The following is a 144,179-nucleotide window of genomic DNA, read 5'->3' on the forward strand; positions in this document are numbered from 1 at the left end:
GACAGAATGGTGAGTATCATATTAAATATTTTGTCACCAGTATTAAAATCTAAGATCTGAGTAATATACAGCGTCCAGAGGTTTAAGAGTTGATGCCACAGCATGCCTATAAATTACATCACCATAGTCCAAAATTGTCACTGAAGACTGATTCAACAATTATTTTCCTACTAATCACAGAAAAACTGGATCTGTTTCTGGATTACCCTCTTCCACTACATCTGGACTGGTCATAATAATTATTAAAAAGAAAGATTTAATAACAACAAAAGTCATGCATGCCATGTATTACAGTGCAGCCACAGACATATACCTTTGACCAAGGTACTGGCATTACAACTGGAGTTGGTCCCCAGGCGCCTGTCTGAGGCTGCTCCACTGCTCCCAATGGCTAGGATGAGTCAAATGCAGAGTGATAATTTCCCCATGGGGATTAATAAAGTATAACTTAAAAATAACAGATAAATGCCCTGAACTTCCAGCCACAGAACTGGAACCTTTCTATCGCAAAATTATTTATTCCAAACTGTTCTAGGTGTCTAGGCGTATCCTTGTCGATCCAAGTGTTTTTTTTATATGTTTGTTTGTTTTCAGAATGGTTATGGTTGTTCAATGTAGACCTACCTAAAGGTGCATTAACTAAGATTATTACATGGCGTTTTAACATTCGTAAAAATGCTTGATTGTGATTGGTCAATAGCGCTCGGTTGCCCATAGCAGCGGTCACTTATTTTTCGATAACTGACCGCTGTCAGGGGCAACCGAGCAATAATGACCGCTGTTCGCAGCCAGAGCAATCAAGCATTTAGATCGCAGTCATGAAAGCTGCTCAGCATATGCACAGCTGCACTCATCAGTGCAAGCTGCCGGCGATGACAGCGCGGAGCCACAGAACAGAACAACTGCGTCTGCATTTGATCTTGTCTTGTCGATGGTGTAAAATGAATTAGGTATATTGTTAGTAAGTTAGCCATGTAATAAGCGGGATAATGTATAGCTATACTCTGTCATTGTCGCAAAATAATTGACCTTCACTGCGTTTAGAACACCTCGGCGAGGCGCCTCGGTATTCTAAACTCCGTGTCGGTCAATTATTTTGCGACAATGACCTCGTAGCCATACATTATCCCTTACTTACTTGAAATGAGGACCATGTAGACTCAAGATTCAATTTCATTGAATAAGCACCATCATTTAATGGCTGATTCTATAAGGTCCCCATGTGACACAGACCTTGTAGCATTTCCAAAAGAAAATGGTTGGAGCTGTCTTGCTTGATTTTACTGCAGCATTCGACATCATAGATCACAAATTCTTACTTAAAAAACTTGAATGTTACGGTTTCTCCTCATCTGCACTATCTTGGATGCAAACTTATTTAGCAAACCGGAAACAAATAGTTTTTTTAATGGGAGTTACTCAGAAGTTAAAACGGTAAGGTGTGGAGTACCCCAAGGAAGTTGCCTTGGGCCTTTGCTCTACACCATATTTACAAATGACATGCCTCTTGTCCTAAATAAGTCCTATATTTCTATGTATGCGGATGCAACTTGTTCCTGTTTGCGGACGACTCAGCCCTGCTGGTCTCTGACAAGAACAAGTTACAGGTTGAAAAAACCCTCAGCTCGGAACTAGGCAAAATCTGCATATGGCTCGCCGACAACAAACTATCATTACACATGGGCAAAACAGAGTCCATTCTCTTCGGTTCAAATAACAAACTCAGCAAGACCGACGGCTTCTCAGTTACAGTGGGTGACAATATTGTCACAAGGAAAGATGAAATTACCTACCTGGGTTCCATCCTAGAGGCTAATCTTTCCTGTGACAAAATGGCATCCAATGTAATAAAAAAAGTCAATCAACGAACTCGATTCTTGTACCGGATCTCCTCCCTGGTAAACAAGAATACCCTGAAGACTCTGGCAGGAGCACTCATTCAAGGGTACTACGACTATGCTTGCACCTCATGGTACCAAAGCACCTCAAAGGCACTAAAAACCAAATTACAAACATCTCAAAACAAACTAGTCAGACTACTGCTTGACCTGACTCCTAGAACCCACCTCACCCCTGCACACTTTGCCAACCTAGGATGGCTTAGAGTAGACGACAGAGTACAGCAACTTGCAATGGGCCTGGTCTACAAGATACACTACACGACCAAGGTACCCATGTACATGTCAAAATACTTCCCAAAGGTCAGTGAATACCACGATCACAACACCAGAGGGAGCTCCACAAATCATGTAAAACCCAGATTCGGCTCAAACAAGGGACTAAACACGTTTCGCAATTATGCCACAACAATGTGGAACGCCCTACCCAAAGCTGTAAAGGAATGTAAATCACTACCCACCTTCAAAAACACTCTCAAAGAACATCTACGGGAGACTGCAATTCAAAACTGGCCCCTACAAATGTCCTAACCCAGTTGTACAATAAAGACCAAGCATGGCTTTGTCAGTATTCCAATGTACAGCCCCACCCAACCCCACCCCACCTACCCAACCTCCTCCAATGTACAGTTTCTATGTCAAATGTATGTCAGTATTCCAATGTACAGTGTCCCCCCCCCCCCTACCCAACCCCCCCCCCCCCCCCCCCCCACCTCCAATGTACAGCCCCACCCCACCTACCCAACCTCCCCCAATGCACAGTTTCTATGTCAAATGTATATACTCTTCTTCTGGATTTTTTTAGTATCACAAACAGTACTGTATTTGAAAATCTGGTATGTCATAAATGTATAGATGTAGCAGTACTGTCTATCTGTATGTCATGTGTGTCATATGATGAATTGAAAATGGGGGACCCTGATGGAAACAAGACGAAAGTCTTTCTCAGGTCTGCATCCTCTTAACAATTGTATGTATTGAGCTGTACTGTACTGTACCCATTTTGCAATCTGTTAATAAACTTTTCAATCAATCAATCAATCAATGATTCAACGATTTACACATCAGCCTCAACAGCCAATGAATTAAATACGGTCCTAAAGGCAGAGTTGCAATCAGTGATGGAATGGATAAAGAATAACAACTAGTTCTAAACATATCAAAGACAAGTAGCATCATTTTCGGTTCAAACCATACTCTAAGAACGAACCCAGTCTTGAAACTTTTGATAAGTGATGTGGTAATTAATCAAGTCCAGGAGACTAAACTCCTAGGGGTAACATTAGACAGTAAATTGTCATGGTCACACCATATAAACAATATAGTAGTGAAAATGGGAAGGGGGATTTCTGTTGTTAAAAGATGTGCTCATTTGTTACCACTAAATTCTATCAAACAGGTAATTCAAGCTCTGGTTTTGTCAAATCTTGACTATTGTCCTGCAGTATGGTCGAATGTAGCGACGAATAAACTGAAAAAATTACAAATGGTACAAAACAAAGCAGCACGTATAGCGCTTCGCTGTGAGTACAGAACTAATGTTGCAGCGATGCACAGTTGTTTAACTTGGTTACTTGTCAAACATAAATTACTCTGCTCACTCCTTGTATTCACTAGGAATATTCTTGTTACAAAGATCCCCTCAATTTTATATAACAATTTATCAATAAGTCTTGACAGACACAACCATTCCACCAGACATGCTTCTGCACAAGGTTTTACACTTCCAAAAGTGAGGTCGAATGCAATGAAGCGAACTGTCATGTTCCGTGGTATGCAGGAATGGAACTCTCTTCCCAGACATGTTAAGCAGGAGAATAGTAAATGTCGTTTCAAAATCGTGGTAAAACAACATTTTCAACCAAAGAAATTGACATTCCCTAATAGATAGTGTGTACGTAAATGAAAATGTATGTGTCTGATAAAGAGATAGGTATATATGGATGAAAAGGCATGTGTCTGATAGGGATATATTATTAAAATATTGTATAATTGGCTGATATGAACATAGATAATGTATGTAAAAGCTAAATAGTATATTATGCTGTATTGTATTATGAATTAATTATGAGTAGGTATTATTGTATTGTATTATGAATTCATAAGGCGTAGTAGACATGGCCAATCATTTAATGTTGTGTCCGGGTCTCCCGTGACCCGTTTCAAGTTTAAATTATATAATAATTACCCTCTAGTTTTTTTCATTGGAACAAGGCTTCATGATATCCTTCACAATAGCTATATAAACACTAGCTACACAACTGATTTTGACAATTTTAGCTAATTCTGAAGGTCTCTAAAAAAAAGTGTATAAAATTAATTTGGTGTTCGGGTCAGCATTTAAATGCTGTGGGTCAAATTTGGGTCAGTCAAAATTCATCTTTGATCTTTAGACACCCCAACCCCACCTCTTTCCTCCATGGAACAATTACTTTTTGCAACATGCACCTGTTCTCCCAATCCCTCTGGCACCACTCCCCCCACGGAACTCAACCTTTCTCACAGAATATCAACTTGAACGTAAACTGCGCGCAGGTACGCACACACACGCACGTACACACACACACACACACACACACACACACACACACACACACACACACACACACACACACACACACACACACACACACATACAGTGAAGGCTTTGATAATCTTGTGGGGGGCGTGGCATGAACAACATTATACACAGATGGTCTTGCGTGAACAGAAACAGCTTTCGAACACAACACAAGGGTTAAGTTTAGCTCCAAAGACAGCTGGGTTTCTCTCGTCCTCCCCGGCACTCTGAGCACATTTAATTGGATCCCTATTCTGGTTTCACCTTCATGACTTGGTTCTGGCGAGGTGCCATGAGGTGGCGGCTCTGTCGTTGTTTTTCCAAAATAGTCCTGTCATTCCAACTAAACGACAGAGCAAGTTACACTGACCGAACCTTTGAATATGTGTACTGTGTTGTTGTTATAGTTGTTGTTGATTGATTTACAGAATCTAGGACAAACTGCTATCTCCACCTATTGGATGTTTTGTTTGTGATGATGAGAAGAGTGTGTTGTGGAGTTAACATTAACTCCTACACACATATAACACCACAACACACCTAAGCCTCAGGTTGTCCAATACGACACAAACCACCTGGGTAGTCTGTGTAAAGATCCACCATAAAATCCACTATTGTGGATTTGAGGAGTTGAATCACGGTGAAAGTATTCACGTTTGACAGAGAGCGAACATGTGATCCATTAGAGAGTTATTACAGCTGTCGTCTGCTATGCTGTCTCTTTGTCGTTGTCCACAGATTTAGACTCTCTCTCTCTCTCTCTCTCTCTCTTTCTGTACTCTACCTGTCAGGCTCTCCCTCCCCCCTCCCCCCCCCTCCCTCCCTCCCTCCCTCCCTCCCTCCCTCCCTCCCTCCCTCCCTCCCTCCCTCCCTCACTCCCTCACTCACTCACTCACTCACTCACTCACTCACTCACTCACTCACTCACTCACTCACTCACTCACTCACTCACTCACTCACTCACTCACTCACTCACTCACTCACTCACTCACTCACTCACTCACTCACTCACTCACTCACTCACTCACTCACCTACCTCAGTACCAGAAGATAACAGCAGATAACACAGATAAGACCTGGAAGCTGACCTTTAGGTTTGACATGATGAATTGAATTGGCGTTAATGTGTCGAGAACAACCCTACTAAAAGCGTCCTGGATTAGCCTGTGAGGTTATGTGACTATAACCCACTCTGTCTCGTGATCTAATACATATCATTATTTAGGGTATTTATGTTTATTTTTTTTTTGTTTTTTTGATATTTAGAGTTTTTATTTTTCACAAACAAGACAATACATACATGACAAGACAAGACAAGAAATTATAATAATAATAATAACAAGGGGCGAGGGGGGGGATGAATGAATGAATGAATGAATGAATGAATGAATTAACAGATTGCAGAATGGGTACAATACAGTACGGCTCAATACATACAATTGTTAAGGGGATGCAGACCTGAGAAAGACGTTTGTCTTGTTTCCATCAGGGTCCCCCATTTTCAATTCATATAGACATATATGACATACATGACATACAGATAGTCAGTACTGCTACATCTATACATTTATGACATACCAGATTTGCAAATACAGTACTGTTTGTGATACAGAAGGAGTCAAGAAAAGGGAGTATATACATTTGACGTAGAAACTGTACATTGGAGGAGGTTGGGTGGGGGGGGTTGGGTACATTGGGATATTGACAACCATACTGGGTAATTTACATTGGAGGTGGTTGGGGGGGGGGGGGGGGGGGGGCACACTGTATAAACAAGTAACACTGTACATTGAGGGGGGGGGGGAGGAGACACTGTACAAACAAACACAATTGTACATTGAACTATTGACAAAACCATACTAGGTAAATGACTGTACATTGGAGGGGGTTGGGTTAGGATATTTACAGGGGCCAGTGTTGAATTGCAGTCTCCCGTAGGTGTCCCTTGAGAGAGGTTTTGAAAGTGGGTAGTGATCCACATTCCTTTACAGCTTTGGGTAGGGCGTTCCACATTGATGTGGCATAATTGCGAAATGTGTTTAGTCCCTTATTTGAGCCGAATCTGGGTTTAACATGATTTGTGGAGCTCCCTCTGGTGTTGTGATCGTGGTATTCACTGACCTTTGGGAAGTATTTTGACATGTACATGGGTACCTTGGTCGTGTAGTGTATCTTGTAGACCAGGCCCATTGCAAGTTGTTGTACTCTGTCGTCTACTCTAAGCCATCCTAGGTTGTCAAAGTGGGCAGGGGTGAGGTGGGTTCTAGGAGTAAGGTCAAGCAGTAGTCTGACCAGTTTGTTTTGAGATGTTTGTAATTTTGTTTTTAGCGCCTTTGAGGTGCTTTGGTACCATGAGGTGCAAGCATAGTCGTAGTACCCCTGAATGAGTGCTCAGGGGGGGGGTTGCAGAGCGTTACAAAGGTTCAGTACACAGTGATCTAATAAAGTTCAGGGGACCTTGAAGGCCATCGGGCCTATCACTCTCTTGAAGAGACAGAGCAGCCTGTTCCATCGATAGCAAGTCCATGAAGTCCTTGCGCCAGTTCTCCAAACTGAAGCAGTTCGGTTTGCGTTCTTTCCAGTTCATTAAAATAATCCGTTTGCATGCTAGAAAAGCCAGTGCTACAATATTATTTACAATCCTTGCTTGAGCAGTGTCCATTTTTACACCCAATATACACATTATAGGGCAAGGATTAATGTCAATTTGGAGAGTAACTGACAGGTCCTCAGCAATGTCCAACCAAAATGTCCTAACAAGCGGGCAGTGCCACAGCAAGTGCATGAGCGTACCCTCTACTCCACACCCATGCCAGCACAATTTGGGTAGGGTGTGATTCATTTTATTCAATGTACAGGGTGTTATATAGGCCCTGTGTAGTATCTTTAATTGTATAATTTTATATCTAACACATTTTGATATTTTAGTACTATTCCTAAGTGCTGCTTCCCATTGTGTTTCAGATATGGGTATACCCATGTCTCGCTCCCATTGGACTTTAGTTTGGGTATTGGTATCAGGGGTGGTTGAACATGATAGTTTATACATTGCAGAAACAATGCCTTTCCTGCCTGTAATTCCCCTTAATGTCTCTTCCAAGACTCTGTTTGTTCCTATAGCTATGCCTTTAGACAACAATGATTTAATAACTGATTGTATTTGTAAATAAGATAAAAATTCTGTGTCTTTCAGCCCAAACTGTGTTTTAAGTTCATTAAAAGGTATCATATTTCCCCTTTCGATCACTTGGCCCACCTGTGTTATATTATGTTGTTGCCATACATTATTTTTAAGGATTTTACCTCCTGCAGAGAGCAACAGGTTTTTCCATAATGGCCATGATGGTAAGGAATATCCACTAAAGGTCAGGCGTTTATGTAAGATTTTCACTATTTCACATGAAAATTCTAAAAGCGGATTGTCCAGTCTGGGAGTGATTTTTGGGTTATACCACAACATTGAAAGAGATAGATCTTTGTTATGTTCTTCTATAATTTGTTCTTCAAGCCATTCCCAGCTGCCAATCTGTCTCACACTATTGTAAGCCCACTGCAAGGGGTATCTTGAGTTATATGCTATGTAATACTGGTGGATATCTGGTAGTCCTATTCCTCCTCTACTTCTTGGTTTTATAAGTTTTTTATGGCTGATTCTAGGTTTTCTGTTGTTCCATAGGAAGCCAGAAAATAATTTGTTTATTTCTTTGAACCAACTAGGAGGGAACTTTAACGGTATAGAGGACATCAAAAAAGCTAGTCTTGGTAACAAATTCATTTTTATAATATCAGATCTGCCCCATAGGGATAAAGGCAAGACTGTCCATCTTTTGATGTCCTCCTTTATATTCTTTAAAAGGTCAGATGTATTTAACTCAACCATTTTTTCAATGGGAGATCGGATTTTAATTCCCAGGTATTTAATTCCTTTTGGCTTCCAATTGAAAGGAGCATAACCCAGATGTGATTGAAAAGTTAGGTTGTTAAGTGGAATAGCTTCACTTTTACTATAGTTCACTTTATAGCCCGAACATTTACCAAATGTATCTATAAGCTTTAGCACTTGAGAGATGGAATGGCTAGGATTTGTTAGTGTTAATAATATGTCATCAGCAAACAGGCTGCCTTATACTCACAACTACCAATACGAATACCACTGATTTCCTTATGAGCACGTATAGCACAGGCAAGTGGTTCGAGGGAAAGAATAAAAATGTGCAGTGAAACCGGACATCCTTGGCGGGTAGATCGATAGAGATGGAATGGATCAGACCTTATACCATTTGTTCTGACTGAAGTAACCGGTTCATGGTAAAGTGCCTTTATCCAGTTCATGAGAACCGGACCAAATCCGTATTTAGGAAGTACATAAAACAGATATTTCCACTCTACTCGATCAAAGGCTTTCTCAGCATCCAGCGATATTGCCATCGCTGGATGATGGGAGGTCCCCGCCCTTGACATAACATGCATTAGCCTCCTCATGTTGTTTGAAGCTAGACGACCCTGTACAAAGCCAGCCTGATCAATATGAATCAATGAGGCTATAACATTTTCCAATCGCCCTGCAAGGACCTTCGCAAACAACTTATAATCATTATTTAAAATACTCAAAGGTCTGAAATTACACATTTGCAAGTGATCCTTGCCAGGTTTTGGAATCAATGAAATAGTAGCTTGCCGCATGGTTAGCGGCATGGATTGATTGGCCACTATATCATTAAACAGCAATATTAGAAGTGGTGTAAGAGTGACTTGGAAACATTTAAGAAATTCACTTGTATAGCCATCATCACCCGGTGTTTTACCGGTTGAGAGGGATTTGATAGCCGATTTAATAAAAATTTTCCGTGATAGGTGTATCCAGTGATTCCCTTTCTTCTTCAGAGAGGGTTGGGAGATTTATATCTCTGAAAATGTTTTTCATTTCCTCTTCACTCGTACAACATTCTGATTTATACAGTGTGCTATAAAATTTTGTGAATGCTTGATTGATTTGAAGTTGATCACAAATCAAAGAGCCATCTTCATCATATATGCTAGAGATTGATTGGCGATTTTCTTGCTGCTTCAGTCTGAGAGCAAGCATTTTACCAGCCTTATCGCCAGATTCATAATATTTTCGACGCAACTGAAAGAGGGCAAATGCATTTTCCTCATGTAGAATTGCTTGTAATTCTGTTTTTATAACCAACACTGCTTTTTTCAATTCTAAATTGCCAGGGTCCAACATATGACTAGTTTCCAAGGACTTAAGTTCATTAATCAGACCATGTTTCCTTGCCATTTTTTCCTTTTTCTTAGCTGTTGAGTAGCTTATAATCCAGCCCCTACAGGTTGCCTTATAAGCCTCCCATACAGTCTGCACTGACTGGACTGATGTAAGATTAATACTAATGTACTCCTGTGTTTTCTCCTCAATCATAGACACAAAAACTTGATCTTTCAATAAGGAGTTATTAAATCTCCATTGTTTGGTTTTATTGTTAATTACAGCAGGAGTAAAAAGGACTGACAGGGGCGCATGGTCTGATAAAAGTATGTTATGAATTTTGCAATCAATTACATTACCCACCAAGGATTGTGAGAAGAGAAAATAGTCAATCCTGGAATATGAATTATGAGCGTGAGAGTAAAAAGTATATTCACGTGTGTCAGGGTTGACAACACGCCAAATATCAGTTAATGCAAGTGAGTTTTGCATTTCTTTAAGTGCACTTGACAATGCTCTGTCTAGTGGGAGGGGGCGCCCAGACCTATCAATCGAGGCATTGCTAACCAAATTTAGGTCCCCACCCATCAGAATGGGATAATCTGCAAATTCTGCCAGCACCAGATTCAGCTTTGACAAAAACGTATTATGTCCCGTATTAGGGGCATATACATTTACTAAAGTACATTTTTCATTTAGTAAAATACCTGACAAAATTATATATCTACCATCTTTATCAACTATTTGTTTTGAAAGTTTAAATGATATTTTCTTTGAAATCAGGGTATTTATGTTTCTGTTTGTTTGTTTGTTTGTTTTCAACCTTAATTTTGCCTGATTTGTTCAGATTTAGTAAGAACCTCTATTTTTACAAGGGGGTTACAGCCATTGGAGACTGATTGATTGATTGATTGAAAAGTTTATTAACAGATTGCAGAATGGGTACAGTACAGTACAGCTCAATACATACAATTGTTAAGAGGATGCAGACCTGAGAAAGACTTTAGTCTTGTTTCCATCAGGGTCCCCCATTTTCAATTCATCATATGACACACACGACATACAGATAGACAGTACTGCTACATCTATACATTTTTATGACATACCAGATTTTCAAATACAGTACTGTTTGTGATACTAAAAAAATCCAGAAAAAGAGTGTATATACATTTGACATAGAAACTGTGCATTGGGGGAGGTTGGGTAGGTGGGGTGGGGCTGTACATTGGAGGTGTGTGTGTGGGGGGGGGGGGGGGGTGGGTGGGTGGGGGGGGGGACACTGTACATTGGAATACTGACATACATTTGACATAGAAACTGTACATTGGAGGAGGTTGCGTAGGTGGGGTGGGGTTGGGTGGGGCTGTACATTGGAATACTGACAAAGCCATGCTTGGTCTTTATTGTACAACTGGGTTAGGACATTTGTAGGGGCCAGTTTTGAATTGCAGTCTCCCGTAGGTGTTCTTTGAGAGTGTTTTTGAAGGTGGGTAGTGATTCTCATTCCTTTACAGCTTTGGGTAGGGCGTTCCACATTGTTGTGGCATAATTGCGAAATGTGTTTAGTCCCTTGTTTGAGCCGAATCTGGGTTTTACATGATTTGTGGAGCTCCCTCTGGTGTTGTACAGAGACAATACAACAACAAATGCAATGTATTACATGTATTACATGAATGTATTTATTCAAAGACAGCTCTAAAATATGGATGATAAATGCAAAGGTACACATTTATTATGTTTTTTGTTTGTTTTGTTTTGAACAGAAAAAGAAACGAAAACAAAAAGACAGACATATATCCCAACCCACCCAGACCGCCCCCACATCTCCCCTCCCCACCGAAGGGACCATGCATTGTGGGGGGTGTTTCATTACCGCACCCAAGGTCAGACCAAAAAGAGGCCAAGGAATATGCACACAGAAGGGAGCAGGCATTAATATATATGTAAATTGAGAAATTACAGATAACTTTTAAGGATATTTTGCCAAGGAGACTTAAAGGCTTACCCTTCCATGGTAGCAGTTTTTTTTTTATCTACTCTTTGCATTTTCTTGTTCAAATTAACTTGTGGGGTCATTTAAGTTATATGCCTAGTATATCGACTGGTCTGTCAGTCCATTTAATGGGTACATTTGTTTAAAGATCAGATATACAATATTTAGCATTTGTGATTTGTGTATCATTTGTGTTTGGTTTCAGTGCGAAGAAGGAGATCTAGATCCTCAGTCAAGACTGCCAGGGAGAGGTGCGTCTGTAGAGGTCTAAGCACTCGCCTACTACCGCAGAGCCCTGGGTTCAATTCCTGACAGCGGTACCTCCAGCTTGGTCAGTCGTCCCTACGAACATAATTGGCAGTGTTCGCCGGTCCTGGTCGTTACAATAGCGACTCCAACTGGTTGGTCAGGATATCTGTTCAGCAGGGAGGGGATTTGGGGGAGATGAACTTGCACTCACGTTACGCTCTCCCAGGGAAACTCCTAGCTGTCAACTAAATAATTAAAGGCTGGGATGCACTACTCATAGCGGCTGGCGACTCCACATATATCAGAGGAGACATGTGGTAGTTTACAGCCTTCCCAGACCGACCAGGAAGGGAATTGGCATACTTCCCTGACTAAAATTGGGGGATGGGTGCAGATTGCCAGGGATGATATAATCGGTCTGACTTTGAAATGTGTAGCATCTGGATACAATGACATTTTTGACTCCATACCATTCATATTTAAGATTCAAGATTCAGTTCAAGATTCAAGACTCAATACTTGATTGCCACATCAGGAACCAAGTTCAAGACTTATTATGCTCTTATAATGTTCTTATTCAACTCTTTTTCTTAAATTTTTTTGCACTTTGGCTCCTGTTATAATATGGCTTCAAGAAAGTCCAACAAACCTATGTATTACACACACATGTCTGATTTGTCAGCATCATTAATTTTAACAGGTGAAACCTGTCTGTGCTGTGGGGCAACCACATCTGCCCTGGGTCTGGCTAATTAGACCTGGGAGCACATGGCGGCGCACCTGTTGCACATTGAGGCAATCAATGTGCACAGGTTATCTGCCATCCTCACACACACATGGAGAGAGCTTCTGTCATGACAAGATTACATCTGCTCTGGAATCTTGCCACCTCTTCAATGAACTGGTCTGCTGTTGGTACCATCTCTGCCGGTGTCCCTGTGTCGTAGAGCCCTTAGAAAAGCCACTCAGGTGGCGTATGGCACAGTCAGCTGCCTCACAGTCAACTGCCACACAGTCAACTGCCACATGGCTGCCTCCCATGCCACACTGTCATTTTAAATATTTTCTGGATAATGGATATTTTTTTTGTGAGCAGTAGTTGTATATTATAAACTATATATATAGGTATATATATATTTCCTGTCACAGTGTTTGCTAATATCAAAGCTAACAGGAAATAAACTGGGGTTATACTATAGTATCTATCAACAAATGCTTTCAGTGCAGGTTTTGAGAGCAGGGCAATGTAAAGGAGGACAGTAATACACCAGTACTGTATCTGGATGTGAAACACTGGGTTACTGTAGGTCCTGGCCTCTTTAACCTCTCAGCAACACAGATCTTAATTATCTATGGTGGGTCAGTGTATCTCCTATATTCCACAGCTATACGTAAAATAAAATGAATAATAATAAATAAAAAAAAACACCATAAAGTATAAGACCAATGTTTTACAGTTAGTGCTTTTAACCATGATAAAATATCCAAATAAGAGGAGCTTTACTGCTGCAACAACTACAACTGGGGCCAACAGCAGGAACCATGGAGCCAAAATCTAAATTTATTGTGATCTTATTGCATTTGTGATCCAAAAAACACTGTCTGCTACAACACATTCCAAAGGAAACACGGCTGTATGGTGTAGTCCAACAAGACATGTGTGTCATCATTGAGTAACCAAACCCTGAAATAAATACTCAGATTAAGGTGGATAGACAGTGAAACATAATCTCCCCATACTGTAACAGTAACTCAGTTGTAGTGAGAATTCTGAAAGAACACAGTCTTTCACTACGGCATTGACTCCCAAATGAACATCACTGATTTAGTCAAATCAACATAACTGGCATAGTAAAATTGAGATAACTGACTTAGTGAAATCAACATCACCGACTTAGTAAAATTAGCATCACTGACTTAGTAACATCATAACTGTCTTAGTAAAATCAACATAACTAACTTAGTCAAATCAACATAACTGACTTAGTAAAATCCTCATCACTGACATGTGGTGGATTGATTTATATTTTTGTGTAATTGTATGCACATATACCGTGTGTGTGTGTGTGTGTGTGTGTGTGTGTGTGTGTGTGTGTGTGTGTGTGTGTGTGTGTGTGTGTGTGTGTGTGTGTGTGTGTGTGTGTGTGTGTGTGTGTGTGTGTGTGTGTGTGTGTGTGTGTGTGTGTGTGTGTGTGTGTGTGTGTGTGTGTGTGTGTGTGTGTGTGTGTGTGTGTGTGTGTGTGTGTGTGTGTGTGTGTGTGTGTGTGTGTGTGTGTGTGTGTGTGTGTGTGTGTGTGTGTGTGTGTGTGCGTGCGTGCGTGCGTGCGTGCGTGCGTGCGTGCGTGCGTGCGTGCGTGCGTGCGTGCGTGCGTGCGTGCGTGCGTGCGTGCGTGCGTGCGTGCGTGCGTGCGTGCGTGCGTGCGTGCGTGCGTGCGTGCGTGCGTGCGTGCGTGCGTGCGTGCGTGCGTGCGTGCGTGCGTGCGTGCGTGCGTGCGTGCGTGCGTGCGTGCGTGCGTGCGTGCGTGCGTGCGTGCGTGCGTGCGTGTCCATAGTGGGCAGGCAGGTAGCAGTTAGTGTTATTCGTTCATGAGTCTGACTGCCTGGGGAAAACACTGTCCTGGACTCTGGTCTGGGCCTTGAGGTGGCAGTGAGAGTATGTGATGTTTACATCGCTAGGCTATAGATTGTATGTCAATATGTCAATATGTTGATGGCCTTGTCCAAGTTTTTTCCTCTCTGTGGACGAGCGTGATAATGCTTTCTAATACGATTAGAGTCAGGGAACGATCACTGAAAATACCCAAGAGGGCTACTGGTATGTGACCTGCTGCGCTAGACAGACAAGCTTGTGTGAGTGTTTGTGTGCATGCGCGCGCGTGTGTGCGCGCGCGCGCGTGTGTGTGTGTGTTTGTGTGCACAGGTGTGTGTGTGCCTCTCTGTGGGTGTCTATTCAGTTTTACAGCCGACATATTTCTGCTCAGTATTTTCATATGATGATCTGCCAAGTCTGACTTCAGAAAACAAATTTGTTCTTTCATGACCCAGGGAACCCGCCCTCTACAGTGTGTGTGTGTGTGTGCACGTACTGGTACATACATACTCACGTGTGTGTGTGCGTGCGTGTGTGCATGCATGTGTGTATGTGTGTGTGTGTGTGTGTGTGTGTGTGTGTGTGTGTGTGTGTGTGTGTGTGTGTGTGTGTGTGTGTGTGTGTGTGTGTGTGTGTGTGTGTGTGTGTGTGTGTGTGTGTGTGTGTGTGAGGATACAGTAAACGTCTCTGTGATGGCTCTCTACACTACAGTGTATGTATACATTCTGCCCACGGAATCCATTGAGGTACAGTATGTCTCCTCCTCAAATAGCTCAGAGACACTATGACTGAACTCTACAGAGCCGTCTCTAAGCGGCTAATAGCATATAAACAGTCCAGACAGCTCCAAACCACTGTCTCTAGTGAGCCAATGCCCTCATATAGTGTAGATGTAAAGCTCTACAAAAGAAGGGTTAGGGTTAAGGGTTGCCTTGGTACTTGGCATTTTGTTTTTATTAATAACATATTATGTCAGGCAAATGTTCAAGTGTCGTTGTATTCTGATATATTTGTGGCTGTTTCCAGAGGCTCCACGTGTATCTCTGTGGTGTTCTACAATGTTTTGACTAAGGAGGTTTTGTGGTTCAAGAATCAAGAATCAAGAGGTTTATTTGTCAGGGCATACAGTGAAATGCGGGTGGTCATGCCCGCATTGATTGTGCAAAATACAATAATAAAAATAGGCATAGAAAAAAAGAAAATGGGTAAGACACAAGATATGCATGATAAAAAAAGACATGCTAAGTTCCTGAGAAAACTGGTTCCTATGTACACTACTACAGTATACAATATATAATTTACAATTTTAACTCTTAACACTTTGATTACCGGCCATTAACATGGTAAAGCATGGTTAAATGCCACCACCCACTTCAATTATAGCGTTGTGAACGCATAATCTCTGTCTTAAATTATGGCTATGTGTCTAATCTGCCCGTCGCTTATCAATGACTTGTTTGCAGTCAACATTGTGGAAACGGATTGTTTTTTAATCGGTTCATTTCCGTTTTATAGCATTTTGAAAAGCCCTCGTTTTCAAGGAAAATATATAAATTCTGTGATAAAAGGCATTTACTGGAATATTCTAGCATACACAAACACGTTGTAATTTTTCGGCCTATTTATTAATCGTTTTCAAATAAACGCTAGATTATCGATAGTATATGTGTACTTATGCACGCTATAGAGGCGGGCTGAAATATCGATTCTCTCATTTCCTGATCGCGCACGCACACACACACACACACACACACACACACACACACACACACACACACACACACACACACACACACACACACACACACACACACACACACACACACACACACGCATAGGGCAAACGCTCATATCTCTGTGAAAACAGCTCTGATTATCCTAAGACTGGTAAAATAAATTCCTTACCTGAGATCAGATGTTATCCAAAAAGATTATTCCAATTCCTGTCGATCGCCATTCCAAATATCGATCACGCTTATTGATTACAGTGTTGTAAATACATAATCCACGCGTTTTCCGGGCCGGCGAGCACAATGGATTCTTCAGTTGGCCTTGAGGGAAAAGTAAAATGAGGAAACTGGCCACCCCCCCCCCTTCGTCAGTGTAAAGTAATGGGGTGCAGTTACACAGGGAGAGACGATAGGGGGCGGTATCTTCCCAATTGAGCTCAGAGAGACTCTGCAGCACTAACCCGAGGCTCGATTGATGAAATATGAATTCAAATCGCCAATAAAAAAAAAAAGACAAACAAACTCTATATAGCGTCGGGGGCACTCAAAGGTCGGCATGAACTAACGACAAAACGCATCCGTGGCACTCAATGTGTTAATGTATCTAAACTATACTATACAATACCTCCTTCCTTTAAAGTTACTTTCCATTATTTAAAGTGACATTTTGTTTAAAGTGATTGTTTTAGCGGTTGCCGCATGAGTGTTGTTCTCGCAGCGTGTGTCCGTAGGCGCTTGCCTGACCGCAGCAGCTTGAACAGGCTGTTGTTGGGGTGGTGGGGGTCTTTCATTATTCTGCAGGCTCTGGATTTGCACCTCCTGTTATATAAGTCCTGCAGGGGTGGTAGTGCAATACCCGTAGTACGCTCTGCTGAGCGCACCACTCTCTGGAGTGCCTTCCTGTCCTGTGCCGTGCTGTTTCCAAACCAGGCAGTGATGTTTCCAGTTAGAATGCTCTCTACAGCCCCGGAATAGAAGGAGTGGAGTATCTTCCCCGATACTCTGAACTTCCTTAGCTTTCTCAGGTGATAGAGGCGCTGTTTTGCCTTTTTCACCACAGAATCTATGTGTGTTGACCATGTCAGGTCCTCTGTGATGTGGACTCCCAGGTACTTGAAACTGCTCACCCTGTCCACGATAGCCCCGTTTATCCACAGTGGCGTGTGTGTCCCCTGCTGTATTCTCCTAAAATCCACGATCAGCTCTTTGGTTTTACCAATGTTCAGGAGTAGGCTGTTATCCCGGCACCAGCGTGCCAGTTCATCAACCTCCTCCCGATAGGCCTTCTCGTCATTGTTAGAGATCAGCCCCACCACCACTGTGTCGTCCGCAAACTTCACTATGGAGGTGGAGCTGAACCTGGCCACACAGTCATGTGTGTACAGTGAATACAGCAGGGGGCTCAGAACGCAGCCCTGGGGGGACCCGATACTCAGGGTGATTTTGCTGGAGGTATGACCCCCCCACCCTGACCGCCTGGGGCCTGTCACTTAGAAAGTCCAGGATCCAGGCGCTCATGGCGGAGCTCAGACCCAGATCGATCAGCTTGTCAACCAGTCTGGTGGGGACTATGGTGTTGAAAGCTGAACTATAGTCAATGAACAGCAATCTCACATAGCCCCCCTTCTGACTGTCAAGGTGAGATAGTGTGTTGTGTAGTACTTGGGAGACCGCATCATCAGTGGACCTGTTTGTCCTATATGCGAACTGCAGTGGGTCCATGTTACTAGGGAGAGAGGCACAGATGTGGTCCTTGACCAGCCTCTTAAAGGATTTCATGACCACAGATGCCACCGGTCTGTAGTCATTTAGGCCTGCTGGAGAGGTGTTTTTTGGTACAGGGATTATAGTGGACATTTTGAAGCAGGCAGGGACCACGGACTCAGCCAGGGATAGATTGAATATGGATGTAAATACTGGGGCCAGCTGATTTGCACAGGACTTTAGTATTCGTCCTGTTATCCCATCTGGGCCTGCAGCTTTCCAAGTATTTACTCCCATGAATGCAAATCTCACGCTGTGTTCCGTCAATGAGAGAGTGTGTGTGTCCCCCCGCGGATGAACCCCCCCTTCAGCCGGCGCGTCAGTGGCGCCGTTAGCCTGTGAGCTAACGTTGCCACTGCTCGCCCCAAACCTGGCGTAAAAGGAGTTGAGTTCATCCGCGAGAGAGGTTCAAATAGTCCTGTAGGTCTGCCACAGCACTGGCGGTATAGGCTTGCGGTGGGAGTGTTGTTATTATGGCTGTGAATTCCCGGGGGATATAAAACAGGCGACAAAGGATGGATAAATGCTCAAGGTCCGGCGAACAGGAGCGGGAAATAATCTTCACCTCCTTGGGGCTGCATCATTGATTGATTGATTGAAAACTTTATTAACAGATTGCAGAATGGGTACAATACAGTACAGTTCAATACACACAATTGTTAAGGGGATGCAGACCAGAGAAAGACTTTCGTCTTGTTTACATCAGGGTCCCCCATTTTCAATTCATCAGGACATATATGACATACATGACATACAGATAGTCAGTACTGCTACATCTATACATTTATGACATACCAGATTTGCAAATACAGTACTGTTTGTGATACAGAAGGAGTCAGGAAAAGGGAGTATATACATTTGACGTAGAAACTGTACATTGGAGGAGGTTGGGTGGGGGGTGTTGGGTACACTGGGATATTGACAACCATACTGGGTAATCTACATTGGAGGTGGTTGGGGGGGGGGCACACTGTATATACAAGCAAAACTGTACATTGAGGGGGGGGGGGGGGGAGACACTGTACAAACAAACAAAATTATACATTGGACTATTGACAAAACCATACTAGGTAAATGACTGTACATTGGAGGGGGTTGGGTTAGGATATTTACAGGGGCCAGTGTTGAATTGCAGTCTCCCGTAGGTGTCCCTTGAGAGAGGTTTTGAAAGTGGGTAGTGATCCACATTCCTTTACAGCTTTGGGTAGGGCGTTCCACATTGATGTGGCATAATTGCGAAACGTGTTTAGTCCCTTATTTGAGCCGAATCTGGGTTTAACATGATTTGTGGAGCTCCCTCTGGTGTTGTGATCGTGGTATTCACTGACCTTTGGGAAGTATTTTGACATGTACATGGGTACCTTGGTCGTGTAGTGTATCTTGTAGACCAGGCCCATTGCAAGTTGCTGTACTCTGTCGTCTACTCTAAGCCATCCTAGGTTGTCAAAGTGGGCAGGGGTGAGGTGGGTTCTAGGAGTAAGGTCAAGCAGTAGTCTGACCAGTTTGTTTTGAGATGTTTGTAATTTTGTTTTTAGCGCCTTTGAGGTGCTTTGGTACCATGAGGTGCAAGCATAGTCGTAGTACCCCTGAATGAGTGCTCCTGCCAGAGTCTTCAGGGTATTCTTGTTTACCAGAGAGGAGATCCGGTACAAGAATCGAGTTCGTTGGTTGACTTTTTTTATTACATTGGATGCCATTTTGTCACAGGAGAGATTAGCCTCTAGGATGGAACCCAGGTAGGTAATTTCATCTTTCCTTGTGACAATATTGTCACCCACTGTAACTGAGAAGCCGTCGGTCTTGCTGAGTTTGTTATTTGAACCGAAGAGAATGGACTCTGTTTTGCCCATGTGTAATGATAGTTTGTTATCAGCGAGCCATATGCAGATTCTGCCTAGTTCCGAGCTGAGGGTTTTTTCAACCTGTAACTTGTTCTTGTCAGAGACCAGCAGGGCTGAGTCGTCCGCAAACAGGAACAAGTTGCAGTCACAAGCTGACGACATGTCATTTGCATAAATTAGGAACAGTAGCGGTCCTAGTATGCTTCCTTGTGGAACACCACAGCTCACTGTGAGGGGGGGGGATAGGGTACCGTTTACCTCCACCATCTGTTCCCTCCCCTCAAGGTAGGATTGCATCCAGCTCACTGATAGACTATCAAAACCAATTGCTTTTAGCTTGTCAATCAGAATGGAGTGATTGACCGTGTCAAAGGCCTTTTGTAGGTCCAGCATGACCATGCCGCAGTATTTGCCTGCGTCCACCTCTTGTTTGATGTGGTCATTCAAATAGAGAAGGCATGTGTCAGTGGAGTGGGATGTTCTGAAGCCAGATTGGAATTCGTAGATTAGATTTTTTTCCGCTGGGTACTTTTCGACCTGTTCGTAGACTATTTTTTCCATGACTTTCGAGATGGAGGTGAGAATAGAAACAGGGCGGTAGTTGCCTGGGTCTAATTTGCTGCCCTTTTTGTGCAGAGGGGTCACTCTCGCAATTTTGAAGTCCTTGGGGACGTGTCCCTGTTTTATGGAGAGGTTTATTATGTGTGTGATGATTGGGGTGATGGCGGCTGCTGAGTCTCTGAGGAATTTGGAAGGGATGTTGTCGTGGCCAGTGGCCTTGTTAGGTTGGAGGGCGCTCAGTTTATTGAGTACCTCATCTGTTGTTACCATTTCCAGCTTGAAGTCGTCCTTGCGGACCCCTAGGTTTTTGTAGTAAGCTACTATGTGTTCTACCCCATAAAGCCCTGAGTGGGAGGGTAGTTTGTTTACCAGTGTTGTGGCTATGTTTGTGAAGAAAATGTTTAAGTAATTGGCTACATCCAGCTTGTCTGTGATGAGCGTGTTGTCCGTTTTTATGTTTATGTTTGAGAATCTGGTTTTAAGTTTTTTACTGCATCCTAGTTGATTCGTCAGGAAGAAGACCCCTCCACCTATGGACTTTCCCGACTCTTCTGTTCGGTCAGCGCGGAAGACAGAGAAGGAATCAGATGGGATGATGTTGTGATCCGGTGTTGATGGCTTCAACCATGTCTCCGTAAAGCATAGGATGTTGCAGTCCCTCACGTCCCATTGGAATCTAATCCTTGCACGGAGATCATCCATCTTATTCTCCAGCGAACGTACATTAGCCAATCGATGGGATCGCGGGCCGGTAAGCAGAACTCTTTAGCCTGATTCTGATTCCACTTCTCCGTCCTCTGTGCTTCCGTTTGATCACGCCGCCTTTTCCATTGTCCCAGTCTTTGTCTTTGTCCTTGTCTCGTCTTATCTCCGATGGCCAATCTTGGCAAAAAGTGTCGTTGAACTCCTCTTTCAGTCCGGAGTTTAAGGCGAGACACTGCAGGTGAATAGTCAAATATACTTTTTTTGTTGATTTTGAGATTTTGTTATATTTTGCTTCCTAAACATGTCTTCTATGAAACTAGTGACAATAAAACGTCAATAACACACATTTAGTTGTTTATTTTACATCATTTTGCCTTATTGCATCCATACATTTGCACATATTTAATGGGGAAGTGCCTCATTTGCATATATAAACATAAATTTCAGAAAACTTGCAATATATTTTTTCTTAGTTTATATGTACATAACAAATTGGGAAAGTTTCATAGTGATATCTATTCAAATATTTTTTGCCTATTAGGGGGTACTACACTGTAATAAACTGTTTGTAGCCTGTGTGTAGTTCTGTTCAGTTCAATAACATCATTATTATTATTATTCAGTTATCAGGCATGTGTTTAGGTTGTCTATTACTAATGGTTTGATTAGGTATTGTGTTTGTAAATATCTGTTTAAAAAAAAAAAGTATGGCATTTTACAATACAGAACTTTGAAGGCGTTTTCCCAAAAATGAGTTTTAAGAGTTTTCCCTCATACTCTGAGCCAGAAATCTCCACTTCAGTAGCACTCACATACACCAAACCTTCCAGTTCTATTCATATCTATGTTCTGAAGGTATTTACAGAAGGGTTTGTTGATATCGCATTCATACCCTGATTTATATCACATTTTATTCCTAAAAACATGGCGAAATATGGAATTTTACCATACAAATGGACTGAATGGAGTATTTTCTGATTTATGGAGTGATAAAAAGAGATATCCAAAATCCCCTCTGTAATAACCTTTGGCTCTAATATGTCAACAAAATGAAACTATAATTTTGAAAATGGCTTTATCCAATGTTCAGATTTCTGTCCTGGAATTATATGCAAATTAGTGCATATTTAAGTAGATCATGCCTCATTTGCATATATAAACATACAATTTCAGAAAACTTGTAATACAAAAAAGTCTTGTCTTAATATAAGTAATCAACTGGGGAAGTTTCATTGTGATATCTATTAGTACATTTTTTTACCCTATTCACCTGCAGTGTCTCCCCTTAAGTCCATAAGTGACTGCCCGTACGACGTCCATGCCAGCGTGGTTTTTATAAAAAAAAGTATTAAAAATAAACATAATAACTAGAAGTGCGCACAATCTCTGCGGAGCAAAAATTGGGGGGGCATTTATTCAATTACTGAACTGCTGTTGTTGTGAAGGATCAGATTAAACCGAATATGTATATTTATTTATATATATATATTTAATTGTATTTGTATATCGTTTGATATCCCCTGTATATTCCTTGTACAATATGCATTGAATATCCCCGTTTCTACTAAACGGCCCATAATAGTTTCATTCTACCATTGGACGAGAACCTGGCGCCAGGTTGCCATACCCCTAGGTTCAAGTTCAATCGTGCCGCCTAACATGTCGAGGCAACCCCCGGTTCCGCGCAGTAATATGCCGGGCGAAATACGTGTGGTACTATTTGTTCATAGCGCATATATATATATGGCGCTCGTAAAGTAGAACTTCCCTTTTAGTCCAGTTCTTTACCCTCCAACAGAGTGACAGACGCAAAAGCCTCCCCACGAAGCACGTGCGGTGTAGTAGGGCCTACTTGGCCCAGAATAGGCATTGAGATATCGTGTAGATTAATAGTTGAATGGTCATAGTTTGGCACCATACCGTCGAGTTGGACGTATTCTATTAAGCTAATAATAGTCTATTTATGTATGGTGCATCGTTCGGTTCGAGTTCTACAGTTATCAGTACCCCCATCGTTCCTGACGTTATCTGGACGCTTATCCAGGCTGGTCAGACCCCTAGTGGTGATTGCATCCGAGGAGCTCCGGGTCAAGAGCGACTGGACCTGTATATTGGATTACTCTACCCGACGACGGCGAGCCTTCCACGGCTCTTGGATTATGCTTTATGTGCTTTGATTATTCCATGGATAAAGGCCAACACTGTCGAGTGTTGGAATTACCCCCCGGAGAGGACTACAGGTGAGGCGGCGCTCTACACGTGAGGTCGCACCACGTCTCTCCGTTGTGGACCGGCAGATACCGTTCCACAGAGGGTCCAGCTGTATTCGTCTGCGGCCCGAGGTTCTGTGGGCACTGGGTCTAAGACTTTGGATTCTCCCAAGACACCGTCGGCCAGATGGGATACCGCCAGCGACTTCTCTAACCCCCCCCTCCTACTGTCTTACAACCAGCGGGACCCCCCCCCCCCTTAGTGTATCCAGCTATAATCATTTAAGTACTATCGCTATCGTTTCCTAAATATTCCAGGTTGTATACTTACTCCCTGCGCAACCAGAGATTGGACATTCAATGTTGATTTACCTACGAATACTCATTTGCCATAAAAGTGCATACTCAACATTTCAAATCATAAATGTAATTAAGTGAATGTTGTATACACCCTTTGCTGTATTAAATATTCGATTTGGTCCATTTGTGTTGGTTCGTTTCATCAGGTGGGAAAGTGTTCATCATACTTATATCTTGTACTGGGTGGCCAGAAGTTAAAGTACATGAGGTAGTGGTATTAAATATCATATCTAACAATACAATCAGGGAATTGTACCCCTCAGCTACAATTGGTCCTTCGAGCCGGAGGGTAACTAGTGTAATATTAATATAGTGTTATTAATATCGAAATGGCCTATGATGAACACTCCACGAAACGATCCTCCTAACCTAGAACGCCCGCGGCGCAGACGACAGACACCTCAGTACTTAGAGGCTTACATTGTCAGTCAACTACCTAGCCTTCGACAAACGGTAAACGTGGTAAAAGTAGAAAGTAAAATTATGTCTGACCTTAACGACCAGGTTTCCCCGACCACAGAGGCCCTAGTAGGTCCTAATGTAACAGACCAAGCCCACGGTGGGGACCAGGAGGGAATTGACATGCCTTTACCCCCCGCCACTACTAAAGAAGTAGTCCCCGACACGCCCCGGGAGGAAGACAACCCTACAGAGAGAGAACTCTGCACGGAAGAAGAAGAGGAGAGCGCCGAGGAACTAGAGCTCCAGGACTCCCCAACGAGTACCCCCAGGAGCGGTTCACGCAGGAGCGGCTCACCTCCACTACCGCCTTCCCCCAGCGAAGCGGAGAGGATACTACAACAGGCGTTCCTTGTCAGCCTGACAGCCTCTACCGAACGCGATCGGCTCCAAGCACAGACGCTTAGCGAGCGCGAACGTCTCCAAGCCCAGGCGACCAGCGAGCGCGAACACCTCCAAGCACAGCAACGGAGCGAAGAACAGCGCACAAGTCTCCAGATGAGACGCTTCCAGATGGAAGAGAATAAGGCAAGAGACCGGGCCGACGCCCAGCGCGCCGCTGCCGGTGCCCAAAGAGAAACAGAGCGCGCCGCCGCCGACGCCCAGCGCACCGCTGCCGGTGCCCAAAGAGACGCCGAGCGCGACAGACTACAAGCGCAACTAATAGAGCAGCTGATCAAAAGGACAACTCCCTCTCCCTCCGCCAGGGGCTCAAGGAACTCGTCGAGACAACAGTCAAGAGCAGCGTCACCGCAACGAGCAAGCGACCCTGAACTTGACCAACAGACCGAGTCTAGACCCCCCGCAGACCCCCTTCCCATACCGGTCCAAGCGAGACCCAGCTACAAGGAAGGAGCGGCCTACACTGCGGAGAAGCTAAATAAACGATTACAAGATCTGGAAGATTTGATAGAAGAAGAAGAGGGAGAAGAGGAGAACCAAGCCCGACGACAGCACAGTACTCCACCGGACCAGGAGGTCCCATACAGTCCAGGCTATACCCCCGCGGCACTGCGCTACAGACCCCCGACTCTATTTACGGGTGAGCACGACGCACGACCAGCCCCGAGGAACAGTACCTGGACCAGCGGGCCATGGTACCCTGCCAGTACCAGCCCACAGCGAGGCGCAAGAGGGGACTCGCCCAGGAGGTCTCTCCCCCAACGCTCGCCGATGTATCAGCCATCCACGGCGTCATACAACGCCACGCCGTCAATCCCAGACTTCGCCTATGAGAGTCGAGCACAGTACACGGAGCTCCGGATGTGTTTAGAGACAATGATGGTGGATGTCGTTGATGAACGCCACAAGTATGCAATATTATTGAAGCACCTGAAAGTACCGCGAGCGCACAATATAGCGCTAGCCTATGCTACCTCCTCGACCCCATACACAGCGGCCCTTGCAGCGCTGGATCAAAGATATGGACGTATATGGGATTACGTAATCCAGGAGATAAGGCATATTGACCGCCTACCCCCAGCCACAGACAATCGCTCACTGGACGACCTGTCAATCAAAGTGCAGTCCCTGGTGGGGATGCTGGGAGCTCAACGGGAGAAGGGCAGGCATGAGCTGTACGCCAACTCTAACGTTGAGAGGATTTTGGAGAAGCTGCCACCCGCAAGACAGGAGCGCTTTCGGCGGCAGAGGGACTACCGAGATCCCGACGGCCCCGAGCCATCCCTCCTTGATCTGGCCGACTTCTTGGCGAGAGAGGTCAGCAGCTTACGACTGGACACCTTCGGGCGGAGCACGCCAAGCTCCAGAGAGGGACCCAGGAGAATAAATGATGGAAGAAGATCGGTGACTGTCATGCACCAATCAGAGTCAGTACCGAGCAGTAAGAGTCACAGCACCCCCTCGAGAAAGGAGAAGTGGAAGATAGCGTGTCCCTACTGTGAGAAAGAACACTGGCTGTCACAATGTGACTCATTCACAAAGATGAATGCAGAAGAAGTGAGCCAATGGATAAAGTCCAACCGGCGCTGTTATCGATGTGCGCGGCCCCACATGGCAGCCGAATGCCGCCTAAAGAAAAGGTGCAGCCGGTGCGATGGAGCCCATCTAGATATACTACACGATAGTAACGGAAGACGGCCTACACCTGCACCACGGAGCGGCACCAAGGCAAGTGTCATGTACATTGACCCCGCCAGCAGCAACGGAGCTCAAGTGCTCTTAAAGGTAGTCCGTGTGACATTGAGCTACCAGGATAAAGTCATGGACACTTACGCCGTCCTTGATGACGGGTCAGAGAAGACCCTTCTGCTCGCCTCCGCTGCGACTCAACTGGGACTGCGGGGGAGCAAGAACGAAATGACGATTCGGACAATAAGAAGAGATTTAAAGACGATAAAGGGCGAGAATGTCTCCTTCACTATCGCAGCCAACGGGCAGCCAGAGCGACGGTACAAGATCACAAATGCTTTCACCAGCCAAGAAATAGGACTCTCGCAGTACACCTACCCTGTCACCAAGTTGATGGATAAATATGTGCACCTGCGCCAATTACCTATCCCGCTCATAGACGGCGCTACCCCGACCCTGTTGATAGGCTCCGACCATGCAGAACTCATAGTCCCGATTGACCGGGTCCATACAGGCCCCCGAGGCTGTCCTGCAGCAGTCGAGACCCGCCTAGGGTGGACCCTCCAAGGCCCCCTCGCTAAATCTCTCAACCGAACCGCAGCCACTAGCTGCCTCCACTCCAGAGTGGAAGAAGGAGACACCACACTCCTGCAGCCTGTCGAGAAGAAAATAGACTGGCGACGCCGTGCGCTGCTCCGCGCCTCCCTGATCAAAGACGGCTTTGATCTCCGGCAGCAGGCCAGCAGCGACCCCCCAGTATTATTTGCACTACAGAAACACGTCACAGAGGACCCAGCAGCAGATGAAGAGGTCCAACACAGTGTGAAGAACAGTTTCTACGTAGACAACTGTCTACAAAGCGTCTCGACTCAAGAAGAAGCCGAGGCTCTCCTAATCAAGTTACGCGCCTCCCTAATCAAAGGAGGCTTTGATCTCAGGCAGTGGGCCAGCAGTGACCCGCACGTATTGCGCAGCCTCTCCTCCGCAGACAAGGCTGCCAGCAGCGAGACCTGGATGGCGACAATCCCAGGAGAAGCCCAAGAAATGACACTAGGATTAGTCTGGCGCTTCAAAACAGACTCGCTCCACTATAGACACAAACCCTTGGCTCCAGAGCAAGGAAGGTCGGCGGCGATACCGACCACCAGACGGAGTGTGTACAGAACACTCGCCAGACAATATGACCCGTTGGGATGTATTCTACCTTACACCACCAGGGCAAAGATGATTGTATGAGCACTATGGGACAAGGACCAGGGCTGGGACGACCCAATACCCGCACACCTTGCCTCAACATGGAGAGAGTGGGAGACGGAACTCCGCTCACTCCCAGGTGTCAATATACGCCGCAGCTACTTCCCATCCACAGTGAGGCCAGAGACATGCGAGATTGAGCTACACGTCTTCAGCGATGCCTCCGAAGTAGCCTACGGATCGGTTGCTTATTTGCGTGCCCAAGAGATGGGAGGAGAGATACACACTGCTTTCATACTGGCCCGCTCAAGGATAGCCCCACGTAAGCAACAATCTATCCCACGTCTAGAGCTCTGCGCAGCCCTCGCAGGAGCGCATCTAGCCACGTTAATCCAACGTGAACTCACCATTCCGGTGCATAGAACAATCTTGTGGTCAGATTCCACGACAGTACTCACATGGATTAAGTCTGATTCATGCAGATACAAAGTCTTCGTGGGAGTCAGAGTCACCGAGATTCAGGAACTAACAGAAGAAGCAAGCTGGAGATATGTGGATACCAAACACAACCCAGCTGACGTCATCACCCGGGGAATGTCCCTGGATGACCTAACCCGTCGCAACATCTACAGTGACGGACCAGCATTCCTCCAGCTCCCGGAAGGAGATTGGCCTACGCCCACCCCGAGGGAAGCAAGTAGCGAGGAGGCTGAGAACAAGAAGCCTATGTCCTGTGGACTGAGCACTGTCGCCTCCACAGACCCGAACATAGATGACTGCATTACCCTAGAGAGTGCGCAACAAAGGACATTCCTGCGGCACCACCCAGAGATTCAGTCCACCACTGACATGTCAGCAGCTGACTACGAAGAAGCAGAACTTCTTCTACTACAACGAGCCCAGAGAGACTCGTTCCCCGATGAGCTAGACTGTCTACAGGGAGGAAACCCCGTCCCATCAGACAGCAGACTGATTCACCTGGCACCAGAGAGTGACGCACATAATCTCATCAGAGTGGGTGGTCGCCTGCGGAGAGCCCCCGATCTACCAGATGACATTAAGCACCCGATCGTCTTGAACAGCCGACACAAGGTCACAGAGCTGATCATAAAGAAATACGACGAGGATGTGCACCACGCAGGAGCAGAGAGAGTCTTCGCGGAGATCAGACGTCGTTATTGGATATTACAAGGGAGAGAAGCAGTACGGCGCTTCCAGCGAACCTGTCTAGACTGCCGTAAGTGGCGCGCGCAGCCCAGCATACCACGGATGGCTGACCTACCCCCCTGTCGCCTCCGAATCGGCGACAAGCCATTCCACTCCACAGGCATGGACTGTTTTGGCCCGTTGTATATAAAGAGAGGAAGAGGCACCGAGAAGCGGTGGGGTATTGTATTCAAATGCATGACCACCAGAGCGATACATATCGAGCTCCTTCCGACCATGAGCACAGACTCATTCCTTATGGCCTTCCGGAGATTCATATCACGGAAAGGACAACCGTCTACATTGTTGTCTGATCACGGGACCAACTTCAAAGGCGGAGAAAGAGAGCTGAGAGAGAGCTTCCAAGCTATGGGCCCAGAACTTAAGACCCACCTCGCTCCAGCCCAGGTTTACTTCCAGTTTAATCCCCCGAACGCACCCCACTTCGGTGGAACCTGGGAACGAGAAGTACGTTCTATAAAGACAGCCCTGTATGCCGTACTCGGAGCCCAGACTGTGACAGAGGAAGTCCTAATGACAGTCCTCACGGAGATCGAGGGAGTATTGAACTCAAAGCCCCTCGGTTACGTCTCCAGTGATGTAGCAGATGTCGACCCAGTCACCCCCAACACACTCCTAATGGGGCGGCTGGACCCCGCGCTACCCCAGACAATGTACAGGCCCGAAGAAGCGAACGGCCGAAGAATGTGGAGGTACAGCCAAGTACTAGCTGACAAGTTTTGGAGCAGCTTCCTACTTCACTACCTACCGTCTCTACAGACCCGCCAGAAGTGGGTAAAAGAGAGAGACAATTTGACAGAAGGAACAGTCGTCATGATAGTTGACCAGTCACTCCCCAGAGCTATGTGGCCGGCTGGCCGCGTAAGCAAAGTGATCACCGGTGCCGATGGCAAGGTCCGAGCAGCTGAAGTACTCGTCCAAGGGCGCACCTACACACGGCCCGTGGCGAGGCTCATAGAACTGCCCCGACTCCCAGATACTATCGATGATGACCATGACCCTATGACTTTGTGAGTTGACTGACCTTACAGCGGACCTTGAGTGGAAGACAGTGCGGTTAATCTGTCTCTGCTTAGCTAATTAGGTGGGACTAATTAGGGGGCGGCTGTTGTGAAGGATCAGATTAAACCGAATATGTATATTTATTTATATATATATATTTAATTGTATTTGTATATCGTTTGATATCCCCTGTATATTCCTTGTACAATATGCATTGAATATCCCCGTTTCTACTAAACAGCCCATAATAGTTTCATTCTACCATTGGACGAGAACCTGGCGCCAGGTTGCCATACCCCTAGGTTCAAGTTCAATCGTGCCGCCTAACATGTCGAGGCAACCCCCGGTTCCGCGCAGTAATATGCCGGGCGAAATACGTGTGGTACTATTTGTTCATAGCGCATATATATATGGCGCTCGTAAAGTAGAACTTCCCTTTTAGTCCAGTTCTTTACCCTCCAACAGAGTGACAGACGCAAAAGCCTCCCCACGAAGCACGTGCGGTGTAGTAGGGCCTACTTGGCCCAGAATAGGCATTGAGATATCGTGTAGATTAATAGTTGAATGGTCATAGTTTGGCACCATACCGTCGAGTTGGACGTATTCTATTAAGCTAATAATAGTCTATTTATGTATGGTGCATCGTTCGGTTCGAGTTCTACAGTTATCAGTACCCCCATCGTTCCTGACGTTATCTGGACGCTTATCCAGGCTGGTCAGACCCCTAGTGGTGATTGCATCCGAGGAGCTCCGGGTCAAGAGCGACTGGACCTGTATATTGGATTACTCTACCCGACGACGGCGAGCCTTCCACGGCTCTTGGATTATGCTTTATGTGCTTTGATTATTCCATGGATAAAGGCCAACACTGTCGAGTGTTGGAATTACCCCCCGGAGAGGACTACAGGTGAGGCGGCGCTCTACACGTGAGGTCGCACCACGTCTCTCCGTTGTGGACCGGCAGATACCGTTCCACAGAGGGTCCAGCTGTATTCGTCTGCGGCCCGAGGTTCTGTGGGCACTGGGTCTAAGACTTTGGATTCTCCCAAGACACCGTCGGCCAGATGGGATACCGCCAGCGACTTCTCTAACCCCCCCCTCCTACTGTCTTACAACCAGCGGGACCCCCCCCCCCCCCTTAGTGTATCCAGCTATAATCATTTAAGTACTATCGCTATCGTTTCCTAAATATTCCAGGTTGTATACTTACTCCCTGCGCAACCAGAGATTGGACATTCAATGTTGATTTACCTACGAATACTCATTTGCCATAAAAGTGCATACTCAACATTTCAAATCATAAATGTAATTAAGTGAATGTTGTATACACCCTTTGCTGTATTAAATATTCGATTTGGTCCATTTGTGTTGGTTCGTTTCATCAGGTGGGAAAGTGTTCATCATACTTATATCTTGTACTGGGTGGCCAGAAGTTAAAGTACATGAGGTAGTGGTATTAAATATCATATCTAACAATACATTCAGGGAATTGTACCCCTCAGCTACAGCTGTCATTTTCAGTTGGGAAACGATGTAAACATCCGACTGGCTGTCGAGAGGAAGACTGCCAAAAGTTCAGCAGTGGTCAGCTTTTTGTGGGCAACAAACTAGTTGATCGACCAAGTTGCTTGGCTCTGTTGAAAATGAATGGACTTCAGGGTGACCAGTTGACGGCGCTGCACCATCGTACCGTCAGAAACACCATGTTGACCCAATGAGGTAACACTTTACAGAGACCGTCTCTCAGAGGCTGTAGCAGGGCTCTGTTTTAAAGCTAGAGTGGAGATACTGGTCTCATGAAACTAGACAACCTCAAGATAGATAGAAAATAATGCTACAAAGTTAGACTAAAGTTTCTGCTGGCATGGCCATTTTCAAAGGGGTCCCTTGACCTCAAGATATCAGAATAAAGATGCGTTATATGATACCCAGTCTCCCCTTTATAGACATGCCCACTTTATGTTAATGTGTTATATCAGGGGTGGGCAATTATTTTTCCCGGGGGGGCGAATGAGCAACTGAAAATATGTTGGAGGGCCGGGCCAAAATTCCAAACACAATTATGCATAATATACATTTTATTTCTATATAAAAAGCAGTAAATGGCATTGTTTTGACCCCTGGTAAGAGTGTATGTTATTATTTGGCAATTAAAAGGTGAGGTTAGCTTTCAAAAATATCATTTATTCAAATAGAATTTATTTCCAAAATGATAAACAAAATGTGAAACATTAATAACAAAGGGCATGAAAAAGTGCTATACAAATAAAGTTATTATTTTGAGTTTCATATACTATTGAAACAAGGATTTTCTTAGCTTTCTAAAGACATCCCATCATCTTATAGCCAAAATAAACAAGACATGTCACTGAACTGTGTAAAGAAAAGTGTCCCAGTTTTGTAGCCTTTTTTTACTTTACATGCCTATATTAAACATTTAATGTTTTCAGAACTGTGCAAAAAAAGAAATAAAAAATATCAAGTGTCCCATTTCACTTGTTATATTTCCACATTTTAGTGTTCTTCAGTTTTTTTTTTTTTCATTCAGTGTGATAAATCCAGTCTCTGTTGAGCTTTAACAAGTCCATCAAAGTCAGGTTGCATGTCTGAGGTGGAGATGCGAAGCACAGCTGCCAGATGTTCATCAGTGAGAGAGGATCTGTACCTGGACTTGGTAAACGTCATGACTGAGAATATCTGTTCACATATGTAGGTGGATCCAAAGAGAACCAACATCTTCTGAGCATGTCTCCTCATGTTTGGAAAGTTCTCCTCCTTGAGAGCAGAGTAGAACTCTAGCAGTGATGCTGACTTAAAGTGCTCTTTCAGTAGTGAATCAGACTGCAGGTCAATGAGTTCAAGCTGAACATCAGTGGGTGCACTATCAACACTGCAGGTAAAGGGAGAGGAAACCAGCTGCATTTCATCCTCAACCTTTTTGAAATCTTGAAAATGCCTTGAAAATTCATCATGCAGTGCTCCTAACATGGATGAGTACCTGTGCCGGTGATCAGCTGATGGTTTGACTTCTTTCAGGGTTTTCATGTGTTTGAGATTGTTGCTGCCTAGTTGCCTTGAAATTAATTGCAAATAAAGAAAATTGTATCTACCTACCTCAGTTGTGAAAAAAAACCACACTCGACAGTTTTCGGCTTGCCATTGCCCTGACTGCCATTGCCCTGACTGCTTTGTTGTTGAATCAAGTCAAATCCTAGGTAAGCGTATATTGTGCGTGTGAACGTTGACATAAAAAAGATTTTTTATTATTTATTTTTGTATCATGTAATCTTATAATCCTGCGGGCCGTACAATGCCCAGGTCTGTGTTATATGATACCCAGTCTCCCCTTTATAGACATGCCCACTTTATGTTAATGTGTTATATGATACCCAATCTCCCCTTTATAGACATGCCCACTTTATGTTAATGTGTTATATGAAACCCAGTCTCCCCTTTATAGACATGCCCACTTTATGTTAATGTGTTATATGAAACCCAGTCTCCCCTTTATAGACATGCCCACTTTATGTTAATGTATTATATGATACCCAGTCTCCCCTTTATAGACATGCCCACTTTATGTTAATGTGTTATATGAAACCCAGTCTCCCCTTTATAGACATGCCCACTTTATGTTAATGTGTTATATGATACCCAGTCTCCCCTTTATAGACATGCCCACTTTATGTTAATGTGTTATATGATACCCAGTCTCCCCTTTATAGACATGCCCACTTTATGTTAATGTGTTATATGAAACCCAGTCTCCCCTTTATAGACATGCCCACTTTATGTTAATGTATTATATGATACCCAGTCTCCCCTTTATAGACATGCCCACTTTATGTTAATCCCAACCAGTTTTGGACTGAAACCATGCATTTTTTTTGCATGTAGTTAGTATAAATGTGTTATTTAAAAAAAGAAAATTGTAAGATATGTTTTTACGGCATTTTTTTCAGCTTTATTGTGGATAGGACAGTCAGAGAGGAAAGTTTGATGAAGAGATGGGGAGGACATGCCGGATTCGAACCCAGGACGTTGCGAGTACGCTGCAAGCGCAGCTACGTGGTGCGCCACCATGGCGCCCTAAATGTGTTATTTTTGCCTATTCTAAAAAATTCGTATTTCTGCATACTGAATCACATAAATTGGATATGACTAAAGCTCTTGGATCCAATGAGCCCAATTGTATTTGTGTGTGATGATGTTAAATCCCACAGTACAGCTACTATTTGCAAGGTGCCAATCTGCAAGGTGCCAACCTGCTCATCGGTAGCAATTAGGGGTTAAGTGTCTTGCTCAAGGACACTTCGACATGCTGGCCAGGAGGAGCGGGAATCGAACCGGGAACCTCTGGATTACCAGACGACTGCTCTAGCTCTTGAGCCACTCTCACCCCTAGGCGTCTAACCAAAACACAATGTTTATTATAGATTTATGACTAGAAATACAGCATCTCAAAATCTTCAGGTTTCTAGCTTTCAGATGATGTATACCACTTCTATGTGGCATCTATTGCTGACCTGCTGTCTCCCCCTAAATATACCCTGTCCCCACCCCTAAAAAAGACAAAAATGGTCTCTAAGGGTTAAAAAGCACAGCTAATGACAAAGGCAACTTGGAACAAATTATGAACTATATATTAATGACTCAAATGTATCAACTATAGATCCTTTTGCTGTGTTGTAAACAACAATGATGTTTTGTCTCCGGAGGTCTCCAGGGACAGCCTGGATGAAACCATGTGACATTCGATGACATAATCAAGTGCAAAGGACTTACGACAAAAAGGGCTTTCTCTTAGGGCCATTTGAGACCTTTTCGGGCCGATTTTGGGATTCAGCAACCATCCCAATAAAACATATATAATTAATATTATATTATAATATATTGTCTATATTCATGTCTTGCCCGAAAAGGTCTCAAATGGCCCTAAGAGAAAGTCCTTTTTGTCGTAAGTCCGTTGGAGAATGAGACCCATGTCTCTGGAGTCTCTCCCACGGAAAGAGTGCAATAATAGTCTAACCAGTTATTTAAGAGCATTAAACACCAAAGATCCTGACCCAGCTCTAATGCTCACTGCAGCAGAGAATGAGAGCTGTGGAGACAACACTACATGACGTGCCTAAGTTTCACATTTACATTTAGTCATTTAATTGACACGTTTTTTCTTTTTTTTTTCACTTTTTTTCCCATTTTCTATATTTTTCTCCCATCCCAATTTCGTATCATCCAATTCAACCCTCCCCTGTCACGGACGCTGTTTCTTGCCTCCCACAAGCCGGCTGCAATGTGGACAAGTCATACATAGCACAAGTCCCCTCCGGTACTTGAGGTAACAGCAGTCGCATCTTTTCACCTGCGCAGCTCGATCTCTCAGTGGCGAGGAGTAACGCGTGGGAGGCTCACGCTGCCCCCGACACTTCCTGATTCTACTGCGCAGGCGCACCAACCGACCTGTAGGAGTCGCTGTCCACAACGCCCGATCCCCACCCTTCAGTTTCCCTCCCCGTAATACGGCCAATGTGTATTACTGTGGACGACCAGCTAAACTGAAAGCAAATGTGGAGCGCTGGGCTCGAACTGACGAGCCCAGCGTCTCCAGCATTTCGTGGCGAGTGCCTTGCCCACTACGCCACGTAGCCGCCCTATTTAATTGACACTTTTATCCAAAGCGACTTACAAACAATTATTGTGTACAACAAGTCAGCAGGAGAGGTACACCTCTGGCGGCTAAGGGTAAGTGGTATTGTTTCGTCTAGCAGTGCCGAACATGACGATCTTCACTCTGACTGCATAGTAGTATAGACATGTTAGCATAGTAGGTAGTAGTATAGGCATAGTACATAGTAGATAGTAGTATAGACAAGTAGCATAGTACATGAGTCTTCTAATGCTACTGCAGAACATTATTAGCACTGGTAAGCCATCTAGCTTGGCTCATCAGTTACAAATGACTTCTGAACATGGTTACAACACTAGAGGGGCTGCTTCTGGTAACATCATAACAAAAACAGCACCAAAATAAAATTGACTCAAAGACACTGGCATATATAGGTCAATAGTACTCTGGAATGCTCTGCCGAAAAACATCTTATCCACAATACATAACAAAATTACTTAAAAAAAATATATTAAGAGATATCTTGCAAACTTGTCAAGTATGTAACTGTTATCTGTGTTTTTTTTTCTTTTTTACTTGAATGTTAGATTTTATAATGTGAATTTGTATATTTGTATTCATTCTTTATTTATGTGTTTTGTTTTATTTTAATTCGTATTTTTTGTTGTACATTTGTATTGTATTTGTTTTGTCCAGGACCCCAGGAAGACTAGAGGCTCTTTTATGTGTCTCTAATGGGGATCCTTTAATAAACATAAACATAAACATAGTAGTAGAAGACAGTAAGATGGTTATTTTTCTTTCTATTTTTATTATTCAGATATTGACCAGTTATAGTCAACGGCGGAAAATTGAACGGCTTTCAGCTGTCCTGACTATGGTGGGAAGTACCGACTGAGAATAGCTTGCTTCGTTTCGATCACCCCCCAGGAGCCCAAAGAGGAGTGTGTCCCAGGTGGCCAGAAGATGCAGAGCGTAGGAGTCTTGAGGGTGTGTAGTTAGAGACCATTGGCCGGAGGTAGGAGGGAGCCATTCCCCCTGTTGCACAGAATGCCAGGTGAAGAACCTTGAAGCGGATTTGTGCAGCAATGGGAAGCCAGTGCAAATCTCTGAGAAGTTGACTGACGTGGGCTGACTTTGGTAAGTTGGAGATCAAGCGGGCCACTGCATTCTGTATGAGTTGAAGTGCCTTGATGGTGCAAGCCACCAGATAGCAGTGCATTGCAATAGTCAAGGTGAGACATGACTGTTGATTGCAGGAGGAGTTGGGTGTTGTTGTTTTTGAGGGAATTCCCCCAAAAAAATGACATTGATGAAAACTGGGTCTATTACCCAACCAATTATTTTAGGTGAGGGGGGCATATTTTCCAACCAAGGACATCGCTGACTTCAAAGACAAGTGAGCAGGAGGAAGGCTGCTTGTCTTGTGCATTAGGACATGTCTGTGCTACAACAATATGGGTTCAGACTGTCTGGGAAGGGGCTATATAGTTTTTCGATAATGACCTGGTATTAACCTACTACACACAGCTCTACAACATGGCCAGAGAGAGAAGTAGTAATACTTTAGTTTCAGGAGCACAGCTAATGATTAGGTAACTTAGGAACGAACTACATATCAACAAACCGTTTATCAACCATTAGTTACTTTATAATGCATAATGAATCAAGAACTATCATAGATCCTAGGTACTTAACCATGAGTGTTCCTCGCTAGAAATAAGAATTCCCATGTGGCATAAAACATCCAATACAGATACTGTATAATAATTGTTTTAGGAGGAGCGACCCACGCCAGGGTGCTGCCCACCCAACAAACCAATTCAGATGATATCATTGACTTCAATGACCAGTAAACATGCAGGTCTTGTGTATCCGTTTTGTGTATATACATTTTTCATATATCTGGGTTGTATCACTGTGGACAGTCTGGTTACTGGGTTTCAGGTCAGCTGGTAATTAACTGGTATTATCCCACCAGTATCCAGTCCTAGGACCCGTTGAGAGAGAGGAGTGGGACATGACATGAAGCCTAGTTAAAACGCAAGCCCCTTTCTAATCCAATCAGATCATCTTCTGGCAGCACGCACGCACGCGCACACACACACACACACACACACACACACACACACACACACACACACACACACACACACACACACACACACACACACACACACACACACACACACACACACACACACACACACACACACACACACACACACACACACACACACACACACACACACACACACACACACACACACACACACACACACACACACACACACACACACACACACACACACAAACACACACACACACACACACAGGATTCTGGAGACAAGGGAATCTGCCAACAGCCCTTTGTCAAATCAACTAGCAGTTTCTAACCGATCCAGGAGTTCATAGACCTGAGGTCTATGATAGGCCAAACTGTGACACATCGTTCACCTTGCGGTAGTCCACACAGAACTGTATACACCCATCCCTCTTAACCACAAGAATGATGGAGCTACACCAGGACTGTTAACTCCTATATTACCCCCATCTCCAGCATGGCTTTTAATTCTGTCTGTACTTCTATTTTTAACACACCGTCATGCCTGAGCGTGTTTCTACATGGTGTTGTATGAGGTTTGTGCTTCCCGGCAGGGGGGAGAACATATCTGTAAAACACTGTTGTAATCTTTTTCTGGGATGATGAGAGATGGCATTCACAAGGGAGTGAGGCGGAATGGGTGGAATTTGGTACCTCAGGCCCCAACCTTTCTCTCTCATGCATTGTTGTCACCAGAGAAATAGGCACCACCTCTCTCCTCATTTCAGAAGGTTAAGGTGGTAAATCTGTGTAGCCCCTCCCCTGTCAGAATGCACAACTCCATAGTCTACATCGCCCACTCACCATATGACCACAAAGGGTCCTTGCCACTTAGCGAGTAATTTGGAGCTGGAGCAAGTTCTCTTGTTATAACTGCCAGAGTGTGTGTAGTTTTGCTCTTAGGTCCAGGACATACTGCATTTAATTTTTACTTGGGCTTGGACCTTCCTCCGAGCTTTTTTTAACCAGGTCCAAAACTCCTGCCAAACAGCAGCTCAAAGGGAGAAAGTCCTGTAGAGGACTGGCATACCTCTCACACTGTGAACAACAGAGGGTCTAGTCACCTATCCCAATTACACATGTCCTCCAATTACATGAATGAACTTACGTATCACAGACGTATTTATTGAACCGCTCCACGGGCCCATCGGTCTGTGGATGATACACGCTGGTTCTTATTGACTGAATGCCCAACAACCCATACAGTTCCCATAGTGTTCATGACATAGAAGCAGTGCCCTGGTCAGTCAGATTTTAAATTTTTTCGATCTACTTTTTTCTCCTCCTTTTTCTGTGATTTTTTCTCCCCATCCCAATTTACCTCTCGTGCCAATTCTCCCTCCCATGTCCTGATCATTGCTCGCATATGCCCCCCACTGGCCGGTTGTAGGGAGGATAGAAGCCTTGCATCACATGTCCCCTCCGATACATGTGGAGGCAGCCTGTCACATCTTTTCACCAGCCAGCGCGGACTCCCATTTGGCGAGGAGTAACGTGTAGGAGGCTCACACTGCCCCCACCATTTTCCTGACTTTGCTGTGCAGGTGCCCCAACCGACCTGTAGGAGTTGCTGTTCACAACGACCAGACTACCACCCTTCGACTTCCCACCCGCTAACTCTGCCAATTGAGTTAGTATGACGGCTGGCCCAAGCCGGAGGCAACGCCGACAGCCGGATTCGAACCCAGTGTCTCTTTTGCGTTGGTGACGAGCGCAATGTCCGCTGCACCACCCAGCCGCGTCAGTCAGAATTTCTTTTGGAATTCCAACTCGGGAGATGACCTGAAACAGCGCTCGTGCAACACTCCTATGCTGCACAGCAGCACTGCCGCAGCGTGTTGCAGCATCCACCAAAAGAACACAAAAGGATATCCTCAAGCGCTCCGGTGAAATGGCACGATATGGTCCATACCAGTAGAATGGAACCTCAATGAATGGTAATGGGCGCAAAGGCACGCTTGAAATCGCTGCTTGGCTGGTTAACCATTTGGCATTCAGGGCAAGAGGCACACCAGTGGTGGAGATCTCCTCAAATGCCAGGCCAATAGAATCGGGTCATTATCCAGTCTAGTGTATCATCATACCCCATGTGCCCAGCCAGTGGGTTGTAAATGAGTCACCCGGAAAATAATTTCTCTGTGGCTTTTTGGCACCAACAATTGGGTGAGTATTTATTTAGTCTGAGCATCACGACTCACTCTGTACAGTGAGTCTATACCTAATCAATGAAAAGTGTGGGTATGTCCGCGCTGCGTCAGGGCGCATCAGTTCACCATCGATTTGTATTACTTGGTCGAAGGCAAAGCGCGAATATCATCACGAGACTCAAGTGGAAAATCTTCCATGGAGTGTACCTCTGGAACTTGTTTCCCTCTCCCCATCTGCAGTGTCGGATTACCTCGTGTCATCAGCACACATCCCACATTTCCCTCTCAGTCGTGATTGCACCCCCATACATTGTCCCACTTAGCTTCCAAACCCTGGCCAATCCATGCCCAAAATTAGGGGGTGTGTAAGGCGGGAACTAACCACAGCCATAATGCTATGCATTTTACCCCTATACTTAATTTCCACTGGCACAATGGGGTACCTGTGAACATCCCCATGCACACACCTGATATCTACCCATGATGCCTCTATCAAAGCCCCGGGGCGAACCAGTCTTTGGCGAATTATAGACTGCGTGCAGCACCTGGGAGCAGCGCCCATAGCAGCTGGATCCTGGAGTGGGTGAGAAGCAGAGGGAAGTTTAATGCGGGGAAAGGGGACGTGATGGCGAGTTATCATATTGGGTTGGAAGGGCGTGGATTTCCTCTGTGGAGCCGGAGTGGCACGGTAAATGACTGGTGTCCGCCCTTACACCATTTGTGTGTGTGTGCGTGCGTGCGTGCGTGCGTGCGTGCGTGCGTGCGTGTAGAGCAAGGAAAACAAACAAGGTTTTTATGGAGTAACATTAACCACTTAGTAACGTTTGTTAGGTTGGAATCAGATAATCAGATTCTAAAAATAATAATACTTCATAGACTTTTGATATGGAGGGACGCGCAAGTGGTAGCTAGCTTGTACTACATGGTCATGACTCATGGACCCAAACACTCAAGACAACCTGGCTGAGTGGAGATAATGTAATGTTAATTATTACTATTGATATGGAAGGATATGCTGAAGTTGTGGCTAGGTTGTGCTACACACCGAGACAACCCAGCTGTACCAAACACTTTTTTCTCAAGAAATATGCCGTTCCATGAGTGAAGAGACCTGCTGCAGTGCAGACACATTGGATGGTAATGTAAGGTTAACCCATTCTCCGCCAATCACGTGTTAAGGCGGGTTTCTCCGCCATGCGTTGTCTGCAAATCACGCCGTAAGGCGTGTTTGAGATCAATATTTCATATTTTTGTCATGGTATTCATATTTCACCCACGGAGTCTTGGCTGATGCTGTCTGAGCCAGCACAACTCTGCACCGCTTCAATACTGCCACCTTGTGGCCGATCGGCAAGTTGCCAAACCGGAAGTGCCCGTTGGAGCTCGGTCCGTCCCGTAATTTCGTCCGGCCACTCGTTTATCGTCCCGGGGCTCAATACAGACACCGTGGATATGGATCTTTGCCATAACTCAATAATCACCATGATTTGGACGTGTATTTGTAATATACAAACCGGAAATGGATCGCATCGATCAACATCACATAATTGGGATCTGTTTGCTCCACTCTCATCGCCCAATGCTACGAGGAGACTGACGTGAGTTTCAGCGTTTTTCTTCATCATTTTCGATACAAACTGCTCCGATCAATATATCACCCATACTACATAAATCATTTAACGTCGGTCATTGAATTATAAACGACCCCCCCCCCCCCCCCTCCGTTCACCCGCAGATGATCAGTCATGACGTTTAGGACCATGTACAGTTGAAATTTTTAATATAACGTTGATCGGTTGATAATAGATTGATAATCTAATATATGCATTTATGCCTATATCTCACGTTCTATGAAATACTGCAGAAAACAATAAAAACATTTATACTCTAGACGGTATTTTAGTATGAATGTGTAAATGAAAAAGTAAAACGTTCCTACATCCTGAACGATAGACAATTGATGTTGAATGGGCCATAGTAATGTCAATTTAGCAATACAATTTAAAAAGTTATAGCCCTGCAAAGAAGGTGAACATCTCCATAGACAAATATCGCTGGCAGAGGATGGTTTAGGATGGTCAAAGTGGTCGCAGAGAATGGGTGTTAATTATTACTATTGATACAGAAGGATATATAATAGCTTTATATCTGCTTATATCATACATTTCAGAGTTAAATGGTGAGTTTAACGCAGAAGCAGTGAGCGGTGCTGCTATTGTTATTAAATTATGACCGAATGCTGCCTACGGTATTCCTGACTTCTGAACATGTTTTTGTGAGAGCGAATGTTCAGAGCTTAGTTCCTAAACAGCAACAAATGTCCGTCCGAACCCTACAAAACAGAAGTCTTTCACCTTGTAGAAGAAACCTTGTTCCTGACATAAACCAAGTCATGGAAATCTCCATGGTCTAAACTGTGTTGTGGTGAGTTTGGCACAAATTTGCTTAAAACATTATATTTTCATTGGCTTCCTATTGTGATCACTAATAATAAACTTTAGGTTGGTTTACATAATACACAGAACAAGCCCGTTTTTCTGATGAAGCCTCTCCCAGTTTCTTGTCAGTGTCTGTGTCAGAAAGCACTCTAGTCTCCAGGTCCAACATGCTACTAAAAAGAGAACACAATTAGTTAACACCTGTGACAAATAACTAACCCTGGCACTGCTCCCTTGAACCACACCCCACTACCACAGAGAGAGAGAGAGAGAGAGAGAGAGAGAGAGAGAGAGAGAGAGAGAGAGAGGAAAATAGAAACCGATCTGAGCGATGTCATGTCTCATGCCTTCTCATACCACTGCTATGCAGATGACACTCAACTCTTCCTCTCCTTTCCTCCCTCAGATATCCAAGTCTCTGATCGGATCTCAGCCTGCCTGTCCGACATTTCCACCTGCGGATGACGACAACACACCTCAAACTGAACCTGAACAAAATGGAGCTACTTCACCTGCTGGCCAAATCCTCCCTGCTGACCGACCTTTCCATCACAGTGTAGAATGTAGCCGTGGCTTTGTCCCCGACCGCCAATAACCTAGGTGTAGTTCTTGATGACTGATCGCCTCAACAACCAGAACCTGCAGATTCTTCCTGAGCAACGTACTAAAATGTTAAACCAGTATTGCCACATTTCTTTATTATTTAAATTATGTACAAATGTCAGTCTAAACTAATGGGGTGCAGTTACACAGGGAGAGACGATAGGGGGCGGTATCTTCCCAATTGAGCTCAGAGAGACTCTGCAGCACTAACCTGAGGCTCGATTGATGAAATATGAATTCAAATCGCCAATAAAAAACACGACAAACAAACGCTATATAGCGTTGGTGGCATTCATAGGTTGGCATGAACTAACGACAAAACGCGTCGCTGGCATCCAAAGTGTTAAGAATAAAAAAGTATTGAAATATATATAGATATTTATATAAGATTAGTTTTAAAGGCCACCACCTAATCCACTTATACTTACTGCAGACACACACATCTAAACATACACACACACACACACACACACACGTAGGGGAGAACGGGGGACGTTGTCACACTTTTTACTCTAGTGTGAATTGCTCATCATAAAAACATCTTTCAATAGTCATTCCTACATTAAATTGAAGCTTAAGATGTTGGCTTGAAATGTGTATCCCTCTCATTTTCCAACGTATTGTAACAAAGAGTTAATCACCTATCAAAGACACTCTGACACATTGTGACAACCAACCCCATCATGGGGATGGTTGTCACACACTGTTGTGAAGGGCCAGATTAAACCGAATATATATATTTATTTATATATATATATTTAATTGTATTTGTATATTCTCTAATATTCCCTGATATCCCTTGTATATTCCTTGTACAATATGCATTGAATATCCATTCTAGCCTACTGAACATCCCATAATAGTCTCCATTCTACTATTGGTCGAGACCTTGGTGCCAGGCTGCCATACCCCCCAGACCCAGTTCAAACGTACCGCTCAACATGTACGAACAAGTCCTAGTTCCGCGTAGGAATCTGGCTACCGCACCACTAATGGGACTATTTGTTCATAGTGCGTATATATACTGCGCTACTAAAGTAGGACTTCCTTTTTCAGTCCAGTTTCTTACCCTCCAATAGAGTCACAGACGTAAAGCCTCCCCGCGACGCCACGTGTGGGAGTAAGGCCAAGTTCGGCTTACCATCGGTATTGAGACATCGTGTATATTAATATTTGAATAGTCATATTTGGCACTATATCGTCGAGTTGGACGTAGTCTATTAAGCTAATAATAGTCTGTTAATATATAGTGCTTCGTGCGGTGAGAATACTACCGTAGTCAGTACCCCATCGTTTCGGGCAGAGAACTGGCTGCTTATCCAGGGTGGTTGACCCCACGTGAAGCTGCACCCGAGGAGCCCCAGAGCCGACGAGCGAGTGGACCTGTATACCGGATTATTCTACCGACGACAGCCCGCCTTCCCCGGCACGGATTATGCTTTGTATACGTTGATTATTCCATGGATAAAGACCCCCGACACTGCCGTGTGTTGGAAACCCCCCCCCTGGAGAGGACGCAAGGTGAGGAGACGCTCTGCAAGACGAGGTCGCTTCACGTCTCTCCTCCGTGGACCGGAGGACGCCGGCCCACAAAGAGTCCACCTGCTTTCATCTGTGGTCCAAGGATCGCCGGCGCATTGAACGGCACTACAGTGGGTTCACCTGGGATACCCTTGGCCGGATGAGGCAGCCGGATTCTACCCCCCCCCCCTTCCTACTCCTGTCGGCTTACAAGCGACCGGATTAACCCCCCCTAGTGTATCCAGTCTATAATCATTAAAGTATCATTGCTGTTATTCCTTAAACTATTCCAGGTCGTATATGTACCACCTGCGCCTTCAGAGATTGGACATTCTCTATTGATATACCGACGAATACTCTTGCCATAAAAGTGCATACTAATTCCCATTCATAAATGTGATTGATTTGATTAAGTGCTTGCTCTACACACCATCGCTGTGTAGAAATAAAGACCTATTTCTAATTCGTACATTTGTGTTGGATCCGTTTCATCTACGTGACAGTGTTCATCATAATATATTTATGCCGTGTACTGGGTGGCCGAATATTAAGTACAAAGGTAGTGGTAGTAAGTATCATATCTAGTAATACAGTCAGGGAATTGTACCCCTCAGTTACAGTTGGTCCTTCGAGCCGGAGGGTAATCAGTGTAATATTAATATAGTGTTATTAATATTGAAATGGCCTATGATGAACACTCCACGAAACGATCCTCCTAACCAACGCCCGCAGCGCGAACGACGGCTCCCTCAGTACTTAGAGGCTTATGCTGTCAGTCAACAACCTAGTCTTCTACTAACAGTAAACGCGGTAAAACTAGAAAGTAAAAGTATGTCTAACCCCAACGCCCAGACTACCCCGACCATAGAGGCCCCTACGGGCTCTAATGTAACTGACCAAGTTCACGGTGGGGACCAGTGGGAACCAGACATGACTTCACACCCCGCCAGTACTGAAGAAGTAGTCCCCGATGAGTCCCGGGAGGAATACAACGCTACCGAGAGAGAACTCGGCACGGAAGAAGACGGGGAGAGCACCGTGGAGATAGAGCTCCAAGGCTCCGCAAGGAGTACCCCGAGGGAAGGCTCCCCTATACAACCGCCTTCCCCCAGCGAGGCAGAGAGGACCCTACAGCAGGCCTTCCTCATCAGCCTGAACGCCGCTGCTGAACGCGACCGACTGCAGATCCAGCAGCGGAGCGAAGAAGAGCATATACGTCTAGAAATAAGACGCATTCAGAGGGAAGAGAATGTGGCCCGAGACCGAGCAGACAGCCAGCGAGCAGCTGCTGGTGCTCTACGGGACGCAGAGCGCGACAGACAGCAAGCGCAACTAATAGAACAGCTGATCAGACGGACAACACCCTCTCCCTCCGCCAGAGGCTCCAGGAACTCGTCTAGACACACCTCCAGGGCGGCATCCCCTAGCCGAGTAAACAACCCTGAACTTGACCAACAGACGAGGTCTATACCCCCCACAGACCACCTCCCCCCACCGGTCCAAGCGAGACCTAGCAACCGGGAAGGAGCAGCATATCCTGTGGAGAGGCTAAACCAGAGACTACAAGCACTGGATGACCTAACTGAAGACGAAGAGGAAGAGGAGGAGAACCACGCCCGACGACAGCACAGTACTCTACCGGACCAGGAAGTCCGGTACAGCCCAGGCTATACTCCCGCGGAGCTGCGCTACAGACCCCCGACTCTATACCCGGGTGAGCACGACGCACGACCCGCACCGAGGAACAGCACCTGGACAAGCGGGCCATGGTACACTGCCGGTACCAGCCCATACCAAGGAGCGGGAGGAGACTCGCCTAGGAGGCCTCTCCCCCAACGCTCGCCGATGTATCCACAGTCAGCGTCATACATTGGCACGCCTATGGTACCCGACTTCACCCAAGAGAACCGGGCCCAGTATACAGAACTCCGCATGTGTCTGGAGACCATGTTGGTGGATGTATTGGATGAACGCCATAAATACGCCATCCTACTGAAGCACTTAAAGGTACCCCGCGCACATAATATAGCGCTCGCCTACGCGACTTCCACCACCCCATACACAGCAGCGCTGGTAGCATTGGACCAGAGGTATGGGCGCATATGGGATTACGTGATCCAGGAGATCCGACACATCGACCGCTTACCCCCAGCCATAGACAATCGAGCACTGGACGACCTGTCCATCAGAGTGCAGTCCCTGGTAGGGATGTTGGGAGCGCAGAGAGAGAAGGGGAGGCATGAACTTTACGCCAACTCAAATGTGGAAAGGATCTTGGAGAAGCTGCCGCCCGCTCGACAGGAGCGTTTTAGGCGACAGAGAGACCACCGAGACCCGAATGGCCCCGAACCGAACCTCCTCGATCTAGCAGACTTCCTGGCGAGAGAAGTCAGCAGCCTACGGCTAGATACATTCGGACGGAGCACCCCTGGCTCCAGAGAAGGAACCAGACGACTAAATGATGGAAGAAGATCGGTGACTGTGATGCACCAATCGGAGTCAGTACCGAGCAGCAGGAGCCACAGTACCCCCTCCAGAACGGAGAAGTGGAAGATAGTGTGCCCCTACTGTGAGAAAGAACACTGGCTAGCGCAATGTGACTCCTTCCCCAAGCTGAACGCGGAGGAAGCAAGTCAATGGATAAAGTCCAACAAGCGCTGTTTTCGCTGTGCGCGCTCACACATGGCAGCCGAATGCCGCTTAAAGAAAAGGTGCACCAAGTGCGATGGAGCCCATCTGGACATACTTCAAGACAGTAACAGACGGCGCCCTTCACCCGCACCATCAAGCAGCAAAGCGAGCGTCATGTACATCGATCCCGCCAGCAGCAGTGGAGCCCGAGTACTCCTAAAAGTAGTGCGTGTGACACTAAGCTACCAGAATAAAGTCCTGGACACTTACGCCGTCCTCGATGACGGGTCAGAGAAGACCCTTCTGCTCGCCTCCGCTGCGGCCCAGCTAGGGCTGCGGGGAAGCGAAACCCAAATGACAATTCGGACAATAAGACGAGATTTGAAGACGATAAAGGGCGAGAATGTCTCATTCTCTATCGCAGCAAGCGGCCAGCCTGAGCGACGGTACCAGATTACAGACGCTTTCACCAGCCAAGAAATAGGACTGTCGCGGTACACATACCCCGTCGCCAAGCTGATGGAGAAATATGCACATCTGCGCAAGTTACCGATCCCGCTCATAGACAATGCTATGCCGACCCTGTTGATAGGCTCCGACCATGCAGACCTCATTGTCCCGATAGACCGGGTTCATACCGGACCCCGAGGCTGTCCTGCAGCAGTCGAGACCCGTTTGGGATGGACTCTCCAAGGCCCGCTCGCCAAATCTCTCAACCGAAGTACAGCCACTAGATGTCTCCACTCCCGAGTCACAGAGGGAGAAACCGCACTCCTGCAACACGTAGAGCGGCTATGGACCTTGGAACAAATGCCCTTTAAGAACGGAAAGAAAGACATTCGCTCTAAAGATGACATTTACGCCATTCACCTCCTCGAGACAGGGACCAAGAGAGTCCCGGTCAACGGCGTGTTGAGATACGCCACGCCAATCCTGCGGCGAGAAGGAATGCCTACTTTCCACGCCAAGACAGACGCCACAGAACGGTACCTGCTGAACACGGAGCGGCGCTTAGCCAAGAACCCCGCCCAAGAGAGTGTATACCGCGCTGAGATTGAGAAGCTCATCACAGCGGGACACGTCACAAAGATGGACATTAAAGAGGCTGACCAGACCACTGAATCGTGGTACGTGCCTCACCACAAGGTCCATCACAACGGTAAAGACCGCATAGTATTTAACTGCAGCTACCAGATCGGATCCCAAAATCTGAATAAAGAGTTACTGCCCGGTCCCACACTCGGCCCCTCCCTACTCGGCGTTCTACTCCGCTTCCGCCAGGAAAAGGTGGCCATCAGCGGGGACATTAAAGGAATGTTCCTGCAGGTGAGATTAGTAGAGGAGGACAAGCCCCTGTTACGGTTCCTATGGAGAGAGAAGCCAGGAGATGAGCACCCAGCCATCTACCAATGGGAAGTCCTCCCCTTCGGAACGACGTGCAGCCCCTGCTGTGCTACATTTGCACTACAGAAACATGTAGCAGAGGACCCAGCAGCGGACGAAGAGGTCCGACACAGCGTAAAGAACAGCTTCTACGTAGACAACTGTCTACAAAGCCTTTCAACCCAGGAAGAAGCCGAGGCTCTCCTGATTAAACTCCGCGCCTCATTGATCAAAGGCGGCTTTGATCTCAGGCAGTGGGCCAGCAGCGATCCGCAAGTACTGCGCAGCCTCTCCTCCGAGGACAAGGCAGCCAGCAGCGAGACCTGGATGGCTACAATCCCGGGAGAAGCCCAGGAGATGACCCTGGGATTGGTGTGGCGATTCAAAACAGATTCGCTTCACTACAGACACAAGCCCCTGACTACGGAGCAGGGAAGGCCGGCGGCGGCGCCGACCACCAGACGGAGTGTGTACACAACACTCGCCCGACAATATGACCCGCTAGGATGTATTCTACCGTACACCACCAGGGCAAAAATGATTGTACGAGCATTGTGGGACAAGGACCAGGGCTGGGACGACCCCATTCCCGCACACCTTGCATCCACCTGGAGAGAGTGGGAGATGGAGCTCCACTCACTCCCAGGCGTTAATATGCGCCGAAGCTACTTCCCACCCACGGTGAGGCCAGAGACATGTAAAATGGACTTACACGTCTTCAGTGACGCCTCAGAGGTCGCATACGGATCAGTAGCCTACTTGCGGGCCCAAGAAAGGGGGGGAGAGATCTACACAGCATTTGTCCTCGCCCGCTCGAGAATAGCCCCACGCAAGCAACAATCTATCCCACGTCTAGAGCTCTGCGCAGCCCTAGCCGGAGCGCACCTAGCCACGCTCATCCAACGTGAGCTCACCATACCGGTGTCTAGAACAATCCTGTGGTCAGATTCCACGACAGTACTCGCCTGGATCAAATCGGACTCATGCAAGTACAAAGTCTTCGTGGGAGTCAGAGTCACCGAGATTCAAGACTTAACCGAAGAGTTAACCGGAGAAACAGAGTGGCGCTACGTTGATACAAAACAGAACCCAGCTGACGTCATCACCCGGGGGATGCCCCTGGATGACCTCACCCATCGCAATGTCTACAGTGACGGCCCCGCATTCCTAAGACTCCCGGAAGGACAGTGGCCCATGCCTATCCCGAGGGAAGCAAGTCCAGAGGAGGTGGAAAATAAGAAGTCTGTGTTCTGTGGATTGAACACCGTAGCCTCCACCGACCCTAACATAGACGATTGCACGTCCATAGAGAGTGCACAACAAAGAACATTCCTGCGGTACCACCCGGAGTGCAAGTCCCCCGCTGATATGTCAGCAGCTAACTACGAGGAAGCAGAATTGCTTCTACTGCAGCGAGCCCAGAGAGACTCGTTCCCCGATGAATTGGCCTGTCTACAGGGAGGAAAGCCCGTCCCATCCGACAGCAGATTAATTCATCTGGCCCCCGAGAGCGACGCTCATACCCTCATCAGAGTGGGTGGTCGCCTACGCAGAGCCCCCAATCTACCGGATGACATTAAATACCCGATCGTATTGAACAGCCGACACAAGGTCACAGAGCTGATTATAAAGAAATACGATGAGGATGTACATCACGCAGGAGCAGAAAGAGTCTTCGCGGAAATCAGACGTCGTTACTGGATCCTACAAGGAAGAGAGGCGGTACGACGCTTCCAGCGAACATGTCTAGACTGCCGCAAGTGGCGCGCGCAGCCCAGCATACCAAGGATGGCTGACCTTCCCCCATGTCGCCTCCGAATCGGTGACAAGCCATTCCACTCAACGGGTATGGACTGCTTTGGCCCGCTGCACATAAAGAAAGGAAGAGGAACCGAGAAGCGGTGGGGTATTGTATTCAAATGCATGACCACCAGAGCGATACACATCGAGCTTCTCCCGACCATGAGCACAGACTCATTCCTTATGGCCTTCCGTAGATTCACATCACGGAAAGGAAGACCGTCTACCCTATTGTCCGATCATGGGACAAACTTCAAAGGCGGCGAAAGAAAGCTGAGAGAGAGCTTCCAAGCTATGGGCCCAGAACTTAAGACCCACCTCGCTCCAGCACAGGTTGATTTCCAATTCAACCCCCCAAACGCACCCCACTTCGGTGGCACTTGGGAACGAGAAGTGCGCTCCATAAAGACAGCCCTGTACGCAGTACTTGGGGCCCAGACTGTGGCGGAAGAAGTCCTAATGACAGTCCTCACGGAGATTGAGGGAGTACTAAACTCGAAGCCCCTCGGATATGTCTCCAGTGATGTGGCGGATATCGACCCAGTTACCCCCAACACACTCCTGATGGGGCGGCTAGATCCTGCATTACCCCAGACAATGTACCGGCCTGAAGAAGCGAACGGCCGACGAATGTGGAGGTACAGCCAAGTATTAGCCGACAAGTTTTGGAGCAGTTTCCTACTGCACTACCTACCGTCTCTACAGACCCGCCAGAAGTGGGTAAAGGAGAGAGACAATTTGACAGAAGGAACAGTCGTCATGATTATTGATCAATCACTGCCCAGAGCTATGTGGCCGGCCGGCCGCGTAAGCAAAGTGATCACCGGTGCCGACGGCAAGGTCCGAGCAGCTGAAGTGCTTGTCCAGGGTCGCACTTACACCCGTCCCATGGCGAGGCTCATAGAACTGCCCCGACTCCCAGACACAATCGATGATGACCATGACCCTATAACCCTATGACTTTGTGAAGTTGACTGACCCCTACAGCAAACCCTTATGTGTAAATAGACAACGCGATTAATCTGTCTCTGCTTAACTGATTAGGTCTGGGACCAATCAGGGGGTGGCTGTTGTGAAGGGCCAGATTAAACCGAATATATATATTTATTTATATATATATATTTAATTGTATTTGTATATTCTCTAATATTCCCTGATATCCCTTGTATATTCCTTGTACAATATGCATTGAATATCCATTCTAGCCTACTGAACATCCCATAATAGTCTCCATTCTACTATTGGTCGAGACCTTGGTGCCAGGCTGCCATACCCCCCAGACCCAGTTCAAACGTACCGCTCAACATGTACGAACAAGTCCTAGTTCCGCGTAGGAATCTGGCTACCGCACCACTAATGGGACTATTTGTTCATAGTGCGTATATATACTGCGCTACTAAAGTAGGACTTCCTTTTTCAGTCCAGTTTCTTACCCTCCAATAGAGTCACAGACGTAAAGCCTCCCCGCGACGCCACGTGTGGGAGTAAGGCCAAGTTCGGCTTACCATCGGTATTGAGACATCGTGTATATTAATATTTGAATAGTCATATTTGGCACTATATCGTCGAGTTGGACGTAGTCTATTAAGCTAATAATAGTCTGTTAATATATAGTGCTTCGTGCGGTGAGAATACTACCGTAGTCAGTACCCCATCGTTTCGGGCAGAGAACTGGCTGCTTATCCAGGGTGGTTGACCCCACGTGAAGCTGCACCCGAGGAGCCCCAGAGCCGACGAGCGAGTGGACCTGTATACCGGATTATTCTACCGACGACAGCCCGCCTTCCCCGGCACGGATTATGCTTTGTATACGTTGATTATTCCATGGATAAAGACCCCCGACACTGCCGTGTGTTGGAAACCCCCCCCCTGGAGAGGACGCAAGGTGAGGAGACGCTCTGCAAGACGAGGTCGCTTCACGTCTCTCCTCCGTGGACCGGAGGACGCCGGCCCACAAAGAGTCCACCTGCTTTCATCTGTGGTCCAAGGATCGCCGGCGCATTGAACGGCACTACAGTGGGTTCACCTGGGATACCCTTGGCCGGATGAGGCAGCCGGATTCTACCCCCCCCCCCTTCCTACTCCTGTCGGCTTACAAGCGACCGGATTAACCCCCCCTAGTGTATCCAGTCTATAATCATTAAAGTATCATTGCTGTTATTCCTTAAACTATTCCAGGTCGTATATGTACCACCTGCGCCTTCAGAGATTGGACATTCTCTATTGATATACCGACGAATACTCTTGCCATAAAAGTGCATACTAATTCCCATTCATAAATGTGATTGATTTGATTAAGTGCTTGCTCTACACACCATCGCTGTGTAGAAATAAAGACCTATTTCTAATTCGTACATTTGTGTTGGATCCGTTTCATCTACGTGACAGTGTTCATCATAATATATTTATGCCGTGTACTGGGTGGCCGAATATTAAGTACAAAGGTAGTGGTAGTAAGTATCATATCTAGTAATACAGTCAGGGAATTGTACCCCTCAGTTACACACACCATGGGGTTGGTTGTCACCATGTGTTTTAATGGGAAACATCTTAAAAAGAAGACAAGAAGGCAGAACTAAATTTGAAAGTTTAATTGCATTGACAAGTTGACAAATACATAACTTAATGCATCTTAACATGAACATAAACAGGAAACACATCTTTAGGTCATCCTATATAACAAAATAAGAACACAATACATCGGCCTAACAATAATAGCCTACACAACATGTGACAACCAACCCCAAATAAAATGTGACGACCAACCCCAACTGGAATGTCTTGATAGCATCAAGGCTAACAGCCATCTAACAACTAGTTAGCTAGCTAACAACAATCTAAACTATATAGCTATCCCTTCACACTTTTTAAGGGTAATAATTGTTTCATTATAAACCAATTGTGTAAAAGCCTAGAAGAAAAATACTGAGGAGCAGAATATTTACAAATGGACATGAAAAACACAAAAAGTCCTCTCACCTTAAGTTCAGCTGTTTCACTCCAAAGATGACAATGTAGGTGAACTCTGACCCCAATTCTGGACATTTAAATACCAAAATATGGGAGACAGGACCCTCTGATGGTGAAATATAATGAATGTGACAACCTACCCGTGTGACAACGTCCCCCGTTCTCCCCTACACACGTGCACACACACTTCAAGCAAGAGTCATTCTAGGTGTGCTAGCCTAGTCTTCAACTTTTTGGGCCTTTTCTCTCCTCTCACACGAGTGAACACCAATCAGAGAGCAGATGTAGTATCACATGTACAACATTGGCAATTTTTTTTGTTCTATTTGAACTAATAGGCACACCCCCATTTTACTAAATAGGAATCAAATGAGCGAGAGAGAGAGAGAGAGAGATAGAGACAGAGAGTTGGTCATCAATAGTGGGACCATAGCGTTCAGATGCGCCTTCAGATGAAAGAAAGTGAGGAACTCATGGACTACCAGGTGCCCCTATGGTAGAAGAATCTCACCTAAGATCTGCTAAGCTCAGAATGAGAGAGGCACTTGGGCCATCCAGAGGGGCATTTGAGATGACCAGAGAGGCACTTGGGACGAACAGAGGGGCACTTGGCCTGACCAGAGGGACCGGAGAGGCACTTGGGCCGACCAGAAAGGCACATGGGCCGACCAGAGTCCCAGAGAGGGACTTGGGCTGACCAGAAAGGCACATGGGCCGACCAGAGTCCCAGAGAGGGACTTGGGCTGACCAGAGGGACCAGAGAAGCCCTTGGGCTGACCAGAGGGACCAGAGAAGCACTTGGGCTGACCAGAGGGACCAGAGAAGCACTTGGGCTGACCAGAGGGACCAGAGAGGCACTTGGGCTGACCAGAGGGACCAGAGAGGCACTTGGGCCAACCAGAGGGACCAGAGAAGCACTTGGGCTGACCAGAGGGACCAGAGAGGCACGTAGGTCGACCAGAGTGCGTGGTGTGACATTAGTGCACAAATTAAGCGTCCCATTAGGTGTCCGTTAATTAAGTGTCCCATTAGGGCACAGACTTATCCTGGTTTTAAAAGTCTATATACGGTCTGCCAGTGGCGGCTGGTCCATAGGGGGCGCTAGGGCGCCGCCCCCCCCCCCCCCCCCCCCCCCCCCCCTGGTGGAGAGAGAAGAAAGAAGAAATAGTGGTTTTGGATTTTAGATTTCGACCCCTAAAAATATAATAAATAAAATTAAATAATCATTTTAAGTATGTTTGTGTTAATGCACAATAACGTGTAATATATCAAATATAAATAATTGTTTCTGCGTCCTATTCATCCCCCCTCTCTCTTCTCGGGCGCTAGAAATCAGCACCAGCGTCAGTGTGCAACTCAGCCAATTGAAAAATTCACAGGGCAACATGAATGAATTTAGCAATAAAATGTAATCCAATCAGCATCTTCAAATATGATGCCTGTGGGCGCTTTTATCTAGCGCCCGAAGTAGAGTCATTGTCCAATTGTCTATTCACTCTATTGCCTTGGCTGAGCGTGGCATTCGTGTGACATCATGTCCACCAGGAAAATCCCATACGCTCCGCTCGGCTACTAGTTGTTGTCATAGATATATCGTTGTCGGAAATTGGTAATAATCACAAGATACTGTACATTCAGACAGTGTTGGACTTGGATCTAACAAAATGGATTTATATGTACACGTTTATGGAAAGTTCAAGCCGCGACACAGCTTAAAAAAAAAGAAAAGCGTATTAACCCTTTTCTCGCCAAGAACGTGTTACCACATCATTGCTCGCCATGCGTAATCTGCCAATGACGCCGTAAGGCGTCTTTGAGATCAATATTTCAAAAATCTGTGATGGCAATCATATTTCACCCATGGAGACTTGAGACTTGCTGTTGATCTCCTCTCAACTCTCCAACGGTTCAAGACCGCCATCTGGTGGCCGATCGGCGAATCGCCAAAACCGGAAGTGACGCGCCGGAAGTGGTGCTCACCCATATTTCGTCCGGCCACTCGCTATCGCTAGCGGGACTCCAGCTCGACACACTGGATAGCGATCCGTTGCCAATAACTCGATAAACAACATGATTTGGACGTATATAGCATTATACAACCTGGACATGGATCGCATATATCAACATCCCATAATAGCGAACTTTCTGCTCAATGCTGATCGCCCAACGCTACGAGGAAGCTGCGGTGAGTTTCAGCGTGTTTGATTATTATTAAACATATAATCTGCTATGATCAACATATCGCCCATACTAAATAAATGATTTAACGTGGGCCACGGACTTATAAACCCCCCCCCCCCCCCCCCCCCCTCCGGTCACCAGCAGATGATGAGGCATGACGTGTAGGACCTTGTACAATTGAATTTTTTTATCTGACGTCAATCGGTATCAAACTAGATTTGATGATCTAATATATGTATTTAGGGCTATAACTCGCATTCTGCAGAATGCTGCAGAAAACGATAAAAACATATTTATACTTTAGACCGTATTTTAGTATGAATATGTGAATGAAAAAGTAGAACGTTGCTACATCCTAAACGATAGATACTTGACGTTGAATGGGCCATAGTAATGTCAATTTAGCAATACAATTTAAAAAGTTATAGCCCTGCAAAGAAGGGGAACATCTCCATAGACTTATAGTGGTGGCAGAGAGTGGATTAAGATCAGAATAATCTGTGGCAGATAAAAGGGTTAAGGCTGAATGTGGACATCAACAACAAGGCTGTATGCTCGAAGGTAAGCAAGCGAAAAATATGCTTCAGTATGCTTCAACATTTGAGTTAAACAGAAGTCATCACTTGTTATCTTATAGATAGATAGATGGCTAGCCGATCGTTAGTTAGCCAGCTAATCTTCTCTCCTCTCCAGACCTCCACGGCTCCACCACACAACAGTAGTGAGCTAACGCTAATGCTATATAATCAGGACAAAACATGGTATAACGTCGCCTAAAAGAGTTCCCTAAAACATTCCGATCAGTTCATGAGCTGAAGGAAAACTACATATAAGTTAGACTCTACTTAGTCAACACCCTTGGAAATTATGAATTTGGAAGTTGTCTGGTTGATTTAACAACTGAGCTAACGTTAGCTATCTGCTCCGTCCGAAATCCGAATGTATATATATATATTTTTTTAATCCTTTTTTTCTCCGCCTGATTTTCTATTTTCTCTCCCCATCCCAATTTAGTCGTTATGCCAATTCCCCCCCTCCCCTACCTGGTTGTTGTGCGCATGTTTCTCCTACTGGTCGGTACAAGGGAACCCTGAAGCCTACCACATGCTTCCTCCGACACATGTGGAGACAGCCAGTGGCTCTTTTTTCATCTGGCAGCGAGGACTCTCATTGGTGAAGCGTAACGCGTGGGAGGTCACGCTGCCTTCACCATTTCCTGCCTTTCGCTGAGCAGGCGCCTGACCTGTAGGCGTCGCTGTCCACAACGCCAGATTACCACCCACGACTTCCCTCCCACTAACTCAGCCTATCGAAATCCGAATTTCATGGATATATCCTTGGTTAAAATAGTTTGTTTATTAATGTTTATTCAACATAATAATAATAACAATACATTTAATTTGTAGTGCACTTTACATTTGGAACCAAATCTCAAAGTGCTAAGATTTGACATCAATACAATGTCAAAACTGTCTGCTTTCTAATGCTAGCTAACCGGAACTGATTTGCCGACAAAGCAACCAACAATATTGTCTGTGCGGAACTCTTATCCCCAACACATAGTTCCGTCCCACTGCGGTCTGCTCTACCAGTACCTTCTTCATTCTACTAGCCCCTCCTCTCTCTGCCTCAGATAGATAGATACTGTGTACATACATACTGTACTGTATATAGATACACCAATGGATGAATGTACAGGTGACTGGATCGCAGATGGACAGACGGCCTATTTGAAAATCAGATATGAAAATGCTGCATGATAAAGGTGTCTTTCACTTCCCTGTGTGAAGTTCATTCATTGAGCGGTTAGTATTCACTGCCGTCTCCTAAACTCATCTAGCTCTAGTTTGCATTTCCACAGAGACAAACATTTCAAACGTGGCTAATGATTTTCTCGTTTACTGAAAACACATTATGCATTTCCATCTCGTATCAGCCGCGCTTCCTTTTTATTTTCCGAGCTTTGAAGTGGGAAATTCTCATCCACTTCAGTTTGAGCCTAAACCTCCTGCTCCCATGGCAACAACCAAATTAATTTGTCTGGGGATTTGCCTCTTGGTAATTTATTTTGATTCTGTTTGATTTTACATATTTTATTTATATATATATATATACATTTCCATTTTAAAGTGCTCCCGTTTCTCAGAGTTAGATAGCAGTTGAGTTAATTACTGTATATGTATTTGTTGCTTTCGGGGGAAATCCCACATCACATTCTACACATTTCATTGCATTGACCGCACATGCACCATACGCAACAGACAAGAGCTAAATGTATGTGGGATGTGTACGTGTTCTACACGCTTGTAGTGTAAAATGGCTCACGGCAATAGAAACAGGATTGTTTTTCTCATGATTTTCTGTGAATTGAAGACGCACACAGTTCAAGTTGTTTCAGTCAACCACAGGGCATGCCATTTCACCTCACCCTTCCCCCCTCCCTCCTCTCAGTGGCGATTCTCTGCATCTTTACTGTATGTTCCCCCAGACGACTTCATGCTAGTTAGACCAACTTCAGGACAGGAATATCACAAAAAGCTGAGATGTGGTACTGGATTGGTACTCCCCAAACGGCAAATGTACAGGTGCGCATCTGTTGCGTGTCATCGGATGTTAGGTAAGTCACAAGGAGAGCGGCAACTCTGTGTGAGAGAGGCAACTCTGTGTGAGAGCTCTTTGTGAAAGGGAGCTTGACCTGATTGTCCTTGTTTCATTGGATTAACTCACCCTAGTCATCACTGGACTCTTCTCGGAATGTTTTCAGGAGCACTTATAGTAACACCCTTTCTTCTCATCATTACGAATATCGACCTTTTCAAACATGGCAGTGTAACAAGTGTTAAATGTACATTGTTTATTATTTTGTAGGATTGAAATGTCACCAAATCCTATGTTTACAAATGTTAGGAATACTGTTTGTTGTACTTGTGTTTATGATTTATTTATACCAAAGGCACTTTTATATGAACCGTCACTTTAAGAAAGTTCACGGTCAAGAGCTTTGCTTCCGGTTCACTAGACCAGTTCATTGTCTAGATCAGGGGTCAGCAACCTTTTTGACATGGAGTGCCTGTTTGAAATATAGTTGTAACTAGTGTGCCTCAACAATATTCCATGCATCGTAATATTTTTTTCTCATAATCAGGTCTTTTTAATGATAATTTTTACATTATTACATCATTATTGTTTTTGTTATTATTAACAATATTATTATGATGGTTGCATCAACCCTAAATCTGAGTTGGGGGGGGGGGGGGGTGCAATGCAGACAAACAGCTGCATACAGTGCGACCATTTCACTCTCACATTTGCCCATTCATTTTTGGACACATCACACACCATCGGTGTGTGTACTGTACGTGTGCTGTCATAGCTCCACCTACAGGCCTAATGGAGAACACCAGGAGAACACCAGGATGTGAATGGAGGGTGAATGTGAGGTATATCGTGTAAATAAGTTTTGATTGATCGCAAGACTACACTGTAAAAAAATGTCAATCCATAATAAGTTAACAGAAAAATAAGTACACAACCACATTATTTCAACCTAATAAAACTATGTTTATTGTCATTGTTTTAAGAACACAAGTTGACTTGGTAATACTCACATTTTGAGTAAAAAATATGGCTTTTAACATGTGCAATGTTCAATGAAATAGAAAAATAAATAATAAAATGTGTTGATTAATCCCACTGGTCACAATGGTGACCGTAATAATGTTTTTGTTATAAGGCTCTGCAAATGTTACTGAATGATGTAGCAATGTATTTCCAGCTAAATTGAAATAATAAACAAATAAAGGGTCTCAATTAAATATGTGGTATAGTAAAAAGAACCTGTGGGAGGATTTTAACAAGATAAATGCGACAACAGTGCAAAATATTTTACTATAATATTTCAAAGCAAAAAAAAAAAAGAAAAAAAATATAAGTTAAATTTTTTTTTTATGCTGCCCCCTGTGCCTATGAAAATGCCCCCTATGCAGGCACGCGTGCCTAGGGTTGCCTACCCCTGGTCTAGATAGTACTTTCCCGGTTCTAGTCACTTCGCACTAGAACGCTCAACCTAAGAGGTAACGATATTGATTAACGTGTAGCACTTTGTGGATTCATATGTTGTAAATATTCAGATAAGAAGTGTCGGGGGCAGCGTGAGCCTCCCACGCGTTACTCCTCGCCACTGAGAGATAGAGCTGCGCAGGTGAAAAGATGCGACTGCTGTTACCTCAAGTACCGGAGGGGACTTGTGCTATGTATGACTTAGTCCACATTGCAGCCGGCTTGTGGGAGGCAAGAAACAGCGTTCGTGACAGGGGAGGGTTGAATTGGATGATACGAAATTGGGATGGGAGAAAATATAGAAAATGGGAGAAAAAGTGGATAAAAAAAAGAATTCTATGTTAGTAATTGAGTAATGTTGACTCAGTATTGTTGTTACAAATGTTTTGGGTAAATTCTATGCACAATTGGATGTTTTGGTCGGTGAAATTTGCCGTCAAATACAGTTAGTCATTCATGCTTCTTTGTCGACAAATTTGACTCAGGACTGAAAACGAATGTAATACCGTCTTTTGTGGTGCTTTTGCCATTCATTGTGTGCACTGCAGGTATGTGTATTCTAAAATGTTTCTTTCATGTTTATGTATTCACTTTATACACTTTGTACATTTATATTCAATGCCATTCACGCTCATTTGCAAATGTTTGGTAAAAAAAGCCCAACACAAACACGCACAGCTCTCTCTCTCTCTCTCGCTCTCTCTCTCTCTCTCTCGCTCTCTCTCTCTCTCTCAGATGATGTCAGATCCATTCAATAATAAACACATTTGTAAAGCTCGTTATTTTAAACAAGTTACCATTCATTGTCTGAGTGGTTATGTCCCACATGCGGCGAAATTAGAGAGAGAGAGAGAGAGCGAGAGCGAGAGAGAGAGAGAGAGAGAGAATTTTAGTAAAGTTACATTTTCAACAAGATTGCTGCTATTTAAACACTTCATGGAAACGGGGTAACGTTAACCTTATGTCGACTGTAGTATTGTATGACCTCGACATAACGTTTAAACGTTAACGTTACTCCGTTTCCATGAAGTAATTATAAAAGTGGCCAGCTAAGAACGGAGCTAACAGCTAGCAGTAGCTGTAACGTTACAACGTTATGCGGCATCAGTAGACAACGTATCATGTATTAAACTAGAGTTAAGATCGCTAATCTACCTTGTTGTTGGCTTGTTGATAAAGTATATCCACTCCATGGCATTGTCCATCCAGCCTCTGTCCATCCATTGTCCGCATCCATATAGCTTGTTGTTAACCAACAAGCTGTGTGAGTGAAGAGCTTTGTCCATTTCCGCCTCGAACAGCCTGCAAACTACCTGGCGTTCTATCGCCATGCTCTAAGACAAACTCTAACCTTAACCAACTTTGAAAGAGTGCCTAAGCTTAACAGTCTAAAGAACTTGCAGTCACGGTACGCTCGTCTAAGACAAACAGCTGCCTGCATCATTCTCACAACAACACTATCTCCACCGACCAACCTAGGAATAATAACCTAGAAATTGGATTCGGCCAATGATTTGTCCGTCTTTCAAACGGTGTTGATTTGATGGATTTAACAGAATTATCCAATTCCATGGTGGTAGCTTTAGCTAACTATAAATCGAAATGAAAATACTCAGTCCTTGAATAAACCTGGCGCATTCTCTCTCTAAGCCAACCCGAGAAATGCGGCTATGGAAAAAAACTGGCATCGCGTCGGCCAATCAGAGAGCGTCTCCACGAAAATGCGGCTATGGAAATTCTTCACGGAAGTTCACGCTGCTGCCTAGACCGCTTCAAATCGCGCTCGGATTCCAACATAATAGTCATATTTCAACGCACAACGCCGTATGCACTGATTGGCTGTGACGGAGACAGCGATCAAACTGTGACGCGCACTCAGAGCGCTATCGCTTCTAGCCCGGGCGAGAAATACGAAAAAATAAAAAAAAACGTCACTTCCTGCTCATGAAAACGATGTTTTTTTAATTTAGATAATAACGTTATATTGTGCATTGGAAATACAAACATACTTAAAATGAGTAAATATTATTCATTTTAAACATGTTTATATTATTTATAGGGCTATAAAACACAAAAACGAAAAAGTTTTATTGTCTTCTTCTCTGATTTAACAGCAGCTGGCCAGCAGGTGGGTCGGCACCCTTGCGCCCCTAGTGGCGAGCCCCCACTGCATTGTGTGCACTGCAGGTTCCCCACCATTTGAGAGCTGACTGAACCAGCAATAAATGGCTGTTATTGCCGACAGTAGAACCGTCTCCTCCTTTTCTGTGGCGTTTGAAGTCCCCAGAACACAACACAGACAAAACGGGTGTTAGCCGCCAGACTAACACACAGAACAACCGTTACAGCAGCATAAACACATTTTAAGGCCCAAGTTGATACATTCACAGTGAATGTTGGACTGACTTTGTTGACTTGTAATAATGTTTGTAAAGGGCTTTATTTCATAGTTGCTCCAACAGATCTGAACCAGAAATCACCATGGCAGCTGTCATGCGAGATTCGTCTCCTATTAATTGTAAATGGAACAGTTTCACAATGAGTCACTGGATGAAACAGCGTATTAGAATCTTGCTTCTACTGTTTATAGCTTTGAGAGAGATGTGGTTGTGTAAACATGTCTCCATTTGTATTTACATTTTCTTTGACCTGCAGTGTGTATCAGCAGGAGGTGATGTAACGTTCAGGGAGGCTCTGAGGCGTGCTGTGCTCCATGTCCCGCTCCTGTCTCCTTTCACGTTTCTCTGCTCAACAACATTGTTGTGTGTACTGTGCACTATGTATGCCTACTGTGCACTGTGTATGCTCACTGTGTACTGTGCGCACTGTGTAACTGTGTACTGTGCACTGTGCACTGTGTATGCCTACTGTGTATTGTGTACTGCATATTGGCTTCTGGGTACTGTGTATGCCTACTGTGTACTGTGCACACCGTGTACTGTCTGTGTATGCTGTACTGTGTGCTGTGTAGTGTGTTTACTGTGTACTGTATTCTGTGTACAGTGTACTGTGTGATGTGTGTACTGTGTACTGTGTAGTGTATTGTGTACAGTGTATTGTGTACTGTGTATTGTGTACTGTGTGTACAGTGTATTGTGTACTGTGTGCACTGTGTATGCCTACTGTGTACTGCATACTGGCTTCTGTGTACTGTGTATGCCTACTGTGTACTGTGCAAACTGTAATTGTGTACTGTCTGTGTATGCTGTACTGTGTGGTGTGTGTACTGTGTAATGTGTAACTGTGTACTATGCACTGTATTCTGTGTACAGTGTACTGTGTGATGTGTGTACTGTGTACTGTGTACAGTGTATTGTGTACTGCATACTGTGTTTACTGTGTACTATATTCTGTGCACTGGCTTCTGTGTACTGTGTATGCCTACTGTGTACTGTGTAACAGCGAGACAGGATAACACAGGCCCGATGTGTCCCTCTTATCTTCCTTTGTCTATTTTAAATGCCTCAGTTAGCCAGTGGGGGATTAGTGTGTATAAATAGCCTCTTCACCACCAAGGTCTCCTCAGCCACACAATCCTTTCTCTCTCAGGAAGAGGCAATACGTGGGCTCCCTGTACATTATTTCTATGCTGTTTTCCTTTTACAGGAGGAAGGAAGACACTGACTCCACTGCTGCCAACTCACAGCCAACTCAGAGTTTAAAGAGAGGAGGAGGTTTTCTCATTGAGATTCATGTTGGCAGAATACTTCTGATTGGATAGAACCCCCCCCCCCCCCGCAACATGACGTGGCTTTGATGTCAGATGAATCAGAAGTGATAGACAGAATATACTACAAATACCCAGAGGATTGCATTTATTCCTTTGATATTTTTAGTTACAAGGATACTTTGAATGTAAGCAAAAGATTAAAAAAAAAATTATTTACATAAATTCTATTTTACATCATCATATATATTTAAAGCTAATACAATCTGGAAACTTTTTGACCATCTAGTTTTGGAATTTGTTCATACATTGACTTGTGGATAAATGGATAAATAAGCATTTTAGAATTGTCCATGACTCAAAATACATCATACATGTTTTACAATGTTTTAAATTGTTTTTACCCCCTGTTTTTACTCCCCATTACACAAAGATATACCATTTCCACTTTCAAACCTGTACCATAAGTCAAGGATTCTTTAGGATGTATTCATCGCCGTTATATTACAACAGTCATCGAGCTAGATTATCAGGTACAATTACATGTCCTCCCACATGGTTCAGGACAGGCAGTTTAACATCAGATGATGGTGGGCCATGCTTTGAAGGTTCAGGATGTTTAGAACCTGGCTACACTGTGAGCCACATCAAAACACATTCAAATATGACTGTTTTCAAGCAATGCTGAGACACCCACTAGGCTGAATAGGCAAGAAGGACAGGCTGGTCTAAACAGACCTACATGAAGGACAGGCTGGTCTAAACAGAGACTGACCTGAAGGACAGGCTGGTCTAAACAGAGACTGACCTGAAGGACAGGCTGGTCTAAACAGAGACTGACCTGAAGGACAGGCTGGTCTAAACAGAGACCTACATGAAGGACAGGCTGGTCTAAACAGAGACCTACATGAAGGACAGGCTGGTCTAAACAGACCTACATGAAGGACAGGCTGGTCTAAACAGAGACTGACATGAAGGACAGGCTGGTCTAAACAGAGACCTACATGAAGGACAGGCTGGTCTAAACAGAGACTGACCTGAAGGACAGGCTGGTCTAAACAGAGACTGACCTGAAGGACAGGCTGGTCTAAACAGAGACTGAACTGAAGGACAGGCTGGTCTAAACAGAGACTGACCTGAAGGACAGGCTGGTCTAAACAGAGACTGACCTGAAGGACAGGCTGGTCTAAACAGAGACCTACATGAAGGACAGGCTGGTCTAAACAGAGACTGACCTGAAGGACAGGCTGGTCTAAACAGAGACCTACATGAAGGACAGGCTGGTCTAAACAGAGACCTACATGAAGGACAGGCTGGTCTAAACAGAGACCTACATGAAGGACAGGTTGGTCTAAACAGAGACTGACCTGAAGGACAGGCTGGTCTAAACAGAGACTGACCTGAAGGACAGGCTGGTCTAAACAGAGACCTACATGAAGGACAGGCTGGTCTAAACAGAGACTGACCTGAAGGACAGGCTGGTCTAAACAGAGACCTACATGAAGGACAGGCTGGTCTAAACAGAGACTGACCTGAAGGACAGGCTGGTCTAAACAGAGACTGACCTGAAGGACAGGCTGGTCTAAACAGAGACTGACCTGAAGGACAGGCTGGTCTAAACAGAGACTGACCTGAAGGACAGGCTGGTCTAAACAGAGACCTACATGAAGGACAGGCTGGTCTAAACAGAGACCTACATGAAGGACAGGCTGGTCTAAACAGAGACCTACATGAAGGACAGGCTGGTCTAAACAGAGACCTACATGAAGGACAGGCTGGTCTAAACAGAGACTGACCTGAAGGACAGGCTGGTCTAAACAGAGACTGACATGAAGGACAGGCTGGTCTAGACAGAGACTGACCTGAAGGACAGGCTGGTCTAAACAGAGACCTACATGAAGGACAGGCTGGTCTAAACAGAGACTGACCTGAAGGACAGGCTGGTCTAAACAGAGACCCATGAAGGACAGGCTGGTCTAAACAGAGACCTACATGAAGGACAGGCTGGTCTAAACAGAGACCTACATGAAGGACAGGCTGGTCTAAACAGAGACTGACCTGAAGGACAGGCTGGTCTAAACAGAGACCTACATGAAGGACAGGCTGGTCTAAACAGAGACCTACATGAAGGACAGGCTGGTCTAAACAGAGACCTACATGAAGGACAGGCTGGTCTAAACAGAGACTGACCTGAAGGACAGGCTGGTCTAAACAGAGACTGACCTGAAGGACAGGCTGGTCTAAACAGAGACTGACCTGAAGGACAGGCTGGTCTAAACAGAGACTGACATGAAGGACAGGCTGGTCTAAACAGAGACTGACCTGAAGGACAGGCTGGTCTAAACAGAGACTGACCTGAAGGACAGGCTGGTCTAAACAGAGACCTACATGAAGGACAGGCTGGTCTAAACAGAGACTGACCTGAAGGACAGGCTGGTCTAAACAGAGACTGACCTGAAGGACAGGCTGGTCTAAACAGAGACCTACATGAAGGACAGGCTGGTCTAAACAGAGACTGACATGAAGGACAGGCTGGTCTAAACAGAGACCTACATGAAGGACAGGCTGGTCTAAACAGAGACTGACCTGAAGGACAGGCTGGTCTAAACAGAGACTGACCTGAAGGACAGGCTGGTCTAAACAGAGACCTACATGAAGGACAGGCTGGTCTAAACAGAGACTGACCTGAAGGACAGGCTGGTCTAAACAGAGACTGACCTGAAGGACAGGCTGGTCTAAACAGAGACCTACATGAAGGACAGGCTGGTCTAGACAGAGACTGACCTGAAGGACAGGCTGGTCTAAACAGAGACTGACCTGAAGGACAGGCTGGTCTAAACAGAGACTGACCTGAAGGACAGGCTGGTCTAAACAGAGACTGACATGAAGGACAGGCTGGTCTAGACAGAGACTGACATGAAGGACAGGCTGGTCTAAACAGAGACTGACCTGAAGGACAGGCTGGTCTAAACAGAGACTGACCTGAAGGACAGGCTGGTCTAGACAGAGACTGACATGAAGGACAGGCTGGTCTAAACAGAGACCTACATGAAGGACAGGCTGGTCTAAACAGAGACCTACATGAAGGACAGGCTGGTCTAAACAGAGACTGACCTGAAGGACAGGCTGGTCTAAACAGAGACTGACCTGAAGGACAGGCTGGTCTAAACATCTAAGGACAGAGTATCTCAGTAGCTGGGCATCAGCTGTACTAAATATGTTGCATGGAAAGCATGGTAAAAAGATAATTTACTTTAAATTTAGCAGCATATGCCAACTTCAAGAGGACATAAGCTAATCATAACCAGCATAACTGGACCACCATAACCTTTAGCAGTTAATGGATCCATTTGAGGTCCCCTAAACATGTCTTTGAAGTTTTTTGTGCACCGCTTTTATTGTACAAATACGATGATTATCGTACATCTAGCAATGATGTACAAACCTGTACTGTACCATTGAACAAAATGTTGATGAAACTGTCAAACTACAGTAGGTGTTCTAGATCCAATATGATTCAAGATCCAGCATTATCACATCAAACTTACAGTTAAAATGGTGTCAGAAACATACTTTTGTCATAATCACAGCACAGGCATACTTCACTCCCCCTCCTTTTCCCCTCACGTTCTCCACACGCTCCTCTTCATCCCCCTCTCCATCCACTACACACTCCTCCTCATCCTCTCCTTCTCCATCCACCCCTCCATTTACCCTTATACGACCAGCATCACTTAACTTCACGCCACTTAGCCCGGCTGCACTCCATCCCCCTAATTCACACGCGGTCAGGCACCTCACTCTTCACAGCTGCACCCTATCCTCCCCTGATGAGGTGCCTACTTCTACTCCTCGACGCTGACCAGAAGTCGTCGTGGTATTAAATACCACTACCCAGGTACGACGTCTCTACCTAAAGCTCTGCTGAAATCTACCCTTTGTATTGCCTTGCTCTAACATGTTCTCTCCTGTGCCCCAAGGACCGCCGTCCCTGCCTGGACGTTTTCCTGTCCCCGAAGAGGAACACTCGCTCTCCCGCTGCAGCCCAGCAGCCCCCAAGACAAGAACAAGGACCACTTGCTCGCTCGCTGCCACCACGGCAGCCACAAGACAGAACATAACCCCGTTCTATTCCCCCAAATTCCTGTGTTGCTCATTTCATTAAAACCCTTGAAAACGCTCCTACCTCCTCTCCTGTGTATTCAGCAATTGGGCTGTGTTCCAGACCACAATCTCACAGAATACCATGACCAAAATGTCAGCACCAGCTGCACTCGAGACCGAGGAGGAGGATACACATCCATCACGTAAAAGGAAGTTTCAAAGGGAGCCCGTGAGTATTATCGACGACCAGAATGCTCGGGTAGACCAACTCGCTCACTTGTTGGATGAAATCATTGCTCAGCTTACCGCTCTCGCACACGGCTCTGCGGAGCGAGACAGACTATACGGCCGTTTCGAGACATATGTAACGGCTCCACCAGCCTCCTCCCTCGCTGCGGCGATACCCCCACATAGGGAACCCCCTGTCCCCGCATCAGAACGCTACGACGGAAGCGTCTCTAAGTGCCGAGCTTTTTTATTTCAGTGCTCATTGGTGTTCGAACAGCAACCATACACGTTTCACAACGATAGGTCTAAAGTAGCTTACCTGTCGGCTCTGCTCACGGGCGCGGCATTGAGATGGACCACCGCTCTCCACTTTAATAATTCCTTCCTCTGCAATTCATACTCCGAGTACGTCGACGACATGCGTAAAGTATTCAACCACCCTCCAGATGGCTCAAAGGGGGCCTCCGGCTTGTTTTCGGTCCGCCAGGGAGGTCGCAGTGTAAGCGAATACGCTATCGAGTTCCACATCCTCGCCGCCGGCTCCGACTGGGGGGACACACCGTTGCGAGGCGCATTCCGCCAAGGCTTGAGCGACGTTATAAAGGACGAGCTCGCGTCCAAAGAAAAACCCACCTCTCTTGGCGAGTTAATCCATTTGGCCAGGGAACTGGACATGCGTCTTCGGGAACGTCGTCGAGAGAAAGCTAGCACCACTCGTTCGCCTATACCCGGTCCACCTTGTCGCGCCGCCCGCGCTGAAGAAAATAGTTCCTCCGAGCCCATGGATCTCGACCGCTCACGTCTTCCCCCCAGCGAACGCCGACACAGGCTCGCCACAGGAGCATGCCTGTACTGCGGCCAAACAGGTCACTCCGTTGTCTCATGCCCGCTTCACCCCAAATGACGGGGCTCGACAGTAGCGCTGGGCGTCTGTTCGAGTCTTGATATCGCTCCCAGCTCCGGCCCAAACATGCTATTCCGCGCCACGCTGTGTCTAAATAACCAATCACTCCCGTTATCCGCCCTGGTTGACTCAGGGGCCGACGAGAACCTCATCGACGCCGGAGTAGTCTCCCGTTACAACATCGCTACTGACGCCTTGCCGATACCCCGTGACGCCAGGGGGTTAAACGGGAAACTTCTCACGCGAATTACTTGCCACACCATACCCCTCCGCCTTCTACTATCCGGGAATCACAGCGAGAATATTCGGTTTCACGTTACCAACTCTCCCCACAATCCCATTGTCCTGGGCATGCCTTGGCTCAAGTTACACAACCCCGTTATCAATTGGCCTACCGGCCTAGTGACCAGCTGGAGCGCCCACTGTCACGTCGCATGTCTGCAATCGGCTCGGCCGCCACTAGAGGGCGCCGGTTCGCACCCCCCCAATGAGAACATTGATCTGTCTGCAATTCCGCCTGCCTACCATGATTTAAAAGCGTTTTTTAGCAAGCAACAGGCTCTCTCCCTGCCTCCTCATCGCCAATATGACTGTGCCATTGATTTACTCCCCGGAGCGCCACTCCCCGCTAGTCGCCTGTTCAACCTCTCACGCCCAGAGAGAGAATCAATGGAGAAGTACGTCCACGAATCCTTGGCCTCGGGCATAATCACCCCCTCCTCCTCTCCTGTCGGTGCAGAATTCTTCTTTGTTTCCAAGAAGGATCGTTCCCTTCGCCCCTGTATCGACTACCGGGGCCTCAACAACATCACAGTAAAAAACAAGTACCCCCTGCCTTTAATCGACTCTGCTTTTGAGCCCCTGCAAGGTGCCACCATTTTCACAAAACTGGACCTCAGGAACGCCTATCGCCTTGTCCGCATGCGGGAGGGAGACAAGTGGAAGACGGCCTTCAAGACACCACTCGGCCACTTCGAGTACAAGGTAATGCCCTTTGGACTGACCAACGCCCCTGCTGTCTTCCAGGCCCTCGTCAATGACGTTCTCCGTGACGTACTCCACCGCTCCGTTTTCGTCTATTTAGACGACATTCTGATCTTCTCCCGCTCCATGGAGGAGCATGTCCAGCACGTCCACCGGGTCCTCCAGCGTCTTCTGGAGAACAAGCTGTTCGTCAAGGCGGAGAAGTGTGAGTTCCACGTCTCCTCCATCGGCTTCCTCGGCTACATCATTGAGGGCGGCAAGATTCGGGCGGACCCCGAGAAGATCAGAGCGGGGTCCGACTGGCCCCGTCCCACCAACGTCAAGCAGCTCCAACGCTTCCTGGGGTTTGCCAACTTTTATCTGCGCTTAATCAGGGACTACAGCCTGGTCGCGGCACCCCTCACCCAACTCACCTCGCCTTCCGTGCCCTTCGTCTGGTCCGACGCAGTGGACTCCGCCTTCGCCGAGCTGCGCCGGCGCTTCACCACCGCACCCATCCTCGTCCAGCCGGACACGTCCCGCCAGTTCGTGGTGGAGGTGGACGCCTCCTGCACCGGAGTAGGGGCGGTTCTTTCCCAACGCTCCGTCACCGACCAGAAACTGCACCCCTGCGCCTTCTTCTCACGCCGCCTAACCCCAGCCGAGGTCAACTACGACATCGGGAACCTGGAGCTCCTGGCGGTCAAGCTAGCCCTGGAGGAATGGAGGCACTGGCTGGAGGGATCGGGGGTCCCCTTCCTGGTTTGGACGGACAACAAGAACCTTGCCTACGTCTCAACGGCCAAGCGCCTGAACTCCCGCCAGGCTCGCTGGGCGCTGTTCTTCGCCAGGTTTAATTTCACCCTGACCTACAGGCCTGGTTCCAAGAACACCAAGCCAGACGCCCTCTCCTGGCAGTTTGTCCCCGAGGAGGGTCCCACACACCCCGACACCATCCTCTCCACATCCTGTCTGGTGGCCACCGCCACCTGGGAGATCCAGTCCATCGTCAGGGAGGCACAGCGTGCCCAGCCGGACCCAGGTAACGGTCCACCTAACCGGCTTTTTGTCCCTGACCTTGTCCGCTCCCAGGTGCTCGAGTGGGTTCACGCTTCCCGGTTCGCGTGCCACCCGGGGATCGACCGGACACTATCCCTGCTGAAGAGGCACTTTTGGTGGGTCACCATGAGAGAGGACACCCGCGCTTTCGTCCTGGCGTGCACCATCTGTGCTCGTGCGAAGGCCTCCCATCGACCGCCCGCCGGGCTCCTTCGTCCGCTCCCTGTCCCCGGTCGGCCCTGGTCGCACGTCGCCCTGGACTTCGTCACCGGCCTTCCCCTCTCACACGGTAACACAGCCATCCTCACCATTGTTGACCGTTTCTCAAAGACTGTGCACTTTGTTGCTCTCCCCAAACTCCCCTCTGCTACAGAGACCGCTGACCTGATGGTGCTCCACGTCTTCCGACTCCATGGGATCCCAGCAGACATCGTCTCCGACAGGGGCCCTCAATTCATATCCCAGGTCTGGAGGGCTTTCTGTCGGGCTCTGGGGGCCACGGTCAGTCTCTCCTCCGGGTTCCACCCACAGACCAACGGCCAGTCGGAGCGGACCAACCAGGACCTGGGATCCGCACTCCGCTGCGTGACAGCCCGGGACCCCTCCGGCTGGAGCACCTTCCTGCCGTGGGTCAAATACGCCCACAATTCCCTGTCTTCGGTGGCCACAGGTCAGTCCCCCTTCGAGTCATCTTTGGGATTCCAACCCCCACTGTTCCCTGCCCAGGAAGAGGAGATCACCGTGCCGTCGGTGCAAGACCACCTCCGCCGCTGCAGGACGATCTTGGAGGAGACGAGGGCTGCGCTGCTCCGCACTACGGACCAGAACCGGCGCTTCGCCGACCGCCACCGGACCCCGGCTCCCGACTATGTACCAGGTCAGATGGTATGGCTCTCATCTCGGGACCTGCCACTCAAATCCGTCTCACGGAAGCTAACCCCCCGTTTCGTGGGGCCCTACAAGATCCTGTCCCTCATAAATCCCTCTGTTGTCAAGCTCCAGCTCCCCCCCCATATGCACATTCACCCTTCCTTCCATGTCTCCCAGCTCAAACCGGTGGTCACAGCGAGAATATTAGGTTTCACCTTACTAACTCTCCCCACAATCCCATTGTCCTGGGCATGCCTTGGCTCAAGTTACACAACCCCGTTATCAATTGGCCTACCGGCCTAGTGACCAGCTGGAGCGCCCACTGTCACGTCGCATGTCTGCAATTGGCTCGGCCGCCACTAGAGGGCGCCGGTTCGCACCCCCCCAATGAGAACATTGATCTGTCTGCAATTCCGCCTGCCTACCATGATTTAAAAGCGGTTTTTAGCAAGCAACAGGCTCTCTCCCTGCCTCCTCATCGCCAATATGACTGTGCCATTGAACCGTGGTCTCCAGTCCCCTGTCTCCCCCTGCTCCAGAGCCCTCTCCTCCGCTGGTGATAGACGACCACCCGGCCTACGTGGTTCGGGAGTTGCTGGACGTGCGGCGCTGTGGCCGCGGCTTCCAGTACCTGGTCGACTGGGAGGGCTACGGCCCGGAGGAGCGGAGCTGGATCTCCCGGCCAATGATCCTGGACACGGGTCTCATCCGGGACTTTCATCGGGCTCACCCTGACAAGCCTGGGCCGCCGGGAGGCGCCCGTAGAGGGGGGGGTCCTGTCATAATCACAGCACGGGCATACTTCACTCCCCCTCCTTTTCCCCTCACGTTCTCCACACGCTCCTCTTCATCCCCCTCTCCATCCACTACACACTCCTCCTCATCCTCTCCTTCTCCATCCACCCCTCCATTTACCCTTATACGACCAGCATCACTTAACTTCACGCCACTTAGCCCGGCTGCACTCCATCCCCCTAATTCACACGCGGTCAGGCACCTCACTCTTCACAGCTGCACCCTATCCTCCCCTGATGAGGTGCCTACTTCTACTCCTCGACGCTGACCAGAAGTCGTCGTGGTATTAAATACCACTACCCAGGTACGACGTCTCTACCTAAAGCTCTGCTGGAATCTACCCTTTGTATTGCCTTGCTCTAACATGTTCTCTCCTGTGCCCCAAGGACCGCCGTCCCTGCCCCAAAGAGGAACACTCGCTCTCCCGCTGCAGCCCAGCAGCCCCCAAGACAAGAACAAGGACCACTTGCTCGCTCGCTGCCGCCACGGCAGCCACAAGACAGAACATAACCCTGTTATATTCCCCCCAATTCCTGTGTTGCTCATTTCATTAAAACCCTTGAAAACGCTCCTATCTCCTCTCCTGTGTATTCAGCAATTGGGCTGTGTTCCAGACCACAATCTCACAACTTTAGGTTAAACTTTCAGTAGAAAAGAGAAGGTTTACAAGCAAGGCGCCATTTTGTACATGCAAATTTTTTTTCAAGATCTCTTCACATGCACATATGAGTCGTCATTAAATACATCAATTATGGCTGGCTTTTGATTGGCTTGTTTCAATAGGGAGGTACTACATAGGGCTAATAGAATGAACAATGTATTGATACAGTAGAGAGGGGAGGGGCTAGTAGAATGAACAAGATATTGATACAGTAGAGAGAGGAGGGGAATGAACAATATATTGATACAGTAGAGAGAGGGGTGGCTAGTAGAATGAACAAGGTACTGGTAGAGCAGGGAAGGGAGGGGCTAGTAGAATGAACAAGGTACTGGTAGCGTCTAGTTTTTTACCAACGGATTTCCAGTTCCGCGTTCTGCGATCTGATTGGCCACTGATGTTTTTGGTATGAGCTGATTGGCCACTGATGTTTCTGGTCATGTGACATGTGCACCCAATCGTGTGACGCGCCCATTTCCGCCTCTAACAGCGTGCAAACTACCTAACGCCTAGTTTATCACTGGTTAAGCTTAGGCGACTCTTTCGAAGTTGGTTAGTTTGGAATCAGGGTTGGTGTTCTATCGCCCTGCTCTAAGACAAACTCTAACTTTAACCAACTTCGAAAGAGTGCCTAAGCTTAACCGGTGATAAACTAGGCGTCACACGATTGGCGCTGATGTCACACGACCAGAAACGTCAGTGGCCAATCAGATTGCAGAACGCAAACGCGGAACTGGAAATCCGTTGGTAAAAATAATCAGGCGTACTGGTAGAGCAGGGAGGGGAGGGGCTAGTAGAATGAACAAGGTATTGATACAGTAGGGAGGGGAGGGGCTAGTAGAAGTAATAAGGTATTGATACAGTAGGGAGGGGAGCGGCTAGTAGAATTAATAAAATACAGCAGAGAGAGGAGGGGCTAGTAGAAGTAACAAGGTATTGATACAGTAGGGAGGGGAGGGGCTAGTAGAATTAACAAAATACAGCAGAGAGAGGAGGGGCTAGTAGAAGTAACAAGATACAGCAGAGAGAGGAGGGGCTAGTAGAATGAACAAGATACAGTAGGGAGGGGAGGGGCTAGTAGAATGAACAAGATACAGCAGAGAGAGGAGGGGCTAGTAGAATGAACAAGGTTGAGACGAGAAGGAGAGATTTGGATGTGGAGTTGTAATCCAGGATTCTAGGTATTAAAGGAAGACACAATATTGGCACATTGAGTACTTTCATCTAGAAGAGAGACTAATTGGACCAAATCAGAGGGTTTGGACAGAGGAGGTGGAGGACGTTCAGCCCACCTGGAACACCAATGGAAACACCATTTATAGTGCAAGGAAGTTACATTTACATTTACATTTACAAGTTCTGTACGACAAATCAGCAGGAAGGGTACAACTCTTACAGCTGAGTAACAATGTTCATCAAACAGTACTGAAACTTTGGTGCTGCAGTGTTGAGTGCATAGTAGTAAAGATATTAGTATAGTAGGAAGAGTGCATGATAGTATAAGACAGTAAGAAGGTTATTATTATTATAAAAAAAAAATCACAAGTTAATGGCGCTAAAGCTACCTAACACAGAAATGTATACAAACAGAGGAGGTTATGGACGCACACACACACACACACACACACACACACACACACACACACACACACACACACACACACACACACACACACACACACACACACACACACACACACACACACACACACACACACACACACACACACACACACACACACACACACACACACACACACACACACACACACACACTAGCATGCACTGCACACATTCACATGCATTTATGTATATCTGCACACAGATGCATTTTGTTTTACACACACAAACACTTGAATTGCCCCAAGGGGATCAATAAAGGAATATCTTATCTTATCTTACACACACACACACGCACGCATGCACACGCACGCACGCACACACACACACACACACACACACACACACACACACACACACACACACACACACACACACACACACACACACACACACACACACACACACACACACACACACACACACACACACACACACACACACACACACACACACACACACACACACACACACACACGCAGGCATGCATATACTGTGTGCATGCCCATAAATGCATGTAAAATGTACCACATGCACGCACGCTTGCACACACACTTGCACACACACATTATACTGTGCTCCTGTGTTTGTGTGGTGCGGTAGTGATGGTATAAATTTGCATTAACAGCACTCAAATAGCACTCAAGGTGAAACAGCACATGGGCCTGCAAATCAGTTTACTGGATCGACAAAGATAGTACAGCAGCAGGGAGAGAGAGAGTGAGTGAAGAGGGCAAGAGAGCAAGAGTTTGGACGGTGTGTGTGTGTGTGTGTGTGTGTGTGTGTGTGTGTGTGTGTGTGTGTGTGTGTGTGTGTGTGTGTGTGTGTGTGTGCGTGCGTGCGTGCGTGCGTGCGTGCGTGCGTGCGTGCGTGAGTGAAAGTGTACACGCCTGCGGCTGTGCATGTGTGAATGCCTGCCTATGAGCATGCTTGTGTGAGTATACAGTATGTGTGAGAGAGAAAGAGAGTGTAAGAAAGCAAGACATGAAAAGAAGTGAATATAAAGGAAGGTTATTCAGGGTAGCAAGCACTCAGGCACTTCACTTCTCTGCACAATAACATGATAAGGACAACATTAAACAAAATTAAATTCCAGTGGATAGAGTGCTTGGCACTCTGAGCATGGCACTAACAGGGTCATAGGTTCGATTTCCCACTGGGGCCACCCACTAGTGCTAGAAATGTGTTGTAGAAATGCAGTAATTAATTAATTCAGTTAAATGGGCAATTGCCAAAACGCAAAGGACTGCAGATCTGAAAAATGCATACATTTTTGTATCAAAATGAGACGGATAGTATTTAAAAAGCCTCTGTTTATTCTTATCCAAGAACATTGGGGGGTCGGGGGGTTATTTCCGAGCCAAATGTTTACAGGGTGATAAATACCTGGAATAACCACTAATGAACGAAACTCAAAGGAAAAGCGAGGGTTGATATTGTGCTTTGGCTTCATATCATATATATTGTGTTATGTACTGCTTAAGTGATAGCACATTTATACATCCTAAGATCTTTTAATGGGACTGTTTACTGCTGTGGTTCTGTGTTAAAAATATTTACTGAAGACAAATATACTAAAGCACATGTATTGCTCTCTTTCAGAGATAGACACACACAGACACACACATGCACACACACAATCACATGCTTTTGTACATTTTATATGAATCCACTAATGACATTGCTTACAAACAGTTTAAGGGCACTTAAGGACACACACATTTTGAATGTTTTGAATCCAGTTGAGAAATAGCGTGTTTTGTTGTTGTTGTTGTTGTTGTTGTTGTTGTTGTTGTTGTTGTTGTTGTTGTTGTTGTTGTTGTTGTTGTTGTTGTTATTGTTGTCTAGCACCTGGCATTGTCTGGATGTGTGTGGTTTTGTACACTTTATTTGAATCTAGGCTGTCCCGACTAAGGATTTGTATAGTCGGCTTGTAGTCGCAGGGCTGGACTGGGACCAAAAATCCGCCCTGGCATTTTTGGCCCAGACCGGCCCGCCATAATCGGTCGGACACCACCCACCAGTACACCATCCTTGCGGTCTCCTTAAATATGCATACCTACTGTACTATTCCCCCCAAACCACTACAAAGCTGGGTAGTAAGTGCCATGGACAAGTGTACCAGTGCAAGTGGACCAGTGTACTCACTCCCTCTTGGCTGAATCTTGTTTTGGGTGGTGATGTAAAAACATCTGCATCATAGCAGGCTCAGGATGGGCAAAGTAGTCTATAGCCTGTTCATCCCTGTCTCTCTCCTCCACAACCTGGCTTGACTAGACATAAGGAGAGAGAGATGATTACAATTAACTGGTACATTCAGGTCCAGAATTGTTGGAATTCCCTGACAAAGATGTGCAAAAAGCTGTACAATTTAAACAATACCATACTGGTAATGAGCAAATAGTTGTTTATTCAATGAATGCATGGAGCTGTTCCATCTTATTTCATTTGATACTAACTACTCAGTTCATACAGATTTCAAGTATTCAAATATCAATGATGAATATTGCATAAGGTTTACACAGTTAATAGATCATCTTCTTGTTTTATATTCATGTTTAGAGAGAAGTAATAGTTAGATCTTTGTATGTGATTTATATGGCAATTAAATCAATGGTGTGCTTGTTTGTTTGGGGAGTTTGACCTACAGTTAATGTGCCTACCATGTGAAGACGCATGATCAATGGACAGCACAAAAACTATTTGTGTAGGTGGAGACTAGAGCTACCACAGATAGTAATAAGTTATAAGAGTAAGTAATCCATACCATATATATCCTAATAGTTACCTTATTACCATACTTGGCTGAAAATAAACTTTGCTGCCTGTTGTGAATGTGTTTTTCCCTGTAGGCTAATACATAAATAGGCATACCTTTTTGCAGTTGAGCAAAAATTAGCAGTTTAGGTTAGGTTTACTTTATTTGATCAAGGGGGACAGTGTACATTAATAAAACATTTTACAAATGTAAATGCACCCAATTTTTGCCAAAATGCTAATTTCCATTGGCAGTCCCCCTGCCAGAAGGTACAGGCTAAAATCCTGTGTGGAAAAAAGGGTTAGTTGAGAGACTATATGTGCTGTGTTTTTATGTCTTCCATCGAGGACCACCTTGGAAATAAGTGTTTTAATGAATGCTTTTAGGTGATATCTTCAGGAATACAAATTGGTCAAGATAATTTGTTTTTATGATGTGTTTTTAATTCCCAAATACTAATCTAATCAAATAAAAAAAGCAGTTTTTGCAGTTGAGCTACAGGTGTTGTATATTATACAGCCTTTTCATGCATCTTTATCAAGGGAACCCTTATCCTAATGATTTCTTTAATAATATTATGATGATATGATATGGACCTAGTAGTTGGGTCATCTGTGGCACTTCGTTTCTCAATGGATTTGTCATCTAGGAGGGTTAATAAACAAATTTAGCTGGGGTGTATTTTTGAAAAAGGCGGGGGAAATTTGTGAGAGACCAAAATCCAAAATGGCTGCTGTAGAAATTAACTTTTTAATGGTTTGACCTACAATGATGCACAATACATGGTACCAGCCCCCTCTCAGTCATGTACCAGCCCCCTATCAGTCATGTACCAGCCAGCCCCCTCTCAGTCATGTACCAGCCAGCCCCCTCTCAGTCATGTACCAGCCCCCTCTCAGTCATGTACCAGCCAGCCCCCTCTCAGTCATGTACCAGCCAGCCCCCTCTCAGTCATGTATACCAGCCCCCTCTCAGTCCTGTATACCAGTCCCCTCTCAGTCATGTACCAGCCCCCTCTCAGTCATGTACCAGCCCCCTCTCAGTCCTGTATACCAGCCCCCTCTCAGTCATGTACCAGCCCCCTCTCAGTCATGTATACCAGCCCCCTCTCAGTCATGTACCAGCCCCCCTCTCAGTCATGTAACAGCCCCCTCTCAGTCATGTACCACAGCCCCCTCTCAGTCATGTACCACAGCCCCTTCTCAGTCATGTACCACAGCCCCCTCTCAGTCATGTACCACAGCCCCCTCTCTGTCATGTACCACAGCCCCTTCTCAGTCATGTACCACAGCCCCCTCTCAGTCATCTACCACAGCCCCATCTCAGTCATGTACCAGCCCCCCTCTCAGTCATGTACCACACGACTGGCGGGGGGTGCTTAGTAAGAGATGTGATTTGGCCAGCCCAGTGTTAGTCAGTATCAATACATGGTACCAGCCCCCTCTCAATCATGTACCAGCCCCCTCTCAGTCATGTACCAGCCAGCCCCCTCTCAGTCATGTATACCAGCCCCCCTCTCAGTCCTGTATACCAGCCCCCTCTCAGTCATGTACCACAGCCCCCTCTCAGTCATGTACCACAGCCCTCTCTCAGTCATGTACCAGCCCCCTCTCAGTCATGTACCAGCCCCCTCTCAGTCATGTACCACAGCCCCCTCTCAGTCATGTACCAGCCCCCTCTCAGTCATGTACCAGCCCCCTCTCAGTCATGTACCACAGCCCCCTCTCAGTCATGTACCACAGCCCCCTCTCAGTCATGTACCACAGCCCCATCTCAGTCATGTCCCACAGCCCCCTCTCAGTCATGTACCACAGCCCCCTCTCAGTCATGTACCACAGCCCCCTCTCAGTCATGTACCACAGCCCCATCTCAGTCATGTACCAGCCCCCCTCTCAGTCATGTACCTGCACGACTGGTGGGGGGGTGCTTAGTAAGAGATGTGATTTGGCCAGCCCAGTGTTAGTCAGTATCAATACATGGTACCAGCCCCCTCTCAATCATGTACCAGCCCCCTCTCAGTCATGTACCAGCCAGCCCCCTCTCAGTCATGTATACCAGCCCCGCTCTCAGTCCTGTATACCAGCCCCCTCTCAGTCCTGTATACCAGCCCCCTCTCAGTCCTGTATACCAGCCCCCTCTCAGTCATGTACCACAGCCCCCTCTCAGTCATGTACCACAGCCCTCTCTCAGTCATGTACCAGCCCCCTCTCAGTCATGTACCAGCCCCCTCTCAGTCATGTACCACAGCCCCCTCTCAGTCATGTACCAGCCCCCTCTCAGTCATGTACCAGCCCCCTCTCAGTCATGTACCACAGCCCCCTCTCAATCATGTACCACAGCCCCCTCTCAGTCATGTACCAGCCCCCTCTCAGTCATGTACCACAGCCCCCTCTCAGTCATGTACCACAGCCCCATCTCAGTCATGTACCAGCCCCCCTCTCAGTCATGTACCTGCACGACTGGTGGGGGGGTGCTTAGTAAGATATGTGATTGAGCCAGCCCAGTGTCAGTCAGTACCAATGGGCCGCTGTCCCATCCTAGTAGTGGGCCGGTCGTTGACAAAAAAAAAATATATATATATATATTTTCTTCTTTTTTAATAACTTTTTTTTTTAATCAAATCATAACGGCCCAAATATGCGTCGGCCCACCGGGCATTTATGCCAGATGGCCAGTCCAGGCCTGGTAGTCGCCAAAATGAGCCGATAGTCGACTATTAGTCATTATCATTTCATTTGGGCTGTGGGGGGTGCTTAATGTCTGAAGGAGTCGACGGAAGGCTTCTTGTTCTCTGCGAAAGCATGCAATTGGTCCACTGATGGATACATCTTGATATTTGTCTAGTCTAGTGTGTTCATTAGATGGGTGAAATCCTCTTTCAGTGCCTCTGTGCCTGTTTTCTTAGGCAGTTAGCCTCTGGTATGCGTGCCATTAGCGTTAACCACGCTTCTAGGCCTCATTTATTTTGCAAAGAATGATTTCAAAAAATATATATATATAATTATTTTTTTATAATTCTTTTGCATTCGACTAAGAGGTTGGCAGTCGACTACGGCTCCTTTCGACCGATTAGTCGACTATTCGACTAATCGGGGTCAGCCCTAGAATCTACTAATTAAATTATACACATTTATCCTACATAAGATTAAATATAATATCCCAGAGGTTCTATGTGGTTTAAGGGCACTTACTCTAATAATAATAATAAATTGTATTTGTATTGCACTTTTCGTTCACTAGGATCCCAAAGTGCTACAGGGTTAAAAAACATTTTTATAATTATTTATAATAAAAATAAAATACAGAATAGAAATAAAATAGAAATAGAACATAGTTAAAAACATAGTATAAACAGAAAATTAAAGACAACAGCACAAGAAAAAATTAAATCACAAGAAAAAAAGAAAAAGCTAGCAATCAAAGGCCTTTTGAAACAGATAGGTTTTCAGGCCTGCTTTAAAAGAGTCCAGGCTCTGTGGTGCCCTCAGCTGGACGGGGAGGCTGTTCCATAGGCGTGGTGCAGCCGAGCAGAAGGCTCGGTCACCCATGGTGCAGAGCCTGGTACTGGGGACCCGAAGGAGCAGGCTACCAGCAGATCTGAGGGTACGGGTGGAGGATTGTGGAGTGATGAGTTCCTGAAGGTAGAGGGGTGCGTGTCCGTTTATGCAGTTATGGGTGAGCATCAGGATTTTGTAGTTGATCCGGGATGAGACAGGGAGCCAATGGTGAGTGGAGGATGGGCCATGGGGGTTATGTGCTCGTGTTTACGGACTCTCATCAGGATCCTGGCAGCGCTGTTTTGGATGTATTGCAGCTTTTGGATGCTCTTGCCAGGAATCCTGATGAAGAGTCCGTTACAGTAGTACAGTCTTGAGGAGACAAAGGCATGGACAAGCTTCTCTGCGTCTGACAGGGTTAAAGTGGGAGTTTGGATATATTTTTTAGGTGATAGAATGAGGTCTTGCAGAGGTGTTTTATGTGGATGTTGATGGTCAGGTGGGGGTCAAATCGAACCCCCAGATTTGTGACTGAAGGGGATGACCTGGCCGTCAAAGGTGAGATGAGATATGGATGAAGACTGAACCTGGTGTGGGGTGCCAATGAGAAGTGCCTCGGTTTTTTTGCTGTTTAGTTGGAAGAAGTTGCTGTTCACTCTCTCTCTCTCTCACCCCCCTCCCCCTCTCACTCACACACACACACACACACACACACACACACACACACACACACACACACACACACACACACACACACACACACACACACACACACACACACACACACACACACACACACACACACACACACACACACACACACACACACACACACACACACACACACACACACACACACACACTTTCCTTGAATATTTTCATTTTAGGAAACATTGAAGAAAAATATTTTGCATACAAAACATGGCATAAGTAGATGAAGTCGATGTGCTTTTAAAATTTGAAGAGAGTTAACCTCAAGAGGATGTAATCAGAGCCAGTATAACTATAACTGGACCTTTAGAGGTCAATGGATCAGAGATTGAATGTTCCCAAGCACTGAAGTACAAGAATGTCATATAGAATATGTACTTTTACTTTTGATACTTAAGTACATTCAATACAAAATACTTTTCTACTTTTACTTTAAGTATAATTTTGAGTGGAGGACTATCTGGAAATGTCTGGGTATTTCTACGTTTACTTGGACAAGATCCCCTTAGTTGGCTCATACACTCTATTTCCGTATTGCCCATAGTCATAGATATAGAATACATTATTTTATTTCTATGCCCACAGTGTATATATATACCACTGTATAGAATAATACTGTACATACATTAGCTTAGCATATTTACTCCATAGCTCTTTTTATATATATACTCTATATACACATGTTATACTGTATATTGCAATGCACTTTACTGCTCCTTTGTACTCTGGTTAGATGCCAACTTAATTTGGTTGTAATCTGTACTTGTACTTTTGCACATTTAATCTAATCTAATCTAATCTAATAGTTTTGTACTTGTTGATGAAATGCTGTGATCCCTGCTTCCAACGTATCAGATTCCAAGAACACAAGGCGTTACGTAATGGTGCATGTGCTGTGTGCTATTTGCTATTAGTTAAAAACCTGCAGAGCATTATATTCAGGCTGTGGGAAGTCGACCCGATGGAACATGTTTTACAGCCATGTCCCTGAAGATGTTTTTCTCACTTTTCCTATAAATCCTACACCAGATAAGGATGACAGACACTGTGATGTCAGAGCGTAAGTATAGTGCAGGCTAGATCAACCCTTTTGAAGGCTACTGTACGTTAAAAAACAGATAATTAGTTGGTAGCCTAAAATATTGCTATTACTAAATTAGAGCTATTACTATTGAGATAGATAAGTAAGGGATAATGTATAGCTACGAGGTCATTGTCGCAAAATAATTGACCGACACAGAGTTTAGAATACCGAGGCGCCTCGCCGAGGTGTTCTAAACGTAGTGAAGGTCAATTATTTTGCGACAATGACAGAGTATATAGCTATACATTATCCCGCTTATTACATGGCTAACTTACTAACAATATACCTAATTCATTTTACACCATCGACAAGACGAGATCAAATGCAGACGCAGTTGTTCTGTGGCTCCGCTGTCAGCCCAAATAAAGTCATTATTATTATCGCCGGCAGCCGGCAGGTCTGTGGTCTGATTCCACTGATGAGTGCAACTGTGCATATGCTGAGCTTAGCTTTTGTGACTGCAATCTAAATGCTTGATTGTGATTGGTCAATAGCGCTAGTTACCCGTATCACCGGTGATTATTGCTCGGTTGCCCATGGCAGCGGTGAATTATCGAAAAATTATTCACCGCTGTCAGGGGCTATTGACCAATCACAATCAAGCATTTCAGCGAATGTTAAAACGCCATGTAATAATAGATTTTAACTTTATTTAGACTCTATCACCATGGGGAAATAGTTATGTAATCAGCAGCACCACGACACAGCAATGTATAAGAGTACTTAGAGAGAGATATATAGTGTATAAGGGAGAGAGAGAAAATTACATAAAAATACCAAATAGAACAAAATAAACATGATCAAATATAATAAGTAATACAAAAGAGTGAATAGCTGGGGACTTCCGGTATGAGAGCAGACGGGTAACACACGTGCGAAAGAGCTCCTGGTCAAATGAGTGAAAAAACGGATAAAAAAAGACCCGAAAAGTAATTAAAAAGGAAAATGCTCACGAGAAGTAAGGAAGAGACAACGATTGTGAAGGAAATAGAAATGGAGAACATACGAGAAGGAGAGAATCCGAAGAAACAGAATCCCCGGAGCGAAGCCGAGAAAAGCCAGGCGAAAGAAGGGGGAGGTACCGCCGAGGCAGACACGGGAATGCCAGGATGGGCCGTGAACATGCAGGCCGGGATACTGGAGAACATAACAGCGGCGATAAAACTGAACACGGACACGATAAGGAATGATATTGGGAAGCTACGGGAGGAATTGAGGAAGGAACAGGAGGACTTCAGAGGTGAAATGAATACAGAAATCAAAAGGGTGGAGGAGAAGATGGCGGGACAGGACAGAAACGTGACCGAGTTACAGACTAGGACGGCTCACGCGGAGGAATGGAACACGGAGATACACGAGGTATTAACATGTGTGATTCAGAAACAAGAACAGATGGAGACAAAGATGTCGGACATGGAGGGGAGGTCACGGAGAAATAACATCAGAATATGGGGACTGAAAGAAGGAGTCGAAGGGGAATCGGTGACCCTATATGTGGAAAAGCTTATCAAAGAACAAATGAAGGAAACGGGACTGGAAAAAATGGAGATACAGAGGGCCCACAGGGCGTTGGCTCCGAGACCACAACCGGACAGACCTCCGAGGGCGGTGATTATTAACTTTCTGAGATTCGAGGTTAAGGAATTGGTACTCAGAACCGCGTGGACCAAGAAGATTGAAATCAAAGGGAAAAGACTATCATTTGATCACGACTACTCGACAGCGGTAGCGATAACACGCAGGTCCTACGCGGGACTGAAGAAAACCCTGAAAGAAAACGGAATGAGATTCCAGTCACCCATGACCTCGCTAAGGATTCACTGGGAGGAAGGAGCGGCGATGTACGCGACGGCACGAGAAGCGGAGCGAGAGATGAGACGGCGAGGGATGAGGATGTCGGAGGACGGAGAAGGAAGGAGGCGGGAGGAACAGACGAGGAGCCTGCAGCAGAGATTGGAAGGAGCCCGCAGGTGGATCAGAGTGGGAGACCGAAACAGGAGGGAGGAGAGAGGAGAAGGCGGAGGTGAAACGTGACGGAGCGAGGACGGAGACGGATGAGGAGGCCAGACGGAGAGGAGGCGGGAGGAGACGAACGGATGAGTACACGCACAAGAGATTGAAAAAACTATTCAAATAGAGACAAAGTATAGAAACTGAAATAACATGCATAAGCACACATTCCCAGGTAGAGGCAGGATATAGAAATGAACGTAACGTATACATGGACACATAATACACAAGCTGATGGAGGAAATAAATGGAAATATAACTAGGTTTGATAGGCGAGACACAGACCATACTGAAACAGATACATAGAAACACGCTGTGAGTAACACAGTTGGGAGGGATTAAGGGGATAAATGGACATCACATAGAAAATGAGAGGAAAAGAAAATAATAAGGGGTACACGGGAGACACCGCACACGGATATGGGAGGAAGGAGGGACAATGAAACATATGAGTCACATTGAGAGGGACCAAGAAAAGAGGGTCTTTGATCAAAAGGAAGGACAGAGCGCTTTTGACCAGGAGCTCGAAAGCAAAAAAAAAAAAACAGTAAGAAAGCTGGACAAATATGACGAGCGATTGGGGGCAAAGGTTTCAAACCCCCAAGCCGTCAGGAGGGGGCCCCTCGCTAGGAGGGCAATTACCCCTCACCCACCAGCAGGGGACAGGGGGGGACACAGGGACCCCCCGAACGCCTTGGGAGCACTTTATGTAAAGTTTATGTTTTTTATTTATGTTAATCATTATATGTATTCGGTGAAGAGAGCGGAGGCTCCAACCGGAGGGGGGAATGAGTGTGACATGGGGGGGACTGACAGACGAAAGAAGAAGAAAGATGACAAGGGTTAAAGGTATAAAAATGATGTCGTTAAACGTTAATGGAATGAATAATGCGATAAAAAGGGGCAAAGTGATGTTGAAATGTAAAAAAAGTGAGATGGAAGTGATTTTTCTGCAGGAGACACATTTGGTAGCACAGGGTCATGAGAAACTGAAGAGATTTGGATATGAAAATGCATACTATAGTTCCTTTGAACAAAACCCGAGGAGAGGAGTAATCACGTTAATCAAAAACACAGTCAAATTTGAATTGATCAAGGAAGTAAGAGACAAGGAGGGAAGGTTTGTTTTGGTGAAGGGGAAAATGGAGGGCCAAATGGTTACGTTAGTAAATGTTTATGCACCCCCAGAGAGTGAGAGGGATTTATATGAGACCATTTTTGACATGATAGTGATGGAACTAGAAGGGATATTGATATGTACGGGAGATTTTAACGTAGTACTGAATCACGACCTAGACACCACGAGTACTAGAAAAGGACGGGCGCCCATCAGTAGATATATGAATATTCAGATGACGGAAATGGGAATTACAGACGTTTGGAGGGAGATGCACGCCATGGACAGGGAATACACACATTACTCACACCCACATGTGACGTATGCGAGAATAGACTACTTTTTGATGACGACGGGGGACAGTTACAGGGCACGGGAGAGCAGTATAGGAGTGGCGGACATATCGGATCACAGTGCCATATATCTGACAGTAGATCTAGAAGGGAGACGGAGGAACACGATTTGGAGACTAAATGTAGGAATATTAAATAACAAAGGGGTGGTGAGTCAGATCAAGGAGGAGATAGCCAGATATAAGGAAGAAAATGACAATGGGGCGGTAGACCCGAACATTCTATGGGACACACTGAAGGTAGTGATAAGGGGGAAATTGATGGAAAAAACAGCAATGCTGAAGAAGGCCAGAACGGAGACATATCACAATCTGATAGGGAAGCTAAAGAAGCTAGAGGGGAGACACCAGATATCAAAAGAACAGGAAACGCTCGGAGAAATCAAAGAAGTAAAGGCCAGGATAAATAGGGAATTATTGACGGAAATAGAAAAGAAAGCGAGGTTCATGAAACAAACGTACTATGAAGGGGGACCAAAAGCGACCAGACTGTTGGCTAGGAGAATTAGAACGCAACAGAAGTTGAACACGATACACACAATAAGGGATACAAAGACTAATGAAATATTGAGGGACCCAGCTGAAATAGAGAGGACATTTAGAGAATACTATGAGAAATTATACACACAGCCAAAAGCAGCGGGAGAAGAGGAAATAGAAACATATCTGGAGAAGCTAGAGTTACCATCGATAGGGAAAGAACAGAATGAAGAGTTAAATAAAATAATTACGGAACAAGAACTGGAAGATGCAATTAGTAGAGCTAAAAACAACAAGTCTCCGGGGAGCGACGGATTCCCATCGGAATTCTACAAGACATTTAGAACTGAATTAGCACCCATGTTAGGGGCGGCGTTCAGACACACGATGGAAGAGGGGAAAATGCCCCCCTCGTGGAAGGAAGCCATAATCACCACGATACCGAAGGAAGGGAAGGATAGGGAATTATGTAGTAGTTTCAGACCTGTGTCCATACTCAACGTAGATTACAAGATGTATACATCGATAATATCAAAAAGATTTGAGACGTTTATGCCAGACATTATAGATGAAGATCAAACTGGATTTATTAAAGGGAGACAGACACAGGACAACGTGAGAAAGACATTACACATAGTAGAGGAGATACAAAAACAAGGGGGTAGCGCGGTACTGATTAGCCTAGATGCAGAAAAAGCGTTCGACAGTGTGAGCTGGACATTTTTATATAAAACATTGATGAGGTTCGGACTGAACGGGAGGGCGATGAAGATGATCAAGGCGCTATATCAAGAGCCGACAGCGAGGGTTAAGGTGAATGGCAGCTTGACGGATAGAATCAGATTAGAGAGGGCTACCAGACAGGGATGTTGTCTCTCACCGACGCTCTTCGCCGTTTTCATAGAACCACTGGCACAACTGATCAGGCAGACCGAGGACATCAAGGGAGTAAGGATAAAGGGAACGGAATATAAACTAGGCTTATTTGCAGACGACGTGATAGTATACATGAGGCAACCAGAAAAGAGCTTCCCGGCACTGATGGATCTACTGAAGGAATATGGCCACTACTCAGGATACAAACTAAACGTGACAAAGACACAGACCTTAGCATGGAACTATTCTCCAACGACGGAAATTAGAGAACAGTACGGGATAAGATGGGACATGGACAAGATTAAATACTTAGGGGTGAACATCACGAGAGGGGTGGAGAAACTGTTTGAGGCGAATTATACACAGATAAATCAGAACATCAAGAGAGACCTAGAGAGATGGACAGTAATGCCCTTGGACTTCAATTCAAGAATAGAGGTCATTAAAATGAACATACTATCAAGGTTACTGTACCTATTCCAGTCACTACCGATACAAATACCACAGAATCAATTCAGGGAGTGGGACAGACTGATATCGAGGTTCATATGGGCGGGGAGAAGACCACGGGTCAGATATAAAACACTACAACTACCAAAGGAAGAGGGAGGGATGGCAGTACCCAGCCTACAAGATTATTACTATGCAGCACAACTGAGAGCAGTGACGTGCTGGTGTAACGACAGATATGAGGCAAGATGGAAAGACATTGAAAAAGAAGGGGAGGGATACAAGGTACAAGCTCTGGTGGGGGATAGGGAACTATTTAAAGAAAAAGAGGGACTATTAGATCCAATCACCAAATGCACCTTGACCATATGGAACAGAGTAGTAAAAACACACAAATTGGAGAAGCAGTCAGGGGTCCTGAGATGGGTAGCACATGACAAGAGATTCAAACCAGGGAGGTTAGACCATGGATTCAGAAGGTGGGAGAGGGGGGGGGGCAACAGCGATATGCAAAATGATAGAGAAGGGAGAAATGCAGACACTACAAAAATTAAAGGAGAAATTTGGACTAGAAAACAGGGACCACTTCAGATATCTACAGTGTAACTGAGGGGTACAATTCCCTGACTGTATTACTAGATATGATACTTACTACCACTACCTTTGTACTTAATATTCGGCCACCCAGTACACGGCATAAATATATTATGATGAACACTGTCACGTAGATGAAACGGATCCAACACAAATGTACGAATTAGAAATAGGTCTTTATTTCTACACAGCGATGGTGTGTAGAGCAAGCACTTAATCAAATCAATCACATTTATGAATGGGAATTAGTATGCACTTTTATGGCAAGAGTATTCGTCGGTATATCAATAGAGAATGTCCAATCTCTGAAGGCGCAGGTGGTACATATACGACCTGGAATAGTTTAAGGAATAACAGCAATGATACTTTAATGATTATATACTGGACACACTAGGGGGGGTTAATCCGGTCGCTTGTAAGCCGACAGGAGTAGGAGGGGGGGGGGGGTAGAATCCGGCTGCCTCATCCGGCCAAGGGTATCCCAGGTGAACCCACTGTAGTGCCGTTCAATGCGCCGGCGATCCTTGGACCACAGATGAAAGCAGGTGGACTCTTTGTGGGCCGGCTCTCTCCGGTCCACGGGGGAGAGACGTGAAGCGACCTCGTCTTGCAGAGCGTCTCCTCACCTTGCGTCCTCTCCAGGGGGGGGGGTTCCAACACACGGCAGTGTCGGGGGTCTTTATCCATGGAATAATCAACGTATACAAAGCATAATCCGTGCCTGGGAAGGCGGGCTGTCGTCGGTAGAATAATCCGGTATACAGGTCCACTCGCTCGTCGGCTCTGGGGCTCCTCGGGTGCAGCTTCACGTGGGGTCAACCACCCTGGATAAGCAGCCAGTTCTCTGCCCGAAACGATGGGGTACTGACTACGGTAGTATTCTCACCGTACGAAGCACTATATATTAACAGACTATTATTAGCTTAATAGACTACGTCCAACTCGACGATATAGTGCCAAATATGACTATTCAAATATTAATATACACGATGTCTCAATACCGATGGTAGGCGAACTTGGCCTTACTCCCACACGTGGCGTCGCGGGGAGGCTTTACGTCTGTGACTCTATTGGAGGGTAAGAAACTGGACTGAAAAGGAAGTCCTACTTTAGTAGCGCAGTATATATACGCACTATGAACAAATAGTCCCATTAGTGGTGCGGTAGTCAGATTCCTACGCGGAACTAGGACTTGTTCGTACATGTGGAGCGGTACGTTTGAACTGGGTCTGAGGGGTATGGCAGCCTGGCACCAAGGCCTCGACCAATAGTAGAATGGAGACTATTATGGGATGTTCAGTAGGCTAGAATGGATATTCAATGCATATTGTACAAGGAATATACAAGGGATATCAGGGAATATTAGAGAATATACAAATACAATTAAATATATATATATAAATAAATATATATATTCGGTTTAATCTGGCCCTTCACAACAGCCACCCCCTGATTGGTCCCAGACCTAATCAGTTAAACAGAGACAGATTAATCGCGTTGTCTATTTACACATAAGGGTTTGCTGTAGGGGTCAGTCAACTTCACAAAGTCATAGGGTTATAGGGTCATGGTCATCATCGATTGTGTCTGGGAGTCGGGGCAGTTCTATGAGCCTCGCCACGGGACGGGTGTAAGTGCGACCCTGGACGAGCACTTCAGCTGCTCGGACCTTGCCGTCGGCACCGGTGATCACTTTGCTTACGCGGCCGGCCGGCCACATAGCTCTGGGCAGTGATTGATCAATAATCATGACGACTGTTCCTTCTGTCAAATTGTCTCTCTGGGCTCGCTGCAGTAGAAGCAATTCTGCTTCCTCGTAGTTAGCTGCTGACATATCAGCGGGGGACTTGCACTCCGGGTGGTACCGCAGGAATGTTCTTTGTTGTGCACTCTCTATGGACGTGCAATCGTCTATGTTAGGGTCGGTGGAGGCTACGGTGCTCAATCCACAGAAAACAGACTTCTTATTTTCCACCTCCTCTGGACTTGCTTCCCTCGGGATAGGCATGGGCCACTGTCCTTCCGGGAGTCTTAGGAATGCGGGGCCGTCACTGTAGACATTGCGACGGGTGAGGTCATCCAGGGGCATCCCCCGGGTGATGACATCAGCTGGGTTCTGTTTTGTATCAACGTAGCGCCACTCTGTTTCTCCGGTTAACTCTTCGGTTAAGTCTTGAATCTCGGTGACTCTGACTCCCACGAAGACTTTGTACTTGCATGAGTCCGATTTGATCCAGGCGAGTACCGTCGTGGAATCTGACCACAGGATTGTTCTAGACACCGGTATGGTGAGCTCACGTTGGATGAGCGTGGCTAGGTGCGCTCCGGCTAGGGCTGCGCAGAGCTCTAGACGTGGGATAGATTGTTGCTTGCGTGGGGCTATTCTCGAGCGGGCGAGGACAAATGCTGTGTAGATCTCTCCCCCCTTCTCTTGGGCCCGCAAGTAGGCTACTGATCCGTATGCGACCTCTGAGGCGTCACTGAAGACGTGTAAGTCCATTTTACATGTCTCTGGCCTCACCGTGGGTGGGAAGTAGCTTCGGCGCATATTAACGCCTGGGAGTGAGTGGAGCTCCATCTCCCACTCTCTCCAGGTGGATGCAAGGTGTGCGGGAATGGGGTCGTCCCAGCCCTGGTCCTTGTCCCACAATGCTCGTACAATCATTTTTGCCCTGGTGGTGTACGGTAGAATACATCCTAGCGGGTCATATTGTCGGGCGAGTGTTGTGTACACACTCCGTCTGGTGGTCGGCGCCGCCGCCGGCCTTCCCTGCTCCGTAGTCAGGGGCTTGTGTCTGTAGTGAAGCGAATCTGTTTTGAATCGCCACACCAATCCCAGGGTCATCTCCTGGGCTTCTCCCGGGATTGTAGCCATCCAGGTCTCGCTGCTGGCTGCCTTGTCCTCGGAGGAGAGGCTGCGCAGTACTTGCGGATCGCTGCTGGCCCACTGCCTGAGATCAAAGCCGCCTTTGATCAATGAGGCGCGGAGTTTAATCAGGGGAGCCTCGGCTTCTTCTTGGGTTGAAAGGCTTTGTAGACAGTTGTCTACGTAGAAGCTGTTCTTTACGCTGTGTCGGACCTCTTCGTCCGCTGCTGGGTCCTCTGCTACATGTTTCTGTAGTGCAAATGTAGCACAGCAGGGGCTGCACGTCGTTCCGAAGGGGAGGACTTCCCATTGGTAGATGGCTGGGTGCTCATCTCCTGGCTTCTCTCTCCATAGGAACCGTAACAGGGGCTTGTCCGCCTCTACTAATCTCACCTGCAGGAACATTCCTTTAATGTCCCCGCTGATGGCCACCTTTTCCTGGCGGAAGCGGAGTAGAACGCCGAGTAGGGAGGGGCCGAGTGTGGGACCGGGCAGTAACTCTTTATTCAGATTTTGGGATCCGATCTGGTAGCTGCAGTTAAATACTATGCGGTCTTTACCGTTGTGATGGACCTTGTGGTGAGGCACGTACCACGATTCAGTGGTCTGGTCAGCCTCTTTAATGTCCATCTTTGTGACGTGTCCCGCTGTGATGAGCTTCTCAATCTCAGCGCGGTATACACTCTCTTGGGCGGGGTTCTTGGCTAAGCGCCGCTCCGTGTTCAGCAGGTACCGTTCTGTGGCGTCTGTCTTGGCGTGGAAAGTAGGCATTCCTTCTCGCCGCAGGAGTGGCGTGGCGTATCTCAACACGCCGTTGACCGGGACTCTCTTGGTCCCTGTCTCGAGGAGGTGAATGGCGTAAATGTCATCTTTAGAGCGAATGTCTTTCTTTCCGTTCTTAAAGGGCATTTGTTCCAAGGTCCATAACCGCTCTACGTGTTGCAGGAGTGCGGTTTCTCCCTCTGTGACTCGGGAGTGGAGACATCTAGTGGCTGTACTTCGGTTGAGAGATTTGGCGAGCGGGCCTTGGAGAGTCCATCCCAAACGGGTCTCGACTGCTGCAGGACAGCCTCGGGGTCCGGTATGAACCCGGTCTATCGGGACAATGAGGTCTGCATGGTCGGAGCCTATCAACAGGGTCGGCATAGCATTGTCTATGAGCGGGATCGGTAACTTGCGCAGATGTGCATATTTCTCCATCAGCTTGGCGACGGGGTATGTGTCCTATTTCTTGGCTGGTGAAAGCGTCTGTAATCTGGTACCGTCGCTCAGGCTGGCCGCTTGCTGCGATAGAGAATGAGACATTCTCGCCCTTTATCGTCTTCAAATCTCGTCTTATTGTCCGAATTGTCATTTGGGTTTCGCTTCCCCGCAGCCCTAGCTGGGCCGCAGCGGAGGCGAACAGCAGGGTCTTCTCTGACCCGTCATCGAGGACGGCGTAAGTGTCCAGGACTTTATTCTGGTAGCTTAGTGTCACACGCACTACTTTTAGGAGTACTCGGGCTCCACTGCTGCTGGCGGGATCGATGTACATGACGCTCGCTTTGCTGCTGGATGGTGCGGGTGGAGGGCGCCGTCTGTTACTGTCGTGAAGTATGTCCAGATGGGCTCCATCGCACTTGGTGCACCTTTTCTTTAAGCGGCATTCGGCTGCCATGTGTGAGCGCGCACAGCGAAAACAGCGCTTGTTGGACTTTATCCATTGACTTGCTTCCTCCGCGTTCAGCTTGGGGAAGGAGTCACATTGCGCTAGCCAGTGTTCTTTCTCACAGTAGGGGCACACTATCTTCCACTTCTCCGTTCTGGAGGGGGTACTGTGGCTCCTGCTGCTCGGTACTGACTCCGATTGGTGCATCACAGTCACCGATCTTCTTCCATCATTTAGTCGTCTGGTTCCTTCTCTGGAGCCAGGGGTGCTCCGTCCGAATGTATCTAGCCGTAGGCTGCTGACTTCTCTCGCCAGGAAGTCTGCTAGATCGAGGAGGTTCGGTTCGGGGCCATTCGGGTCTCGGTGGTCCCTCTGTCGCCTAAAACGCTCCTGTCGAGCGGGCGGCAGCTTCTCCAAGATCCTTTCCACATTTGAGTTGGCGTAAAGTTCATGCCTCCCCTTCTCTCTCTGCGCTCCCAACGTCCCTACCAGGGACTGCACTCTGATGGACAGGTCGTCCAGTGCTCGATTGTCTATTGCTGGGGGTAAGCGGTCGATGTGTCGGATCTCCTGGATCACGTAATCCCATATGCGCCCATACCTCTGGTCCAATGCTACCAGCGCTGCTGTGTATGGGGTGGTGGAAGTCGCGTAGGCGAGCGCTATATTATGTGCGCGGGGTACCTTTAAGTGCTTCAGTAGGATGGCGTATTTATGGCGTTCATCCAATACATCCACCAACATGGTCTCCAGACACATGCGGAGTTCTGTATACTGGGCCCGGTTCTCTTGGGTGAAGTCGGGTACCATAGGCGTGCCAATGTATGACGCTGACTGTGGATACATCGGCGAGCGTTGGGGGAGAGGCCTCCTAGGCGAGTCTCCTCCCGCCCCTTGGTATGGGCTGGTACCGGCAGTGTACCATGGCCCGCTTGTCCAGGTGCTGTTCCTCGGTGCGGGTCGTGCGTCGTGCTCACCCGTGTATAGAGTCGGGGGTCTGTAGCGCAGCTCCGCGGGAGTATAGCCTGGGCTGTACCGGACCTCCTGGTCCGGTAGAGTACTGTGCTGTCGTCGGGCGTGGTTCTCCTCCTCTTCCTCTTCGTCTTCAGTTAGGTCATCCAGTGCTTGTAGTCTCTGGTTTAGCCTCTCCACAGGATATGCTGCTCCTTCCCGGTTGCTAGGTCTCGCTTGGACCGGTGGGGGGAGGTGGTCTGTGGGGGGTATAGACCTCGTCTGTTGGTCAAGTTCAGGGTTGTTTACTCGGCTAGGGGATGCCGCCCTGGAGGTGTGTCTAGACGAGTTCCTGGAGCCTCTGGCGGAGGGAGAGGGTGTTGTCCGTCTGATCAGCTGTTCTATTAGTTGCGCTTGCTGTCTGTCGCGCTCTGCGTCCCGTAGAGCACCAGCAGCTGCTCGCTGGCTGTCTGCTCGGTCTCGGGCCACATTCTCTTCTCTCTGAATGCGTCTTAGTTCTAGACGTATATGCTCTTCTTCGCTCCGCTGCTGGATCTGCATTCGGTTGCGTTCAGCAGCGGCGTTCAGGCTGATGAGGAAGGCCTGCTGTAGGGTCCTCTCTGCCTCGCTGGGAGAAGGCGGTTGTATAGGGGAGCCTTCCCTCGGGGTACTCCTTGCGGAGCCTTGGAGCTCTATCTCCACGGTGCTCTCCCCGTCTTCTTCCGTGCCGAGTTCTCTCTCGGTAGCGTTGTATTCCTCCCGGGACTCATCGGGGACTACTTCTTCAGTACTGGCGGGGTGTGAAGTCATGTCTGGTTCCCACTGGTCCCCACCGTGAACTTGGTCAGTTACATTAGAGCCCGTAGGGGCCTCTATGGTCGGGGTAGTCTGGGCGTTGGGGTTAGACATACTTTTACTTTCTAGTTTTACCGCGTTTACTGTTAGTAGAAGACTAGGTTGTTGACTGACAGCGTAAGCCTCTAAGTACTGAGGGAGCCGTCGTTCGCGCTGCGGGCGTTGGTTAGGAGGATCGTTTCGTGGAGTGTTCATCATAGGCCATTTCAATATTAATAACACTATATTAATATTACACTAATTACCATCCGGCTCGATTGACCAATTGTAACTGAGGGGTACAATTCCCTGACTGTATTACTAGATATGATACTTACTACCACTACCTTTGTACTTAATATTCGGCCACCCAGTACACGGCATAAATATATTATGATGAACACTGTCACGTAGATGAAACGGATCCAACACAAATGTACGAATTAGAAATAGGTCTTTATTTCTACACAGCGATGGTGTGTAGAGCAAGCACTTAATCAAATCAATCACATTTATGAATGGGAATTAGTATGCACTTTTATGGCAAGAGTATTCGTCGGTATATCAATAGAGAATGTCCAATCTCTGAAGGCGCAGGTGGTACATATACGACCTGGAATAGTTTAAGGAATAACAGCAATGATACTTTAATGATTATATACTGGACACACTAGGGGGGGTTAATCCGGTCGCTTGTAAGCCGACAGGAGTAGGAGGGGGGGGGGGTAGAATCCGGCTGCCTCATCCGGCCAAGGGTATCCCAGGTGAACCCACTGTAGTGCCGTTCAATGCGCCGGCGATCCTTGGACCACAGATGAAAGCAGGTGGACTCTTTGTGGGCCGGCTCTCTCCGGTCCACGGGGGAGAGACGTGAAGCGACCTCGTCTTGCAGAGCGTCTCCTCACCTTGCGTCCTCTCCAGGGGGGGGGGTTCCAACACACGGCAGTGTCGGGGGTCTTTATCCATGGAATAATCAACGTATACAAAGCATAATCCGTGCCTGGGAAGGCGGGCTGTCGTCGGTAGAATAATCCGGTATACAGGTCCACTCGCTCGTCGGCTCTGGGGCTCCTCGGGTGCAGCTTCACGTGGGGTCAACCACCCTGGATAAGCAGCCAGTTCTCTACCCGAAACGATGGGGTACTGACTACGGTAGTATTCTCACCGTACGAAGCACTATATATTAACAGACTATTATTAGCTTAATAGACTACGTCCAACTCGACGATATAGTGCCAAATATGACTATTCAAATATTAATATACACGATGTCTCAATACCGATGGTAGGCGAACTTGGCCTTACTCCCACACGTGGCGTCGCGGGGAGGCTTTACGTCTGTGACTCTATTGGAGGGTAAGAAACTGGACTGAAAAGGAAGTCCTACTTTAGTAGCGCAGTATATATACGCACTATGAACAAATAGTCCCATTAGTGGTGCGGTAGTCAGATTCCTACGCGGAACTAGGACTTGTTCGTACATGTGGAGCGGTACGTTTGAACTGGGTCTGAGGGGTATGGCAGCCTGGCACCAAGGCCTCGACCAATAGTAGAATGGAGACTATTATGGGATGTTCAGTAGGCTAGAATGGATATTCAATGCATATTGTACAAGGAATATACAATGGATATCAGGGAATATTAGAGAATATACAAATACAATTAAATATATATATATAAATAAATATATATATTCGGTTTAATCTGGCCCTTCACAACATACAGGTTAGAGACTACTACAACAAAGAAATAAGGGGGGCCAAAGACGAGGAACAGAATGGAATAATAAAGATAAATAATAATAATGGATTGGATTTATATAGCGCTCTTCATGTTCACGAGGACCCCAGAGCGCGTACAGAGTCCATTATTCGTTCATACACAGTCATACCGGTGGTGGTAAGCTACAATTGCAGCCAGAGCTGCCCTGAGGCAGACTCACGGAAGCGTGGCGAATAATCAACGCCTACGGCCCCTCCGACCACCACCAACATTCATTCACATGCATACACATTCATACGAGGCAAGTAGGTTAAGTGTCTTGCCCAAGGACACAACGGCAGTGGGATGGACATGGGCTTGAGCGGGATTCGAACCACCAACCCTTCGATCATTGGATGACCCGCTCTACCCCTGAGCCACGCCGCCCCAAAGATGATAGTATGGGCATACGAAGGGGGGCAAGGAAGAGTAATATCAGCAATATACCGGGCTATAATGACCAGCAAGGGACACACGACAGATTACATAAGGGAGAAATGGGAGAGAGAGCTAGAGATAGAAATAACAGGGAAGGAATGGGGGAACATATGCGAGGTACAACATTCAACAACAGGATCGAGAATATGGAAAGAATTTGGATGGAAAAACATAATCAGATTCTTTATAACCCCAGAGCTGAAGGGAAAATATGCACCAACACAAAAAGCATGCTGGAGGATGTGTGGGAAGAAAGGGGCAAATCACACGCACATATTCTGGGGATGTCAGAAGCTGAAGGGGTATTGGGAGGAGATAGGGGAAGCAATGATCAGAATATTAGGATACGGGATACCACAAACAGGACTGGTGCTTTACTTAGGAGACCTGACACACGAGGGAATACAAGGGGGGGACAAATATTTAATAAAGATAATGTTGATAGCGGCCAGAAAAGCAATAACGAGACTGTGGTATAAGGAAGACCCACCGACAATAGCAAAATGGGTAGGAATAGTGGAAGAAATACAGGATATGGAAAGGATAATAACACACATGCTGAGGTTACAGGAAGAGAAATTTGGGGAAAGATGGGGAAAGTGGGAGGATTATAAAAGGAACGAGAACGACATCACAGAGGAAGAACCAAATGCAACACAAGAGAGCGAAGGGTAAAGGAGGAAAGATGTTCAAGCAGGGTCTATGAACCCATGTCACACACCTGTACTTTAGTTAATATTTTCTATTTTGCTTTTGGGATATTATAAGTGCTGAATGCTTTTATACCTTATTATTTATGTCTGTTTAACGGTGTGATATTAAATATTCAGGGATGATGTGGTTTGTGTATGGGTGAAACAAAAGGCAAAGTGAAAGTTAATAAACAAGAGAAAAAAAAAGAAAGGACGAAGGAGAAGGGAAGAAAGAAACTCAAGGAGGGTCTCTGGACCCAGATCACACATACAAACCTTAGTCAGCATTTATTGTCTTTGAGTAGGAATTACCTGTTTATGCCTGTTTAAGGGAGATACACAATCAGCCTTTGTATCAAATACCTAGAAAACAACAGTAGGGGAACCAGACAACTAACCATGTGATACCCATGTAAATATTTATGTGCACTGTTTTTTCTTTTTGTTTTTATTGTGATACTAGTCTCTTCTTTTTTATTATTTATTTTTTGTAAGTGCTGTCTGTCTAAATAACTGTTAATAAAAAATTTAAGTTTAAAAAAAAGAAAGAGTGAATAGCTATATTGTATATACAATAGTATATATAATAGATAAACATATCCCTCCCTATGTCAACAGATTTTATGTCAATTTATTATCACTATTACTACTATATTACTCTTATTACAATGAAACATTTCTCCATACAGCCTATGGGGTCTGTCAGCCCCTGCAGTATTTGTATGTTAACCCTTTCAGGTGTGCAATCTCACATATGAGATTAAGATTTTAAGAACTGAACATATTCTAATGACGTCAAAATGGCTTTAGCTATTTATTACTGATAATAAATGGCATTGAAAGCTACAGTAGCTAGAAGTCTGCAGTAGAACGTGTTAAAAGAGGGGGTGGGAGGTGAGGCATAATGCTAGATGATGAGGGGAGAAGAGAGGAGAGAAGAGAGGAATAACAATATCCCTCTCCCTCCTGCCAGGTTCACCTGTCAGTTCCCAGGAAGTCAGAGAGAGGGTAGGAAAGCTCTAGAGAGACATACTGACAGGGAGGCTCTCATACAGATTAACAGAGAATGGGGAAAAAGCAACGATACTGAAAGGTTCTGAGAGATTGTCCAGGAGAGGAGTCACGGGAGAATGGATAGCGGTGGGCTTTCTTTGTGCCCTGTATCACAGCCATTTGCTTCACTACACCTAAGATGGCAGCCATAGTTATAATGAAAATTAGCATTGTTTTTATGTGTGGATGTATTCTAAACGGTTGTGTCTATGTAGCCGGTGTGATAATACTGCGTAGTGTTTATTTTGATTCGACCCCTGTTAAGGGATTGCCCTGAGTGGGAGTTGAACCCCGGTCTCCCGCACCGGGGGCGACATCACAGACCACTGTACCAAGAGGTGAATTCACTTCTTGCTACTGGGTCTGGATGCCTCTGGGGAGTGAGTTTACTTGTAGTACCGCTTAACGTCCACAGCCACTTCACTACTTGTACCTCGTGCCTGTGGATCGACTGCGGTACCTCCGTTACATCTAGATCCCATAGCCTGTTTGTATATATATTTTTTTTTAATTAGGGGGTGGGAATTGTTAGGGAAAGGTTTATAAATCACTTTTTAGGTTAAATTCACGAGTTAAGAACTACGGCAGCTATAGCTCAAAAAGTGACAATTCCCATGGATCTAGACTACCACATTACCATTCTAAAACTAATTGTCATAGAGTTCAAATGTTCAATTCTAGTTGGTTGTATGTATTTAATGGTATAAGATGCAGCCTTGTCTCTCTGTCCATCTGGGCTGTGTCTCTTTACATAAGGCAAACGTTCTGTTGCCATGGCAGGAAGTGTGAAGACAAGATGAGCTGCCAAACTCTTCTAGCTGGAAATGGTGCCCTGGAGCGAGGAAGAGGAGAAGAGATGAGAACAGAACAGAAGAGAAGAGAAGAGAAGAGAAGAGAAGAGAAGAGAAGAGAAGAGAAGAGAAGAGAAGAGAAGAGAAGAGAAGAGAAGAGAAGAGAAGAGAAGAGAAGAGAAGAGAAGAGAGAGAATATTATGAAAGAAGAGAGGGGAGGGGGGAGGAGAGGAAGAGGAGAGGAAAAGAAAAGAGAAGATAGGGGGAGAGAGGTGAGGGGAGGAAAAGAGGAGAGGAGAAGAAAAGAGAGGGGAGAGAGGAGAGGTGAGGAGAGAAGAAGAGATGAGAGGGATAGAGAGGAGAGGAGAGGAGAGGAGCGGAGAGGAGAGGAGAGGAGAGGAGAGGAGAGGAGAGGAGAGGAGAGGAGAGGAGAGGAGAGGAGAGGAGAGGAGAGGAGAGGAGAGGAGAGGAGAGGAGAGGAGAGGAGAGGGCTTTTAAAGGGACAATACTGGTGGGCGCAGGCGAGCAGGAAATGAGGCCACAAGTCACGAATTAAAGGATTGTTTGCAGACCCCAAACCACAAATCTCTGTGTAAACAGAATGCTTGGTGTTCATGGAGATTGTAGCTTGTCACAATGAATGGGGCTTTTGCTATTTTTACTAGGCCGATTATTGCTACAGCTGTGTGGTAAATGAAAAGACCACGATTAAAAATAGATTTTCACAACAACTGACTTACAAAGGTAGTTTAATATACATACATTTAACAAATGCTCTTATTTTCAATGAGAGCGGGTGGTATGTATTCCACTCTCACGCAACAGCAATATTCACTCTGTTTACACAGTACAGCTATACATTGAAATAGAGGAAAAGAGAGAAGCAGAGATGCCCTCATAGGAATCCAGACTGTATCTTGTCTGTGTATACATCATATTTTTGTCTGTTTATTTTATTTTATTGCTCATGCAAATAAAACAAAGCAATTTTTTTATATAGATTTTCTATACTATACTATACAATACATATTTTCTTCTTTTCTTATTTAAACTATGATTTTCTTTATGGTATTTTAATGTATTGTATTACAGTTAATGTATTGGAATACAGTTAAGTGTATTTATTAGGAAGGCAAGTGGTAGAAAGCAGAATGTCAGTGTAGGTGTCAGGAGCCTGGCTGTTTGGCATAGATGCACTATAGGAGAGGGGGTGCAGTCAGTCTCTGGGGGCCCCAGGAGAGATCTCGTCCTGCGGGGAAGGGGTGTGTCCCCATGGCCTCACGGTCATCTCACCGGCAGGCGTCGGGCCAAGAGTGTAGGCCTACTGACCCCTCACAGACGTCAGCGAGAAGGATGCTGGGATGTGTAGTCCTGAGAAGAGATAGGGGAGAGAGAAGAACATGGGGAAAGGGGCCCAACCTAGCTCAACAAAGCTTGGAGGGTTAAGTCAAAACTTGTCCTAACTAATTATTGCAAGTTCGCATTGTGTTTTCAAAGGGATCAACAAAGGCTGATCTCCAACCTACCAAAGTCAGCCCATGTTACCCCACTTATTCCTATTGCATTTGCAGCACGAATTAGTTTCAAGGTCCTTGATCTGGCATACGATGCAGCGAGGAGAATGGCTCCCTCCTACCTCTGGTCAATGGTCTCTAACTACACACCCTCAAGACCCCTACACTCTACATCTTCCGGCTGCCTCAGACCCACTCCCATCTGAGCTCCGGGGGAGTCATCAAAGAGAAGCAGGCTACTACAACTTCCCCCCACAGTCAGGACTGCCGAAACACACCCAATTTTCCACCGTTGACTAAAAACACACATCTTCAATATCTGAAATGAAAAACAATTCAAATAAAAAAATGAACCTTTGTATTTTTTCTTTGTCATTTACTTTCATGCACTTTGCTACTAAGTAATCTTAATTGCCTATATTACTACTATGCTACTATGCTAATAATATGCACTCAAGTTTGTAGCACTAACTGTTTGACACTGTTTGACGAACAATGTTGCTTACCCTTAGCTGCCAGAGTTGTACCCTTCCTGCTGATTTGTTGTACAGAACTTCGCTATCGATAAAAGTGTGGGCTAAATGACTAAATGTAAATGTAAAGCAAAGGCCGGTGGGGTGAAAACACAAGCCGCTGCTGAAATACAGTATAATGATCAAATCTGCAGTGTTATAGAGCTTTGTTTATAGCTTTATATATATATATGTAATGCATACAAATCTTGTCAATAGAGCTAGGTCCAACTGTGACTGAGGGGGAGGCTTGGGGGTGAGGTAGGTGGGATGTTTCTTTGGGATGGAGTCAGCCTCTTCCATGTTGCATTGACTGGAGTGACAAGGAATAGTAGGAATAGAACAGAGCTTCTTAGATGAGGTGCACAATGAGAGGGTGTGAGGTTTTGCCCGCTGCTCACTACCTTTTCTCTGTCTTCTTTAAGCCTACTGTTAGGAATTCCCTATTCTCTGTCTTCTTTAAGCCTACTGTTAGGAATTCCCTACTCACTCTCTCTAGCCCCCACCCTCTCGTTCCTTACCCTTAGTGGCCACACCTGTTTGATATTCTATTATCTCTCGCACCTGTGGTGGCAGGCTAATTAGTCCCCCTGTGGGCTTTAAATACCAGGGCGCTTCCCCTCGTTTTGGCGTGGGGTCGTGTTGTATTCATGCTGAGTCATATTCTCTAACATCTAGACTCTTTCGGGAGATCCTCTGGTCTACCAATGCTGTAAGATGGATCTCTCCAGCCTTGAGATGTTTGCTCCAGCCTTCGTCTGCTGTCGCCGTAGCCTGTGGAGGAGACTGTTCTGCGCTCCCTGTAACTTCCACGGGAGGCACCCCAGCGCTCCACTGCAGACCCCAGCGCAGCTGTTCGTCCTGACGCACATCTAGACCAACGCGCATCTCCCGGACCTTCGAGCTTGGCACGCTCCTCCGTCCCAGCGCACAGACGCGCATCTTCCAGACCTTCGAGCTTGGCACGCTCCTCCGTCCCAGCGCACAGACGCGCATCTTCCAGACCTTCGAGCTTGGCACGCTCCTCCGTCCCAGCGCACTGACGCGCATCTTCCAGACCTTCGAGCTTGGCACGCTCCTCCGTCCCAGCGCACTGACGCGCATCTTCCAGACCTTCGAGCTTGGCACGCTCCTCCGTACCAGCGCACAGACGCGCATCTTCCAGACCTTCGAGCTTTGGCACGCTCTCCAGACCTCAGCGCGCCGACGCGCATCTTCCAGACCTTCGTGCTTGGCACACTCCTCCTCGCAGACGCACCCCGAGGCGTCTCTCTGTTCCTCGGCTCCGACAGCGGCTACCCGGTGGACGACGCTCTCGCCACCGCCACTGTCCCGACGCGCACACCAAGGTGTGGCGCGCACTCTGTTCCTCGGCTCCGACAGCGGCTACCCGGTGGACAACGCTCTCGCCACCGCCACTGTTCCGACGCGCACACCAAGGTGTGGCGCGCACTCTGTTCCTCGGCTCCGACTGTGGCTACCCGGTGGACGACATCCTCGCCACCGCCACTGTTCCAGCTCCCTGTTCCGACGCGCACACCAAGGTGTGGCGCGCACTCTGTTCCTCGGCTCCGACAGTGGCTACCCGGTGGACGACATCCTCGCCACCGCCACTGTTCCAGCTCACTGTCCCGACGCGCACACCAAGGTGTGGCGCGCACTCTGTTCCTCGGCTCCGACAGCGGCTACCCGGTGGACGACGCTCTCGCCACCGCCACTGTTCCGACGCGCACACCAAGGTGTGGCGCGCACTCTGTTTCCTCGGCTCCGACAGCGGCTACCCGGTGGACGATGCCCTCGTCACCGCCACTGTTCCAGCACTCTGTTCCTCGGCTCCGACAGCGGCTTCCCGGTGGACGATGCCCTCGCCACCGCCGCTGTTCCAGCGCTCTGTTCCTCGGCTCGGACAGCCAGCCACCCGGTGGCGATGCCCTCGCCCCGTTGCTGTCCCTGTACCATTACGCATACGCCTGGGTGAGTTTTGATTGTGATGTCACTCACCCAGCGTAGTGCCCTTGCCCCCGTTCCCGTTGCTGTCCCTGTACCTTTACGCATACGCCTGGGTGAGTTTTGATTGTGATGTCACTCACTCAGCGTAGTGCCCTTGCCCCCGTTCCCGTTGCTGTCCCTGTACCTTTACGCATACGCCTGGGTGAGTTTTGATTGTGATGTCACTCACTCAGCGTAATGCTTTTGTCCCCCGTTCCCGCTGCTGTCCCGTACCTTTACGCATACGCCTGGGTGAGTTTTGATTGTGATGTCACTCTCCCAGCGTATTGCCCCTGTTAGTTAGTTTGGACATTTCATCTCCCAGCGTATTGCCCCTGTTAGTTAGTTTGGACATTTCATCTCCCAGCGTAATGCCTCTGTTTTTGGTTCTCACTTAGAATAGTATTTTTGGACTTTACATCTCCCCCTGTGTGTTTGTCACACGAAGATATTATTACTTTGTTCACTTTGTTATTTGGACTGTTCTGCACCTGCTCTGTTTTTTCCCTTTTGTGCATTAACTCTCTCCTCTGTTCTGCAGAGCGGCCCAGATGTTTTCCCACCAGTCCCCAGTTCCTCCCTGTCCCCAGCCCGCCTCCGCGGGCCTCTGTTCCCTCTGTCACCAGAACCTGGCCCTCGGTTCCCCAGAACCTGTTCCCTAGTTCTCCTAGTCCCTAGTCCTCTATCCCTAGTTCTCCTAGTCCCTAGTCCTCTATCCCTAGCTCTCCTAGTCCCTAGTCCTCTGTCCCAAGGCGTTCCCTTAACCTTCCCAAGGCGTTCCCTTAACCTTCCCAAGGCGTTCCCTTAACCTTCCCAAGGCGTGTTATTCCAGTGTTTTGTGTTTTCTCCCTTAAAGGGACAGTGCCCCTTTTTCCCTGTTCTAAATAAATATCTGTTTCTTGGCAAACCATCATACCTGTCTTGTGTTGTGCGATTGGGGTCGGTTACAAACCATAACAGAGGGAGTGTGGAGAACCTGTCTAGAATTAGCATTCTGTGTTGAGAAAGGTGTGGTGCAATCAAGTGAATATATCTCAAGGTGTGTGCACTCTGACGTGGGAATATGATTGACGCAGAGCACAGTTAAAGGTATATTGCATCTTTTCAACTATTTTATAGAACTTCCTTCAATCTGTGGAACATGTTTGTTAAGACCTTTGCAAAGAAACACCCTTTTTATGGGTGTAGCAACACAATTTAAAATAAATTATTTCCTTCCCTTCCTGGCTACCCCACACCCAAAAGTAAAGACTGGGCAGTACATTAGGCAAAAGGTGTATCTGGCTCCAAAAAGCGAAATGATTAATCATAGCTAATTGTGTTCCTGTTGTGTCATCATCAAGGGGAAGTAATTCTGAACAGCTTGTTCAGGCTTGTTACTGTAATCTGAAGACAATCCCTGGTCAAACAGCAAGGAGTAAATAGGCTACATATGTAATTTCCCCTTTACAGACTGCTTTACAGACCGCTTTACAGACAGCGAAAGCCATACTAAGACTAGGCCTTTTCCATATTAATATGTACTAAAAGGGATGCCTAACGGTGTCTTTAAAACCCATAAGGACCCACGATGACACAGGTGTCACATGTACTTTACATGTTCTGGACATTTCCATATAAAGCTTTATCCTTGATTTTACCTCATGAAGTCCCAAAGGGACACCAGTGGAACATCCTGGTGGGTCATGTAACAGATCATGTGATGTTGTGCTCCGAAAACCACCTTTCCACAATGCTCATTGATGGTGGTGACTAAGCTGACAGAAGTAGCTAGCATTCAAAAGCTAGATTCTTGTTGCTAAAAGGTAAGATTTGCCCATTTAAGAATTATAATGCTTATGTAGACACGTGAATGTGTCTAACTATAATTCATTGTGCTCTAACTGTATTCCTTGCGACCTAACTGTATTTATGATAACTGCTGTGTAATCTCTTGACCCGTTTTGCCCTGGGACTCAGTGGGACAGTGTGGAGGACTATCGCCAGGGGGAGCTGGTGGGCGTTGGGCTGGCAAAGGAGACAGGTGAAGGAGAGGCTGGTATGAAGGAGGAGCTGGATACATGGGACTTTCTCTTTCGTCGAATTCCACAGAAGCAAGCAGGTGTGTCGGCGAAGAGCTTACCATACAAAGGACACGCGGGATACGGCTCCTGCGTCCAGTTCGAACAAGTAACGTCGCTGGCCAATAGTTTATCATCCCAGTATAGTGATTAGGGCACGTTGACCCCAGAAGAAGACGTTCGACAGCCGGACTGCACCGTTGACCCGCCGCGAGCAGCGTTTAGAACGTATAGTCGGGAGAATAGTTTGGTCACACTGACCAGAGCTTAGCTTCAAGTATAGGCAGGGGCGGACCTTCCTACAGCCAAAAACATTTTTTTTTTTTTTTTTTTTTTTTTTCTCTGTGCAGTTTTGGCGCCCCCTCTATATCTGCAACCATTATTTTTACATAAAAAAAATTCTAACATAAGGGGAAATGAGCCAAAAATCTAAAACAGTCGGTCGGTCTGAGCCTCAGCTTTAGGTGTTCACAGTCAGAACATGCTAGAGCGCTGTGCATTGATGGGTATCGGTCAAGTGTTTATAGAATTGAGCATGGGAGGAAAGAAAGACTAACGTTAGAGAACTACGAAGAGGCAAAAGCCATAAAAAAAAAAAATTACAAAAAAAAAAATTACAAAAAAAAATAAAAAATCTTTTCTTTTTTGGGGGGGGGGGGGGGGGGGGGCGGCGCAGTGGTGAATCTCGCCTTGGCCGCCAAATGTGCTAGGTCCGCCCCTGAGTATAGGCCTAGTTAGCTCCCGCGTCGCTCCGCCGTCTTCCAGCCCTCGGAGCAGACACCGCCGCCTGACGTCTCCGGACTTCACCCGCCTCCAGCATTCTCCTAGCTGACCGCCAGTCAGCGATTCGCCTGCCTAACGTCAGCCCAGCCAGCCCCCTTGCTATCACAGGTGACAACCACGGGACCGTTCGACGGCCAACTCGCGTCACAGACATTCGTTGCGCGAGCGGGCCAGCACTCGGTTGGTACACTAACAACAGGTACTATTAGCGCTCCAAGCGCCCTGGAACATTATCGGTGAACATTCTCTTTTTCAATAGCATGCCCTCTAAGGGCGAAGAGGATAAGGTACTTTGAGCTTGCACGTGCACCAGTGACTAAGGGCACCCAACTTTTATTATTTTGTTAATACCGGTTTAACAGGGTATTTTGGTTTTCGGTGTCGGCCCACTCCATTTCATTTGTTGTTATTATCGTATATGGCACAATTGCAATTGCAAAAGTAAGTTGTTTCCCACTGTATGGCTCTCGGAGCGTTCTGCTAACCTCCTCGTTATTTGTACATGAAGGGCTTAGAACCCATATGGGGACTTGTGCATGAGAGTACCTACATGTAAAGCTTCAGTAAAAGGAGAGGCGTAGAAATGGGACCACTGTGTGCGTGTCAATTACTGGGAATGAGTGTTTAACCCCTTCCTTCCGACGAATGTGTATTACTGTTTAGCCCTCTCCTATCTACAGTCTATGCATAATTGGGACAGGTGTTCTGGACAGGACTCCACCAGTCAACAAGGAAAGGTACTGCTTTGGGGAGAAATTCTATCATCTATCACTACTGCCACCGGGTGTGAGAGGGTGTGGGACATATTAGGGGAAGTGCGGGTGTTTGGGGAATTACTGCAGTCACCCTGGAGGGCAAGAAGGACCAGTGTAGAACCCCTAGGTTAGTAAATCTTAGGCCCCATTCGCTCCATTTGCTAAATCCCAATTCTAGTACCCCTACACTACAGTCAGGGACTCAGCCGGACCCAGATCTGCTGTGCTCCCACTACCTGGTGACGGTTCATATCCACTCTCATAAAGTAGGGATAATCCACCCTTCTACACTTACATAACATGTTCTTTATAACCTGTTGTGAACACATTTCTGGAACAAAATGATAAAGAAAACAATCGATAAAAATCGCTGTGACACATACGTCACACCGGGCATTTAACCTTAAAATGTTCATGAAAATGTTACGTGACATATATGTCACAATAAGAACAATTATTATGATCTGCTCAGTTAATTTTCTGATTCAATGATATTTAGTTAATATATTTTATATTCAATTGTTCAAAGCATATTAAAACAAATATCAGTCATATTTCAATGTAGTACCCTGTAGTACCCTGTAGTGCCATGTAGTACCCTGTAGTGCCATGTAGTACCACGTAGTACCATGTAGTATCATGTAGTACCCTGTAGTACCATGTAGTACCCTGTATTGCCATGTAGTACCCTGTAGTTCCATGTAGTACCCTGTAGTACCATGTAGTATCCTGTAGTACCATGTAGTATCCTGTAGTACCCTGTAGTACCATGTATTACCATGTAGTGTCATGTAGTACCATGTAGTACCATGTATCATGTAGTACCATGTATTACCCTGTAGTACCATGTAGTACCATATAGTACCATGTAGTACCCTGTAGTACCATGTAGTATCCTGTAGTACCCTGTAGTATCACGCCCAATGTGACATGTAACATTTAAGTTTAACCATTAATGCCCAATGTGACATATATGTAACATTTCAGATCTTTGCCTTTAGGGGGTGCTATTTTGAAAAAAAAATCAGAAATGTGTTCTTTGTAGTCTATTTAGTCAGTCTTACGCCCCTCATAATTTTCCTTGAAGGAGAAATGGGTGTGGGTTCTTATGAGTTAATTCCAGTCCTTCTCCTGAAACTATGTTATTCTAACTCTATTATGACCACATAAATAAGAGAACAGAACCACAAGAGAGAGATGTCTGTGTGATTCATGTTCTGTGTGTTTACTGCCACTGACCACATCTCCTTTCCACCTGTAGGGGGCGGGCTTGGCTCACTTAACTGAACTGAGGGAAACTGCAGCAGGCAGCCTGAGGTGCCAACAAGCTGTAGGTCAGTCACAGTGAAAGGTTATCAAGGCTTTACTACACACTGTACACAGTTATGGGATCTCAGGTGCCTGCGTGCTGCTGTGAGTGGATGTTACACTCACATGTGGTTTATGGTTTGGGCTTATTGACATTCTGAGTCTCTACCAAAAATAACACCTTCATGTGTTGATATAATATACCTATAGCCTACTAGGAATAGCCATCCTCTTAGGAGGAAGTGAAATATAGTTTCAGTGGAAGAGTTTTCCTAGGGTACAGCTTGAGCTGCAGCTGATTTCCTGTTGCCTTGGTAGCTATTATTATTATTTAATTTCATTGGGTTTTTAGCCCTAGTTGCACTTTTGTTGCAACCCCAGTTATCCCATTAGTTCCCCCAAACTTAGGTCTGTTATGTTAAGCTAAGAAATCTGCTAAGAAGCATATTATTTATTATTATTTTATTTCATTGGGTTTTAGCCCTAGTTGCACTTTTGTTGCAAACTCAGTTATCCCATTAGTTCCCCCAAATTTAGGTCTGTTATGTTAAGCTAAGAAATCTGCTAAGAACCATATATTATTTATTATTCTTTTATTTCATTGGGTTTTTAGCAATAGTTGCACTTTTGTTGCACTTTTTTGTGTTTATTTCATGTTTTGAAAGATTGCGTATTACTGCAAATATTTTTTCTTTTACATAAATCATAGTGGTTAAAAATGTTGGGTCGCGACTTAATGACTAAGGAAAATGTTGGGTCCCGAGGCTAGACCAGTTGAGAACCACTGCCTTAGATGATGCACTTACAGACAGTTTCAACTTGACAACATAAACAGGGGCCCCCTTTTTATGCTTTTTGGGGGGTTTTGGTGATCAAATATTGAATATTGAACTATAATAATCAGTGCAGGAGCTCACTTATCCTTGAAAGACACTTTTATCACTGACTTAAAAGGCCCATTAGTGCTACTGACAGGGTCCACTGACAGCATCTGTAAAACAGCAAGGAGCATGACACTTTTATATGTTCCTTGTTCCTTATTCATAAAAAAATATGTAATATTTAATAACAATGTTGAGTAATAATAATAACCAACATCAACAGGGGATGCTGCTGCATATTAATGCTCTGTCATCTTTGAGACGGCGAAATCCATAGTTGGCACGCCATGTGCGTCCACGACATGTAAGCGAAACATATGGTGATTATTCTCTACATACCACTGCTCAGTGTGTTCATATGGTAGGTGATATTTTCTATATACATACCTCTGCTCAGTGTGTTCATATGGTTGACACAGCGTATGCTTACAAATAAAGCTCTGACTCACCACTGTGAGTTATACTCTGGTAGAATGGCCTGCTCTGGCCACCCGTAGGCTCATACACTGTGAGTTATACTCTGGGTAGAATGGCCTGCTCTGGCCACCCGTAGGCTCATACACTGTGAGTTACACTCTGGGTAGAATGGCCTGCTCTGGCCACCCTTAGGCCCATACACTGTGAGTTATACTCTGGGTAGAATGGCCTGCTCTGGCCACCCGTAGGCTCATACACTGTGAGTTATACTCTGGGTAGAATGGCCTGCTCTGGCCACCCTTAGGCCCATACACTGTGAGTTACACTCTGGGTAAAATGGCCTGCTCTGGCCACCCTTATGCCCATACACTGTGAGTTATACTCTGGGTAGAATGGCCTGCTCTGGCCACCCGTAGGCCCATACACTGTGAGTTATACTCTGGGTAGAATGGCCTGCTCTGGCCACCCGTAGGCTCATACACTGTAAGTTATACTCTGGGTAGAATGGCCTGCTCTGGCCACCCTTAGGACCATACACTGTGAGTTATACTCTGGGTAGAATGGCCTGCTCTGGCCACCCTTAGGACCATACACTGTGAGTTATACTCTGGGTAGAATGGCCTGCTCTGGCCACCCGTAGGCTCATACACTGTGAGTTACACTCTGGGTAGAATGGCCTGCTCTGGCCACCCTTAGGCCCATACACTGTGAGTTACACTCTGGGTAGAATGGCCTGCTCTGGCCACCCTTAGGACCATACACTGTGAGTTACACTCTGGGTAGAATGGCCTGCTCTGGCCACCCTTAGGACCATACACTGTGAGTTATACTCTGGGTAGAATGGCCTGCTCTGGCCACCCGTAGGCTCATACACTGTGAGTTACACTCTGGGTAGAATGGCCTGCTCTGGCCACCCGTAGGCTCATACACTGTGAGTTATACTCTGGGTAGAATGGCCTGCTCTGGCCACCCTTAGGACCATACACTGTAAGTTATACTCTGGGTAGAATGGCCTGCTCTGGCCACCCGTAGGCTCATACACTGTGAGTTATACTCTGGGTAGAATGGCCTGCTCTGGCCACCCTTAGGACCATACACTGTAAGTTATACTCTGGGTAGAATGGCCTGCTCTGGCCACCAGAAGGCCCATACACTGTGAGTTATACTCTGGGTAGAATGGCCTGCTCTGGCCACCCTTAGGACCATACACTGTGAGTTACACTCTGTGTAGAATGGCCTGCTCTGGCCACCCTTAGGCTCATACACTGTGAGTTATACTCTGGGTAGAATGGCCTGCTCTGGCCACCCGTAGGCTCATACACTGTGAGTTACACTCTGGGTAGAATGGCCTGCTCTGGCCACCCTTAGGACCATACACTGTGAGTTATACTCTGGGTAGAATGGCCTGCTCTGGCCACCCGAAGGCTCATACACTGTGAGTTATACTCTGGGTAGAATGGCCTGCTCTGGCCACCGGTAGGCTCATACACTGTGAGTTACACTCTGGGTAGAATGGCCTGCTCTGGCCACCCTTAGGACCATACACTGTGAGTTACACTCTGGGTAGAATGGCCTGCTCTGGCCACCGGTAGGCTCATACACTGTGAGTTACACTCTGGGTAGAATGGCCTGCTCTGGCCACCCTTAGGACCATACACTGTGAGTTATACTCTGGGTAGAATGGCCTGCTCTGGCCACCCGTAGGCTCATACACTGTGAGTTATACTCTGTGTAGAATGGCCTGCTCTGGCCACCCGTAGGCTCATACACTGTGAGTTACACTCTGGGTAGAATGGCCTGCTCTGGCCACCCTTAGGACCATACACTGTGAGTTACACTCTGGGTAGAATGGCCTGCTCTGGTCACCCGTAGGCTCACACTAGGCAGACCTTTATATATAAGGCCATTCTTTGTCTGCTTCCTTCATACCTATGTGTCTTTATCATGCAGATAAATGCAAATAGCTGGAACACTCTTTGTGTTCTCAGGACCTCTTCACGCTGTCAGTCCCAAATGTATAGAAATTGGAAAAAGGGCACCCTTCTGCCTCCTTGAATATTTCACAGAATGTTTTAAAAACTCAATGAATCAATCTCGCTAATTGTTTTTAACCCAAATTATGTGAATGTTTTTATTCGATCTGATTACGAAACAGACTCCTGACTCCAACTCTTTGGAATGTGAGTTTCCTGCTTGTTTTTTTATTGTTTTTGTCTCTTTGTGTTTTCTGTCTGGAACTATGTGTTTATTTTTATGCCGCTGCCTGTCTTGAGATTCTTAATCTCAATGGAACTTTCCTGGTTGAACAATGGTTAAATTAAATAAATTAAATAAATTAAATAAATTAAATAAATTAAATAAATTAAATAAATTAAATAAATTAAATACATACAAAAAAAGATTATAGTACTAAATATACCCACCAACATTTACATAGTCAACAACATTCCAGATTGGGGCTTTACCAGAAAATCAGATTACATGTATCATCCAAAATATATCCAGAAGCGACTTATAAATTACCTTGACATGTGACATGTACCTCGACATGTGCGGCTGCAGTGATAAGGGGAACTGCTCTTGTTCAAACGTGTTTATACTGTAGCTCCCAAAGAAAATCAAGATGACAGCAGGGGGCAGGGAGGTGAAGGGAGAAGACGAGGTGAAGGGAGGTGAACAGGGTTGTCGGGTGCATATCCGTTGGGGCTCTGTGTCCCCGGTTCTCTGGCTGCCTGCGTGTCACTTGTCACAGTGACAGACTGTGTCTCGGTTGACCACTTGGCATGTTGTGTTAGTGGCTCAACACACATGTGATTACACTGACCGCTGTTGACAACTCGCAAAGAGAGAGAGAGAACAGATGAGGGCAGAGATGCAGACCGACAGACCATGGAAGTTGAGGATATAAGGGAAGAGGAGGAGGAGGAGGAGGAGGAGGAGGAGGAGGAGGAGGAGGAGGAGGAGGAGGAGGAGGAGGAGGGGGAGGAGGAGGAGGAGGGTGAGGGTGACGGTTGATGGGTGATGGAGATGACAGATGGGAGGTGAAAATTGTGGCCACCAGATTTAAAAAAAAAGTAACTGGAAATAAAAGAAGAAAAAACAGTAAAGATTTGAAGCAGACCATGAAAGATTTGATATCAATGTCAACAACACTAGTCAGAGAGAGAATATGTCAGAAAGTGACCTGGAGGAAGGAAGGGAAAAGAAAATAATGTGTGGTTCAGGGAATGTAGGAGTGGACTGACTCATCTGACTCTTCTGGCTCATCTGGCTCAACTCTTCCACATTCCACATTTTCCCCCCATTCACACTCACTGTACCTTAACCTATTTAACTCCACTGTACCTTAACCTATTTAACTCTACTGTACCTTAAGCTATAACTCTACTGTACCTTAACCTATTTAACTCCACTGTACCTTAACCTATTTAACTCCACTGTACCTTAACATATTTAAATCTACTGTAACTTAAATAATTTAACTCCACTGTACCTTAACGTATTTAACTCCGCTGTACCTTAACCTATTTAAATCTACTGTACATTAAACTATTTAACTCTACTGGTGGCCTGTTGGGATGTTAGATCCTATCTAACTGTGATTTTATATGTTGCACTTTATGTGCTCATTTTATGCCTGTCTTTTTTCTGTTGTGAAGCTTTTTTCTGTTAAGGATGGCTTAGAGTAGACGACAGAGTACAGCAACTAGCAATGGGCCTGGTCTACAAGATACACTACACGACCAAGGTACCCATGTACATGTCAAAATACTTCCCAAAGGTCAGTGAATACCACGATCACAACACCAGAGGGAGCTCCACAAATCATGTTAAACCCAGATTCGGCTCAAATAAGGGACTAAACACGTTTCGCAATTATGCCACATCAATGTGGAACGCCCTACCCAAAGCTGTAAAGGAATGTGGATCACTACCCACTTTCAAAACCTCTCTCAAGGGACACCTACGGGAGACTGCAATTCAACACTAGCCCCTGTAAATATCCTAACCCAACCCCCTCCAATGTACAGTCATTTACCTAGTATGGTTTTGTCAATAGTCCAATGTACAATTTTGTTTGTTTGTACAGTGTCTCCCCCCCCCCCCCCCCCCAATGTACAGTTTTACTTGTTTATACAGTGTGCCCCCCCCCCACCTCCAATGTAAATTACCCAGTATGGTTGTCAATATCCCAATGTACCCAACCCCCCCCACCCAACCTCCTCCAATGTACAGTTTCTACGTCAAATGTATATACTCCCTTTTCTTGACTCCTTCTGTATCACAAACAGTACTGTATTTGCAAATCTGGTATGTCATAAATGTATAGATGTAGCAGTACTGACTATCTGTATGTCATGTATGTCATAAATGTCCTGATGAATTGAAAATGGGGGACCCTGATGTAAACAAGACGAAAGTCTTTCTCTGGTCTGCATCCCCTTAACAATTGTGTGTATTGAGCTGTACTGTATTGTACCCATTCTGCAATCTGTTAATAAAGTTTTCAATCAATCAATCAATCAAGCACTTTGAGCTGCAGTTTCTGTATGAAAGGTGCTATACAAATAACATTTTATTATTATTATTATTATTATTATTATTATTATTATTATTATTATTACTACTGTACCTTAACACATCCTGCGCCAAAACCGTCGTACAACGTGTTTCAAGGTCATGCAAATTCTGCCATTTCACGGCGTACAACGTTATTGAGATCATATTTCATTTTTTCGCCATGTTATTCATAATTCCCTCACGGAGCCCGGTCTGATGCAGTGGGAGCCTGCACAACTCTGCAACACTTCAATACTGCCGCCTGGTGGATGATCGGCGAGTTACAACCGGAAATGGATCTCTTGTGATCTCGGTGCACCGGGGAAATGCGTCCGGCACTCACATATTGTTGCGGGACTCTAGACACACATCGTGTATATGGATCGCTGCCATAACTCAATAATTGATATGATTTGGGCGTTTATTATTATTATACAAACCGGAAATGGATCGAGTCGATCGCCGTCAAATAAGTGGGATCTTTTTCCTCCAGTCTCATCGGCGAACGGTAAGAGGACGCTGACGTCATTTTCAGTGTGAGTGTTTATTATTATTCATGCAAACTGCTCTGATCAATATATCACCCATACTACATAAAGCATTTACTGACGATCACGGAATTATAAACGACCCCCCCCGTGTGTATCCTTTCCGCAACGGAATTCGGTTTCCGGGTTCCTCTGATTGGCCGCGACCCCCACGTGACCCGCCCCCCTATCCACCGCTCTGCCGCTGCCGCGCGCGGCAGAGCGAGCGGCCGCGGACTCGCTCGCTTCCTCAATTTATACGCATGGAAGTATTGACTGAATGAATGAATGAATGAAAACTTTATTTAACAGATTGCAGAATGGGTACAATACAGTACGGCTCAATACACACAATTGTTAAGGGGATGCAGACCTGAGAAAGACGTTTGTCTTGTTTACATCAGGGTCCCCCATTTTCAATTCATATAGAACGACTACGCCGTAACAACTCATTAAAAAAATATACCGTTAACTGGAATATGTTGTGCCTTTACACATATGTTGGATTATGGGCGGCTACGTGGCGTAGTGGGCAAGGCGCTCACCACAAATGCGGAGACGCTGGGATCCCCAGCGCTCCACATTGCTTTCAGTTTAGCTGGTCGTCCGTACTAATACACATTGGCCGTATTAGGGGGTGGGAAACTGATGGGTGGGGATCGGGCGTTGTGGACAGCGACTCCTACAGGTCGGTTGGTGCGCCTGCGCAGTAGAATCAGGAAGTGTCGGGGGCAGCGTGAGCCTCCCACGCGTTACTTCTCGCCACTGAGAGATCGAGCTGCGCAGGTGAAAAGATGCGACTGCTGTTACCTCAAGTACCGGAGGGGACTTGTGCTATGTATGACTTAGTCCACATTGCAGCCGGCTTGTGGGAGGCAAGAAACAGCGTTCGTGACAGGGGAGGGTTGAATTGGATGATACGAAATTGGGATGGGAGAAAAATATAGAAAATGGGAGAAAAAGTGGATAAAAAAAAAAACCACATATGTTGGATTATGTAATTGGTTTGTCATGACAAACAAATAAAAAAATCGCGATTTACCCGCTGGCTACAACAACACTCAGTGACTGCATGTAGTCAGAGCCAGAGCTCAGCGATGCCGCTCGCGGCAGCACATTCTCGCCGCGGGCTGAGCTCTGGTGTCCGCTGGAGCAAGCCAGAGACAGCCGGCGATGCGATATTTTATTTGTTTGTCATGACAAACCAATTACATAATCCAACATATGTGTAAAGGCACAACATATTCCAGTTAACGGTATCTTTTTTTAATGATTTGTTACGGCGCAATCAATACTTCCATGCATTCGGGACCTCCATGTTTTGGGGGTATTCATCAGACAAATCGGATCCGGGGATTCAGCTCCCATCAGTCGGGCAAGAACTGCGGGTTTTCAGCCTCTCCCCTCTCTAATCACCGTTGACGCTTTTCAGCGTCATTCCCCGCCATGCTTATTCTGCCGATGATGCTGTACAGCGTCATTGATATCAATATTTCAAAAATCTGTGATCGAAATCATATTTCTCCCCCGGAGACATTATATGTACTGGTGAGCCCCTGTCAACTCTCTAACGGTTCAAGAGCGCCATCTGGTGGCCGATCGGCAGATCGCCCAGGGCATAAACAGGGAAGTGGACGCTGGTGCTCATTTCAATTTGGTCCGATCACTCGCTATAGGTCCCGGGACTCGAGCTCGACACAATGGATATCGATCCGTTGCCAATAACTCGATAAACAACATGATTTGGGCGTATATATACTATTATACAACCTGGAAATGGATTGGGTATTTCTATATCCCATAATAGAAAAAATTCTGTTCCACGCTCATCTCCCAACGGCGCGAGGAAGCTACGGTGAGTTTCAGCGTTATTTTGTAATGTCTTCTATACTAACTGCTCCAATGATCATATCACCCACACTAGATGAATGATATAACGTTGCCCACGGAATTATAAACGACCCCCCGCCCATCCGGTCATCATCAGATCATACGTAGTAACTTCTAGAAGTACGTCCATTTGACATTTTTTTATCTCGCGCCGATTGCTATCAAACTGTATACAATCATCAATATAATGCATTTGGGGCTATAAATCACGTTCTGGAGAAAGCTGCAGAAAACGATAAAAGCATACTTATACTTTAGACCGTATTTTAGTATGAATATGTGAATGAAAAAGTATAACGTTGCTACACCCTGAACAATAGATATAGGACTTTGAATGGGCCATGGTAATGTCAATTTAGCAATACAATTTAAAAAGTTATAGCCCTGCAAAGAAGGGGAACTTCTCCATGTTAAATACGGCTGGCGAGGGATGGTAAATTATGAATTTAACCCCGGCGATAAGGGGGAGCTTAGTATTCCTGCCTCTGAGGAGGTGGCTACAACATCAACACACAGTGACTACATGTGTTGTTGTAGCCAGCGGGTAAATCGCGATTTTTTTATTTGTTTGTCATGACAAACCAATTACATAATCCAACATATGTGTAAAGGCACAACATATTCCAGTTAACGGTATCTTTTTTTAATGATTTGTTACGGCGTAGTCGTTCTATATGAATTGAAAATGGGGGACCCTGATGTAAACAAGACAAACGTCTTTCTCAGGTCTGCATCCCCTTAACAATTTTGTGTATTGAGCCGTACTGTATTGTACCCATTCTGCAATCTGTTAAATAAAGTTTTCATTCATTCATTCATTCATTCATTCATTCATTCATTCATTCATTCATTCATTCATTCAGTCAATACTTCCATGCGTATAAATTGAGGAAGCGAGCGAGTCCGCGGCCGCTCGCTCTGCCGGCAGCGGCAGCGGCAGAGCAGAGCGGTGGATAGGGGGGCTGTACATAGGATCATGTACAGTTGAAATTTTTAATATAACGTGTATCGGCAACAAACGGCAGTTGATAATCTATATATGAGCTTATGCCTATACCTCACGTTCTAGGAATTACTGCAGAAAACGATAAAAACATATTTATATTCTAGACGGTATTTTCGTATGAATCTATGAATGAAAAAGTATAACTGTTGTGAAGGATCAGATTAAACCGAATATGTATATTTATTTATATATATATATTTAATTGTATTTGTATATCGTTTGATATCCCCTGTATATTCCTTGTACAATATGCATTGAATATCCCCGTTTCTACTAAACAGCCCATAATAGTTTCATTCTACCATTGGACGAGAACCTGGCGCCAGGTTGCCATACCCCTAGGTCCAAGTTCAATCGTGCCGCCTAACATGTCGAGGCAACCCCCGGTTCCGCGCAGTAATATGCCGGGCGAAATACGTGTGGTACTATTTGTTCATAGCGCATATATATATGGCGCTCGTAAAGTAGAACTTTCTTTTAGTCCAGTTCTTTACCCTCCAACAGAGTGACAGACGCAAAAGCCTCCCCACGAAGCACGTGCGGTGTAGTAGGGCCTACTTGGCCCAGAATAGGCATTGAGATATCGTGTAGATTAATAGTTGAATGGTCATAGTTTGGCACCATACCGTCGAGTTGGACGTATTCTATTAAGCTAATAATAGTCTATTTATGTATGGTGCATCGTTCGGTTCGAGTTCTACAGTTATCAGTACCCCCATCGTTCCTGACGTTATCTGGACGCTTATCCAGGCTGGTCAGACCCCTAGTGGTGATTGCATCCGAGGAGCTCCGGGTCAAGAGCGACTGGACCTGTATATTGGATTACTCTACCCGACGACGGCGAGCCTTCCACGGCTCTTGGATTATGCTTTGTGTGCTTTGGTTATTCCATGGATAAAGGCCAACACTGTCGAGTGTTGGAATTACCCCCCGGAGAGGACTACAGGTGAGGCGGCGCTCTACACGTGAGGTCGCACCACGTCTCTCCGTTGTGGACCGGCAGATACCGTTCCACAGAGGGTCCAGCTGTATTCGTCTGCGGCCCGAGGTTCTGTGGGCACTGTGTCTAAGACTTTGGATTCTCCCAAGACACCGTCGGCCAGATGGGATACCGCCAGCGGCTTCTCTAACCCCCCCTCCTACTGTCTTACAACCAGCGGGACCCCCCCCCCCCCTTAGTGTATCCAGCTATAATCATTTAAAGTACCATCGCTATCGTTTCCTAAATATTCCAGGTTGTATACTTACTCCCTGCGCAACCAGAGATTGGACATTCAATGTTGATTTACCTATGAATACTCATTTGCCATAAAAGTGCATACTCAACATTTCAAATCATAAATGTAATTAAGTGAATGTTGTATACACCCTTTGCTGTATTAAATATTTGATTTGGTCCATTTGTGTTGGTTCGTTTCATCAGGTGGGAAAGTGTTCATCATACTTATATCTTGTACTGGGTGGCCAGAAGTTAAAGTACATGAGGTAGTGGTATTAAATATCATATCTAACAATACAGTCAGGGAATTGTACCCCTCAGCTACAATTGGTCCTTCGAGCCGGATGGTAACTAGTGTAATATTAATATAGTGTTATTAATATCGAAATGGCCTATGATGAACACTCCACGAAACGATCCTCCTAACCTAGAACGCCCGCGGCGCAAACGACAGACACCTCAGTACTTAGAGGCTTACACTGTCAGTCAACTACCTAGCCTTCGACAAACGGTAAACGTGGTAAAAGTAGAAAGTAAAATTATGTCTGACCTTAACGACCAGGTTTCCCCGACCACAGAGGCCCTAGTAGGTCCTAATGTAACTGACCAAGCCCACGGTGGGGACCAGGAGGGAATTGACATGCCTTTACCCCCCGCCACTACTAAAGAAGTAGTCCCCGACACGCCCCGGGAGGAAGACAACCCTACAGAGAGAGAACTCTGCACGGAAGAAGAAGAGGAGAGCACCGAGGAACTAGAGCTCCAGGACTCCCCAACGAGTACCCCCAGGAGCGGTTCACGCAGGAGCGGCTCACCTCCACTACCGCCTTCCCCCAGCGAAGCGGAGAGGATACTACAACAGGCGTTCCTCGTCAGCCTGACAGCCTCTACCGAACGCGATCGGCTCCAAGCACAGACGCTTAGCGAGCGCGAACGTCTCCAAGCCCAGGCGACCAGCGAGCGCGAACACCTCCAAGCACAGCAACGGAGCGAAGAACAGCGCACAAGTCTGGAGATGAGACGCTTCCAGATGGAAGAGAATATGGCAAGAGACCGGGCCGACGCCCAGCGCGCCGCTGCCGGTGCCCAAAGAGAAACAGAGCGCGCCGCCGCCGACGCCCAGCGCGCCGCTGCCGGTGCCCAAAGAGACGCAGAGCGCGACAGACTACAAGCGCAACTAATAGAGCAGCTGATCAAAAGGACAACTCCCTCTCCCTCCGCCAGGGGCTCAAGGAACTCGTCAAGACAGCAGTCAAGAGCAGCGTCACCGCAACGAGCAAGCGACCCTGAACTTGACCAACAGACCGAGTCTAGACCCCTCGCAGACCCCCTTCCCATACCGGTCCAAGCGAGACCCAGCTACAAGGAAGGAGCGGCCTACACTGCGGAGAAGCTAAATAAACGATTACAAGATCTGGAAGATTTGATAGAAGAAGAAGAGGGAGAAGAGGAGAACCAAGCCCGACGACAGCACAGTACTCCACCGGACCAGGAGGTCCCATACAGTCCAGGCTATACCCCCGCGGCGCTGCGCTACAGACCCCCGACTCTATTTACGGGTGAGCACGACGCGCGACCAGCCCCGAGGAACAGTACCTGGACCAGCGGGCCATGGTACCCTGCCAGTACCAGCCCACAGCGAGGCGATGTATCAGCCATCCACAGCGTCATACAACGCCACGCCGTCATTCCCAGACTTCGCCTATGAGAGTCGAGCACAGTACACGGAGCTCCGGATGTGCTTAGAGACAATGATGGTGGATGTCGCTGATGAACGCCACAAGTATGCAATATTATTGAAGCACCTGAAAGTACCGCGAGCGCACAAGATAGCGCTAGCCTATGCTACCTCCTCGACCCCATACACAGCGGCCCTTGCAGCGCTGGATCAAAGATATGGACGTATATGGGATTACGTAATCCAGGAGATAAGGCATATTGACCGTCTACCCCCAGCCACAGACAATCGCTCACTAGACGACCTGTCAATAAAAGTGCAGTCCCTGGTGGGGATGCTGGGAGCTCAACGGGAGAAGGGCAGGCATGAGCTGTACGCCAACTCTAACGTTGAGAGGATTTTGGAGAAACTGCCACCCGCAAGACAGGAGCGCTTTCGGCGGCAGAGGGACTACCGAGATCCCGACGGCCCCGAGCCATCCCTCCTTGATCTGGCCGACTTCTTGGCGAGAGAGGTCAGCAGCTTACGACTGGACACCTTCGGACGGAGCACGCCAAGCTCCAGAGAGGGACCCAGGAGAATAAGTGATGGAAGAAGATCGGTGACTGTCATGCACCAATCAGAGTCAGTACCGAGCAGTAAGAGTCACAGCACCCCCTCGAGAAAGGAGAAGTGGAAGATAGCGTGTCCCTACTGTGAGAAAGAACACTGGCTGTCACAATGTGACTCATTCACAAAGATGAATGCAGAAGAAGTGAGCCAATGGATAAAGTCCAACCGGCGCTGTTATCGATGTGCGCGGCCCCACATGGCAGCCGAATGCCGCCTAAAGAAAAGGTGCAGCCGGTGCGATGGAGCCCATCTAGATATACTACACGATAGTAACGGAAGACGGCCTATACCTGCACCACGGAGCGGCACCAAGGCAAGTGTCATGTACATTGACCCCGCCAGCAGCAACGGAGCTCAAGTGCTCTTAAAAGTAGTCCGTGTGACATTGAGCTACCAGGATAAAGTCATGGACACTTACGCCGTCCTTGATGACGGGTCAGAGAAGACCCTTCTGCTCGCCTCCGCTGCGACTCAACTGGGACTGCGGGGGAGCAAGAACGAAATGACGATTCGGACAATAAGAAGAGATTTAAAGACGATAAAGGGCGAGAACGTCTCCTTCACTATCGCAGCCAACGGGCAGCCAGAGCGACGGTACAAGATCACAAATGCTTTCACCAGCCAAGAAATAGGACTCTCGCAGTACACCTACCCTGTCACCAAGTTGATGGATAAATATGTCCACCTGCGCCAATTACCTATCCCGCTCATAGACGGCGCTACCCCGACCCTGTTGATAGGCTCCGACCATGCAGAACTCATAGTCCCGATTGACCGGGTCCATACAGGTCCCCGAGGCTGTCCTGCAGCAGTCGAGACCCGCCTAGGATGGACATTGCAAGGCCCCCTCGCTAAATCTCTCAACCGAACCGCAGCCACTAGCTGCTTCCACTCCAGAACGACAGAAGAAGACACCACTCTCCTGCAGCATGTCGAGAGGCTATGGACCCTAGAGACAATGCCCTTTAAGAACGAAAAGAAAGACATTCGCTCTAAAGAAGACATTTACGCCATCCACCTACTCGAGCAGGGGACAAAGAGAGTCACAGTCGGCGGAGTGATGAGATACGCAACTCCACTCCTGAGGCGAGAGGGAATGCCCCCCTTTCACGCAAAGAAAGACGCCACGGAGCGCTATCTACTGAACACAGAGCGGCGCCTAGCCAAAGACCCCGCTCAACAGAGTGTGTACCGAGCTGAGATTGAGAAGCTAATCACAGCGGGACACGTAACAAAGATTGACATTAAAGAGGCCGATCAGACGACCGAATCATGGTACGTGCCGCATCACAAGGTCCATCACAATGGCAAGGATCGCATTGTGTTTAACTGCAGCTACCAGATCGGATCCCAAAATCTGAATAAAGAGCTCTTGCCCGGCCCCACACTCGGCCCCTCCCTACTAGGCGTGCTACTGCGCTTCCGCCAGGACAAGGTGGCTATAAGCGGGGATATCAAAGGGATGTTCTTGCAAGTGAGACTAGTAGAGGAGGACAAGCCTCTGCTACGGTTCCTATGGAGAGAGAAGATCGGAGATGAGAACCCATCCATCTACCAGTGGGAAGTACTCCCCTTCGGAACCACATGCAGTCCGTGCTGTGCTACATTTGCACTACAGAAACACGTCACAGAGGACCCAGCAGCAGATGAAGAGGTCCAACACAGTGTGAAGAACAGTTTCTACGTAGACAACTGTCTACAAAGCGTCTCGACTCAAGAAGAAGCCGAGGCTCTCCTAATCAAGTTACGCGCCTCCCTAATCAAAGGAGGCTTTGATCTCAGGCAGTGGGCCAGCAGTGACCCGCACGTATTGCGCAGCCTCTCCTCCGCAGACAAGGCTGCCAGCAGCGAGACCTGGATGGCGACAATCCCAGGAGAAGCCCAAGAAATGACACTAGGATTAGTCTGGCGCTTCAAAACAGACTCGCTCCACTATAGACACAAACCCTTGGCTCCAGAGCAAGGAAGGTCGGCGGCGATACCGACCACCAGACGGAGTGTGTACAGAACACTCGCCAGACAATATGACCCGCTGGGATGTATTCTACCTTACACCACCAGGGCAAAGATGATTGTAAAAGCACTATGGGACAAGGACCAGGGCTGGGACGACCCAATACCCGCACACCTTGCCTCAACATGGAGAGAGTGGGAGACGGAACTCCGCTCACTCCCAGGTGTCAATATACGCCGCAGCTACTTCCCATCCACAGTGAGGCCAGAGACATGCGAGATTGAGCTACACGTCTTCAGCGATGCCTCCGAAGTAGCCTACGGATCGGTTGCTTATTTGCGTGCCCAAGAGATGGGAGGAGAGATACACACTGCTTTCATACTGGCCCGCTCAAGGATAGCCCCACGTAAGCAACAATCTATCCCACGTCTAGAGCTCTGCGCAGCCCTCGCAGGAGCGCATCTAGCCACGTTAATCCAACGTGAACTCACCATTCCGGTGCATAGAACAATCTTGTGGTCAGATTCCACGACAGTACTCACATGGATTAAGTCTGATTCATGCAGATACAAAGTCTTCGTGGGAGTCAGAGTCACCGAGATTCAGGAACTAACAGAAGAAGCAAGCTGGAGGTATGTGGATACCAAACACAACCCAGCTGACGTCATCACCCGGGGAATGTCCCTGGATGACCTAACCCGTCGCAACATCTACAGTGACGGACCAGCATTCCTCCAGCTCCCGGAAGGAGATTGGCCTATGCCCACCCCGAGGGAAGCAAGTAGCGAGGAGGCTGAGAACAAGAAGCCTATGTTCTGTGGACTGAGCACTGTCGCCTCCACAGACCCGAACATAGATGACTGCATTACCCTAGAGAGTGCGCAACAAAGGACATTCCTGCGGCACCACCCAGAGATTCAGTCCACCACTGACATGTCAGCAGCTGACTACGAAGAAGCAGAACTTCTTCTACTACAACGAGCCCAGAGAGACTCGTTCCCCGATGAGCTAGACTGTCTACAGGGAGGAAACCCCGTCCCATCAGACAGCAGACTGATTCACCTGGCACCAGAGAGTGACGCACATAATCTCATCAGAGTGGGTGGTCGCCTGCGGAGAGCCCCCGATCTACCAGATGACATTAAGCACCCGATCGTCTTGAACAGCCGACACAAGGTCACAGAGCTGATCATAAAGAAATACGACGAGGATGTGCACCACGCAGGAGCAGAGAGAGTCTTCGCGGAGATCAGACGTCGTTATTGGATATTACAAGGGAGAGAAGCAGTACGGCGCTTCCAGCGAACCTGTCTAGACTGCCGTAAGTGGCGCGCGCAGCCCAGCATACCACGGATGGCTGACCTACCCCCCTGTCGCCTCCGAATCGGCGACAAGTCATTCATTTACATTTACATTTAGTCATTTAGCTGACGCTTTTATCCAAAGCGACTTACAAGTTCTGTACGACAAGCCATCAGGAAGGGCACAACTCTATCAGCTGAGCAACAATGTTCATCAAAGTGTTGAGTGCTACAGTGTAGGTTAGTTTATTAGGACAAGTGCATGACAGTACGGTTAGTTAGGGTTAGATTTTTTTTTTTTTTTTTTTTTTCAGATAATGGTTGAAGAAGTGAGTCTTTAGTCGACGGCGAAAGATTGGACGTGATTCGGCTGTCCTAACTGGGGTGGGTAGTTCATTCCACCATTGTGGGGCAAGGACTGAGAATAGGCGACTTCTCTTTGATGACCCTCCCGGAGCTTGGATAGGAGTAGGTCTGAGGCGGCCAGAAGATGCAGAGCGTAGGGGTCTTGAGGGTGTGTAGTTAGAGACCATTGACCGGAGGTAGGCGGGAGCGGTTCCCTTTGCCGCACGGTATGCTAGGTCGAGGGCCTTGAAGCGGATTCGTGCAGCAATGGGGAGCCAGTGCAGGTCCCTAAGAAGTGGGGTGACGTGGGCCGACTTCGGTAGGTTTGAGATCAGGCGGGCCGCTGCGTTCTGAATGAGTTGAAGAGGCTTAGTGGCAGTGGCCGGGAGGCCAGCGAGCAGTGCATTGCAGTAGTCGAGGCGGGAGATGACTGTTGATTGGACGAGGAGTTGGGTGGCTTCTTTTGTCAGGAAGGGGCGTATCCTTCTGACGTTGCTCAGGAGGAATCGGCAGGTTCTGGTCGTCGCTGCGATGTGAGCAGAGAAGTTCAACTGGTCGTCGAGGACAACACCAAGGTTCTTGGCGGTCGGGGACGCAGTCACAGCTGCATTCTCGACTGTGATTGAAAGGTCGGTTAGGGGGGAGGATTTGGCCGGCAGGTGGAGCAATTCTGTTTTGCTTAGGTTCAGTTTGAGGTGGTTGGACGTCATCCAGGCTGAGATGTCGGACAGACAGGCCGAGATCCGCACAGAGACGTGGATATCTGAGGGAGGGAAGGAGAGGAAGAGTTGAGTATCGTCGGCATAACAATGGTAGGAGAAGCCATGAGACGTGATAATGTTACCCAGTGATTTAGTGTAGAGGGAGAAGAGAAGGGGTCCTAAAACCGAGCCCTGGGGGACACCCGTCCGCAGGGGGCGGGTGGCCGACAGGGTCCCTCTCCATGACACTTGGTAGGAGCGGTCATTGAGGTATGATGACAGCCATGTCAGCGCAGAGCCAGCCACTCCCATTCCTGCGAGGGCCGCAAGGAGGATCTGGTGGTTGACTGTGTCGAAGGCTGCAGATAGATCTAGGAGAATCAGGACAGAGGAGAGGCCTTTCGCTTTTGCTAAGTGAAGTGCCTCTGTGACCGCAATGAGGGCTGTCTCTGTGGAGTGACCAGTCCTGAAGCCTGACTGATTAGGGTCTAGGAGGTCATTCTGTAAGAGATAAGTAGTAAGTTGGTTGGATACAGCACGTTCAAGTGTTTTAGAAAGGAAGGAGAGAAGAGAGACAGGACGGTAGTTGCCTATGACGGTAGGGTTCAGGGTTGGTTTTTTTATGAGCGGCGTGACTCTGGCTTGTTTTAGGGAGGTGGGGACCACCCCCGAGTTGAGTGAGGAGTTGATGGTTGCAGTTAGGAATGGGAGGATGTCCGGTGCTATGGTCTGGAGGAGTGGGGAGGGTAGCTGGTCCAGCTGGCAAGTAGTCGGACGGTTTGACGTTACCAGTGTCAGGGTCTCTGCTTCTGTAATGGGAGAGAAAGATGACAGAGTGAAGGATGAGGTTCTCGATTCAGCATTTGGAATGGGTGGGGGTTGGGAGAAGGAGCTGCGGATGTTCTCCACTTTTTCCTCAAAGAAGATCGCAAAGTCTTCGGCAGAGAAAGATGAGGGAGGGGGGGGTGGGGGGGGAGTGAGGAGGGAGGACATGGTAGCATGCAGTTTGCGAAGATTCTTCGACTCCACAGGCATGGACTGTTTTGGCCCGTTGTATATAAAGAGAGGAAGAGGCACCGAGAAGCGGTGGGGTATTGTATTCAAATGCATGACCACCAGAGCGATACATATCGAGCTCCTTCCGACCATGAGCACAGACTCATTCCTTATGGCCTTCCGGAGATTCATATCACGGAAAGGACAACCGTCTACATTGTTGTCTGATCACGGGACCAACTTCAAAGGCGGAGAAAGAGAGCTGAGAGAGAGCTTCCAAGCTATGGGCCCAGAACTTAAGACCCACCTCGCTCCAGCCCAGATTGACTTCCAGTTTAATCCCCCGAACGCACCCCACTTCGGTGGAACCTGGGAACGAGAAGTACGTTCTATAAAGACAGCCCTGTATGCCGTACTCGGAGCCCAGACTGTGGCAGAGGAAGTCCTAATGACAGTCCTCACGGAGATCGAGGGAGTATTAAACTCAAAGCCCCTCGGTTACGTCTCCAGTGATGTAGCAGATGTCGACCCAGTCACCCCCAACACACTCCTAATGGGGCGGCCGGACCCCGCGCTACCCCAGACAATGTACAGGCCCGAAGAAGCGAACGGCCGAAGAATGTGGAGGTACAGCCAAGTACTAGCTGACAAGTTTTGGAGCAGCTTCCTACTTCACTACCTACCGTCTCTACAGACCCGCCAGAAGTGGGTAAAAGAGAGAGACAATTTGACAGAAGGAACAGTCGTCATGATAGTTGACCAGTCACTCCCCAGAGCTATGTGGCCGGCTGGCCGCGTAAGCAAAGTGATCACCGGTGCCGATGGCAAGGTCCGAGCAGCTGAAGTACTCGTCCAAGGGCGCACCTACACACGGCCCGTGGCGAGGCTCATAGAACTGCCCCGACTCCCAGATACTATCGATGATGACCATGACCCTATGACTTTGTGAGTTGACTGACCTTACAGCGGACCTTGAGTGGAAGACAGTGCGGTTAATCTGTCTCTGCTTAGCTAATTAGGTGGGACTAATTAGGGGGCGGCTGTTGTGAAGGATCAGATTAAACCGAATATGTATATTTATTTATATATATATATTTAATTGTATTTGTATATCGTTTGATATCCCCTGTATATTCCTTGTACAATATGCATTGAATATCCCCGTTTCTACTAAACAGCCCATAATAGTTTCATTCTACCATTGGACGAGAACCTGGCGCCAGGTTGCCATACCCCTAGGTCCAAGTTCAATCGTGCCGCCTAACATGTCGAGGCAACCCCCGGTTCCGCGCAGTAATATGCCGGGCGAAATACGTGTGGTACTATTTGTTCATAGCGCATATATATATGGCGCTCGTAAAGTAGAACTTTCTTTTAGTCCAGTTCTTTACCCTCCAACAGAGTGACAGACGCAAAAGCCTCCCCACGAAGCACGTGCGGTGTAGTAGGGCCTACTTGGCCCAGAATAGGCATTGAGATATCGTGTAGATTAATAGTTGAATGGTCATAGTTTGGCACCATACCGTCGAGTTGGACGTATTCTATTAAGCTAATAATAGTCTATTTATGTATGGTGCATCGTTCGGTTCGAGTTCTACAGTTATCAGTACCCCCATCGTTCCTGACGTTATCTGGACGCTTATCCAGGCTGGTCAGACCCCTAGTGGTGATTGCATCCGAGGAGCTCCGGGTCAAGAGCGACTGGACCTGTATATTGGATTACTCTACCCGACGACGGCGAGCCTTCCACGGCTCTTGGATTATGCTTTGTGTGCTTTGGTTATTCCATGGATAAAGGCCAACACTGTCGAGTGTTGGAATTACCCCCCGGAGAGGACTACAGGTGAGGCGGCGCTCTACACGTGAGGTCGCACCACGTCTCTCCGTTGTGGACCGGCAGATACCGTTCCACAGAGGGTCCAGCTGTATTCGTCTGCGGCCCGAGGTTCTGTGGGCACTGTGTCTAAGACTTTGGATTCTCCCAAGACACCGTCGGCCAGATGGGATACCGCCAGCGGCTTCTCTAACCCCCCCCCCTCCTACTGTCTTACAACCAGCGGGACCCCCCCCCCCCTTAGTGTATCCAGCTATAATCATTTAAAGTACCATCGCTATCGTTTCCTAAATATTCCAGGTTGTATACTTACTCCCTGCGCAACCAGAGATTGGACATTCAATGTTGATTTACCTACGAATACTCATTTGCCATAAAAGTGCATACTCAACATTTCAAATCATAAATGTAATTAAGTGAATGTTGTATACACCCTTTGCTGTATTAAATATTCGATTTGGTCCATTTGTGTTGGTTCGTTTCATCAGGTGGGAAAGTGTTCATCATACTTATATCTTGTACTGGGTGGCCAGAAGTTAAAGTACATGAGGTAGTGGTATTAAATATCATATCTAACAATACAGTCAGGGAATTGTACCCCTCAGCTACAATAACGTTCCTACATCCTGAACGATAGATAATCAATGTTGAATGGGCCATAGTAATGTCAATTTAGCAATACAATTTAAAAAGATATAGCCCTGCAAAGAAGGTGAACATCTCCATAGGCTTAGAGTGGTGGCAGAGATCATACATTGATGGATATAAGCGTGGCAGTTAATGTGTTAACCTATTTAACTCTACTGTACCTTAAAACTATTTAACTCTACTGTACCTTAAAACTATTTAACTCTACTGTACCTTGAACTGTAACATGAAACAATGACCCAGCAAGTGTGTGCTGGGCCCACAACACCTAAATACAAACACTAATTAGAGACAGATGGTAATTGCTAACAGGACACAGGTGTGGTAGACAGAACTAACAGAAGACTGAACACACAGGGGAAAACTATAGCAAATGTACAAACTGAGACACACTTGACTAAAACACATTTACAAAACACAGACAGTAGGGACACAAGTCTAACACAGTGGAAATAATAAAGACAACATAGACAACGAATATACCAAACATAAATGGAGGCAAATAATGTTAAACAGGTGAGTGAGCTGATGCTAGATCTGCCACATCTGGATCAGCCCACAAGGTGGCAGTGTTGTAGTGTGCAGCGGTGTATTGTTATTGAAAGGGGTTCTGAAGGGGAGTTGTGAAGGTCCGAATCCTGGACCAGCCGAACCGGGAGGAGGGTTGCAGTCTGGTCCCGCAGGACCGGGGGAAGCGTTACAGTGTACCTTAACCTATTTAACTCTACTGTACCGTAACCTATTTAACTCTACTATACCTTAACCTATTTAACTCTACCATACTGTACCTTAACCTATGTAACTCTACTATAGAGTTATTCCGTGCGTGACAGAATTGTTACGGAAGTGGAAGAAGGCTGTTTTGGTGATGTGGTTGACATGATTTGTTAACCACCATGATGTGGTTCACTACTATATAGTATAAAGAAGCCATGACTGCCTATAACAAAGCAATACAGTTGGCAAGAAATGAATACTGTCGATGCTTGATCTCCCCCGTCATTTCCCCCCGGAAGTTGAGTTGACTACACTTGTGATCTAGCTGTGTAAAGTAAGTGAGTACCCATTGTGTATTATTTTGGTTGTTCTCTCTGAATCAATCAGCTCACCCCATAGGGATTGACTTGAGCAGCCTGTGCTAATTAGTCCAATCAACAGTCAGAGGCCAGCCCCCTACAGGTGTGGGACAATATTCATTAGGGATTTAAGTGTAGTTTATCCAAGCGCCAGCGAAGCGCAGGCGACCGACTAAGACAGACAAAGACTTGGAGTTCTCAGAGGAGGCAACCGAGTGCATTTGAGTATCTACTGCCTCTTACTTGCCCTCCTCCAGCAGGCCACTCTTTTGTATCTGCATTTTCTGGTCTTGCCTTGTTAGCTTGTCAACTATACTATCCTAGTCCGCTAGCTTCCAGGCTTACCCGGTTAGCTCGACCTACTGGTTTTAGCTCTTTAGCTAAACCTTCAATTGGCTTCATACACGTAGCCTTTAGCAGTTGATCCATAGCACTTTTAATTTTAATTTTTTCCCGGTATACCACCGCCACCTGGGTAAGCATGTCTCTGTGTTCTGTCTGTCCCTCTCTCCTAGAAAGGTTAACTCGGTTAGAGAGTCGTGTCCTTGAACTTGAGTTAGGAAAACAGTCAGCTTTAGACGTCTTGGACACTTCAGGCTTTTCTAAGGAGCCTCAAGCAAGGTCTTCTAGTCTGGAGAGTCCCAGACATACAGTAGTGCTCAGGACATGGACTTAGCGCCCGGTACGGGGCGGCAGTGTAACCATTCGGTATCGGTCCTGACACTTGCTCCGCAACCTGATTTTACACGTGTTGCGGGTTCCGGTCCCAGCACACAGCGGTCTCCACTGAAACCCTGTCTACCTGTCCTTGTGATTGGCGACTCCATCACCCGACATATTAAGCTAGGCAAGCCAGCCGAGATCAAATGTTTTGGGGGAGCCAGAGCTACTGACATTAAAGCCAACCTGAGATTTCTGGCGAATAGCATAGTCAAGGGAAAAGATAACGCACATCTCGCACCCACTGAAGATACATTTTTGCATATTGTTATACATGTCGGAAATAATGACTGTAGGATGAAAGTCTCTGAGGTCACAAAGATTAACATAGTTAGGCTTTCTGACCTCGCCAGACAGATGAGTCGGCATGGAGTAATCTTCACTGGCCCCCTGTAAACCGGCATGATGATGAGTTCATGAGTAGGACAGCTTCTCTACACAGATGGCTGGAAAAATACTGTAAAGAACAGGGCTTAGGGTTCGTGGATAACTGGTCCTCTTTCTGGGGGCGCCCTGGCTTGCTGAGAAAGGACGGCGTGCATCCTAACATGCAAGACGCCTCTCTCTTATCTAGAAATATAGACAAGATTATAGCTTCGGGCTGACAGCCACCCCACAAGCATGCCAGGGTACAGGCTCGTAGCGAGCCTGCTAGTCATGCTAAACCGATGGAGCCTGCCAATCCCTATACTGTACCTTTCCTAACCATGCTGGGTCCCTCCTCCACCAGGCTCCCCACTCCTCTCTTTCTATCTCTATCCTTAACCCGGTATATCCAATCAAAACTAGAATATCTCGTTACGCTACGCTTTACCCAGCTCGTCCTTGTGCGATAAACCATGCCAACTTAATTGCGATTAAACCTACCCGCATGGCTGAAAATTGCGCTGTTAAATATACAGAGTGCGTGAAGGTTGGCCTTATCAACATTCGCTCTCTGCCAACCAAAGCTCTTTTGGTAAATTAACTGATAACAGACCATAGTCTCGACTTATTGGGCCTCACTGAGACATGGCTTAAACCTAATGACTTTCTGCCCTTAAACGAGGCTTCACCCCCTAATTTTAGTAGCTCCCATATCGCACGCACCTCCAAGAAAGGAGGCGGAGTTGCTCTAATTTACGACTCTAAGCACAACTTTACATCCGACGCAAACTATACGTTTTCCTCGTTTGAGGTGCTCCTGTTGCGTCCCTCTCCCCCCAACAGAAAGTGTGGCGGTCTGATTCCTACCTCCACTGCATCCTTTGTAATGGCTGTCCTTTACCGCCCCCTAGGCCCTTACACCCTCTTCCTAGATGAGTTTTCCACTTTCATCTCTGAGCTTGTTACGCGCTCAGATAAAATTTTAATTGTTGGTGATTTTAACATTCATTCCAACAAAACTCTAGATCCCCTAAATAAGGCTTTTACCGACATCATTGATTCTGTCGGTCTCATTCAAATCGTTGACCAACCCACTCACAGTGGTGGGAACACCCTTGACTTAGTCCTAGCCCGCCGTCTCACTGTGTCAGATTTGACCGTTTCTCCCTATGTTCCTGCTCTCTCAGACCACTACCTCATCAAATTTCAAATTGATTTGACAGTTTCTCGCCCAGACAGTGTAGAATCCTACATGAGCCGTCGCATTAACGCCTCAACTGTCCCAATTCTAGTTAACTGCCTACCAGACACCCTCTCTCCCTTCCTCTCTTATTCTGGCCCCCTTGATCTCTTTACAGACAAACTTAACGCCGCCCTTCGTAGCACGCTCGACATTGTCGCTCCCCTTAAGCCTAAAATTAAAGGTGCTCCGCAAAAACAAACTCCCTGGTTTACGGAGGAAACTCGCTCCCTTAAAAAGGCTTGTCGCAAACTTGAACATAAATGGCGTTCGACCAAACTCGAAGTATTCCGCCTTGCCTGGAATGATAGTTTACGTAACTAAAAAAAGGCACTCTCACTTGCCAAAACCTCATATTTTCCAGGCTCATTAACGAAAACAAAAACAACTCAAAGTTTCTGTTTGACACAGTTGCAAAACTTACTCAGAAACAACCAAGTGCCCTAAACCATGCGTTCTCGGCTAACAAATTCATTTATGAGATCAAGAAAATTGATCTCATAAGAGAGGAAATTGTTGGCTTACTCAACAATCAGAGTCCCTCCCAACCTCTGATGGGCTTTCCCCCTCACTTTGAATTCAGCCATATGCTATGCTGCCTTGAAAACGTCTCACTTAGTGCCCTCTCCAAATTGGTTGGCGCGGCTAAACCCTCAACCTGTCTGTTTGACCCTCTTCCAGCAACTCTCATCAAAAAACTCTTCCCAACTCTAGGCCCTGCCCTACTCAATACGTATCTTCAACACCTCCTTGTCTACTGGCGTGGTGCCTCTGGCCTTTAAATCAGCCATCATTAAACCACTACTTAAAAAACCGAACCTCGACCCTCTAATCTTGAAAAATTACAGACCCATCTCCAATCTTCCGTTCCTATCCAAAGTGTTAGAACGGATTGTCGCAACACAATTTACTGACCATCTATCAAACAATAATCTTAATGAATCTTTTCAATCTGGCTTTAGAGCCTTACACTCCACCGAAACGGCGGTTAGGAAAGTCACAAATGACTTACTGCTCTCTCTTGACTCAAACCTAACTTCTGTGCTCTTATTGCTTGATCTCAGTGCAGCCTTTGACACTATCGATCATTCGATTCTTCTAGGTCGGCTTGAGAATCATGTTGGCATTCGGGGTCACGCACTTGCTTGGTTTAAATTTTATTTAACTGATAGAACACACTGCATGGTCTATAATGATTTAACATCTGAGACCCTCCCAGTGCAATGCGGTGTCCCACAAGGCTCTGTCCTGGGCCCTTTGCTATTTTCGATTTACATGCTACCCCTCGGCAATATCATATGCAAATTTGGCATAAACTTTCATTTTTACGCTGATGACATCCAATTATATATACCTATTAAGCTAAATGATTCCTCCCAATTACAAAATCTTGAGGCTTGCCTGCTTGCCGTAAAAAAGTGGATGTCGCAAAACTTTCTACTCCTTAATGCAGATAAAACTGAGATGTTAATTGTTGTCCCCCCAAACCACAGAGGCCTGTTTCAGGACATCTCCCTCAAGTTTGATACTTGTCATGTATCCCAGAGCTCCACCATAAAAAACCTCAGAGTCATTTTTGATTCCTCCCTCTCATTTAATGCACATATAAAACATTTCACCAAAATTGCCTTCTTCCATCTTCGTAATATCGCAAAAATTCGCCACATTTTAACTCTGGCTGATGCTGAAACCCTGGCCTAATTCATGCTTTTGTCTCATCACGTCTAGACTACTATAATGCACTTTTTTCAGGCCTACCTAATTCAAGCATCAAAAATCTTCAACTCGTGCAAAATGCGGCTGCACGGCTACTAACTAAAACTAGAAAATTTGATCACATCACACCAGTTTTGTCCGCCCTACACTGGCTTCCTATTCAAGCCCAATCTGACTTTAAAGTGCTACTCCTCACCTAATTTTTTTTAAATGGGCTTGCACCGCTCTATCTATCCGATCTCATCTCCCGATACTCGCCTGCTCGTGCTCTGTGCTCACAAAATGCGAGGCTTCTATCGATTCCTAGGGTTAAAAAGAAATCCGCCGGCCACAGAGCCTTGTCTACCGCGCTCCCTACCTGTGGAACAAATTACCTGCTGTCGTCAGGGGCGCCTGCTCTGTCGAAGCTTTTAAATCCCTGCTTAAAGGTGCTATGCATTATAAATGTCATTTTTCAGTCTCTAGCATTGTATTATAGTAATAGGAGTTCGTATCAATGTGTTTTTGGGCCTAAATACTATATTGGCGAATTCCTCAGCTACAGCCCATCCCCTCTTTGCCTCTAGTAAATCAGGTCATGTTGATTTGACGACCTGGTGCACGTCACAGGGCGCTGTTTATAGCGCACAGTGATGTGATTGGCTCTGTGGTTTTAGTAATGCCCGCCTCCATTCTTGCTACCTGCAGGGTGGAAGGTTTGTCCAGAAGATCACTAATCAGCTGAAGCCTGATGCGGTTCCCTCGGTCTTCGACAGACAGACCGGCGTTAGCTCTCGGGACTCGGGAGCGATCGCTAGCTACTTAGCACCAGCCGGGGCCGGCGTTAGCAACCGGGAGCGTCGTTGAGCATTCAGCCTGCTGGCTACCTATATCCACTTCAACCAGCGTCGCGGAGCATTCAGCCTGCTGGCTACACAGCTTGTCGGTGTGCTAATAGCCTCTGCAAGCTAACGGTAGCTGGCTCCAGGCTATTAGCACATCAACAAGCTGCTGGAGCTCCCGACGCTCGGCTGGTTGAAGTGGATCTAGGTAGCCAGCAGGCTGAATGCTCCGCGACGCTCCCGGTTGCTATCATGTGCAGGTCCTCTTCTCAGACCTGTGTGGCAAAGCACTGCACACGCATCATGCAAGCTACACATCGCTGCATGTTGATCAATGGTGGCCCACTCGGTGCATCACAGTGGGCTACTATTGTGCTAACAACAACCGCGGTGTCCGGCTTGTCGGCCGGCATGAGTGCTCGATTTGGGGTGGTTCTCTCCTCCTTGTGTGCCCCCGTTCTCGCGGGTGTCCTGCCGGGGAGCTTGTGGACGCGACAACAGCGGCGGCCGTAGCGTTAGTTAGCTCATAGCTATTGTGTACCACTAGCGTTACGGCGGGCTCGAGCACCCTACGGCTGCCGCCGTTGTCGCGTCCATGGGCTCCCCGGCAGGGTACCCGTGGGGACGGGGGTGTACAGAGAGGAGATAACCATTTTGTGTCGGGCGTGCATGCCGGCCAGCGAGCCGGACGTCGGGATATGTTGTTAGCACAATAGCTACCAAGCTAAGCTATGTTAGCTTCTAACGGTGTATACACAATATGTACAACGACACAATGATTTACATTATTACAAATATGGTAACGTGGTTGTGGCTTTTACAAATAGTGGTAACATATATATAGATAGACAGTACTGCTACATCTCTATATTTATGACATACCATATTTGTATTGCTACAGTACTGCTCAGTACTGCTATGATGGAGACCAGAGAAAGACTTTCGTCTTGTTTACATCAGGGTCCCCCAATTTCAATTCATGGTAACATTTTATATATATATATAGATAGACAGTACTGCTACATCTCTATATTTATGACATACCATATTTGTATGTAACCTGAAACCTAATCTCTGACGGGGAGATGGGCGGAGCTATTTGGTGGGTGGCTGTCACTCAAAGCATTCTGCCAGAATGGGTGGAGCCAAGCCAATAATAGCCTGCTTTCATGAGGCTGGAAAATGCTGGTTTTGAGTACAAGATTAGAAATATAAAACAATGATTATTTTTGGAATAAAAATTACAGATGTGTTACATAGACTCACAGGAAGTGTGTAAAGTTGCCCAAATAGTGCTAGGAATAGCAGTGCATAACCCCTTTAAGACCCATCTTTTCTCTCTCTCCTTCAACCTACCCTGATCTCACCTGGTCGGGGACTGACCCTTAGATTAATCTGTCTAGTTTAGTTAGGATGTCTATTTGCTCCCATGTCCGCTTTCCTGCAGACATGGGAGAACCTTTTAACCCCTGTCTCTGTCTCAACCGGTCCCATGGAACAGCTTCATACCGTCTTCTGTCTGGCCTGCAGTGCTGAACCTTCTGAGTGACTTCTCCTGCCCCGACGGGGCATACGGCCCTGAGCTATTGTCTTGTATCTCATCCTGTATACATACGCTTGCAGTAGTTCTATCTATTACTCTATTTCACAATTTTCTTATATACTATAATTCTACTGTCACCATGTATGCATATGCTCACTACATGTATTTATTGCTCCATCTCCGCCCACTACAAACATGGGAACTCTCTAACCCCATCTCTCTGAGTGCTTGTCTCGTAGTGCTGACCAAGGTGGTGGATGTCTCGTGGGTCTTGGCCAAGATTGCAGTGACTGTTCTACGTGCACCACCGAGGCCATGGATCAGCTTCTTACCGTCTTCTGTCCGTGGTCTGTCAACATGGTTTCATTGCTGGGTTAAGTACTTCTATTCTATTCACATAATATGCTTACTTCATATATCTATTCTATTCACATATATGCTTACCACTTGTATCTATTGATATGTCCGCCCATCACAATCACGCGAGCTGTCTAACGCCTGTCCCGTCTCCCTGTCTCCCTGTGAGTGGCTGTCCCGGAGTGATGACCTGAGTGTTGGATGTCCCGTGATGAAGACCGGGAGGATGCGACCCTCTCTGTGTGCCCCCCTGTCTCCCTGTCTCTGGCGGTCTCGTAGTGATGACCGGAGTATTGGACGTCCCGTGATGATGACCGGGAGGATGCGTCCCTCTTTGCGCCGCCCCTGTGCCTCAAATAGATCCGCTATCAGCTCTATCTTTAATCTTTCAAAATGTTCAGTTGCTATCGCATGCACTCATCTGTGTTTCACTACACACATGAGTGCATGCTTCATGAGTGTTTCCTTCCCAGCCCTTCCCAGAGACAGTCGCATTTCTCTCCTCTCGCCAGGCTCCTCAAGGCCGTTCCTACCGCCGCCTCTACTGCTCCATGGAGCCCGACGCTGCTATGCTCTGCTTCGTGCCGGTTGCCGGACTATACTCAAATCAACTCTAAATGGATCTAATCAGTGGATTGCATATTTTCTTCAAGAAGCAGAATAAGGCTAACCCTCTCTGCCTATTGGGACATCATAATCGGGCTACCAACTTGAAGACGTGGTCATTTTTGGATTATCAAAGCTTTTGGACTGCAATAAGAAGATTTTGGATCTGTTTACCACGCACAGGACCTACCAAAATGAACTGATTAAAACACTTGGACACTTGGACTAATAATGCATTCAGTCATTTGGACGGAGTTGTTAAAACTCACTACACTCAAATCAATAGAGTTATATTTCACTCTATTCAAATCAAATTTAAAGTGACGTGGCTGGATAAATGTGCCAGTCAGTCAGCCAAAACAAATTCCTGGACCAAGGTCGAAACAGGGAGCTGCTGGAGTCGAAGGCCCTCTGGGAGATAAGAGTGGCAAGCGGCTTCCCCCACCCCCACTCCCTACCCAATCCCCCCTCCCGCGTGTACACCCGGCGCCACTCCCACGTGATGGTGACGGCAGCCGACTAGTACGCGCGCTGGAGGGGGGAGCCTAAATTACTGTCTCATCACCAAAGCCCGATCCCCCCGTCCCTGCCCCCTCCCGCTGGACAATCTTTCCACCCTCCCTCCCGCCACCTGGCGCAACGACACCCCGGTGTTGTCGCAGCCGACTATCGCATATGGTGTCTCAGGCATTCTGTAGTCGACATGTGTCAACAAATGTACATGTCTGTTTGAATTTATGTTGTGCCGTTGTTACTGTAAAAATGTAATGATTGTGATATGTTGTTGTTAATGAGACGATGAGCTGTATGTGTGTGTCACTGGAATTTCCCCAAGGGGATCAATAAAGGAATATCTTATCTTATCTTACCAACTGTTCGCCTGTTTTTACTGCAACACTACTATCACCGACATCCAGGCATGCGTTGTTCATGGGACGGGGTAGCACGGTGTGCAACCTCACTCGCTATTTGCATATCAATAGCTCCGGTCGTCAGGTGTGTTAAATACGTTCTCAGACACATTCACACCTAACCTTGTTGTGAAGACGTGTTACATTCCATTCGTAGAGGCAATTAGGCACTGTCTTTAGTCTGTGCCCAAGCGAGGGGACATTAAATGCGCACGCGCCGGGAGCGCGCGTGCACGTGGTGCATGTCACCCCAGATGATTTCAATAACGCACCACTGCCGACATCTAAGAAGGGAGATCTCCCCTTGAATGGCCCTTCTAAGGTTTCTCTCCTCCACATTGCCTGTGGTGCATGTAAACATCAGGTTAGTATATGTAATATTTGTTATGTTGTCTGTATGTGATGTGTGTCATCTTAGTATTCATTCCTTTTTCTTTCTCCCCTTCCCAGATGCCACTCGTCTCACTGATTGGGCTGATTGCACCTGCTGATTGCATCTGCGGGCAGTCAGCCTGGGACGAGTGGTTAAAGCCTGGAAAGTGACACACATCCGGGCGCCTCGTTGTGTCATTGCCACTGACCAGAGTGGAGTGTGAGGTTGCCTATTGTTGCCACTGTGTGTGGAGCGATATCGTGTTTGCCTTTATGCCATTTACCACTTTGTGTGGACAATTATATATTGTGTTGGCCTTATTGCCACTTTGTGTAGACTTATATCTATTGTACTATTGCTGGGTGGTTCCCAGTGCCTACCTCTGCTTAATGGCTTTGTGTCCTATGACACGTCTCTATATTTTGCTTAGTGTTTGTTTGTCTTATTATATATATCTTGTTGTTCTCCCCTACCCCTTCCCTTATTAAATATTGTTGTGGGTTTAATTCCCTTCCTTATATAATAAACTTATATAATAAATATAATTTACCTTTGGAAAACGCTTTGTATTGTTTCTTGCCTGCCGGGACCTGTGCTAAAGCACTTACTGGACGGGCTGGCCTCATGTATTGTACAGCCCGCTCCAGGTATATTTGTTTGGTCATTAGACCTTTGTACATGACAATATACACATCTGTTTTATGGTTGTCCGTGCACACTGATGTTTAACTCTTCTGCCCCCTTTGCGACTATTTTGTGTTTTTTGCCTATATTTTTTTGTGTTTCTGTGTACAACGATGGCTGTGTTGATTATTATGTCATGAAATTGTGTCCGTTTGCTTATTTTCCATATATTCACAGAATTTGAAAAGAATAGATTTTGAAACCATCTAACACAAAAGTTAACAATATAAGCTTTCAAACCGTCCATAGTGGTTTATTTCTTGCCATGGGGGTTAGGGTTAGGGTTAGGGTTACCCAGACAGAAAGATTAGGAGAAGGTAAAATCGCATCCCTGTGCCCATGCCCACCCCAACACTTGCTCAACAGTCCCCTAACCTAACCCTAACCCCAACCCTAACCCTAACCCTAACCCTAACCCTAACCCTAACCCTAACCCTAACCCCAACCCCAACCCTAACCCTAACCCTAACCCCAACCCTAACCCTAACCCTAACCATAACCCTACAAACGGAAATATTTGGAATCTTTGATAGATATGTTGAGTTAGGTTCATAGTGGTATTCATAAAAAAATTATTGGAACGAAATATTACAAATTAAGTTTTTTATGACCTTGAACGTGATGCAATCTTTTCATGCACTAAGGTGACAACTCTGTCAGTTACTTAACAAGGCACAATGGTTCAAATGACCTTCCCTTCTATGCTCTCCATTCTGTGACATGAGGACAAACCTATTTTGTAGTTTGGCTGGTAATGCTTTACTTTTGGCCTTGTGCATAACAATAGGTTATGTATATAACCTAGTTATATGAGTACTGGCTGAGCGTCCTGCTCTTCGCCATCGAGATATACCTCATCTCCAGTACCTAGTGTACTCCATCAACGAATAAAAAACAATACACCCAGCACCTGCCAGGCCCCGCCCTAGTGCTACGTACTATATAGCACTAGGCGTGGTCACCACTCGCTCTTCCTCGGAAAAAAACGTTTCCCAAGAAAAGTTTCCCCAAGGGACCTCAGGGCAAGCTAAGAGCAGGACGCTCAGCCAGTACTCATATAACTAGGTTATATACATAACCTATCGTTATATTAGTCGTACTGGCGAATCGCGTCCTGCTCTTCACCATCAAGATATGGGGACAGAGCAGACGGGAGGACCGACAAATGCACCCCCTGAGGGCCCTAAAGCCCACATCAGGGGGGAGGGGAGTCCCGTCACCCCATCCTTCCTAATGAAGAGGGGGCGGCAGTCAACTCCACCCGAGTGCGAACAAGAGGGAGCTAGAACCTCTCGAATGCATGGCACAGGCGGAACCACATGTGACACAACACATTGTGGCCAACACCCACACACTCCTGCTACCCCACCAAAGGACGGGAAGCAGGAGAGGTCACAGACCTCAGAACCGCCTGGGAAACAGAACCCCCGGTCATGTCCATGAGGTAAAACCTTACGAAGGGACCCGGTGAGGACCATGAAGCCGCAGCACAGATGTCCTCCACCGAGACCCCACCCAGTAGAGCGGCAGAGGCCGCCACCCCACGAGTGGAGTGCGCCCTGACGCCCCCAGGGGGAGCCAGCCCGGCCAACGTGTAGCAAAGGGCAATGCCCTCGCACAACCAATGGGACAGGCGCTGTTTCGACAGTGCCTTACCAGCACGAGAGCCACCGTAACAGACAAAGAGCTGATCGGTAGCACTGAGGCCCTAAGTACGGCTGAGGTAAATCCCCAAAGCCCGGACCGGACATGACAGGTGAAGGCCCGCCTCCAACTCACTAGCTTGAGGAGGCGGATGAAACGCCTGAACCATAATATCCCTGGAGCAGAAAGAACTCCGGATATTTTTTGGCACGAAGGCAGGATTAGGCCGCAGAGTGGCACCGCTATCGGAACGAAAAGACAGGCACTCTGGCCGTACCGAGAGAGCACAAAGCTCACCCACGCGTTTAGCGGAGGTGACGGCCAGCAAGAACGCGGTCTTGAATGACAGCTGTTCTAACGGCGCTTGCTCAAGAGGCTCAAACGGGGCCAAGGACAACCGACCGAGGACCAATTGAAGATCCCAGCTCGGAGCCAAAAATCGTTTTACCGGCTTAATGCGTCGAGCGCCAAGCAGGAAACGCCTCACAAGAAGGTGGCTGAACAAAACAACACCCTCAAATCCCACATGATAAGAGGATATAGCTGCTGCATATACCCTCACCGTCGAGGCCGACAGTCTATCAAGGAGAGACTGAAGGTAAATAAGGACAGCATCCAGGGGGCAGGATACCGGGTCCCTGCCCCCCGCCTTACACCACTCTTGGAACATACGCCACCTACCGCGTAAATCGCGACAGTGGAGGGAGCATGCGCATTCCGGATGGTGTCAACCACAGAAGGGTCCATCCTCTCCAGACTTACCCTCTCACCAGCCAAACCATCAGAGGTTGGCGTATCACCGGGGGCTGAAACAGCGACCCGTGTGCTTGAGAGAGGGCCCTCGCCGACTAAGGAACAGGCCACGGCGGGGCTACCAGTAGCTGGATCAGGACCGGGAACCACACCGCTGTGCCCCGGTCTGGCGCAACCAGGATCACGGTCCTGCGCTCCCTCCGTATCCGCTCCAACAACTGACTCAACAGATGTATAGGGGGAAAGGCGTACAGAAGGCCGGGCGGCCATGGAAACATTGAGAAGGCATCCACCCCCAAGGGGGGATGGTCTTCCCGACTGACCGAGAACCACAAGGGGCACTTGTGAGATTGTCTGCTCGCAAACAGATCCACTGAAGCTTCCCCGAAGCGATCCCAGATCTGCCTGACTACGTCTTGGCGCAGTTCCCACTCGCCGGGACGAGGACCGCCCGAGACATCATATCCGCGTGCACATTTTCCTTGCCAGGGATGTGGAGCGCCGTCAGACTGCGCAGCCTGAGAGCTGCCCATAGCCAGAGTTCGACCGCCGCCCGGTGCAGGCGGGTGGATAGTGTTCCACCCTGCCTGTTGATATACGCCGCTGCCGTCATACTGTCCGTTCTGACCAGAACGTGCTCACCTACAACCAGGTGGGCGAACCATCTGAGGACCAGGAGGACCGCCCTCAATTCCAACACATTGATGTGCAGGGTAGACCGGGCAGCATGGATCGTCCAGCTGCCCCCCACTGCGTTGGTCCGACACGTCCCTCCCCAACCCGTGAGGGAAGCGTCGGTGAAGACTGTGACGTGTGAACGCCTGCTGCCCATGGGGACCCCATTGGTGAGGATACCAGTCCTCCTCCAATGGGCGAGATCCCCCCATATTGACAAAGGAACCGTCAACCGTTTCCATTTGTCCCTCACCGAGTCTATTCTCATACTGGAGAACCACCTCTGTATCCTCCTCATGAAGAGGAGGCCAAGAGGGACCACCGCGTGAGCAGATGCCATCATACCGAGCAGGCGCATCACTTGCAGCGCCGTGACCGTCTTTCCAGGACGGAAACCCCCGAGCGCGTGGAGGATAGACACCCTCCGTTGCTCCAAGAGGGTTACAATCATGGGGCTTGACCTCAATGTCAAGCCCAAGTACTCCACCTGTTGACTGGGAAGAGGCGTACTCTTCTTCCAGTTCACAGCAAAACCCAGCTTGGTGAGGAATTCCACCACCAGCCTGGTATGAGACCTGGCGACCTCCTCCGACCGGCTGAGGAGCAGAATGTCATCGAGATAGAATAGAATTCGTATTCCCTGACGACATAGAGGCTCCAGCGCAGTCTCTACGCACTTGAATGTGCGGGGAGCCAGAGAATAGCCGAACGGCAACCTCTGGTATTCGTACGCTACGCCCTGAAACAGGAACTGTAGGAACTTCCTGTGAGGAGGGAAAATCGGGATGTGAAAATACGCATCCTTCAGGTCTATGGAGGTGAACCAGTCTCCCACTCTGACAGCAAGTAGCAGGTGTTTGACGGTCAACATTCTGAATGGTCTCGCCACAATCAGACAATTGAACGCGGACAGATCCAGTATAGGTCTGACCCCTCCCGTTTTTTTGGGCACCAGAAAATAACGGGAGTAGATGCCTGACATCGCGTCCTCTCTCGGGACCACGACTACGGCCTGCTTCGCCAACAGAGATTGGATCTCGTCGGCCAGAGCTGTCACTGCTGCTGACCCTGACAATAGGGTCTGCACCAAACCTGAGAACGGAGGGTGGGGTCGTGCGAACTGCAAAACAAGCCCCAGCCTCAACATTCTCTCCATCCACCCCACCAAACGGCATTCTTGTCGCCATATGTGATAATAATCCCAGAGCGCACCCGCCGTCAACTCACACTGGGCCGCAAGGAACAGCAGATAGGTGGCCCGGTCCCTCCCGCTGTGCGTAGCCTCTGAACCCGCCGAAACGGACAGGGCGGTCGCACCCAAGGGGGGACCCCGACAGAAAGGGCCGGGTTGATACGGGAGAAGCTGCCATCAAACTGGTTGACACACGCTCCCCCCCTGAACACCCCTCTAGCGCATGCTGAGGAGTTGTTCCGCAGCTGGACATGCAAGGCGTGAGGACCCCATGGGTTCCTACACACCGTAGCCCTGCAGTGATATTGCTACCACCCAAATCACGCGCGCCTCTTCTTTGCAGACCACTGCCGATCTCGCGGGAGTGGGAGGCATCAACGTGATACCCCGCCTGGCGAAGGCGAGGTCGGGGTAACCCGTGCTGAGCATTCATACGAAGAGGCCTCAAGTCCCCCTGCTGACCACTGTAAATAGTGGCAGCCGTAACACCAGGCTCACCAATCACACAACGTGTGGCGCGGGAGCCACGTGACAGCACAACATTCTCACGGACAGACCCAGGCTCAGCCATCAACTGGGTGTCAGTCCCTGTCCCCATGAGAAGCGAAATGTGGGGCCGCATGCGCTTCAAAGAAGGTTCGCGGCCCGCAGCCAAAGGAAAACGATCAGAGCCCCTCTTCCGCTGGTGACGGGGAGAGGAGTGATCGGGGAGCGGGCTGTTCGCGGCAGAATGGCGACGGCTTGTATCTTCCAAGCCGAGTACATCCAACATGGCCGATCCCTCGGCCGCCAAGGCTGTCGGCCTTGTGGACCCCTGTTGACTCTCCGCCCAGGGTACCACTGGCGGGGGAAACATGGCCGCCTGTCGAGGGCCTCACCACAGTCGCTGACGAGGCCGTGCTCCAACATCTGGCTGCATAACGTGAGGCGGTGTGGGACCTAGATCAACAACCGCCTGCGTCTCCGCAGAACGACCAAAGAGTCCCTCTGTGGAAAAAGGAGCCGTGAGGAGAGAAAACCTTTCTTCTTCCCCAAGAGGAGATTGCTCCAACCAGAAATGCCTATTAACAAGCGT

This window comes from Notolepis coatsorum (genome assembly GCF_963971535.1).
Source record: "Notolepis coatsorum genome assembly, chromosome: 14".
In the NCBI taxonomy this organism is placed as follows: Eukaryota; Metazoa; Chordata; class Actinopteri; order Aulopiformes; family Paralepididae; genus Notolepis; species Notolepis coatsorum.